The 144,179-nt window shown below is 42.3% G+C and overlaps 1 pseudogene; it reads right to left on the minus strand.

Moving 5' to 3' along the window:
- Positions 1 to 54,097: 54,097 nt before the first annotated feature.
- On the minus strand, positions 54,098 to 54,972 carry LOC145418267 (DNA-directed RNA polymerase III subunit RPC1 pseudogene; annotated as a pseudogene).
- Between the last annotated feature and the right edge of the window lie 89,207 nt (positions 54,973 to 144,179).

Below are 144,179 nucleotides of genomic sequence, written 5' to 3' on the forward strand. Positions count from 1 at the left end.
ATTTATGACACACTCCATGGGTTGCAAAGTGTTATCTATGATTTCAGATCATATACGTTCTAGAGTCTGGTGATGATTTTTCATTGCCAATTGTACCAGTTCCTGTGTCTGATATCTTCCTCTTTCATGACTTACTCTACAAAAGGACGGTACTCACAGATAGCAATGTGTCTGGTCACGAAGTTAGGCAACGAGTCATTCTAACAGACTTAATTCCTGCTGCCCTCCATTTCATCCATGACACCCCTCATGTGTCACACCCAGGTAAGGACAGATGCTTACGACAGGTGTGTCTTTCATCTTACTGGCCCACAATCCGTAAGGATGTAGAAGCTCCTTGTGATTCATGTCTATCATGTGCTAGTAATAGAGAAACTACTGGTCGGCCTGGACCCATAATGCAATACCCTGTACCGTCGAGGCCTTGGCAAACTGTCCCCTTGATCTTCTGAAATTATAACGTACGGAATGTGGCTTCATCTAATCTATAAGTGGCAGTTTATCAAATCTCCCAGTTTCTAGTATTGGTTCCAATGTGAGACAAATCTGCTAGTACTGTTGCCCATGCCTTTGTTAATTCATTCATTTGTCTTTTCACGACTCCAAAGTCATTCTAACAGTTAACGGGTCAGAGTCCAACTATTCAGTGCTGGAAGAAATTTGTCATCACTATGGAATAAGTAGATGTAATAACGTTGCATGTCATCCAGCTTCTAATGTCGTCGTGGAATGCCAGAATCGGAAGTTCTTGGAGTGCCTACATCACATGGTGGGAGATGAGAGTTCCATCTGGGTGAGTGGATTCCACTGATGGCTGTATCACTTAATGGGACAATAAATAAGTCACTTGGCGAAACTCCATTCTTTGTCATCTACGGCTTTGACAAAAGGCTGCTATATTCTTTGTTGCAATCTAAGCCTGATACAGTCTATAGTCACGATGATTATGTCAAAGTTCATCTCTTAAATTTTCAGAAAATTCGTAAGTACATTCAGGATGCTTTGGCCCTCTCTAACGCAGAAATGGTATGTAAGCAACACACAGCTGCCTCCAATGTTACCATCCAAGTAGGTGATTTAGTTCATGCCCTGGACCACGAACATGTATCAAAACTTGATGGTCAGTTTCTGGTTTCTTTCCGTGTCATCTCCCATAAGGGCAACAAATTTGAAATAAAGGATCTGTCTAATGCTGAGACCAAATGGGTGCAGACCGATGACCTTAAGCATGCACTGAGGGGCATAGTGATGGAAGAATCACTTGGAACTGCCTGATTTTCTTCTCAACCTGGAAATGCTCCTTCTTCTCCTATTCCTTCTCCCTGACACTCCTTTAGATTCCTCCTCTCATTCCAAGACATTGTCATCCTTCCCCACTGTTAATAACTATTGTTCAGAATTGCACTCTGCACGCAAGCGTCTTGCATAAGAACTGTCACATTAGACTCTTTTCATAATCATCTTCATAATCAGTGTCTTTAACTTGAAGTTATTTTATAGGTAAGATGTTGTGGGTCCACCTGCTGGCAGGCTGACCCTATTAGGGTCTGCGTTGGGTGAGAACAATGGTGCCATACCTCCCGGGGTCTTGGCTGGCGTGGGAGGCGACATAATGGTGGTGAAAGATTCAGTCTCCTTATGCTATGAGCATGAGCCACTGGCCTCCGTGGCCATTGCCCTACCCCACTTTGCAAACCAGCTGGAGCAGATACAGGCCATTCTGTTAGCCATCAAGTAGAAACACGACAGAGATACTTTCTGGTATCTTCTTTACTTACCCATCCACTGTAAACTCGAATATGTTACGATGAAACTCTCCCGCATAAATGACACTTTCTCTAATCAAACACCTGTAGGTCATTAACGAGTGAAGCGTGGGCTCTTTGATCTTGGGGGAGTAATTCTAAGTGATTTATTTGGTGTTGCAACAACACAAGACCTCTCTGGATTCAAATCTGTCCTTGCTGAATTAGTTGGTGCCCTTCAGTCTCAAATCTGAGTCTTCCAAGTTCAACACTCTACAGTATGCTACAGAAGATCACGGCTCAATTAAATGACGTCATATATACATTAAGCAACTTCACAGGCATTTTTCAAAAGCAGATCTCAAAAATTAATGTTGTCTCCGAGCTCCTATACGTCAAACTACACATGGACAACCTACAAGTCTCCCTGGACTCTCTTCTCTTCCAGGTTACAACCTTCGTTCGTATTCTAGTTGATGCTGTCCGTGGTCGTGTCACTGCAGACATAGTACCTGTCTCTGATATAAGTTCTGTTTTGGAATGGGCTCATTCTACCTTTGACTTATCTCCAGTGCTTTCCTTCTCGTCTGTAGAAATCTAATACCCAGTACTTGAGGCCAGTTTCCTCACTAAAGAAATTGTTGTTCACATCCCTCTTCGTTCTTCTATCACATTCGATCTCTTCCACATCATCCCTTTTCCGTTCTTGTTCAATAATTCCTTGTTTCAGGCCTCTGCTTCCTCGGAGTATTTCCTTCTATCCCATGATCATTTCTCTGTTGCATCACATCCTCCAGCAATCTCAGCAGGTGTGCTCTTCTTACACCGACTTCTCGACTTTGTGCTGCCAACTTCTGAGCATCTTTCCTAGTTGCACTGCTTCCTGCGAATCTGCCTTGGTTCGTAATTTTACCATACAATCTGTCTGTTCATTAGTTCCGGCCCCCAAACTCCTAGTGCACCACGCTCGTTTGAACCATATCCGATATATCTTGTTCAGTGTCTCAATCTCTGTTAGTATCATTTGTCCTGGAACTCCTGTTCGTTTGGTGTCTGCAGCGGGTTTATATAAGGCTCCTGATTATTGTACTATTAAATCAGAATCTGTGGTTTCTAATGCTACACATCATCATTATGCACTTCGCTCCCACGTACATGATATTTTTCAACTCATTAATGTAACATTTCATCTCCCTTCTGACACTTTCAACCACGTCCGACAACCCACACTTGTTGGACTTTCATAATCAGAGTGATTTTGTCATGAATCAGTTTTCTTTGGCCGTAAACCGTTCATGGGCACATCCGGTCTCTGTGTTTCCCCCAGTGACTATTTCTCTCATCGAATTTTTTGTTACTATTTGCCATTTTAAGCAAATGGACAGAAGACCGCATGAGGTCCGAACTGCAACAAGATTAGTGAGGCAGTCACAGGACCTTGAAACTGGCAATTCTTAGTGACACTTCGGTGATTGCTGAAGGTGTAAAGCTTAGTTAACTTGGTACGGAAGGAAAGATAATTGTGAGAAAAGAAAATCCCTACTCAGATTAGTAAATGAATATTAAGTAATATGATGATAAAAATTATAGTTAATAAAACACCTTTAAGCAAAAACAATGACAAAGGAAAACAGTAAATGGTGAGATAACAGTAAACGGTGAATAGTGAGGAAATAACATAAAAAAAAGTTGATATCAGAAAAAAATTACAAGAGTGTGGAGGTTATTTAGTGACTGAGACATCACTCTTACAGGCAGTCCTAGTGTAATCAATTATTATGCGATCATTATTCCATGTATCATTATCATTTTCAATTCTATTTCTGTATAATGGACTTCAGCAGTGAACTTTCTTTTATGCAAGGAAGAAGGAACCAAAGGCCAGAAGCCTGCGAACTGTTCCTTCCAAGAAAAATAAAAACAATACAAACGAGAGCCAAATTCAAGATACGATCATCTCGAGATGCCTGGGCACACTGCGTTTGGAGATCGTAAGAAGAAGGTAATACAGACAGTGGGAAACAGTTCCAGAGCTGACCTGTTGCATAAATGAAGGACTGGGAGTAACGGTTAACTCTTGCAGTAGAGAGTTGGACATAAAAGGGATGAGAGTTTGTTGCTAGGCGGGTGTTACGCACCGATCGTAGAGGTGGAAGGATACAAGCAGACAGTTCAGAGGGTCAGTGACCATTGAAGTAGCGATAGAAAAGAGATAAAGATGCAACAGTGCGACAAAGAGACAGAGGTTGAAGGGAGCCAGTAAGAGCAGGAGAGTTAATGAGACGAAAAGCCTTAGACTCCTCCCTGCTGGAAAGAGCTGTGTGTGGGGAGCCTCCCTACACATGAGAGATGCACTCTACACAAGGGCAAATAAAACCCGTGTATAAAGTCAACAACTGTGAAGGGGTAAAGAAGGTATGCAGTCGGTAGCATACCTATCACTTGGAAACAGATTTTACTAGAGATGTAATATGATCTTTCCAAGATAATTCACGAGTGAATGGAACCCGAAGCATGTTCAAGGATGATGCAGGATTGAGCTGGATATTATTAAACATTCGTGGGTACTCCTATGGAAGATTTTGTTGGGTTGATAGGCGTAAAAACTGAGTCTTTAATGCATTAACAATAGCAAGATTATTTTTACCCCAGTCAGAGATACGAGCCAAGTCAGACATTAGGTGTGCCATAGCCTCATCCCTTGTTTGTTGAAGTAACTGCTGAGATGGACGTTGCGTGAACCAAATGGAAAGGCAAAGGGTGGAATCATCAGTGTACAAGTGGATATGGTTAGATAAACAGCTTAGAACGTCATTGATGAATAAAAGGAAGAGTGTTGGTGATAGGACAGAGCCCTGAGGAACACCACTGCTGATAGATCTAGAAGAACGATGGCTGTCTACAACAGCAACTATAGAATGACCAGAAAGGAAGCTATAGATGAAGACACAGATAGAAGGACAAAAAACGTAAGACGACAGTTTGGAAATTAAACGTTTATGCCAGACCCGACTGAAAGTCTTTGAGATGTCAAGTGCAATGGCAAAGCTTTCGCCAAAGTCCCGAAATGAGGATGACGAGGAGTTTGAAAGGTAGGTGAGAAGATCGCCAGTGGAGCGTCCCTGACGGAACCCTTGCTGACGATCAGAAAGAAGATGTTTTAAAACTTTTCTGTTAAGAATAGACTCGAAAACTTTTGAGACACAGGATGTTAAAGCAATTGGACGACAGTTAGAGGGTTGGAAATGGTCACCATTCTTTGGGACTGGCTGAATGAGAGCAAACTTCCAGTAAGAAGGAAAGGTATAAGTTGACAGACAAAGGTGAAAGAGTTTACCTAGGCAGGGTGTAAGCACAGAAGCACAGTTCTTGAGGACAACAGGAAGGACTCGATCAGACCTATATGCCTTGTTAGTAATGAGGCCAGTGATGGCAGAAAATACATCAGCTGAGGAAATTTTAATGTCAGCCATGAGGAAGTGAGACAGGGAAAGTGATGGAGGAACAGCACCAGAATCGTCTAAAGTGAAACTGGAGGAGAAAGTCTGAGCAAAGAGATCTGTTTTATCAGTAGAAGAAATAGCTACAAAGCCATCAGGGTAGAAAAGAGGAGGGAAGGATGATGAAGTAAAGTTGTTAGAGTGGATTTTGGCAAGGTGCCAGGAGTGAGAAAAACTCGAGTTGGAGTGTTGAGAGCATTTCGTACGGATGAAATTATTTTTAGCAGGGCGAAGAACAGACTTAGCACGATTCCAGGCAGAAACATAAAAAACATGTGATTCAGGGGTGGGTTGGCTCTGATGCCTTTTATAGGCCCTCTCCTTGTTGTGGACAGCATTAGAACAAGCGTGATTAGACCAAGGCTTCCTTGTAGTAGTCAAAGGATATGAGAAGGGAATGCATACTTCCATGTTGGAGAGAATAACCTCCGTAATGCGCAAGGCACACTCAGATAGCTCCCTGCCATGGAAGAAATAATCATTCCAGGGAAAATCAAAGAAGTATTGCCTGAGGGTCTCCCCATCCACAGCTCCAAGGTGCCCCAGTCGACGTTTCTTTGGAGGGTCCACAGACCATACCAAAGAGATAGGACAGGTTAAGGTAATAAGGTTGTGATCGGAAGAGCCCAGCAGAGAGGAAAGATTAACAGTGTAAGCAGAAGGATTAGTTGTAAGGAAGAGGTCTAGTATGTTGGAGCTCTCTCCAAGGCGGTCAGGGATACGGGTAGGGTGCTGTGCAAGCTGCTCTAGGTCATTAAGGCTAGAAAGGATGTAGGCTTGTTCACCAGGTGGATCATTGAAAGGAGAGGAGGGCCAAAGGTGGTGGTGAACAGTGAAATCTCCCAAAATGGAGATTTCAGAGAAAGGAGAAATGGATAAAATGTGTTCCACTGTAGAAGTAAGATAATCGAAGAATTTTTCATTGTCAGTAGAATTAGGGTATAAGTAAACAGTGCAGATATATTTAGTCAGAGAATGACAGGAAAGCCGAAGCCAGAGAGTAGAGTAATCAGAAGAATCAAGTTCAGGAACACAAGAGCAAGATAATTCGTTGCGTACATATTCACAACAGCCACCTTTGGCTTTGAGATGAGTATAAACAAAGTAGTAGGAAACAGAAAAGGGTTTGCTGTCTGTTGCCTCAGACAGCTGAGTCTCAGTTAAGAAGAGAAGGTGCTAGTTTAAATGTTGGTGAAGAATACTAGAGTACATTATTCCTAGAATTACTATAATTATCATAATTATGCTTCTTGAATAATTAGTCAATTACACTCTAATTTTTATACCCAGTAACAATTATAAAAAAGAATACATATATATATACCTTGAACCAAGTTTATATATATATATATATATATATATATATATATATATTGCACTTGAACATGGCCATGTACCGTAAATGCTGTATTTTTTTGTTTTTATTGCATCCAGCTGCTCGCATAGGAGCATTTTGCCCTGTAATTATTATGTTCCCTGGAGTGATAAGCTAACACTATTCCCTTTTCCCATTACATCCTTACTATCTTACTCATTTATTTCACCACACTCAGTATAACTAAGCTCCTTGAATATAAATTACCCCATTGTGTCCGGAGACAATTTTTGTATAGCGAAGGGGAAAGACGTAACCATGACTTGCTAATTTCCTAAACTTTTTAAATTAGAATTTACATCTACAGTAGTATACAAGTGTGGATTCTAAGTGTGTTGAAGGGCTACGTGACTCCTATTAGCTCAAATCTAGCCACTGCTTTGAATTCTGCTGGATTTACATATTCTTCAAGAGGCAGTGATGCGCTCTGACTTTTGTGTGGAGTTACAGGGCTGGCGTTGTAGAGGCAATATCTGTGCAGTACTCGTGTAAATATATATCCCCAAACCTGCACCGGACTTTGGATTTACCCCTGATGGATGTGAAGGGATTAACAGGACAGAGTGAGTTAATGGCAGCCAATCAGTGAGCCAGTGGCATGAAGTGAGCAACAGCCCGTCAGACAGTGAGAGTCAGAGGCTGTAAAGGACAGTCACTGAAGAGTCAGTGAGTCAGTCAGTGGCGGACTGATAGTGACAGAGTCAGTGACACTGTCAGTGAGCGGAAGTTGGACAAAGAGAGGTATTCAGTGAGGGAGTGGCTAAGGGAGACAGTCAGTGAATGTAGTATATGGTGGGCGAGTAATAGTAAGCGAGAGAGAGAGAGAGAGAGAGAGAGAGAGAGAGAGAGAGAGAGAGAGATTTCAAGTGTCCCTCAGCTGTTCCTAGAAAGAATAAAACAGTAAAGTATTCAGCAGTCTTTCATTAATATCCTGTCTTGTCTACACGTCGTCCTCGACATATCAATGAACCCTATGGAGTAACATTAATTATTCAGTTCATACTTTTTTTTCTTTCATTTTGTCAATTTGTCTTTTTTTGTTTTGTCTCGTTTTCTGTTCAACTTTTTGACTGCCATTCTGTTTCTCTATATATTTATTTTCCTGTCTGTCTGTCTATCATTTTGTCTTTCTGAATGTTTTTGTACTCCTGTCCTTCTATCTCCCTTTCCTCCTTTTTTTTTTCTCTCTCTTTCTGTCTATCTTTGTCCACATTCTTTCCACCAGTCTTTCACTTTGCTTATCATTTTGTCCTCTCCCCTGTTCTCCTGTGTTTGTATGTGTTATAGTTTGTGTTTTATATGTCTCTTTATCTGTCTGTCTGTTTTCTGCCTGTCCATACTTCACTTTGTTCCTGTCAGTCTATGTTTCTGTCTGCCTGTGTTTCTTTCTGTCCAGGTTTCATTTTGTCTGTGTTTTTGTTTGTCTATGATGCTGTCTGCCTTTGTTTCAATCTGCCTGTGTTTCTGTCTGCCTGGGCTTCAATCTCTTTGTGTTGCTGTCTGCCTGCCTGTGTTTTTGTCTGCCTATTTTCTGCCTATTTTTTTCTTTGTTTATGTTGCTGTCTGCCTGCCTGTGTTTTTGTCTGCCTATTTTTTTTTCTTTGTCTGTTTCTGTCTGCCTGTGTCACTGTCTTCCTGTTTTTCTGTCTGGCTATATTTCTGTTTCCCTGTGTTTCAGTCTATCTGTGTTTCTGTCTGTATCTTTCTGCCTGTTTCCGTCTATCTGTTATTCTTTCTGTCTGTATTTCTGTTTGCCTACCCCACTGAGGGGGGGCCACCTTGACGTGGTGGCGGGGCTGGAAACTTGGCTGGCAGTGCCACCTACTAGGGAGGCATGCCTGCCTTTGTAGGGTTCGGTATTTGTCAGCCTCGTGGACCAAGCACTCCCTACATCATTGGTGCAGGAGGACTTCTGGTGATGTTAGTCCCTGCCCATTTGCCATCTAGGGCAGGACTGTTGCCTCCAAAGTGTTTGTCGTGCATGGCGTCCTGTAATGCTGCGAGACGGGAGTCTTGGGAGTTGATTGATGCACGATACACCCTGCAACTAGCAATACACCACTTTGATCCTTTATTCTGGCTAGATGGGCGGCCTGGTTGTGCCTGACCAGGTCAATTGGCTGGTCATGCGTTGGCTAGGGTCAAGTGGGCACTGGGGGACCTGGTGGTTCCTATCATCTTGGAGTCACCCTTGTCCAGGTTCCCCGGTGGTTACCTGCATATACTCTCCCACTACCTCTGGGGTCGCCAGTGGTGTTGTCCCTGGTATACGACCTCCCCTTGTTGGGCTCCATGGTGGGTGGAGGGGTGGGGGGATGGAGTTGTTTTTTCTCCTCATGGCTGAAGCTAATAACAGTATTGTTGACGACACGGCATCTCTCCCCGGACTCAATTCGGAGGCTTCCTCCCTCAGTGCCACACTGGAGCCTTTCCAGGCCTCTGGGGACTTTCCTCCTCTGCCCAAGCGTTCAACTGGGAATAAGAGGAGGTCATGTCAGGTTGAACTGGCTCTGGGGTCCAGCCCAGAAGCAACGTTGCCAGAGTCGTATGCCAAGTTTTTGGTAATGAAACCATTGGTTGGCAGGTCAGTCCAAAATATTGACATTTTTTAACTACACTGTGGCTTTGTCTCAGTTTGCAGCCAGGAACCGAAAATCTATTCCCAAGGGGATGGAAGCATTCTTACTGAGGTGGCTTCCCCAGAAGAGAGCTCGCATTTACTAGCCCTTACCTTTATTTCTGGATCTTCAGTATCACGTGTTCCTCATGCCAGTTTTAACCGCTGCAAGGGCGTAATTTTTTCCCGTGACCTCCTCAGATACTCAGAGGCACAGTTGCTGGTGGAACTGCAGTCTTTTGGCATAGTGAATGTCGAGCACCTACAGAAAAAATTCAAAGGTATTCTGACCCCAACACCGACATTTTTCCTGACATTTGATAGGTTAACACTACCTACATCTGTGAAGCTGGCCTGGCTGTCACTTCTTGTGAAGCCATATGTGCCCACCTCAAGGCAATCTTTCCACTGTCAGGGGAATGGACATGTTAGCAAATTTTGTCACCGTGCACAGACTGGCCTTCCTGGTGTCTGTGTCTCTTGTGGTGGATCAAGCCATATCAGCGACTGTACAGGACCCATAAAATGCTATCACTGTAGAGATTCTCATGCTGTCTCTTCTAAAAACTGTCCAAGATACTGCCTTGAAAAGGAGGTTTTATCCATTCGTACACATGAGAGGGTTTTGTTTCCTGAAGCAAAAACGAGAGCCCAGACACTCTTCTTTCAGCCGGGGGTTACTTACACTTCTGTCCTTAGTAGAGCACCAGTGCAACGAACTGTATCTCAAAAGCAACCTCGATCCATTCCAGTACCCACTCCTTCATCTCGTGATATGCAGAATGCTGTCCCCATGGTTAGTACTGTTGGTGAGAATGATGTCTGCCTGACCACTACTCCGACTGTTTCTGCCCCCACATTGGTGGCTGACGACTTGCACACTTCTGTGGTGGTAGCAGATGTCCACATTGACCGGACTCCTTTTCCCGCCGTAGCCAGTATGCCTGAGGCTCCATCTGTACCTGGCAAACGTCACTGTTGTTCATCAGAGTCCTCTAACATGAAGACTGGCCACCTAAGGTCTCTGTTGTTGCCCCATCTGTCGACACCTCTCCTGTTCTCCGTCCAGCAGGCTGAGGGATCTAGCCAAGTAACAGCTGAAGCTGATGGTTCAGCTCTGGTCCAGTCCCCACCTGGGGATGTTGTTGGACAGCTTGTTGGTGCTTCAGATGTGAAGCATAGGATGGCCTACTCAAATGATTCGAGTCCTGTGGACTCTACTTTCACTTCTGGGGCTTCTGGTGAGGGCACTGGCTGTCCTACGTCCCTAAAGGCAGACCCCAAGCAGCCTTCCAAAGAAACTGGTTTGCTCACTCCAAGAAGGAACGTAGTAAAACTTACTTCCTCATCCTCTCGTTTGCCATAGGATGTTATGGTGCGGGTTTCTGGTGCTGGACAAGATCCTCCAAAAGGCTTTCATGAGCATCAATCCAACCCACTCAGGAGGCAAGGTTGTCTCACCCTTTATCCTGAGTTCTTCTTCACTATGGGTACTATGGCATTCTCAGCCAGTATACTACATGGAATTGTTGAGGGCTGCATAATATTTGGGAGGAGCTGCGGACCCTCCTGACTTATTCCCCTTTGTGTGTGTGTCTCCAGGAAACTCTTGTAGGGTTTGCCATTCCCCATGCACTACCTGGGTACAATGCTTTTTACTCAGTGCCATCCCAGGGTCCTGTTAGGGGTAGTGCTGTTTTGGTGAGGGCTGACATCCCTCATCGGCCAGTCCAATTCCAGTCTGACCTCCAGTGTGTTGCTGTGTGGTTCTGTGCTCACCAATAATATAAAATTTGTTCCATTTATTTACCACCCAACACAGTAGTTGGAAGAGCAGACCTTGAGAACCTGTTTGGCCAGTTACCTATGCCCTTTCTTCTCATGGGGGCCTTTAATGGTCACCTTTGTGGGGTGACTGTCATAATAACTAACATGGGAGTTTGTTGGCATCCTTATTGGAGGATGAGGATCTTGCCCTGTTCAATACTGGGGTGTTTACACATTTTACCACCAATGGGTTCATTTACTGCAATTGACCTCTCTATCTGCTATCCTGACTGTCTCATGGACCTTACCTGGGAGGTTACGGAGGATCTCCATGAAACTGATCACTTTCCCATCCTCCTTACTGCAGCAGTATCTAGTCCCTGTTCTCGTCTGTTGAGGTGGAGAGTGGATAAGGCAGACTGATCTCTTTTCTCTTCTCTGATTTCTGTTAATGTCTCAATTGAAGACTTTCTGTATGTTGATGAGGCTGTTTCGTTCTTTACCTCCATTCTACATTCTGCTGCCCTTCATGCTGTTCCTAAAACCTCTGGCACGTATCTCTATCAACCTGCACCATGGTGGAATGAGGATTGCAGTGTTGCTGTACATGCTAAGAAGTTAGCTTTCTCCCGTTATCGTATATGCAGGACAGGGCATAATCTTGTCGAGTTCTGAAGGGCACAAGCTAAGGCTCGTTGGGTACTGAAACAAGCTAGGTGGTACTCTTGGATGGCTTATGTGTCATCTGTAAACTCAAAAATGCCAGTGTCTCAGGTGTGGAAGAGGGTGTGAAAGATTTTGGGAAAATTAACTCAAGGCAGGTCCCCCGTGCTGATGTCTCATGGTGAGCCTGTTGGTGATCCTGCAGCTGTGGCTGATATTTTTGCATCTACCTTTGTGGTGGTCAGTCAGAGAAATACTAGCTCACCAATTTTTGCCAGACAATCGGAGATAGAGTAGGCAAGGGTGCTGGACTTCCGTTCAGGGACTGTGGAGTCCTACAACCTCTTTCTCTTATTGTGAACTCAAATCTGCCCTTTCCCTTTGTCAGACACCTCACCAGGGCCAGATGATATTCCCTACACAAATCTTTGGCACCTGAATGATGATGCACTGTCTTTTCTCCTCAACCTTTTTAACCTGCTGCATGTCAGTGCTGTTTTAACCCTTGTTAGGTAATCTGGGGTCTGAGTGACCCCAGCCATTATTTTTGTTCATGCCATACATACATATTAAGGCTGTGGAGTTTGGTTTTCCCTCTACCTTCCTGACGAGTAGTGTAGATTAGTGTGGTGATTAGATATTTTCCTGATCTTGATTACTTTGGCCGCTAATAAAGGCTTGGGGTCCAGTAGACCCCAGGTTACCTGATGGGTAGTTTTGCTGGGGTCTGTCAGACCCCAGGTTACCTGATGTGTAATTTTGCTTGGGCCTGTCAGACCCCAGGTTACCTGATGTGTTACCTTGAAAAACAAACAAAACCACCTGCAGGTATGAGCATGGGCAACTATCTGACCACCCACTTGGTTGAGCCTTACAAAAACACTCAAAGAAACATCACAGGGGACAACTGGTTCTCATCTATCCCTCTTGTTGAAGACCTGCTAAAGAACTATGGCCTTACATATGTTGGGACTCTCAAACAAAACAAGCCAGACATACCAGCTTTGATGAAAGACAAGAAGGTAATTCCTAAGGGCACCACAGCTTTCTTGTATGACAAGGACCTACTCGTCCTTTCACATTTGTCCAATAAGATAAACGCTAAGTTTGTCTGGCTGATTAGCTCCATGCACAGCACTCCTAACACTGCACCTAACGGGGAGCCTGAGGTCATTCTGTACTACAATGAAACCAAGTCAGGGGTGGATGCATTTGACCAGATGACTGCACGCTACACCTGCAGCCACAAGACCAAGCGCTGGCCTCTCTGCATGTTTTATGCCATGGTGAACGCAGCTGTTGTGAATTCCTGGATTGTGTGCAACCAGACTAGGTCCAGGAAGGGAGAACCTCAAACTGAACGTTGGCAGTATATGGTGGACCTAGCTGAGAAGTTGATGTATCCCTGGGCTGAAAAAAGAATGGAATTCTGAACCATGAAGAGGAGCACAAAGCTGACTATCCGGACAGTGTTTGACATCAACATCCCTCACATGAGGCCTCCTGCAACAGATGGAACAAGGAGGCGGTGTGCCCTATGTGACAGGTCAAAGGATCGCAAGACAAACATGACGTGTCTACATTGCCAGCGTACAGTGTGTCCTGAGCATTCTTCCCCTATATGCCTGGACTGCAACTAAACCAGGTCATAAAAAGGCGCATCAAGCTATCATTCCATGTGAATTGAATGTCTTTTGTTTGTAAAGCAAAACTGTAAAAGGAAAAGAAAAATATATTTTATTTTTTTACATACACATGGGCTTTCCAATCATATCACATGCAAAACAATTGCATTATAATGTTTTTGTGTTAACTTTGAGCCAATAGTGTGGATACAATGTTGTTTGTACATGTGTTTCTACCTACATTAGGTAATGCATTAGAGGTGTCACGAAAACCGGCTTTTTTTGGTTCCCCTGTTTATACCTTTACAGATTTTGCCTTATTTACAAACACAGGGGCTTATGTCTCTCATACCACATACTTGGGTCATATATGTACATAATCCAGTGGTCCAATAGTGTGGAATCATTTGTAGCGGGGGAGTAGAAACGTTACTGTTATGGCGGTACATTTTTCAAGTGTTTTTTTTTTTTTCCTAATTATTTTTTTGAAGATGGATTTTGATAACTTTCATACGAAATTGTGGCCAAATGGTTGTAGTATCTGAATAAAAAAGCATCTGTCAATCAACTAAGTGTTTCGATTTTTACCAAATATTTTAAAATTGGGGTCAGTCAGACCCCTGGTTACATATGGTGTAATTTTTCAGAACATTACCTAACAGGGGTTAAAACAGTCTGACATAATTCCGCGGCCAGTGCCAGTGCCGTTTTAAAACGGTCTAAGATAAAAAACTTCACTGTGACCGCATTTTCCAAGATGCGTGCATAAAAATTGACAGGCATGTAAGGTAACTGTTCCTCTACCATCCTCCAGGCTGTCAAGGCCATACACTCACTCGCTTCCCCCCTCACGCTCGCTCTGCCTCACTCTGCCTGTGTACCTCACCCAGTGCTGTACATAGTGAAGGCATTTTATAAATAATTTCATGTAAGTGTAAGTTGAAAATATATTCTTGCAAGTGTAAGGACTATACAGTGAAGTCAAGTTGTAAATACCTTCTTGTAAGTGCCAGGACTGTATGTAATGAAGTCAGGTTGTACCTATCTTCAAGTAAGTGTAAGATAATGCATTGACAGTGAGAAAGACACACAAATTGTGATAGATGCTGAAGTAATAAGTAATCAGAAAAATGTACTGAACATGGTTATACCTTCCCAGCATAAATACCTGAGTATACCTTACATAGAAAACGGCTTTCTCTCACGTACATGGTGAGTGTGAGAGAGTGACTATACCTGTACATGAGTATGCAGGACTCAATACAACTCATTTCTGAGCCTTGGTGAGCATTTTAATGGCAAAATTTGTTGTTTCCACATCAAAATCTATAAATTTAGACAAATGAAAAAGGTTGGAAAATGGCCAGCACTGGGGTGACACAGAGGGCTAAAAATAGCCGGCATGTGGCGGGTTAATAGAATCTTGAAGGAATCTTGTCTTCTCTCTTCTTGGCGTGAGGCTATTGTCCTGCCATTCCAGAAGCCAGGGAAGGCAGGGTACAGTCCACTGGAGTATCGGCCAATTGCATCTTGCTTGTTTAAATTAATTGAGAAAATGGTCAATCCGTGCTTAATGTATTTCCTAGAAAGAAATGAATGTCTCTCTCTGTGTCAGTCTGGTTTTTGAAAATGCCACTCAACAACAGATGCACTAGTCCATCTTGAGGCTGCAGCATGTGATGCTTTTGCTAGACAGCAGCATCTCGTGTGCATTTTCTTTGACCTATAAAAGGCGTATGATACTACATGGCAGTTTGGTATCTTCCAAGAACTCCATTCTTTTGGTTCACATGGCAGGCTGCCCCTATTTATATTATATTTTCTGTGTGACCATTCATTCAGGGTTAGGGTTTGTGTCATCCTGTCTCCTTTGTACCTTCAGGAGAAAGGGGTGCCTCAAGGAAGTGTCCTCAATGTGATCTTTTTTGCTTTAGCATTGGACGGTATTGTGTCTTCAGTTTCAGAAGGGGTGTCAGCCTCACTGTATGATGATGATTTGGCTCTATGGTATGCTGCTTCCCGAATGTCAGTAGCTGAACGTCGCATGCTGCTTGCTCTGGACAGGGTCTCTCGGTGGGCCACAATGCACTGCTTCTGTTTCTCACCAACAAAGACGGTGGCCTTGCTTTACTGCCGCTTGAGAGGTGTTCACCCGGACCCAGACCTCCAGTTATATATGGCCACAGGGTGTGCTGTGTGGACAAGGCAAGGTTTCTTGGACTTGTTTTTGACAGGAGACTGACATGGGTACCGAATATCAGTTCACTATGGCTAACATACCCCTGTGCCCTGTCTCTCCTATGGACTCTATCTGATTTGTCTTGAGGCAGTGACAGAACCATCCTGCTCCACCTTTACCGTGCCTCAGTAAGGAGCAAACTGGACTATGGGTCTGTGGTATACTCTTCTGCTACTGAGGCAAGGCTGCAGCCACTAAATTCTGTCCATCATGCTGGGATTCATATGTCAACTGGGGCTTTCCGGTCTTCCACGATTGAAAGTCTATTGGTTGATGCAAATGAACTGCCACTGGATCTTCGCTGGCAGTCCTTAATGGTGCAGTGTTGGCACAGTCTTCACCATCTTCCAACCTCACTGAGTCGTAAGGCTATCTCTGAGGTCACTCTTCTCCCTTTTTACAACACCCACCCTTGCTATTGACACCCATTTGGGTACAGAGCTGCCATGGGAGAGTTGGGTGTTCAATCCTCCCCTGTTTGGCCTATGTGTGTCCCTCGGGTGGCTCCCTGGCTTCCCACAGAGGTACAACCATATGCATACTTCCTTGAAAGAAAGGCCTCCCTTTCCTCACAGGCAGCTTTGTCCCATTTTTTAAAACATGCCTCTGCTGACAGTGACTCAGTCCCTGTATATACTGATGGCTCTAAATCCCGTGTGGGAACAGGCTTTGGTGTCATTTTTCGTGATCATAGCCACGGTGGGAGTCTCCCTCATTCTGCATCTGTTTGTACTGCTGAACTTACTGCCATAATAGTTGCAGTTGAATTGATTTTTAGTTTTCCTCCAGCTTCTTTTACGATTTTTAGTGATTCAGCTAGTGCCCTACAAGCTTTGTCTCGTGGCTTCCCATTACATCCCCTAGTCCTGTTTGTCTTGGAGTGGCCCTACTTATTATGTAGGCGAGGCGAGGGTACTCTGTACAACTGTGTTGGGACCCTGCACATGTGGGGGTCATGGGCAATGAGCGTGCTGACTGTTTGGCTAGAGCTGCTACCTCTTGCCCTACCTCTCCTCATTACTGTGTCACGTCTGAGGATTTATGCGCAGCCACTGTGGAGGCTGTCCGTTACTGCTGGCAGAGGAGGGAGGATGCAGTAGGGGCGAACAAACTCTGCAGCATTCGTCGGAACCTGGGCGATGGGGGGTATGTGGGACTACCACAACAGTGGGAAACAGCTTCGGCCCGTCTCTGTATTGGCCACACTAGGCTGACTCACGTTTTTTTAATGGAAAAGGTGCCCCATCCCTATTGTGAAGACTGTCTGGTTCCTTTGACTATGCGGCATCTTTTTGTGGAATATCACAATCTTGGGGACCTTCGTCGACGGTACCTTTCCGGGTGCCGAGTAGGCAACGGGTCATACCTTCTCTCCTCAGTGCTTGGGAATGAGGCTTGTGCTATGGGTGGAGGCAACTTATCCTTTGTGTTGAGTTCTGGCCTTCCCCATAAGCTGTAGGGCTTTACCATATTTTAGTTTGTGTTTTATAATGTTCTCATTTAACCTCAATCTTTCCACCACGTTTTAGTTTTGGTTGTTTCTTTTATACTGCTGGCTTGTTTTATGCACCGTTTCTCTCTTTGCTTTTTATGGTTTTTATATATTTTGACTTTCTTTTAATGTTTGTGTTCGGCGGCACATGACCTCTGCTGTTGCACCCCCATGTCACATTTTCATTTATTCATTCATTCATTCTGTTTGCCTATGTTTCTGCCTGCCTGTGTTTCTGTCTGCCTTGGCTTTAGTCTATCTGCACTGTTTTCTGCCTGTGTTTCTGTCTACCTGAGCTTTCAGTCTGCACTGTTTTCTGCCTATGTTTCTGTCTTCCTGCTTTTTTATCTATGTTTCTTCTTGGTTGAGCTTCTGTCTATCTATGGTTCACTCTGCCTGCATCTGTCTGCTTGTGTATGTCTGTCTTTTTTTTCTGTTTTTGTATCTTTCTCTGTTCCTGTCTTTTCTACTTTCTTTCTTTATATCGTTGGTCTTTTCTTTCCTTTCTGCTTTAGTTTCCCTCTTTTTTTCCAAATCATAGCGTGACGACAACACTTCCGTTTGATTTTGTTGTCTGGTGACATCACCCACACACCCACACACACACGTCTAGAGGATGAGAGGTGAGGGGTTGTGGAGGAGTATTTAACTATGTCAACTATGTCTACACAAATAGCTGTATGACTGCAAGAGTCTCCCAGAAATTTTTTTCAAATACTAGCAGTACTGTAAGAAACTATAATTCACATACCCTGTTGCCCTGTTGCACAAGGATTTTAATAATAAAACGGAATAATATACATTCAATGACTTGATCTTTCCCGAAAGCTGTTTATTTACACTTTCAGTCAGGGGTCAGCATCCAGAGTAAAACGTCCGACTGTTTCGAATCATGCTAAGAAAGACATTGTGTAATATATGCACTGTATTAGTATTCATAATAATCTACAGTATATCACCAGACCCATGCCTTAACCATAATACTGCTATATTCTCTTAAGGGCTTCTAACAAGTTAAAATGTATATAGAACTAGTGATTATTAAAAAGTAGGTCGCTGCTAGTTTAAATGTTGCGGGTCGTCTAGACAGTAACTCGCAGTCCAGTATGGAAGGGACAGCCTACATTCGCTCCACCACTGCTGGCCCACTTTTTAATCGAGCCAATTGTTCCTTGCCCACAGTTTTCCCCCAACCTTGGTCCTGCACCCTATGACAGGTTGTGAAAAGTTCGTCCAATTCTGACCATGCTAGAGGAATCTTTCTCCTGGACACTCCAGCCTTTCCAAAAAGTGGTTGTGGGCTAGTCTCATGTTTTCATCGTGGTACAACCGACATTTATCAAATACATAATGCCCAAGCATCATCGTTTTGGTATTCAGTTGTTTGTCGTTTGTGACTGCAAGATTTGATATGTGCTGGACTTTGTAATGTATTCAGCGTCAGACGCGGATAACCCAAGTGACGATCCTCACAACTTCTCAGGTGCTATTGTGACTACTAATGGTCAAGTACCTTGGGGCTAACCAGATTCTGTTCATTAACAACTCCTACACGTCTCAAGCTTGACGAAGTTTCTCCTACAACATGGGACTGAAACCTGCTGCACTGTCAGGGCTAGCAGGAAGCATTACCGGCCTTCCCCATCATGACCAAGAACGGGGCTCTACTCACCGGGAAATTTGATAACATGTTGTTCATGCACTGGCAAGAGAAGTGGAGAGTCAACGTGCTTATGACAATTTTTTAGGGTGAGATGCAGGCTACTGGGAAGTAGGACCGCAGGACCATAGAGCCCATTATCAAGCATGATGCAGTCAGTGATAACATAAACATGTGTCTTATTGTTTAAGACTGATATGCAGACTGGTGCCATCGAGTCTTTTAGGTAGTGCTCCAGATGGTATAAGAAGGCGTCCCTATACGTTCTTGATATTACTGTGCTGAACACGTACATACTGTTTTCTCCATCTGATTTGAGGAAGAATTCATTTGCAAGCAGCTTATAGAGCATGGACATGTTCAGCGAACTGCACCAAGGAGACACAGTGCAGTTGTAATGCCTGACATGGTCACCCACGCAGACTGCATCTCATGTCACTGCATGGTGAATCTAAGGTACACACTGCAAGGTAAAAACTGTATAGGAAGTGCCTTGTCTGCCTGAACATACAGTGAGGACAGTAAGTTCGCAAGGACTACAAGTGCAATGCATGATAGGTGGTACTGTGCACTGTGTGCTTCTTTAATTTACACACTAAGATTAAGTATTAGGCTCTAGTGTATGGGTATGTGTAAATAGTGTACATGAGCACTGATTTACTACATAAGAATTTTGAATACAAGGAGAAGTATTGGTATAAGAAAAACCTTCTCAGGTGACAGTTCAAGTGAATCACAATGCAAGTGTAAATAAGTGTTATGGTAATATAGCGCAATAAACTGAATATATGTGCATTTTTATTCTGTTGTGAGAGTAAACTATTTTTTATTTTTTTTTGCAATTCCACTGGTGCAGTAAGAATTCAGCCATGTAAATAATTTTACTACATATGAATTTAGAATTTAAGGAAAACTACGGATATAAAGAAACACTCTCAGGATACAGTGAAAGTGGACTTGCAGTACAGAATAAGCGCAAATAAATTTTACAATAATATAGCGCAAAATACATGCACTCTGGTTTGGCTGTGATAGGAAATTAGTAATTACTTTGTGCAGTTCCTCTAGTGCACTAAGAGCTTTGCCAAGTAAGTACTTTAGAATATAAAATTACGGGGTAAGAAAAGAAAATGACTTAAGGAATAACTCAAGTGATCTAGCGTGACACAGAAAAAGTACTCATGAAGAATGTGAAAGGAATCTACTGCAGCAACTAGTGTGTAATAAACCTTGGCATTTCTTTGCAGTCTTCCGTCCGACACACCATAGAGCACAGTGTCAATATGGAAAGGCTAGAAAAATAGGGTTAACTAGAAAACGCCAATGCGATTGCCATTAAAAAGGATTTGGATCCAGATCCGTGGATATAGGATCCGGATCCAGATCTGCCCCCAAATGTAATCAATTCTTTCTTGGTCCATGGCCCACCTTTCCACAAAATCTTATTGAAATTCATTGAGAACTTTTGTTTGTGGGATACTTCGGATCCCGATCCAGATCCGTCCCAAGATTTCATCAATTCTTCCTTGGCCCGTGGTCCACTCTTCCCTAAAATTTCATCATAATCCTTTCATAACTTTTTGCGTAATATCGGATCGGGATCCGTGGATGTAGGATCCGGATCCACCCCCAAGTTAAATCAATTCTTTCTTTGTCCTTGGCCCACCTTTCCACCAAGTTTCTTTGAAATTCATCGAGAACTTTCGGAGATATTGTGAGGGATACTCCGGACACGGATCAGGATCCAGCCCAAAATTCTATCATTTTTTTTTCCTTGGCTCATGGACCACCCTTCCACAAAATTTCATCAAAATCCATACATAACTTTTTGAGTAATTCTGCTAACAGACAGACAGACAAACAAACCAACACACAAACCAACTCGGGGTATAACAAAAACTCCATGATGGAGGTAATAAATGAACTTGCCACACGTACAAGTTGTGATGATTCATTCATGCAGCAATGACAGGGGACAGTGGAGAGGAGTGTTTAGGTCAAGTGGGTCAAGAAAAGTGAGCGAGTGCAAGCAGTAAATCCCCGTCTGGGCCAGGCAGGCACTAGGACTGAGTATTGTAAATGATGACTCGCTTGAACGAGTGTAGCCTTCAACAGCCTCTCAAATTACCTCCATTCATCATCTACCTCCATGTTGGCTCCACCTTGAGTCCTGGGGACACTTGCTAATAAGAGATGAAAGATTGATGAGAATTCTTATATATAATTGAAAGTTCTGAGCACTGGAGTTACGGAGCTATGGATGACTAATAACAGCCTACTTTTGGATGAAAAATAAAAAATCTTATTTAAGAGAAGGGCTCAGCTCATTAGAAACCCAAGCTTTAGGGGTAAAAAATTAATTAAGTTCTTCGTTCTTCCTTGACTGGTTCACATATCAAAACCGTTTGAGTTGTCTTTGCCTTGTGACCTTGGTCTTTGAGCTTTCCTGGTGATCTTGACCATTGGTTAATTGCTTCCCAAATCGAATATGTTATATTTACCACATATTCAACCTGTCCGCAAAGTTTTGTCTCAATAAAAAAAAAAAAAAGTTGACCTTGCCCTATGACCTTGATTATTAACCTACTGTTCTAAATAAATATATAAATAGGCTTACTTCTCAGCTGACCCTCCACACTTCCATATAGACTGCTTAAAATTGGATCGAAACTACTTAGTTATAAAACAAATAAACAAACATGAGTGTGACATTGATCTTTGACTGATTATTCTTAGAATTAAATCACTTCATGCTTACCTTACCCTTCACCGTTCCCCCATGTTTTGGTCTGTATTAGATAAAAACTTTTATATCTGATTTTGTTAGGGAAACTTTTACCTAGCCGAGTGACCATGAACTTTGGCCCATTGTTCTGAAAAACATAAGGTTTCCTTCAGTCCCTCCACCAAGTTTTGCTAAAAATGGATGAATAAACTTGAGTTATTTTGTTCACACACACACACACACACACACACACACACACACACACACAGCTCAAAACATAAATCCCACTCTCGCTCTGCGAGCATGGGTCTAGAGAATTGAACTTCCATCGTCTCTATGTTTTGTATAGCTAACTGCTTTCTTATTGTGCGATTAATGTAGGACATACCATTCTTATCTGACGGAAAGTATTGTGTTAAAAGGTTATGTGAACAGTAAAAACCCAAAAAAAAAATAATAATAATAAAAATGTTCATCTGTCCATCGTCCACTTGTTTATTTCTCCATTAGTAGTGTGTAACTTGCAATACTTTGGTAATAGAAACTCCGTGTACAAACAGCTAGATAAGGAGTTTATTACAAGCTCACAGTAAAATAGTCTGCCCGTGTCGGCTGTCTGCTAAGAACTGATGCAATAACGCCGTCTTCAGGCGTGGGAAAGGGTGCTGACCTAGCAAGATTAGTGGGGGCATGTATGCATTGGGGGAGGGACATATATACATCGGGGGTAGACATATTGTGGAGGGGGTATACTACTCCCCCGGGTAGCTGAGATGGTGTCTCCTGACACCGGGAGTTAAATGGCGTTTGATTATAGTAGTAAGGCAGGATCGGGAGGTGTGTACAAGGGATAAGTATGATACAGGGGCAGTAGGGGAGACATGGCCATGTTGAGGGGAGGGAATTAGAAGGATATATACATATAAGATATACAAGGATTAATAGGTACAAATCCAGGAAGGGTCGAAGGTATATATAAATATAATGGGAAGTACACAATAATAGTTTGATACATGATAAACAAGGAGTAGATATGAGAGTTCTATTGTTGTTCTTCCTGCATTTTTTTTTTCTTTGTATTTTCTGTAGGATACACTGTCACTCAGTAATGCATGAAAGAAATACCATCATTTTTTAGTAGGCAGAGTACTGTTCACAGTTTGGTTAAATGTTAGATAGCAATGGTAGTTACGGAATGCGAGGGCACTAAGTACGGGGAGTTTCGACGTCGTGTTTAGGGCGTACTATGCCGGTAGCGACTCTGATTTCCTGGAGTTGACGTTCCATTTTTCTGACACAACAATGCACTGCACAGATGATAAGTAGAAAACCTATGAAAGCAATAACCACAGGGGGAAACACAACTGTTGGATGAACCCATGAACGGCTGAAGGCCAGAGAAAATTGATCCATAATGAAATCACTGTCATTGAGGAAGATGAGCATGCGCAAGTGAGGGGAGTTGATGGTAATGTTGGCAGAAGGTAGGGTTGAAGGCATGTCGATTGATTGAAAGATGTCATAGGAGTGTTTACGAACAGCTTGGTGATAGCGAGTGGCGTAAGTGATGACGGACTCTGATTTGACGGTACAATAGTCAGGGGCTTTGTAGAGACCACTAGCGGGGACGGAGCGAACGGAAGAACCAGGACACATGATTGTGACAGAGATGGGAACAGCAAAGAAGAAATACTGGACATGGTTGAGGTGAGCATGGTGGACCGGGAGGTCAGGAGCTGGGACAAAAGAACAGGCCGAGTAGATGGAATGGTTACGAACTAGAGCAGATTAATTTGGGACGATTGGCATCGTCGAGATAGATAGACTGTGGAGGGTTGGCCATGGCTGGAAGTGTAGAAGTGGCGGCAGGAGAGGTGTGGGAGAGAGAGAAGGTAGTGGCAGTTAAGGGCAAGCAAGATGGGGTATGAAGGGAGGCAGGAGAGGGAACGACAGGGGAAGGAGTAGAGGAAGAAGAAGGGAGTGTAGAGGCAGGAGTAGAGGAGGAGGTATCTGGATTTACGAGGGTAGGACGGGTAGTAAGTGATTCTGCGGGAAGTGAAACGGGAGTCTCAGGTACAGGGCGGTGGTACTCTCTGCCACTTCGTAAATGAGTGATTGTGTTAGAGTCGGCAGACGGGGTATGAGCAGGTGATGTTTCCGGGTCGAGAGGGCTGGTGGTAAGCGGTTGACGTGGAAAGTATGACATTTAATGCGGCAATGGAAGATGAAAGGATGAAGATGGATACGTAGGTGGAAATGTATAAATAACAATGAGAGAATGGAATACACTAGGTGTGAAAATATGAATGAAGGTGCAGGGATGAATGGTTTAAATAAAATGCGAAGGATGAGATGGAGTATAAATAACGTAGGTGAAGATGAAAACGGGGTAATGGAAATGAGATGGAATATTTACAATAGCCAATCTGTAGAGAAAATCAAGGATAATCTCTACAGAAAGGAAAGATACACTATAGTTACACAGTAGAAACAGGAGTGTCGAGATGTATGACATGCAGGGTGGCTGGGTGTAGCTGGGCTGGGGCGGGGCGGGGCGGGGCGGGGCGGGGCGGTGGTGGAGAGACGGCTGGGTGGAGAGGAGAAGAGACGCCGCGATGAATCACCGGCAGGGAGTGGCGGTCCTAGGAGGCTCCGTAATGCAGACCAGATGCGGGCGATGGCGGAGGCCGGTGGTGGGTGGGGAGGGCAGATGTCGGCGCAAGGCAGGTGTAGAGCTGGTGAGTTGCAAATGCAGGGAATGGTGGTGGGCAGGCAGCGGGCAGACAGTGATAAGTGGCACTGTGGGGGCAGGAGCTATGATGAGTTCAGAACAGGTGCTGGGAACAGGTGCAACAGGTGCGTAGGTCGGCGACGGCGACACATGCGGTCAGGAACAAGGCGTATGGGTGCGGTTGTTTAAGAGGTGAGCACTGGTGAGAAAAATGGTACACTCGAAAAGCACAGCCAAGGTATAGAGGCACGGAGGAGGGGCGAGGCTGGCAGATGCGAGTCGTCGTGTATCTTGTATCACAAAAAATCCAAGGAGGCGGTCAGAATGTGATGGTTCGAAACACCGCTGCTACCAAATGTAACTTGCAATACTTTGGTAATAGAAACTCCGTGTACAAACAGGTAGATAAGGAGTTTATTACAAGCTCACAGTAAAATAGTCTGCCCATGTCGGCTGTCTGATATGAACTGATGCAATAACGCCGTCTTCAAGCGTGGGAAAGGGTGCTGACCTAGCAAGATTAGTGGGGGCATGTATGCATTGGGGGGGGGACATATATACATCGGGGGTAGACATATTGTGGAGGGGGTACAAGTGTAAGTGCCCAGTGGTAGGCTATTTTTTTCCGATATTGAAAGGGATTGACAATTCCCTCCCCCGAGTAGCATTATGTGATCAGTAAACCCCAATTATTCTTTGTATGATTATTATATGGGACACCTTAACCCAGAACATGAACATGCGTCTTTTTGGTGCTGAGTTACCACCCAGCATAGTAAAAGGCTTCGAGGTTTATACAAGATACCTATGATTTGTCACTTATTGTTTAGTCACCAAAATGCAGAACTAATGTATACAATGTGAGTGGATTGTGGGTGAACCTTCTCCCTCCCCCCCTCGACCAACAAATCCCATGTCGCCCAACTTCGTAACACATTTTGAGTACTCTATTCATATTACACTGTCCTAGCATTCGATACCCCAATTTCAAATCCCTGCTTCGTTCTATGCATATACTGTAGTCATATAGGTTTCTTGCAAAGTAAAGAAGGGTATAATCGACAGATATGCGTTTAAGTTTCGTCAAAACCATCTATACTGGCGTGAGATGTGTTGTGGTTCAGGTATGTTTCTTTGAACTCTGAACTGGCTGTTTGTATGTATACAAGTACCTGGCCTTTCTCTTACCTTGTCTTCGACTTCCCTCTCGTCAAGAAGGTAGAGTTTTTGCTCGTGACTGTACCCATAGGAAGATGAAGGCATCAGACATGGATTTTCTATCATTGATACAAATTTTAAAAAGAGCTAAGAGTTTTAGCCATCTCACTTTCATCATTTGTATATTCCTTTCTTCCTAAAACTAGCGGGTTTAATGCTTATTGAGGGTGTTATCTTCTTATTTTCGATGTAAATAACATTACTGAATTTGATATACTGATTCTAGCAATAGCCAAGTCAAAATTTTTCCTTGTTAGTCTCATTCACTTTTTGGACTTACGTGGAAAGGTTGTGATATAGATTCTAATTCTCCCTCATCTTTGTGACCTTGTTATTTTGATGGGCTATTTTCATATCGAAGAAATCTGAGTCTCAGGGATTTTTAGTGGATGAACTAATTCGTACTGAAAGGAAGATTATGGTACTGAAGGTGGCAAAAATGATGAGGAAGTAAAAGAAAGGATATCCTAGGTGAGCAGTGTGTGAAGAACGATGAGGGAAAGATAGTGGCGGACAATGATATATTAAAGACGCTTGGAGAGATCGTTATAACCGGCGAAAAAATTATGAGTTTGCCTGGAACAGGGATGGTTTATCAGCGGATCCAGTGTTTGGCGCTTGGCCTTTGACCGATGCTGCTACCGTGAGCTAGGCAATAGACATGATGCAGCTGGGGAAGGCAGCAGGTGTGTATGGATTGACTGCTGAAATGCTGGAGACCTCAGGATATTTATAAGGAGGTTGAGTTACTGATCTGATAAATATGAATATGTGTGTTGTCCTAGAATACTGGCTGAAGAATGTGATTGTAAATGTATACAAAAGGAAGGGTGATGCCCTGGAAGAAAGATTTTATAGTGGCATCAACCTTTTGGACCAGACAATGAAGGTCTTGATGAGGGACCTAGAAAGTATGTTTCAGGAAAGAGTGAATATTGATGAGATGCAGTTTGGGTTTATGCCAGGCAAAAGAGCCACTGATGCCATATTCATTGCCACAGAGCATCAGAGAAAATATAGAGAAAAGAATAGAGATTTGTACTTTGTTTCTGTCGATCTGAAGAATACCTTTGACCGAGTCCTTAGAGAGGCGGTGAAGTGGGTAACGAGAAGGCTAGGGATCGATGAAAATGAATGGTTAGAGTGGTTATGGCTATGTATTTGGGTGCTCGCACCCAGGTGAGTAAATGGAGATTTGAGTGATTAGTCTTCCGTGAACGTTGGTGTGCATCAAGGGTCAGCCTTAAACACCTTATTGATAGTCATTGTGCTTGAAACTTTCTTACGTGACTTTAGAAATGGACTCCGATGGGAGATTTATATGCTGATGATTTTGTGCTGACTGTAGCTAGTGAAAAGGAGGAAGTGAAGAAACGGATTAGGGTGCAAGGGTTTGAATATAAATGTGGGTAAAACAAAAGTGATGACATCTAGCGCTGGTGATGGTACAGTCAAAGCAGAGGGAGAGTGGCCTTATGCAGTTGCCATAAGGAATTGGGAAGTAACTCATTGTGCAGTATTTGTGGCGTAAGAGATGTGGTGGTATTAAAGGTACACTGCTAGATTGAACTGATTTCGTGAGTGCAGTGTGTCAAGGAGAGCGTGTAGAGACTGTCAGCCGTGAAACAAGTGATTTTACCGGTGAGTCTCTTGAGTATGTAAAAAAAAAAATATTTAGGGGACATGTTATATGCTGGAGGTGGGACTGGAGCTAGCTCTGCTGCTAGGGTAAGGAGTGATTGGAGGAATTCAGGGAGCTGTTGCCTCTCCTGTCATTGAGAGGGCTCTCCCTCTGTGCTAAGGGATCACTGTATGCGGCATGTGTTATAAGTGTAATGGTGTATGGTAGTGAGACCTGTGCAGCAAAACATGATAATATTCATAATTTCAAACATACAGAAATAACAATGATGGGATGGATGTGTATTAATGCATCCTTGAATGCGAGGCCGAGGGGGGATGGGGTTAGGTTTGTAAATGAAGAGTTGAGAGGAAGTATGGGACTGGAGTGTATTGGTGTTGTGATGAGAAGGGGCAGATTGAGATGGTTTGGGTATGTGGAGAGTTTGGTGGATGACAGTTGGGTGCAGAAAGTGATAAGTGTGTATGTCGGGGGTACGGCTGCTAGAGTCTGTCTGTCTATTGCCAGACACCTCTATCCCGTAATGGGTGGCCACAAACAAATTATCTCCATGCCGTCCTGTCACCCGCCATTTCACTGCCCTCCACCCGGCTCACACTCCCCTCACTCATACAGCCTACCTCTCCACTCCATCCCTCCATCTCATCCTCGGCCTCCCCCTCCCTCTTCCTTCCTCCATCTCACTCACACTCTCCTCGTTAATCTCTCGCTCTCCATCCTCTCCATATGGCCAAACCACTTTCATATATTTCTCCTAACAGTATCATATCCACATCCACATGACAACACTCCTTCATTTCCTCATTTCTCGGTCTGTCTCATCATGTAACTCCACACGCTCCTCTCAGATAACTCATTTCCACTGCTATCATGCTTGACTTGTTTCCTTCCAACAAGGTTCAAGCTTAACTTCCATACATTAGAGTTGGTATCACAGTACTATTATGCAACGACCATTTTACTTCCATGCTTACTGTCACATTTCTTATAATTGTTTTCGAAGAACCAGCAACTTGTCTTCCTTGTTGTGCGCTTTCAAGCACTTCATCCTCCAAAATTCCATCCTTACTCATCACACTATGCAGGTATTTAAATGCACTCATAGTTTCCATTTCCTCTCATCCGGCCTCATAGTACATTCATAGACTTCATTTTTCTCGAAGACCCTTACTTTACTCTTCCCTACATTCACCTTTAGATTCCGTTCTTACACACTCTCGGAAACTCATTCACCAAGCTTTGCAGTTCCCCTTCATCATAACTTAACAATACATTATCATCTGCAAACAACAGTGCAGGAAGTTCCCAAACGCTACCTTGTCTCATTAGGCCACTCTAACATCCAAATTGTATCTCTTTTACAACTCCATCCATATATAGATTGAACAACCATGGAATCATGACACATTCCTCTTTGAATCCAACATTCAGTCAGAAAAATTCACTCATTTCACTATCCACACCCAATGGTACCGGAGCCAACCCACCACTGAATCACATCTTTTATATGTTTCTGCCCGGAATCGTGCTAAGTCTCCTAAAAATAATTTCATCCATACTAAATGCTCACAACTCTCCAACTCGAATTCTTCCCGCTCCTTCTGGCACCTTGCGAAAAACCTTTCTAACAACTTTACCTCATCATCCTTCCTTCCTCTTTTCTACTCTGATGGCTCTGTAACTATTTCTTCTACTGATAAAGCAGATCTCTTCGTTCAGACTTTCTCCTCCAATTCCACCTTAGATGATTCCGGTGCTGTTCCTCCATCACTTCCCCCCCTCTGACTTCCTCATGACTGACAAAATTTCTTCAGCTGATGTATTTTCTGCCACTGCTGGCCTCAGTACTAATGAGGCATATGGGCCTGATGGAGTCCCTCCTGTTGTTCTCAAGAACTGTGCTTCTGTGCTTACATCCTGCCTAGGCAAACTCTTTCACCTTTGTCTATCAACTTGTACCTTTCCTTCTTGCTGGAAGTTTGCTCTCATTCAGCCAGTCCCAAAGAAGGGTGACCATTCCCACCTCTCTAACTATCGTCCACTTGCTTTAACATCCTGTATCTCAAAAGTTTTCGAGTCAATTCTTAATAGAAAAATTTTAAAGCATCTTTCCTGTCACAACCTTCTTTCTTATCGTCAGAATGGGTTCCGTCAGGGACGCTCCACTGGCGATCTTCCCACCTACCTTTCAGACTCCTGGTCATCCTCCTTTCGGTACTTTGGCGAAAGCTTTGCCATTCCACATGACGTCTCTCAGGCTTTCGATCGAGTCTGGCATAAATCTTTAATTTCCAAATTGCCCTCTTACGGTTTCTATCCTTCTATCTGTGCCTTCATCTCTAGCTTCCTTTCTGGTCGTTCTATAGCCGCTGTTGTAGACGGCCATCGTTCTTCTCCTAGATCTATTAACAGTGGTGTTCCTCAGGACTCTGTCCTATCACCAACTCTCCTCCTTTTATTCATCAATTACCTTCTAAGTTGTACATCTAACTCTATCCACTCTTTTGCTGATGACTCCACCCTTCACCTTTCCATTCTGTTCCCACAACGCCCATCTCAGCAGTTACTTCAACAAACATGGGATGAGGCTATGGCACACGTAATGTCTGACTTGGCTCATATCTCTGACTGGGGTAAAAATAATCTGGTTGTTTTTAATGCATCAAAGCCTCAGTTCTTACACCTATCAACCCGACAAAATCTTCCACAGGTATACCCACTGTTTAATAATATTCAGCTTAATCTTGCATTATCCCTGAATATGCTTGGGGTTTCATTTACTCGGGACTTATCTTGGAAAGACCATATTACATCTGCTTCCAAGAGATTAGGTGTGCTAAGCCGACTCCGTTCCTTCTTTATCCCTGCACAATTGTTGACTCTATACAGGTGTTTTATCCTCCCCTGTTTAGAGTACAACTCTCATGTGTGGGGAGACTCCCCACATACAGCTCTTCTCAATAGGATGGAGTCAAAGGCTTTTCGTCTCATTAACTCTCCTCCTCTTACTGACTCCCTTCAACCTCTGTCTCTTCGTCGGACTGTTGCATCTTGATCTGTTTTCTATTGCTACTTCAATGGTCACTGCTCCTCTGAACTGTCTGCATGGATTCCTCCACCTCTACGACGGGCGCGTAGCACCCGTCTAGCAGCAAACTCTCATCCCTTTTCTGTCCAGTTCTCTAATGCAAGAGTTAAACGTTACTCCCAGTCCTTGATTTATGCAATAGGTCAACTCTGGAACTGTCTCCCTCTGTCTGCATTTCCTACTTCCTATGATCTCCGGTCTTTCAAACGCAGTGTGTCCAGGCATCTCGAGATGATTGGATCTTGAATTTGGCTCTCTTTTGTATTTTGTTTTTCTCTTGGAAGGAACAACAATTGCGGAGTCGCTGCCTTTGGTTCCTTCTTCCTCGCATTAAAAAAAAAAATACATTCTCATCAGAGCATTCAGCAACTTTCCACTTACTCCGTATATTCTTAATATTTTCACAATCCTTGTCTATCTACTCTGTCATGTGCTTTTTCCAGATCCATGAAGGATGCATACAACTTCTTTCCTTTCTCTAAAAACTTTTCCACAAAAGAGCTAAGGATTAATATTTAATCTACGCAACGTCTTCCCTTCCTCAATCCTCCCTGTTCTTCTCCAACTAATTTCGTTGTTATTTCCCGAACACAGCCAGTAAGTATCCTACCATATACCTTGCCTACTGTAATACAGTACGAAGACAAATGCCCCTATGATTACCACACACTTCTTTTTCCCCTTTTCCTTTGTATAGGGAAATTGTTAAAGCTGACTTCTATTCCTCCGGGACCCTTCCTCCCAAGCCAATCTGCACATCTTCCATATCCATTCTACTACTATTTCTTCCCCATGTTTCATCATTTCACCATACACTCAATCAATTCCTGGGGCTTTCCCCACTTTGAGTTTCTTCATTGATCCCACTACTTTCATCCTATTGACCGCTTCCTCCTTTCTCACTACCCTCCTTCTCCCAGCCATTTATACTCACATTGCTTTCATTCACTGTGTTTTACAGTTCTTTAAAGTGTTCTATCCGTGTGCTCACTTTTTCTTCTTTCTCAACAATCAATCTACCATATTTATCTTTCACTCCCCTGCTATCTTCTTTATCACTCTGTCTAACTCTCTTTACCTCGTTCAAGAACATTTTCTTACATTCCCTCCAGTTTACACTCAAATTCCTTCCAAATTCCTCATCCACTCTCTTCTTACTCTCTCTCACTAATCTTTTCACTTCTCTCTTCCTCTCTACGTATAGACTAACTCTTTCCTCCATCATACAATGTCCTCTATGCCTCTGCTTTCCATCCACTCGTTATATACTTTTTTCTTTTGTGCCACAGCTTGCCTCATCACCTAATTCCACCATCCTGTTCCTTGCACCCCCTTTCATCTTCTCTTCATGCCACACACCACCTCACATCGTGCACAGATTTCTTTTGCAAGAGACAAACTGAATAAACATGGAAGGAGGTCACAGAGTGTGATTTCAGGGATAAGAGGCTGAAATGGGAGGCTGACAGAAATCAAGCTGCACGGAGAGTTGCCATTAGGTGACCAAGGCCGACGCCTGCAAACATGTTGGAGTATTTATAAATGATACGAATGATACGAAAGACAGTGCTTGATTTCACTATTCCGCCATCTTGGTTTTAAATTTTTGGCAGGAAACCTATTATGCACTGGTACACATAACTTGACTACTGTATTTTGACTTTCTGGACACATTTTCCATGAGCCATGGACGTTTCTGAATGAATGGTTCTAGTCATTTCTACCTTTAATTGTCTTCAAGTTTGAAAAGTTAGCTTTTTTTTTTCTCTGGAATTTTCTCATACCTGATATTTACACTTTTGTCACTGAAATTAAGGTTAATGTGACTGTACGATGGTAAGTGGCACTGAATGAATCGCCTAAGGTACCACTTTAAGTTATGTTTTCTAATGTAACCAACACAAGATCCAGGATAATCCTCCATGAACTGGCTGCTGTATGAAGTAATGTGGACTTTCCATAATTTACTGTGCAAATCAAGCCATGTGTGTCAGGACGGAGTCTCACTCCTTACTGTAATGAGTAAGTTAAAATATATAAAAAGTACTGTATTCTGGAGGCAACATACACTACTGCATTCCGGTTATGCAATTTATTGTCAGTTTCCCTCAATGAAACTGACATTAAATTGTATAAACGCACTCAATGAAGCTAGCAGAGGATTGATTAATCCAAGCATCATCTTACTGGGTGATATATTTTTCAATGAACATTGCGTCAGTATCATCAGTGGGTGGTTTCCAAATTAGTACCGGATGAAGAACTGATGAAATATATAGCAATACAATACTTCCCCTTCCCCCATTCCTGTCGCAACTAAATATACTACAGCTGAGTAAACTGTATTCTGCAGTAAAGTATATTTGTTCAGTATTTAGCCATGATCCGGTAAGGCGAGTTATTTCAGTCATTAACAAAAGCCTGAGTTTCTATTTCAGTGAACAATTTTTGCAAGTTACATTTCTGAGAAAAACTTTAACATCTCTACTTCTCTGAAATGGGAAGGTAGGACTTCCACCCTTGATTGCAATTTATGTCACCTCGTCTACTTCTCCTGAGTGCTGTCCGATTTTTTTTTTTTTTCCAGAGAGAGCACAATATCACTCATTAACTGTGTGGACGTCTCTGAGATCGTCGGCAAATTGTCAGCACACCCAAACTGAGGTACGAGTCGTGAGAATGTTGATTGATTTCCATCTGCATTTTAAAGGTACTATTCAGGTTCTATAACGATGGGCCGAATAAGACCATTCTTACGTACCGTACTTTAAACGCACAATAGAAGTTTTATTGTATTAAATGAAAATATACTCCTACAAGGCCTCCATTTCCACTATCATTTGAAGCTGCTTGACTGGACGGAAGATGTTTGGTTTACCGTGGAATTACCTCCTTACGCTGCTTGGGCAAACTCCTCGGTGAGGAGTTTGATAGACACTGACTGCCCATTGATGCACGTCTAGAAGTGGAAAAAGGAGGAGTTTGGGTGTCAGGGGCGGTACTGAAAACGTCTTTAAATGAAGCACTCACTCAATAATTCATAATGGAGAAGAAGATGCAAGAGAACATTGGGATGATGCAACACAGACACGCGATACAAAACAGGAACTCATACACACCACATATAATCTTTACCAATAAAACACTTAATATACCCACCTCGATGCAGTAGTCCTTCCACACAGAGGATTATCGCAAATATTTAATCACACAGTTCACTGCATCACTAGTTTCTCGTCACGAAGCCTGTCTGAAAAGGAAGCGTCTAAGGGATTTACATATTTACAACAATGATTTTTTTTTTTTACTTTATCTCCTGACGGTAGTATTCAGCTCTGTGACACTCCTCGAACTGGAGGGGTTATATACAGCATTCATTAATCTGGTTACTATTAAGATGCTATCCTTAGTTATAAACAGCCCTCTGACTGAAAGGGTCACTTCCTGACATCAGTCACAGTGAAGCATTACTTACAGTTACTAATAGACGCATCGACAACCCTACGTTCTTTGAATCTGGATGTGATGGGAGTGTCTCCCAGTGTTTCAGTAGGGGCGTGTCTCCCAGTGTTTCAGTAGGGGCGTGTCTCCCAGTGTTTCAGTAGGGGCATGTCTCCCAGTGTTTCAGTAGGGGCATGTCTCCCAGTGTTTCAGTAGGGACGTGTCTCCCAGTGTTTCAGTAGGGACGTGTCTCCCAGTGTTTCAGTAGGGGCGTGTCTCCCAGTGTTTCAGTAGGGGCGTTTCTCCCATTGATTCAGTAGGGGCGTGTCTCCTAGTGCGTTAGTGTAACTGACAATTCTGACTAATCAGTAAGTCAGGCTTATGTTTAATAATGTTACTTTAGTGTTCATATGCTCCTAATGATGCATTATCAAGTGCTTGCTGTTGACTAAGGCAGACCCGAATAAATAAATTAACAAATACAACAGGAAATACACAGTCGGCCTCATCACCGAGAAGCACAAAATTAAACATTATTCAGAAGACTTTCAAAAATTAAGAAAGACTCCCACCTTCCCATGTCACCACTATCACCCACAGTCCATACAATGTCCATGGAGCCATCAAAGGAGTAAAAAATAGTATGAACTATTGAACAGAAGTTTGGTTTCCTGTAATCAAGGAAACCAATTAGTACGTCTGATGGTAACCATATATCTACCAAATGGACGCCTGGTGGTCTAGCGGTTCAAATTGCTTTCAACCATGTATGGTAAATAAAGGTTTAAACGGGGGGGGGGGGGGGTTAGACGTTAGTATTAACGCCATTCAAGGATGGGCGACTGGTCAATTTCCCCTTAAGTTTCTGTACTGCGAAACGTAGCCTTGTTCCTGACAGGCAATATAGGATGACGCAGGAGAGCTGTTCTGGGTACGATCTTGCCGATCCACTTCATTTACGAGTCGTTAAGTAATGGAATTGGCTCCCTCTGGCCATGTGGGCTACTTGAGAGAAAGAGAGAGAGAGAGAGAGAGAGAGAGAGAGAGAGAGAGTGGCACAAATTACCCATTATGGCCGCCAGTCCAAGGAAAAAATGAACAAACTTCTGATTGCTGTCGTAAGTTCCTGCCCCCTCCTCTCTCTCTCTCTCTCTCTCTCTCTCTCTCTCTCTCTCTCTCTCTCAGGCTTTCAAGCTTCCTCACTCTCCTCGCAATTATTTTCTACTTTCAGGTCTTTAGTAAGTATTTATATAGTGTATCGGCAGGCTTGCACATACCTCACATTAGTGGGCAAGTCTCCTACACTCGTTCAAGCTGTGTTTTACCGCTTCTGAATGGCAGCTGATCCGTTGGGCCGAGGAACACCATTTTCTGTTGCTGGATAAGTGACTTGCCCCACCCTGTGCATTACCCGTGGGTACCAGGTGTGGATGGCTTATTGAGTACTATGTGAAAATGCATCTGGAAATTGTTTTCTAAATCGCTGTGTTTGTGAGTAGGAGAGTATATATGAATGTATGTGCGTATATATCTATGGCTGGATGTACTGCACAGCTTAGGACAGAAATTTGCGGTACACTCGAGGTGAATGATGGACAGGCCGTTTCAGTCTTGCTGGGCCGCGGGTCACTCTCTGGGACCGCAGCCATTATACAACCTAGCACCTGAGTAGTTTGATATAAATGAAAAAATTTTTTAATCGATTGGATATCATGTCGAGTCTTACCTAAGTAAGGGGTGCATCTTATCATTCCCTTTACATATATATATATATATATATATATATATATATATATATATATATATATATATATATATATATATATATATATATATATAACTATGTTAACGTATAAGCAAGTTAATTATATCATAAGTTTCGCACATATGTTTAACCAATGTACTCACGACACCGCAAGAATGGGTGATGATCTTGGTGTAGGGAGACGTGGAAAACAACCTCATGAACAGTGCACACATACACTCCAACAGGGAAGGTGTATGTGAGAGAGAGAGAGAGAGAGAGAGAGAGAGAGAGAGAGGATCTGGGGTTGGGGTAGGGGTTGAAGTGGTAAGGTATGGGGGTGAAAGGGATCTGGCATTGTGGTGGGGGCTTGGGGAATCCGGAAGAAACGAATGTTGCTTGCTTAATATACTGTAATTGTTTACTAATTGTGCTCACGTGGTAAAACGGAATGAAAAAACTCGTTACAGTTAGATGAGGGGTCTCCTGATGAATGATGACGTTGTGTTAATATCCTGTTCACAGTCTGACACAGATGACTCAGTGATAGTAGCAAATTAGTCGCATCCAAATATTCGTAATGTCATGTTCATGTTGGCCACATTCCATCCCCAACCGTATACAGAGTACAGTACATACATACATATATATATATATATATATATTTATATATATATATATATATATATATATATATATATATATAGAGAGAGAGAGAGAGAGAGAGAGAGAGAGAGAGACTTCATTTCACTGTAAATGAAAGGAGCGACAGTGAGTATTTTCGTATATTACGTCTTCAGAATGAGACAGAAACGTAAAGGGTAGAGGTCTTTTATGCACACCCGCAGCAGGGAGTGGCACACAGAACAAAGAATGACCTGAATTAAATTGATCGATACATAGAACAATAGGTACCTGACATTTTACCCCATGGATGCACCTGACAGAAGGGGTAAATACTGTGACTTAACTCGTGCACAACTGCAGCAGTGAGTGGCAAACAGAACAAAGGATGGCCTGAATTAAAAATGAGCGATGCACAGAACAACTGGTACTTGATTTTTTTCCTTAGGGATGCACCTAACAAAAGGGGGTAAATACTGTGGCTTAACTTAAGACCTGATGTAGAGGATTAACGCTAGGTGTGTCCCACACGGGTGTGACTGAACTACCAGGAGATGACAAGGAACAATCAATTGTTAGTCTGGGGAGTACTGCTCTAAAATTTATTCAATTAACTGGTCAGTTGCATCCCTAAGGTAAAAAGTCAGGTACCTATTGTTCTGTGTATCGATCAGTTTTAATTCAGGTCATCTTTTGTTCCGTGTACCACTCCCTGCTGCGGGTGGGCATAAAAGACCTCTTCCCTTAATGTTTCTGTAACACTCTGTCTGATGATGTAAAATACGAAAGTACTCACTGTCGTTCTTTTAATTTTTCCTGTGGTTATTTTGCATATATACATATATATATATATATATATATACTGTATATATATATATATATATATATATATATATATATATATATATATATATATATATATATATATATACATTAATCCCTGTACTATTCGGACGCCCACTTTCCAGACACCCCACTTACCGGACATTTTGGCCCGGGATTCAGTATTTCCAAAATTGCCCAAAAAGCACACACACAAAAAAATCGACTTCCCCCCCCCCCGTAATTTGAACTTGGCACGCATGGCACGGACCAGCTGTGTTTTGGTGCATAGTTCCACCACCGTCCGCTAGAGCGCCCCTGCATCCTTCCCACTTACCGCCTGTCTCTTGTTGTGAGTGCACACTCATCATCATGGCCGCCCACGTGCTTGCTTTTGTGGTGGTACTCTACTTGCTGCAGGCTCTGCTGCTGCTCTCCTGCCGCTTGTTAATGTGTGTGTGTGATGATGGCCCCGCCACCTCACCTGAGAAGAGGAAGAGAGTGGTTTTGACTCTGGAGAAGAAGAGGGAGATATTGGACGAGGTGGATCTCACTCATCCTCCGTGAATTCAACCTGGCCCGATCTACTTTGTTTGATATCAAGAGATCCCGTGACAAACTCATGCAGTACACGGCTGACTTCTCGTCGAAGAACAAACGCAACGTAGAGAGGAAGATGATGTTTACTCCCCAGTATGCTGAAGTTGACCACGCCCAGTTGATTTGATACTGACAGCAACAGGCTGCTGGTGTGCTGGGGCGTGGCACAGAGCTGAAGGCTGCTGCTGAGAAGTTTGCAAGGCTTCACGATGCCCCAGACTTGAAGGCATCCGTGGGTTGGCTCTTCGCGTTCAAGTTACGACATGGCCTTACCAACCGTAAGTCTCATGGCAAAGCTTTGGACGCCAACGAGGATGGAGCAGAGGAGTTTCGGCACAAGGTGAAGGGCTTGAACAACAGGGAGGGCCTCACTCTCGGTCAAGTCTACAACGCTGACAAAACTGGTTTATTCTATTGCCCTTTGCCAACGAATACTCTAGCCAAGGAGACAGAGAGGCATGTACCTGGCCACAAGCTCAGCAAGCAACGGATATCTGCTTTGTGTCGTGCCAAAGCTAACGGCATGCACCGGCTTAAGCCTGCTATTGTTGGCCGTGCAAAGCAGCCTCGGTGTTTTCGTGGGATGATGAATGTCTTTCCTGTCATTTGGTATCATTCTTTGAAGGCATGGTTCACTGCCCAGATCTACAAAGACTGGTTCCACCGCCTTCTCGTCAAAGAGGTCATCAATTACCAGACGAAGACATTGGGAATCCCGCACAACCAGGTAAAGGCCCTCCTTCTCCTCGATAACGCACCTGCCCACCCGTGTGACAAGGACTTGGTGGCTGAGAATGGGTGCATTAGGTGCATGTTTGTCACCTAATACGACTGCTCTCATCGAAACCAATGGACCAAGGAGTGATCGTGGCAACGAAGAGACTGTATCGAAGAAAGTTCCTGGACGAAATGATGGTTGTTCTCGAGGATGAGGATGAGCGCAGGGAGGGACGGGACACGCGAGGCCAGCAGACTTTGGAAAACCTTCACCGCTACAATATCAAGTCTGCAATCTACGACTGGGCCAGTGCATGGAAGGAAGTCCCTGTCAAGACTAGATGTTGGTCTCGTCTGCTTCTCGGAATGGATGTGGAGCACGATTTCCTAGGTTTTGACGTGGATGACTTGCATGCATGTCTATGTGCACACGGCGACGATGGTGATGTGGACGAACTGCGGGAATGGTTGGATGATGACGAGGGTGATCCTGGGTATCAGACCATGTCTGATATCGAGATCGCATCTTCAGTTGCAGGTGTCAGTACCCAGCTTGTAGATTCCAACGAGGATGGCGACTATGATATGGACTCCTCTCAGCGTGACACTACACCCACCATCCGCAAGCTGAGTGCACTCAGGGAACACATAGAGTTTGTTCTTGACTACCTGGAACACCCAGACTGCGACAGGGAGATGGGCCCCTTGGGACTTGTGGAGGAAGTGCGCAGTTTCAGGCAGAGCATCATTATTCTCCAAAATCGTCGTTCCTTGCGTCAATCAAAAATTGAGAGCTTTTTCAGACCCGTGACCCTCGCTGTGCCCAGCCCTGGCTCCACACCATTGCCTCCCCAAGTCAGACCCTCATCCTCCGAGCCACAGCCCAGCACATCAGCCACGGTGGAGTCACCACTGGACGTGAGTTTGCACCTCTCTTCAGAGTCGTCTGCAGTGGGTAGTCCATCACCACGTCCCAGCGACACACCCCTAGGCCACCTGCATCAGCTACTCTCACTCTGACAGTGAATAAACAGCAAGAACTCACCACTAGACCACACGGGAATTTACAGTGTTGTGCAGTGCAAAAAAAAAAAATGTGCGTAGTGTTAACAAATTAGAATTCTGAGTGCAAAGACTTAAGTGCAGAGTGCAACACTGATTTTATTAATGTTCAATGGAGCGCAAATTAGACTAGAGAGTGTAGTGTTAGGAAAATGGATTGATGAGTGCAAAGACTTAAGTGCAGAGTGCAACATTTATTTCATTTAAGGTGCAATGGAGTGCAAGTAAGACTAGAGTACGCAGTGTTAGGAGAATGGAATTTTGAGTGCAAATGACTAAGTTCAGTGCAAGACTTCATGTACAGTGTACTACAGGTGCTTCAGATACTCCTTTTTAATGTCAGAGACTGAGAGGAGGTGGGTTATTCATCGAGATGGCCAGGGACTTGTTGTAAGTACCCAGAATGTTTCATATTGTACTGTAATTTGCATACTTGCCTCTAAAACCTCAGTTCGCTCTTTTATGTCCCTTCTTGGTGTGAATAGGGTCTTAGGTGCTATGCATGTGCAGTAGGGAGATGTTTTTCTGAGTTAGGCTAGGTTAGGGTCCATAATTACCAGTCCAGGAGCCAGGGAATTGTAAGTATCCAGAATGTTTAATATTGTACAAACTCACCTGTAAAACCTCATTCCTTGTTTTTTTTTCATTTATTTCAGTCTTTTATATCCTTTATTGGTGTTAATTGGGTCTTAAATAGGTGCTATGCATGTCCAGTAGGGAGTTGTATAGGTATTTTTCTGAGTCAGGGTAGGTTAGGGTCCATAAGTACAGGTCCAGGAGGCTGGGGCCCATTATCCGGATGGAACCACTTTCTGGACATGCTTTTGGCTCTATTGCATCGGATAGTAGAGGGATTACTTATATATATATATATATAAAGTGTGTACCTGTGTCGTGGTTGTCTGTGTCTGGCTCCTGTGTGTGTGTGTGTTTGTACCTAATTGTATCTTACAGGAATGAGTCAAGCTCGAACTGTCCCGTGTATTAAACCACTTTTATCATTAAGCGTGTTTTTGTCGTCCAAGCTGAAGCTTGGGATTCGAAGCGCATCTTGGGGCGCTTGGTTACTGTCCGCAAAAACAGTCCAGGATACGTAGAACCGAAATATTACGTGCCAATCGCCAAGTACACAGAGGGGTTTGCCGAAGAAGATCTTCTGACAAATATGCAACTTACATGTAGCCGTTATTTGTGCTGAACTGGCCCTATATGTCGTTAATATTAGCCACCTGCACCCTAATTTTATGTACATAATGCTAATTTCATTATATTTATCATTTACGTGTCCTTGCTGGCCAATCTCACTCTCCCCAAGCTACATCAAGACTGCTCCCGACCACGCTTGGGTGAGATAAGAAGACGGTCTTGGTTTCGATGACAGATGCTTGGGCCGGCTTCGCATCACTTTGGCTGACAAAAACGGGGCAGCTTGGTTTCACCGAAGATGGCTTCGAATCTGATCCCTCAGCCTGGACGACAAAAACGTGGCTATACATATCCTTAAAATTATGAATTGTTTTGGCACACACTATTTCATTCGGTAGTGCATTCCACTGATCAGTTGCTCTGTTTAGGAAACTGACTTTTCTTACGTCTTTATCACCTCTCTTTTTATGTAGTGTTTTGCAATGGTCTCTTGTTGATGCGTCCCTATTCGTTATATACTGATTTATGTCTATTTTCTCTTTCCCTGAGATGCGTTTATATAGCATAATCGTGTCTCCTCTTTTCTTTCTCTCCTGTCGTGTTGGCAGATTCAGTTTTTCTAGTCTTTCTAGCTTAGATTCCTTAAGCTTGGTACCCATCTTGTAGCTGCTCTTTGTACTTTTTCAGTCTTATCTACGTGTTTTTTTTTTTTTTTTTTTTTTTAATGAGGATTCCAGATTACTGATGCATACTCAAGGGTTAGTCTGATGAATGACATTATCTTTCTCAGCATGTCTTCACTTATGAATGAAAATGCTGTTCTCATAATAGTAAGCAGTGTATACATGTTCCGTACCTTCTCACTGATGTGGTCAGCTGGAGATAGTCTGTTACTGATAATCACTCCAAGGTCCTTCTCTCTTTCTGACATATGTAGGGTTGAACTTTCTAACTTATAATCCCAATCTGGTATTTTTCCACTCTTACCAAGCTTAATTACATGACACTTGTCCACATTGAATTCCATTTGTCATTTTTTTTTGTCCATTCATAATGTTTAATTCTTCTTATAGCTCTCTGGAAAAGTCTGCGTTAGTAATTCTCCTTTGTATTTTTGCATCATCAGCAAAAATATTTAGATAGCTTCCATTTCCCAAGTTCCTGCCTATGTCATTTTAAATATATACTAAGAACATAACTGGTGTCAGCACTGAGCCCTGTGGAACTTCGCTAGTCACTCCAGTTCATGATGAGTAATTACCCCTAAGTACTGTTCTCATTTTCCATATTTCTGAGAAAATCTTGCATTAAACAAAACAGATTGCCTTTGATTCCTCCTTGATGGTACAGTTTCTATACAAGTCTTTGGTGCGGTACTCTGTCAAATGCATTCTTGAAGTCTAAATAGATACTGTCAAGTCAATCCAAACTTCTCTTTTCTGTAATGTTTCTGTAACTCTCTCTCAGTAGCATAATAGATCAGTAACACATGATTTTCCCTTTCCGAAACTGAACTTTCTTTCTGTTATCTTATTGTGTTCTACTAGATGGTTTACCCAGACTTTTCGTATCAGCTTTTGTAGTATCTTACAACACTGGTCAGTGATACTGCTTGGTAGTTGAGTGGATTCTGTCTATTCCTTTTCCTAAATAAGGGAACAATGTTTGGTTTCTTCTACAATTCGGGTAGTTTATTTATTTATTTATTTTTTTTTTAATGTGTCCGAATCTAGGCATAGGCTTCACAGCCTGCTATCAAGGCCCAGCAGTCCCCCTACATACCATACACCTCTACATGTCACCACTTCGGCGCTAACACCCACCGTCCATATTGAATACATGCTAGGGCTGTCTCATACAGGACTGGTGTATTGGTATTAGCGGGGGTATTTTTACGACATGTCGGCGGGTCTTCTGGTAGATCAGTAAAGCCTGATTTAATGAAATTCAAATCCTTAAACTGTTCCCTGCCCCAGCCGGGATTTGAACCTGGGTCCGTTAGGACCGCACGCCACCTCTCTACCGATTGAGCCACCGCCTCCCCTACGTTGACCTAAGGATTTCTTGAATATTAAATGTATTGATCTACTTAACTCTTTTGCATATTCATGTAGCACCCAACATGGAATTTCATCAGGACATTTGCATTTCCTTTGTCTGATTTACTGAACTCTACATGTACTTCTTTTTCTGATATTTATATATCTGATAATATATGTGAGCATGCACGGTCCATATTATGTCTCAAAATTATTTTCTTTTGTAAAAACTGATTGGAAATTTTTATTTAGTACTTTACAAATATCTTTTTCCTGTGTATAGATGATCCCCTTGTCCATAATGGACTATAATATCTTTAACTTTGGTTGTGCTTTGGATGTAGCTGTAATATAGCTTTGACTGATCACTACTTTTGTGTCTGTCTTCCTCAAACTGTCTTTGAGCTTCTCTCCTTGTCCTTGTATAATAATTTCATGCCTGTTTATAGTTGTTAAATGCCCTCTCACTATTGTGTCTTCTGTACGAGTATCTATTCCACAGCAAGTCTCTTTTTTCTTTTGATTTTGTACAGTCTGTATTAAATAATTTGTTTTCATTTCTGTTTCTTTGTGGTGAGTGATATAATTTTGGACTCCTATTTCATAAAATTCACAGAATTTTCTATATATTATATTTAAATCTTGTCCTCTAAACTCCTTTTCCCAATGTATTTCTAAGAAATACATCTTTAGGTCATGGTGGTTACCCTTTTCGTAGTTTAGGCTCTTTTTGTAACTCTCATTACAGTTAACTATGTCCAATGCTGAAGTTGCAATTTAATACCGCATGGTCACTCTTGCTGAATTGAAGGTGATACATTATACTGTTATTATCATTTTCTTGCCTAGTAAATATAAGATCTAGTACTGGAGGATCATCAAGTCCTCTTTTTCTGGTGTTTTCTTTTACATGTTGTGTTAGGAAAAACTCCTGCACAAGATCCAGGAGCTTTTGGTCCCAATAACTTTCATGGCTTCTTACATCTAGTGTATTCCAGTTTTTATTGGTACTGAACTATCCGGTTAATATACGAATAATTCATTCAAATTTCTCTTCCATTCTATGTAGTAATGCTCTTAAACTCTGAATTGTACTCTCTGCCATGTCTTCATATTCGGTTCTTTCCCAAGTGTTTGTTTTGGGTGGCATGTATAAATTTGCCACAACTGCTATCTCTTCAGATGTGTTTATCTCTACAGCAATGCGTTCTACTTGTGAGGGTATATCTATTTCTATTTCTTTGACTTGTATATTTTTCTTTTTTAATACAGGATTATAAATCCACTTCCTTTTTAAAAATTCCTATCTCATCTCCATATATTGTATTCCTCTGTGTTTAGGGTATCGTTTAATATCCTTGGGGTTAATTTTGTTTCAGTTTGGCAAGTAATATGTGGTTCCTTTTCTTTGGTATACTCTTTCATCTCTAATAATTTAGATACTATTCCATCTATATTTGCATACATCAGCTTCATCATCTTGTTTACATACTTGCGATAGCTTGAGTCTAGTTCCTTCCTTCTTTTTATTCCCTGCTGGTTATGTGCCACTTTCGGACCGGCAATCCAATTACTTTGTAAAAAAAAAAAGATAAAAATTACTTTTCTCTTCCTCTGAGCTTTCCTCGTTCTTCGTTTTTTGCTTCCCTCCTCTCTTCTTTAGAGGCCTCAATTCCTCTTGAGTTTTGAATCTTTTTATCCATACTTTTTTTTTTTAAATTCCTCTTTTCTCATGAATTTTTTGGCATTTTTAAATATTTTCTCTACAGTGTTTGCACTCTGAAAGGTTACTTTCAGCGGCCCTGACCTACTTCTCTCATATTTCCCTAGCCTTTTATGTTCTTCTATATCTTTATCACAGATATCCTCTGATACATTATATTTCCCATCTCCTTGTCTCTTCAGATTCTATTTTTTATTTCTTCTTCACCTATGCCACTGATTACTGTAGATTTGTTAATCTCTACAGCTTCCCTGACTAGTTTTTGTTTTATTATTATTATTACTTTCACTGTCCAGACACTGCCATGTTAAAAAGGGGTGCCAAAATCCCTGATCATGCACTTCTCTTCACAACATTCATCCAGTCAGCTCGAACTCTTGTCAGTTCCCTAGCCTCACCGACTTGCAAACCTCTCTTCCTCACACATTCATCCACCATATCTCTCCACCTTCTCCTTGGCCTACCTCGCCTCCTCCCTCCTTCCAAGCTCAGATATACCATTTTCACCACTATTTTTATCCATTCTCTTCACATGACCATACTATATCAGTACACTCTCTTCGATTCTGGTGTCCACCGACTTCCTCAGTCCGCATCTTTCACGAATCACATTATCTAGTATTCTATCGACTCCCTGTACTCCACATACATTCCTCAGCAGTCCCATCTCCACTGCTCTTACTCTTGACTTTTCGTTTTCATGTCACACCATAGTCTTACATCCATATGTTAAAGCTGGCACTAACACTCCTTCATGTAAGCCTCGTGCAGTGGCAACACTCAAGCCTCTGTTTCATATCAAGGTCTACATTGCACCAGCTACTTTTCTTCCTTGTGTCACTCTACTTTCAACTTCTTTTGCACATTTTCCTCTCTGTTGTATCACTGTACCCATGTATTTGAACTCTCTCACCAATTCCAGTCTCTCTCCATTCACTGTTACATCGCACTGGGACTTACCTTCTCTCACATTTACTCTCAAGGCACGACGCTTACAGACATCAGGATAACTCTGCAGTAGCCTACCAAGTTCTTGTCCAGTACTTGCAAGCAGTACTGCATCATCAGCATACAACAAATTTGAGATATTCCATCCATCACCATACATTACCAACGCCATCCCTCTCTCCATTACTCGAGTTTTTACTTCTCTCATCACCCCATCCATATAATATATATATTATATATTGAAAAACCATGGGGACATCGCACAACCTTGTCACACGTCCACACTGATCGTGAACCATTCACTTAGCTGCCTATTAACCCTTACACATGCTTCACTGCCATCATAGAAACCCCTGACGGCATCTAGCAGCTTACCATCTACATCGTACATGAGCAAAACGTTCCACAATCCTTCTCTGTCCACTTAGTCATGTAGTTCCCGGAAGTGATAGTGAGTTGCATCTGGTTCATTTTGTGACCAAAAGTTCGGTTCAGTGAAAGAGTGTGGCTAGGGTATGGCTGTTTCCATGTGAACGTGATCAGAATGTAGATTAAGTTACCTAGTGCTTAAGTCATTTTATTTCTACTGTAATTTATTAGTACTAGGTCTCTTTATAATATTTAAATCTCGAGTGGGTAGGAATGTGTGCCTATGGTCACGTAATCCAGCATAATGTATGCATGTGCAAAGTGGTGTGAGGCACGATGATTTTCAGTGTTTTTTCGATGTAAGGGTATAGTGAGAGGTTGTTGGAGAGTAATTATTTTAACTAGGGAATGTCATTTTTTTCGGGTCATCAATTATAAGGGGAAAGGCATCACATTGAGTCCGTCACGAGTCTACAGTAATGAAAATTTTAAATTGCGTAAGACATCATCCTCCCCCCCCCCCTTTTCCACCACCCAATACTGACATACCATAAGCGTGTCACTCGCTCACTGGCTGTTAAATGCGGCAGGTGGTAGATGCTGTCATCCTTCCACCCCTGCCCCCGCCTCCAAGGACTACTGTAAGTGATTTCATAATATTGATGTTTGATATATTGAAGCGCGAATAAGTGATACCCCTTGAGTGATAATGGTGACGAAACTAGAGAAATAGACTCAGGTTAGTATCAAGTGTTGTCATCCCCCAGGGAGTGTTGTGTCTCATCACGCAAGGTGACGCCATTGGCCTCATTTGATGAGCGAGTCCTGAGTTCCCGCTCACCTCCTTTGTATTCTGTGAGCTGGATAGTGAGGTATTTCCCATGTATTTGTGTACTGTACTTTATGTTATTATTTAGTGTGCAACTGGAATAGGAGAATGCTAGCTACAGAGTTCTGTCTGAGCCTCAGATGAATGTGTAATTTTTGTGGGCCAAATATCAGGTGCCCTGGAACTGTGAATTGTTTATTAATATGTATTGGGATGACCTTGCATTTCAGTACTTGTTAGGGCTGTGTTAGTTGTGAGTTAAGGTTCACGTAGTTGCTTTGTGAGGCACAATGATATCAAGGCAGTGATGTTCTACATGGTTAGAGTAGGCTTTTCCATGCTTATTTGTTATAGTACTTTTCTTCTATGTTATCCCGACAATATATATTACTTTGAGCAGGCGTATGTGTCTGTAGTGTCATGCGTTATTCAGTTTCTAACTGAAATGCCGAGTGTTGTATCTCATGTTCCTTTATTATTAGACTTTCTCGATCACCTGAAGGGATTACTTGCGTTAGGGAGAATGGTTATTCATTGTACGTATTAATTTCTAGCGGGTCCCAGTGAGGGAGTCAAGGTTCCAGTACGGGAGTCAAATTCCAAATGTGGAGGTCAAGGTCCCAGTGTGGAAGTCAAGGAAAAGATTATCCAAAGACCAGACCAGTGAACTATGAGCTCAGAGGGATGATAATGGACAGCCACATTGGACTGAACCTGGGACAATGGAGCTAAGTTTTATGGAATTTGATATTAGGGCCAAATGTTTGTGGAATAACGTGCCAACTGATTAAGGATTATTCTGTAAGGCTAGTAGCTGGGATGCTTTCAATCCCATTTTTGGTCTTCTTAATACATATTTCCTCTCACTCGAACTTTATTGTTTGTATAACCCTTGGGAACTGGTGGTACAGAGTTTACCTAGTTGACTGTTGATGTGTTAGCCAGAAGCATTTTTGGAAATCGCAAAGGTCGGGCTTGGGTTGGCCGAGTTGGAGACTGACCCCGTTATTTTGGCATGCTACCACTCTTAACTTGCCACTCGAAAAGTAATAAATGCAACCGAAGAGGCCACTAGTGAGAAACAGTCTCCGTCAGTCTGAGTTCCCGACCGTTCCAGCATGCAGTGGTCATCACCTGTGACTTGGTTTTTGCCCCCTTTTGACCACGCTAAAGTCTGGATCGCAGAGCCTATTCATACAAGTGGTGTTGCAGCGTTGGGATGACCTACTAATGTGAGGGTAATTGAACTGGTAAGCAATAATTGAGAGGTCATCTAGAGGATTGTCATTAAATCTGATTAAGGTAATAGCTTATCCCCTAGCTCTCAAAGGTACTGTATAACTTGGCATTATATGTAGAATTATAGGGTATGTTTATAGTGTGTATTGTTTTGGTGTTGCAGTTGGGCATTTTAATAGTTGCTCTTCACCTGCTGGGGTTGTGTATAATTCAAGATGGAGTCCCAGGTTGAAAAATTAATTGACCTTGAGACTGAAATGCCTGAGGGAGTAGGTGTAAAGCAGGAACCATCCACAACTGATGAGTGTTTGAGCATAGTAGAGCTTTGGAGGAGATGTTAAGTCCACTTGGACTCATCCCGACCTAGAGTGGAGGCCCACCACAGTATACCCCCATAAAGTCTGGAAATCCATTTAAGCAGTCAACTCCACAGTGGTCAAATTTGCCTGTAGGAGGTATGCAGAGCTATCAGGGAAATTCAATAGTACTAGTGTGCAAGGATGCTGACATTCTAAAGATGAGTGAAATGTATGGTCTATATACTAGAACCCTTGTGGATCACAAGATTTTGACCAGTGAGCAAGAGGAGGAGATATTGTCTAGTGTAAGATCCAGGAGACCGCCTGAGAGGTTGCAGTATACATAGATGATCGGTGTAAGGTGTATATATTGTATATACTTATTTTGTTTTCTCTGAGCATGTCTTGCCCTTGCCTTAACTGGATGGAAACATGGAGTTGGGTATGCCTTTCCAGGTCTCTCCAGACTGTACCTGCATATTTATTTTCTTCTCTCTCTACCAGCACCTGTGTGTTGTAATTTTGGGTTGATTAATAGGGATGAGCAGTTGTTTAGGGTATGTCCAGCTTTTGAAGAGGTGAGGCGTGGAAGCTGCATGTTGTCATATCGAGTACTGTACACCAAGGTGTATAGACTGTCGTTCTTGCCTTGCCTCGATTCTTTTTTTCTTTTTTATGTTAGATTGTTTGGCTTAGTTAGGGAAAATGAGATCTCATAGTTAGGACTTTTTTTTTTTTTCCAGATTTAGGGAATTGTACATGTGAGGGGCAGTTCTACCCGAAGGTCTGTGCCTGGAGGTTTCCTACTTGCTTTGAGAACCTCGAGTGCCGAGTGTATGTAATACCCAAACTGCAGTATAGGATTGCTCAGAGAGAGAGAGAGGGGAAATTTCCAGTTTCTCTATAGAGCTTGGAGAAGTTGAACTATGGGGCTCTCGCATGTTAGGAGAGGTAGGTAGGCTTCACTCGGTCTCTCAGGACAGAACACAGTGGAGTGGCTTGTGTTACTCTCAGCTAAGCACATAGTTTCTCCTCGTAGCAGGGCATTCTTCTTGTGAGTGATATACCTTAGCATACGTCGTCTGTTACATATCATGAGTAGCATGAGACAATTTACTCATGGTAGAGGATTTTTTTTTTTTTTTTTTGCGGACAGGATAGCTGCCAACTGTCCTCGAGCATGGAGCTTATGTAATATCCCACAGTCACAGTATAGGACAGGTTGGCTGGTGTCTTTGAAGGCATGTAGATTGGTTTCCCCTCATGAGCAAGGAGCGTGTAGAACACCCCACAGTAGCAGTATTGAGGGAGACTGGTCAAGTAGGTGAATTAACGTATAATGTTTGTTAAGTATGGGTACTGGGTATATCCGAGGGGTTCAGGTCGAGCCGCCAGAACTTTTGGTCTTCCCTAACCGTGGGCGGATGTAGTGCCCGGAAGTAGTGAGTTGTATCTGGTTCATTTTATGACCAAAAGTTCGGTTTAGTCAGAGAGTGTGCCCAGGGTGTGGCTGTTTCCATGTGAACATGATCAGAATGTAGACAAAGTTACCTAGTGATTAAGTCATTTTTTTTTTCTTCTGTAATTTATTAGTAATAAGTCTCTTTATACTATTAACCCGCTCCATTCCGTCGACGTATGGGTACGTTGCAACGATTTGCATTTGCCAGTCCCGGCGACGTACCAGTACGTCGTGCAATTACAAGGTCCCTAATTTGCACAATTTTCAATTTTTGCACTATTCCTCTACAAGATGCCAAGCAGGGACAATGCCTTACATTGCATAACCTCCCCCCTCCCCCCCTCATGCCATTGTCTTGGCAAAGGACCTGTTACCAGTGACCTGGCTAGTAAAGATATTGAGGGCCAGAGTGATTCCCCAATCGATGACAATGTGGAGGACAATGTTTACATAGCATTAGAAGAAACAGCCAGAAATAATGATCAGGTAATGTGGCAAAAAAAGGTCAGGTATGGTGATTAGTTAGTGAGTGAAACAATGCTTATAATGCCTTTATTACTGCTTGAAAACCAATATACTCTCATACTACATATACATTCGTACCAAGTAAATAAATAAACACCGTTTATGAGTGGATAAAATAGTTACCCTCCCATAGAACTCGTTTTCTTTGGTGCCAGCATGTTAGAAAACCCATTCAGGTAAGGAGGAACTCCTACCTGGATTGGGCACTTTAAACCTCAGGTGAGCAATTTCTCTATGAATTTTTGATGTTTCTCACCAAAAGCGAAGGTTTTAGCCAAAAATTTTTTTTTCAAAAATACCTCGGGACTGGGGGATGTCGGAGGTGCGGAAAACCTCGGGACGTGACAGGTTAAAATCTCGAGTGGGTAGGAATGTGTGCCTATGGTCACGTAATCCAGCATAATGTATGCATGTGCAAAGGGGTGTGAGGCACGATGATTTTCTGTTTTTTTCGATGTAAGGGTATAGTGAGAGGTTGTTGGAGAGTAATTATTGTAACTAGGGAATGTCATTTTTTTCAGGTAATCTATTGTAAGGGGAAAGGCTTCACACTGAGTTTATCACGAGTCTATGTAGTGAAAATTTTAAATTGTATAAGCTGTCATCCTCCCCCCCCCCCTTTTCCACCACCCAATATTGGCGTACCATGAGCATGTCACTCGCTCACTGGCTGTTAAATGCGGCAGGTGGTCGGTGTTGTCATCCTTCCCTCCCCGTCCAAGGATTTCTCTAAGTAATTTGATAATATTGAAGTTTGATATGTTGAGTCGCGAATAAGTGATACCCTTTGAGTGATAATGGTGATGATAATAGAGAAATAGACTCAGGTTAGTATTAAGTATTGTCGTCCCCCAGGGAGTGTTGTGTCTGCTCACGCGAGGTGACGTCATTGGCACCATTTGACGAGCGAGTCCTGAGTTCCCGCTCATCTCCCTTGTAATCTGTGAGCTGGATAGTGAGGTATTCCCATATATTTGTGTACTGTACTTTATATTATTATTTAGTGTGTAACTGGAATATGAGAATGCTAGCTACAGAGTTCTGTCTGAGCCTCAGATAAATGTGCACTTTTTGTGGGCCAAATATCAGGTGCCCTGGAACTGTGAATTGCTTATTAATATGTGCTGGGATGACTTTGCAATTCAGTACTTATTAGGGCTGTGTTAATTGTGACTTAATGTTCATGTAGTTACTTTGTGAGGCACAATGATATCAATGCAGTGATGTTTTACATGGTTAGAGTAGGGTTATTCATGCTTATTTGTTATAGTATTTTTCTTTTATATATTACCCCTACAATATGTATTATTTTGAGCAGACGTATGTGTCTGTAGTGCCATGTGTTATTCTGCTTCTAACTGAAATGCCGAGTGTTGTATCTCATGTTTCTTTATTATGAGACTTTCTCGATCACCTGAAGCGATTACTTGCATTAGGGAGAATGGTTATTCATTGTACATATTAATTTCTAGTGGGTCCCACTGAGGGAGTCAAGGTCCCAGTCTGGGCGTCCAAGTCCAAGTGTGGAGGTCAAGGTCCCAGTGTGGAGGTTAAGGTCCCAGTGTGGAAGTCAGGGTCAAGTATATGCAAAGATCGGACCCGTGAACTATGAGCTCAGAGGGATGATTATGGAGAGCCACATTGGACTGAACCTGGGACAAGGGAGTTAACTTTTATGGAATTTGATATTAGGGCCAAATGTTTGTGGAATAACGTGCCAACTGATTAAGGATTATTCTGTAAGGCTAGTAGCTGGGAAGCTTTCTACACCATATTTGGTCTTGTTAATACACATTTCCACTCACTCGAACTTTATTGTTTGTATAACCCTTGGGAACTGGTGGTATAGAGTTTACCTAGTAGCTTGTTGATTTGTAATCCAGGAGCATTTTGGAAAATCACAAAGGTCGGATGTGGATGTGATAGGAAGCGTTATGAGGAACACACTGAGGTGGTTTGGCCATGTGGAGAGGATGGAGGGTGAAAGGCTGACGAAGAGAGTGTATGTGAGTGAGGTGGAGGGGGGAAGAGGGAGGGGGAAGCCGAGGATGAGATGGAGGGATGGGGTGGGGAGGTATATGAGAGGGGGGGGGTGAGTTGGGAGCAGGGCAGTGACATGGAGGGGGACAGGGTGACTTGGAGGCTTTTTGTTTGTGGCCACCCCAAACGGGATTGAGGTGTCAGGCAGTAGATAGATAGATAGACAAAGGTTGGGCTTGGATTGGCTGAGTTGGAGACTGACCCCGTTATTTTGGCGTGCTACCACTCGTAACTTGGCCACTCGAAAAGTAACAAATGCAACCGAAGAGGCCACTAGTGGGAGAGAGTCTCCGTCAATCTGAGTTCCCGACCGTTCCAGCCTCACTGTAAATATTTGATCCACACATCCTCTCCCACTCCTAAAGCCACCCTGCTCATCATTCACTAAGACTTCTGATATCTCTCTTACTTTCTCTATAATAATTTTTCCATATGCCTTCCTTACCACAGTCAGTAAACTTATGTCACGATAATTTTTGCACTCACTTCACTCACCTTTATTTTTTTACAGGGGTACAATCACTGCCTTTTTCCACTCTGCTGGCAAAGCTTCAGTCATCCATGACTTCTTACTTATCTCTCACTACCATATCATTCCACTCTCTCCACTTCACTTGTCATCTCTGCAAAAACCCAACAACCCCAGCTGCTTTCCCATTTTCAGCTGCTTCACAGCTTTCTTCACCTGCCTGAAGGTTATGTTTCCTGGCACTGCATTCCTTCTCTTCCCAAAACAGTCACGTTTACAGTGGCTCTGCACTTTGTATTCCCATTCATCAGGCTTTCAAAATATTCTTTCCATCTGGTCCTTACTTCATCCTCTTGGGTTAATAATCTACGACCTACATCGTTCACACCATCACATATCTTTCCACTTTCAATTCTACATTTCCGCACCTCTTTCCAGAATAACTTCGTATTTTCAGAGTAGTTCGCATTCATTTTTCTTCCTAGATCATCATTTACCTCCTTCTTTTTCCTCTTCACTAGTCTCTTTACGAGTTTCTTGCTCTCAGTATATTCATTTATTATTACAGTTGAGCCCTGTCCTGTAACCACTCCAGCCACTTCTTTCTCTTTTCCTCCACTGCTTTCTTAACCTCTTCGTCCCACCATGTACTTTTCTTTTCTGTTGTTACTCTTGCCACACCACACACCGCTTTAGCATTTCTAACTAAGCAATCCATATATGCACGCCACAGGCTGTCCAGATCCATTTCATTGCAATTCACTTATTCTTCCTCCTGCCCTACTTTGGTCCTGTATTCATCTGCCATTTCTTTGTTCCTCAGCATCTCGACTTTCATTCTTTCGCCCTGACTGCTCCTCTCTCTCCTGGTCCACCTTACTCCTCTCAGCTTGATCTTGCATACCACAATCATAATATGATCTGACAGACGTCCACATCTTCCTCTCACGGCCCTCGTATCACCAACCATTCCCAGCATCGATCTCTATGGCACATAATCAATCAGGCTTTTCTCATCACGATCCCCGTTTCCTCTATACCATGTATATTTATGGGCATCTTTGTGTTTGAAATACTAGTTACAAATGCACAACCTACTTTCCTGACACATAGCCTTCAGTCACTTCCCATTATCATTTTCTCCTGGTACTCCTTTACAACCCATTATGTTACCCTCAGGACCAGTGGCTAATCTTCCATTCATATCGCCCAGTACGATCACTTTATAGCTCTTGGTTATCTCACTGCTTCATCTAGCTTATCCCCAAACCTGTCTTTCTCTCTCTCTCATTCCTGTCCTCACACAGTGCATACGCTACAAATACCGCCACTTTTACCTACTTAAACTTGAACTTGACATACATACATCTCGAGCTGACACATTTGTAATCTCTCCTCCCACTCTGCCACACCTCATTCATCAACAAAGCAACTCCTTCCTTGCATCTCCCTCGCCCATTCATGCCCGATCTTACACATTTCACACCCTCCAACTCCTCCACTTCACACCCTTTCATCTTTGTTTTACACAGTGCCATTACGGCATATCTCACACTCTGGAACACATTCACTACTTCAACCCTCTTGCTCTCCTCATTCACACCTCTCGCATTCCACATGGCCATGTGAATCTGCCCATTTGGTTGAGGCCCAGGGTGGGTAGTGGGCTCTCCGAGGCTCTCCGAAACAATTGCCGTGATAAAGTGATTTTGGATAAGGGAATCTTGGGGACACTTAACTCTGCTAAAAAACCCGATTATATGGTTACCACCCAGCGTAATATATGGTTTCCTGGGTAAAGGAAACTCAGTGTAGAGACCATAAGACATCATTACCTTGAGTGAATGGATGATGGGTGCCCCCATCCACCACCAATAATAAAACTTAAAAGTACATTATGGGACTGAAGTGGTTAATCATGGTTAATCAAAATTTCTATCACAGTCAGTACTTTCAGGACCATCCCCCTAAAGAGATGCATCTGTGGGTGGTCAGAGACAAGTGTGCATGGCCTAGGGTTGTTCTCATGGTGATGACTGTGGAGAAGCCTGAATATGCCCGTGACAATGTTCCTAGGCTTGCCCATGATGATGCAGTCACTCACACCCTTGACGGGGTTGCTCTGCCCATGGTATGCTGCATCAAAGAGATGGTCCGCAATCTTTTCAGACGAGGCCAGCATCAGCACAGACTCCTTCATCTTGGATAGGCCTTGTCGATTGATGCCCAGCACCTGACCCCTACATGTCATGAGGTCCGCCAGCAGCATCATATGTCATTGCTCAACACTCAGCCCGTGGTTCTCCATGGTAACAGAAATCTTACAAATGATAGTCGCTCTTGCAGCTTCAATACCGAAATATGTGAAGATTTCATATATGTTGTTGGAGGTGCAGCGAGTGTCGTCAACACCGTACGTGGTGATCACTTCTCGCAGATTGTTACCTTTACCAGAAGCTCATATGATGGCTTGCCACCTGGACCACCATCATTCAGGTTAATCACTGCCTGATTGACGGAAGGTAGTCCCTTGATGATAACCTTGGTAAGGTGCTGCTTGAGGTGTTGTAGCTGGTAATACATGACTGATACTTTGGTATGCAATGGACGCACTGTAATGATGGTGTCACTCTCAACATATACATCTGTTTCCTTTATCTTGAGCTTAGATGTGCAGATGGAGTACTTGACTGAATATGCATCAACCTCCAGTATAGGTAGCCTGATGCGATCCATTGCGAGCTTCAGCAGAAGGAAGCAGTCACCAGGAAGAAATGCCTCCTTCATAATATATATATATATATATATATATATATATATATATATATTGTTACGGAGCAGAGAAAGATAATGTACACTTTAAGTGAGAATACGAAGAGTCACTACTGTCCCGTAAAGTTCCAGGTTCAAAACAAAAGAGTTAGGTAAAATTACAAGTTAAAGTTTAATGCTTAAACTAACAACAAAACATTCAGGACTCATAAGGATAATGTAATGGCAAATAAACAGGTTAAATATATGGTTAACTGCAATAGCCTCTATTAACACGAAATTAGCAAGAGTAAATTTATCTAAGTCAGCCCTGATAAAATGAGATACCAGATAATACTCAGTGAATGCCAGATAAATTATTACAGATACAAACTATTATCAAAAATGATTGACATAAAACCCAACATTAAACAAAAACCTCACTAGGCCTAAGAATCAACCTTACGCTACACAGTACAAGCAAAAATGCAACAACACTTATACTCAAATTACACACAGCTGCTAGATGTTTGGAGATTTCTTGAGCACTCACAATAATAATATCTGTACAGGGGAGGACAGAGATGTGAACAAATTGAGGAGCAGATCTAAGTGGCAATGATGTAGAGACTGAGCTCATTATTTAGGGGCCAGGAGAGCTTGATACAACTTGTAAGAAGGACGCGCGCGCAAATGAAGCCATGGGGACAAAAAGCTGAAAATCCCGCTCTGAATAACAGAGAGAACGACTTACTCTACTATAACGGTAGAAGGGGGGGACTGAGGCAGAGCACGCTCGTGATCAAACATGCAGCAACTGTGCGCTAAAATTACACAAAGGATGATGAAATCATAGGCTATGTAACACCTCCCCACAAAGAAAAAAGAAGTTTACAAAGGAAATTTCTTATTACTCTAAAACAATCTGTCTAAAGTCTAGATAAGCAATCTGCAATAACATTTTCTTTCCCCTTGACATGTTGTATGTCTAATGAATACTCCTGAAGAAGTAGACTCCATCTTGTCAGTCTCTGATTTTTATCTTTAAACTTACTAAGGAATTTCAGTGGGTTGTGATCGGTATAAATGACTATGGGGTCAAAACCAGAACACAAATAAAATGAAAACTGCTGTAAACCCAAAATCAAGGCCAAAAGCTCTTTCTCAATAGTGGAGTAGTTCTTTTGAGGTGGAGTGAACTTCTTACTGTAATAAGATACAGGATGTTCAATACCCTGATCATCCTCTTGCAGCAAAACAGCCCCAGCTCCTGTATCACTTGCATCAACAGCCATCTCAAAATGCTTAGCAAAATTTGGAGTAGCGAGCACTGGCTGACTTAATAGGATAGCTTTAAGTTTGTTGAAAGAGGATTCACAGTTATCGGTCCAGACAAATTTAACTCCCTTTTTCAGTAGGTCTGTAAGTGGTGATACAAGAATAGAAAAGTTAAGATCAAATCTTCTGTAATAACCTACCATTCCCAAAAATCTTTGTAGCTCTTTCCTACTTTTAGGACTGGGAAGATCACTTATAACCTGAACCTTAGCTCCTGGTGGTGCAACATGTCCATCACCAATTACATACCCAAGGTACTGAACTTTAGCTTGACCAAACTCACACTTTGATAAATTAGCTACAAAATTAGCATGAACTAAACGGTCAAGAAATTTACTGACATGGCATAGGTGATCTTTCCAGTTGTCACTGAAGATTAATACATCATCAATATAAACAACACACCCTGCCAAACCCTCTGTTACAACATACATGAGCTTCTGAAATGTGGCTGGTGCATTCTTCATACCATACGGCATTACAGAACATGCAAAAGCCTTTCCTAGTGTTACAAAACATGAGATCTCCCTAGCACGTTCAGTCATAGGTACTTGCCAGTATCCCTTTAACAAATCAAACTTACTTATGTACCTAGCCTTTCCGATCTTGTCTATGCAATCTTCCACACGAGGGAGAGGGTAAGTGTCTGTTTTAGTTATCTGATTAACACGTCTGTAGTCGATGCAAAGCCTCTGTGACCCACCTGGCTTAGGGAATAGAGTGACAGGAGAACTCCACTCGCTCTGACAGGGCTCAATCATCTTGTGGTCCAACAGGTAGCCAAGCTCCTTCTGGATGAGAGGAACTTTCACTGGGTTCACACGGTAAGGAGGCAGTTTAATTGGCGTTGCGTCTCCAACCTCGACATCATGCATCAACACAGTAGTTCTTCCTGGAGTGGCATGGAACACTTGCGGGTACTCCTGCAGTAATGCCGAAAACTCCTGCCTTTCCTCGGGAGGTAGATGAGAAAGCTTAGTCTGGAGATCATTCATGATATCCGGATTCTACCCTAAACTATCACTCAGGCTCATACTGCATGGGAGAGCTTCACTTGCAGACTCGGGTGGAACAGCTACAGTGCAGACTGGATTATTTTCGTCCCGCCTGTGATATAACTTTAGCATGTTGATGTGACATAGTTGCTTGTTCTTTCTACGATCTGGTGTGGCGATGACATAGTTGACATCACTGAGTTTCTTCTCCACGAAATAAGGACCACTAAACTTGGCTTGAAGAGGTTGCCCATGAACTGGTAGCAGAATCAAAACCTGATCTCCTGGCTGAAAGTGGCATAACCTGGACTTCTTATCACACCAAGTCTTCATCTTCTCCTGAGCAGCTCCTAAATTCTCTCTCGCCAACTGTAAAGCAGTGGACAGCCGTTCTTTGAAATTCATCACATACTCCAGCAGGTTAACGTCATCTTCCTCCGACAGCCAGCATTCCTTGAGTAACTTAAGGGGTCCTCTTACTTCATGGCCAAACAGTAGTTCAAAAGGTGAGAAGCCCAGTGATTCATTTGGAGTTTCTCTTGCAGCAAACACAACGAATGGAAGACCTTTATCCCAGTCTTTCTGATGTTCCAAACAGTATTTCTTGAGCATCGATTTGAGTGTTTGATGATATCTCTCCAACGCTCCTTGGGTCTGGGGATGGTAAGCTGAAGACGTGATCTGCGTGATGCCCAACTCTTTCAGAGACTGCTTGAAAACGTTTGACATGAAATTACTTCCCCGGTCTGACTGTACCTCCTTGGGCAGACCAAACTTTGTGAAGAACCCTAGCATTTCCTTAACCACGTTCTTTGCTGAGATGTTTCTAAGTGGAATGGCTTCAGGATAACGAGTAGCCATATCAATCATGGTCAACACATAAGAAAATCCTGAAGAAGTCTTAGGAAGAGGGCCCACAATATCCACCAACACACGGGTGAAAGGCGCCTCAAAAGGAGGAATGGGAACTAGAGGTGCAACCTTTTCTGTCTGATTACACTTCCCCACAACTTGACAGGTGTGACAAGACTTACAATACCAGGAAACATCCCTGAAGATACCTGACCAGTAGAAGTGTTTCAAAATGCGTGCCACAGTCTTCCTCACTCCAAGGTGTCCTGCCAAACTGGAATCATGAGCCACTCGAATGATATCCTGCCTACAAACACGAGGGATGACAACTTGATGTACAACCTCCCATTCACAGTCGGCTGATGCTGTTGGGGGTCTCCACTTCCTCATAAGTACTCCTGACTTTATATAATAACAAGTAGAAGCACCGGCTGACTCTTCTTCACTGCAAGCAGAGTTAGCTAGACCTTTCAACTCAGGGTCAGCAACCTGCAACTCAACCAACTCTTGACGAGACAAATTATCAACACTACGGGGTACTGCCTCATCTGGTGAGTGGTCCAAATTAGCAAGAAAAGTGTCAGCTAGGATAACATCATCATCATCATCATTATCCTTTAAATCACCAGTAACTTTAGACTTAGCCCTAGTGACAGCACATGCAGGGAACACATCAGGGACATCACAATCCTGGGACACAGCCACTGGCTCACTAGACAACGGAGGAGCTGGACACACTTGACTTCCACCAATATCATTTCCAAGTAAGAAAGTTACACCTGACATTGGGAGTGTCTCAACCAACCCAACCATAACAGGACCATTAACAAAACCAGACTCTAAATTCACTCTGCACAGAGGACAGAGAAGTAATTATTCCCTACACCTTGTAAGATTACAGTTTCATCAGAGGAATTAACATTAGAGCCTAGAACACTGGTCAGCATAAGGGATTGGCAAGCACCTGTATCACGATATATTTGAACTGATTTCCTGTCATTACTGTCCAGAGGACTGACAAAACCATCAGACAGGAAATTAGCACATGAACTCTTGAGAGTGTCACCCACGTTACTGCTCAAAAGAGGAGCTCCATCATGAGAATTTAAGTTACCCCTCAAAGCAGGTTCAGTTAACTCAGTTAAAGAATTCTGGGAACTCTCAAGGGTGGACACGAGACCAATTGACTGAATATTTAAAGACTCCTTTTTGTTCACATCACGCTGTCTCCTGAAACATTTCTCCGTAGTATGACCAAGCTTACTACAATAAGTACATTTACTTTTCTGAAATCTAGAGGTGAAGCTGGTATTTACTTCCTGAGAAACATCATCTTTATTACCTGTACTCTGAGTAGAGGCAACGTACTTACTCTCAGCTTTCCCTTTTTCTCTAGAATATCTCTTGTGAGTGAGAACATACTCATCAGCTAAAACTGCAGCATCAGACAAATTATCTATTCTTTTCTCATCAAGATATAGGCTTACATCTTTACTAATACACCTTTTGAAGTCCTCCAGCAAAATCATCTGCTTAAATTTGTCAAAATCAGAATCCACATTCTTAGAATTTAACCACTGCTCTAACAAATCTTCTTTGATTTTTGCATACTCAACATGGGATTGCTTATCTTGCTTGTAAGTTGTCCTAAATTTTACTCTATAAGCTTCAGGAACAAGCTCATAGGCCTTAAGAATCAAGCTCTTAACTACATCATAATTATTGCATTGATCCTGAGGCAAAGATGCATAAGTTACTTGAGCTTTACCGGTGAGAACAGTTTGAAGGAGTAGTGGCCAATACTCCTTAGGCCAATTAAAACCTGTAGCTACCCTCTCAAACAACTGAAAATACTTTGTTAAATCAGATTCATTAAAAGGAGGGACAAGTTTAACATTTTTAGCCACATCAAAATCATCAGAGCTAGATGATCCAGTTCCACCTTGTTTCATGCGATACTCATGGTCTGCCTGAATTCTGGCAAGTTCAACTTGTGCGTGTATCTGTGCCTCCTGAATACGTGCCTCCGCCTCCTAAGCACGAGACTCCTGCAGGGCTAGCTGTAACTTAGCTAATTCAATCTGCGTTTGCTCATTTGGAGGAGTTACATTAAACAAGCTTTCATTAATCATGTCAACAATTTGATCTTTAGAATGATGAGAGCGAACAGCAATTCCCAATTATTGAGCAACAAGCTTAAGTTCATTCTTTGTTCTGTTTTCTACATCACACACTGTTTGCACATTTGACAAAAAATCTTTGGCTTCATCAAGTGTAGTAATAGTAGACATAATTAATAAGTAACAGTCACAAAATATCAAGCAATATCCTTATGATAATATCCTGAATATCCTGATATGAGGTCGCCAAATTTATGTTACGGAACAGAGAAAGATAATGTACACTTTAAGTGAGAATACAAAGAGTCACTACTGTCCCGTAAAGTTCCAGGTTCAAAACAAAAGAGTTAGGTAAAATTACAAGTTAAAGTTTAATGCTTAAACTAACAACAAAACATTCAGGACTCATAAGGATAAAGTAATGGCAAATAAACAGGTTAAATATATGGTTAACTGCAATAGCCTCTATTAACACGAAATTAGCAAGAGTAAATTTATCTAAGTCAGCCCTGATAAAATGAGATACCAGATAATACTCAGTGAATGCCAGATAAATTATTACAGATACAAACTATTATCAAAAATGACTTACATTAAACCCAACATTAATCAAAAACCTCACTAGGCCTAAGAATCAACCTTACGCTACACAGTACAAGAAAAAATGCAACAACACTTATACTCAAATTACACACAGCTGCTAGATGTTTGGAGATTTCTTGAGCACTCACAATAATAATATCTGTACAGGGGAGGACAGAGATGTGAACAAAATGAGGAGCAGATCTAAGTGGCAATGATGTAGAGACTGAGCTCATTATATAGGGGCCAGGAGAGCTTGATACAACTTGTAAGAAGGACGCGCGCGCAAATGAAGCCATGGGGACAAAAAGCTGAAAATCCCGCTCTGAATAACAGAGAGAACGACTTACTCTACTATAACGGTAGAAGGGGGGGACTGAGGCAGAGCACGCTCGTGATCAAACATGCAGCAACTGTGCGTTAAAATTACACAAAGGATGATGAAATCATAGGCTATGTAACAATATATATATATATATATATATATATATATATATATATATATATATATATTAGGGTGTTTAAAAGGAAAAAATACTTAAGTTCTCCTTGCCCTAGTTCCACTTTATGGGCAAACACTTCTGGCTAAGTTTAACTGAAGTTGGGGTTTATTTGGGGCCGCTCAAAAGTGAAACTTTTTAAAATATCTCGAAAAATTCTTACCATTTTTCTAATGTGATGTCTCTGTGCACTCTAACAGAAAGGTTTTGTGTTTTATAGTAAAAGATCTTCTGAAACTAACTTGTAGCAATGTATTTTCCCCTGTTAATTGCATTCTCTTTTCTTATTATATTTTCACAGAGAGAGAAAGCTTGGTAACCAGAAGTGCATTATCGGTGTGGCTGATTGGAAAGCTACAGCAGAATGTAACTGGGAGCCGATTACCCTCTATGGAATAAGTACTAAAAGTGTTTATGTTCCATCATGTGGAAGAGAAAAAGATTAATTTCAAAGCTGCAAAAGAAACCATCTTTTATGGTGAGGGAAATCTGGAAAATAGCGAACCTTCCTCAATCTGATGAAGCTTGGCAAATCAAGAAGCTCAATAAACTGTATGAGGATTAGGTAAACTTGAAGAAGAATAAGGGCAAGGACAGTGAGAAGGAGATGATGTGGGATCTCTTCAAAGCGGATCTGGAAAGGATATTCGACTTGGTACACTCGAAGGCAATGAGCATGAACATTCCAGTTGAAAATAAACGATTTCTTATTAGTCAGCGCAAGGACACAGCCTCATCCTCAGTTGCTGGTATCGACGTTGTAATGGCCAAGGTCATGGAGAGAAAGAGGAAACGCCATTCAGACGCCTAGCAGCTAAAACAGAAAGACTTAAAGGAAAGAGGGAGGTTGGAGGAGACAGTCATTTTGGATTAATCCAGTTCTGTGTTAGAGACTTCCACAGATGATGATGGCTTTGTCGGTCCGACTCCAGCCAGTTCTCCATGCCGTCGTCATGCAGCAACAAGCAAGAAGCGGAAAGCTGTCTGGGACAAGAACTTGATGGCTGCCTAGGACCGGGACAATCTTTCAGTGCGCCAGACAACAAGCTCATATGCTGCTGCTGCCCAAGCCTTGGTCATAATCTCGGGGAGTTTGTGATTTCGCCTGCTACATTCTATAGAGCTCGATGCAAGAACAGAGAAGAGATAGCAGCTGGAATCTCTACATCAATTAGGACAAAGGATATCCCCCTGATACATAACTGGGAGAAAAGCTACTTCCAAATGTTTGTCAAGGCAAGAGTTTGCAAAACTGGCTTGCTGTACTTGGCTATTTTCCAGATTTCCCTCACCTTAAAGATATTTTCTTTTGCAACTTTGGAAATTGTCTTTTTCTTCTTCATATGATGGAACAGGAACACTTTTAGTACTTGTTCCACACAGGATAACTGGCTTGCAGTTACATATGGCTGTGGCTTTCCAATCAACCAGACCGATGATGCACTTCCGGTTACCGCTCTCTCTCTTCCTTAATGAAGGAAAATACATTGCGACAAGTTAGTTTCTGAAGATCTTATACCAGAAAACACAAAACCTTTCTGCTAGTGCACAGAGACATCACATAAGAAAAATACTGAATTTTTCAAGATATTAAAGTTTCAATTTTGAGAGACGTCTAAATATACCCCAATTTCAGTGAAACTTAACCAAAAGTATTTTCCCATAAAGTGGAACTATGGGAGGGAAAACTTGTTCAAGTTTTAGAAAATTATTATTTTAAACTCCCTCATATATCTATCTATCTATCTATATATCTATCTATCTATCTATCTATATGTCTATTAATATATCTATCTATCTATATACATATGCAGTATTTATTCACACACACACACACACACACACACACACACACACACACACACACACACACACACACACACACACACACACACACACACACACACACACACACACACACACACACACACACACACACACACACACACACACACACACACACACACACACACACACCGTTTTTTTTTGTGTGTAATGATTTATAGGTGCACCATCATAAATAGCTTGCAGAACGGACAAATTTTTACACTGCTATTGAAGCAAAACATCCATCCACTATTAGGTAAATAATTTTGCCCATCTAAAGGTAATCAACGTAGACTCGTCTAATAATCATGCACGTAAAGTGATAAACGTAATCTTAAGGGCTACAAACGGAAAGGATCTTGCTGGCAAATAAGATTTTGTACCACTTCTCCCTTAGCTATATATATTGTAGAATGCACCTCTATTCTGCTGTTAGGCATTCATATCATTTGCATTAATGACATACAAAGGGATATTATCGCCTTGAATCCGGGTGATGTTCAGTTTAGTTTATTCTTGCTGCTTCTAAATGATTTTCATTGATCTTTGGAACTCTCATACCAAATGAGCTTATTAACACAGTATTTAGCCCCCGTAGTTTAAAAACCTCGCTTGCGTTTAATAAAATTTTAGGATATAGCCAGAAATAAAATTAAAACTGTACAAAGTTATAAGGATGAAATTAATGATTGAGAAGAAGACTGTTACAGTGTCGTCTATGCGAAAGAGAATGCGACTGCAAGAGGAGAATTCCTATTGACTCAGAAAATTTCGTAACATCTAGTCCTCCGTGATGATTTTGACAATAACAACTAAATGTCATGACTAATGGAAGGAAGGCCAATAATGTTCTTCTCGTGAAGGCACATAGTTTGTTGAAAATATTTTCAGAATTTGAGGCTTATGTTCTTGCAGAAGATTATGATGTAATAGACGTAACAGAAGCCTGGCTTAGTACGAAACAAAAAGATTTTTCAGTGGAGCACAACATGCCAAGTTACAACACTTTCAGCAGTAAAAGAAATAATAAAGCGGGAGCGGTGTACCATTATACATTAAAGTAGGATTTCATTCAGTTGTAATTCCTAGGTCCCTTACCACTAACACCGATAGTATATATAACCAGCTTAAAAATAAATCCCATTACAAAATAGTACTTAGGTTAATTTATCGTCTGCCAGCAAAGTCCAGCAACACTGACAGCGAAATCTACAGTCTAACGGCTGATACTGGTAGCACTCAAAATACTGGAATCGTTGATTATTTTAATTTACCTGTTGCCAAATGGTGAGATGGCTTATCTCCACACACAGGATTGGACCCGTCCACCATCTTGCAAGAAAGTTCATTACATCAGCTCATAGATTGTCCAACACATGAAGGTAGCATATTAGATCTGTTTTTGGCCACATCTGAAAACTTGGTAAGTTATGGTAGGAGAAGAGTTTATTACTAGTGGCCATTGTACGGTCACATTAAGCCTTAAATTCAGTGACGACATTGTTAGGGCTAGTTACGAGAAAGTGCTCGACTTTAAGAGAGCGTATTTTGAAAAAAAAATAAAGCAAATTATTAGTTTTATTGACTGGAATCCCATTATTATAATAGTTGATATTCATGAAGCATGGAAATTACTTACAAAGATTCTCAGTAATGCGGTCAAGTTATCTGTTTCAGTGTGGAACAGACGGCTTGATAAAACTGTTAAATCCATGTGGTGGAAAATGTACATTATGCCTTTCAGCTAAAAAAAAAAAAAAAATCACAAAAATTATATTGCCACAGAGAATCAGACCGAGAAAAATAAATGTGATGGTCTTTGTCGTAAAGAAAAAAAAAAAAAAGATAATAGAAAAAAAAAAAACTCTCAAGCTCATGTTGCCCATAACAATAATTCCAACCCCAAGGAATTTTTCAGCTATATCAGAAACAAGAAGGTAACAATACAAACAATTGGCCCACTAGTCACAGATGATGAAGAAAATACCGAAGATGAAATGGAGATGGCTAAAACTGTCAGCCCTCTCTGTATCTGTATTTGCAACTGAAAATAGACTCCTTTCCTTCAGTTCTTACTTTTGCCTTAGAGAAGATTAACATAATCAGCAACATTACCGTTAGTGAGAATTATTAACGACTTGCGATTTGTAAACTTAAGGTGAATAAAACACCGAGGCAAGATAAAATATCTCTGCCCATTCTGAAGGAAGCAGTGAATGAAATACCTAATCCATTATTTCAACTGTTCATTAAATCTCCAAGTTATAGTAAGGTGTCTGGTGAGTGGAAATTAGAAAATAAAACTCCAATATTTAAAAAAAGGCAACAAATCACAACCAGAAAATTATCAACCAATAAGCTTAACTTCAGTGATGTGCAGGTTGTTGAGATCTACTACCAAAGACAAATTTGCAAGGAGCTTAGAAATGAATAATCTCATCAAAGATTCACAGCACGGTTTTCAGAATAATCGTTCTTGCCTTGACCCCTTGGATTTCATCTATGATATATTTAGAATAAACAGTGAGACCAAATTCGCTGACTTCGTCTATCTCGTAAAAAAAAAAAAAAAAAAAAAGAAAGATAAAGATTTCGATAAAAGACTACTTTAAAAAATGACGGCACATGGGTTCAGAGGCAGTGTGCTTGTCTGGTTCGATAATTGGCTTAAAGGACTTCAACAGAAAACCATAATGTATGGTACAGAATCAGACTGGAAAGATGTTACAAGTGGAGATCCAAAGGGCTGAGTAATGGGTCATATTCTGTTTTTGATACATATAAGTGAAATTATAGATGATGGTTTATTTTATAAAATATCCAGACTACTTAATGATACTAAAACTGGAAACACAGCAGACACATCTTTACAGAGTCTGGCAATTCAGAGTGACCTCAATCATCAGTATAATTGGACCCAAGCATGGCCGATGAATTTTAATGTTAGTATAAGTGCTAAACTTTGGAAACAAATGAAAAAGCCAGTTATACTATGAACGATATTCAACTAGATAATGTCAGCCATGAAAATTACTTACAAGTTATAGTTACAAATGATCGCAAACCAAGGAAACAGTATGTGGAGGCTGTTAAGAAAGCCAACAAACTAATCGAATTCAGTAGTAGAGCTTTCGAATACTATCTATCTATCGCCCGACGCCCTAATCCCGCAAAGGATGGCCGCAGACAAAACGCCTCCAAGTTGCTCTCTCACCCACCATTTGACTACCCTATCCCCAACTCATTCCCCCCTCCCTCATATACCTCTCAACTCCATCCCTCCACCTCATCCTCGGTCTACCCCTCCCTCTCCCTCCCTCCACCTCACCTACATACACCCTCTTAGTCAGTCTTTCATTCTCCATCCTCTCCACATGTCCAAACCACCTCAGTGTATTTCTCCTAATCTTCTCAACCACATTCACATCCACCCCACAACGTTCCTTCACTTCTTCATTCGTCAACCTGTCCCTCCATGTCACTCCACATGCTCCTCTCAAGTAACTCATTTCCACTGCTCTCACTCTTGACTTGTTCCCCTCTTGCAGGGTCCACGCCTAGCTTCCATACGTCAGGGTAGGGATCACAATATTTTCATGCAGTGACTTCTTAACTTCCATTTTCACCTCCCTGTTTCTCAGCACTGCTTTCAGTGAACCAACAACTCTCCTTCCCTGCTGTACCCTTTCACGCACTTCATCTCCCAAAGTTCCATCCTTACTCATCACCCAAGTACTTCAATGCACTCACATTCTCCATATTCTCACCATCCAACCTCACTGTACATTCTGTGACTTCATTCCTCTCAAACACCATAACCTTACTCTTGTTTACATTAACTTTCAGATTCATCTTCCTCCACACTGTCCCAGATTCATTCACCAAACCTTGCAACTCCCATTTATCTTCACTCAATACGTATCATCAGCAAACAGCAACACCGGAATCTTCCAAATCTCACCCTCATTCATGAGAGCCATCCCCACATCCACTGCCCTACCTTGCACCTCCTTTACAACCCCATCCGTGTATATATTAAACAGCCATGGAGACATCACACAACCCTGTTTCATTCCCACATTGAGATCAAAGACCTCACTCAGCTCACCATCCACTCGCACCGTAGCCCTAGCTCCTTCGTACATACTCTTCACAGCATTCAACAATTTCCCCTCCACTCCATATATTCTTAATACTTTCCACATACCTTGCCTATCTATTCCGTCATAAGCTTTCTCCAAGTCCATGAAGGCAGTATACACTTTCTTTCCCTTCTCTACATACTTCTTCACTAAACATCTTAGAACAAATATCTGATCTACACACCCTTTTCTCTTCCTAAATCCCCCTTGTTCTTCTCCAGCTAGCTCCTCTGTCTTATGCCTAACCCTATCAATGAGTATTCTACCATATATTTTTCCAGTCACACTAAGAAGGCAAATACCCCTATGGTTACCACATATTTCTCTCTCCCTTTTTCCTTTGTATAAAGGAACAATTATACCTGATTTCCATTCCCCTGGAACCCTTCCCTCTTCCCAAGCCAATTAGCTTATAAGTTCATTATAATGTATATATAATGTGTATTAAAATGTTAGGACTATTAACTGTCGATGGTACGCCATTTTCGCGTGACCGAGCAATGTATTACAATTACAAATCATAATAGATAGATAGATAAATAGATAGAGCCTAGGAAAAGGAAATGAGCTTGCAAGTTACACTGAGGAAAAGCTGACAACAGATTACGAAGTAGCCAGTAAGGAGATGATGCAGATAGTTGTCAGCAGCCCAACCGTGAACAAAGACCTAGTGACCATACACACACATACACACATACTCACACACAGGCTGCTAGAACTTTCCACTCACAAGGAACACACGTGACACACCCCTGCTACACCAGAATTTAGGAAAGAGAGCTCAGAAGGAGACAAGCCTTAGAACAGGCAGGTCAGAAAAAGAAAGGGCTTAGCAACTTGAGAGAGAGAGAGAGAGGGAGCCAGAGCGAGACAGAGAGATAGCTAGCGGGACTCTATTCTTCGCTCTGTGTGAGAAACCTGTTAATATTTCCAAGACAAATAAAAATAGTCCCATACTATTCTTTACCTCTCCTGTCACTACATGACAAATGGGAAGATATAAAAACCGCTCGTCCACAAGTCTAATATATATATATATATATATATATATATATATATATATATATATATATATATAACTCAACCACAAAGGAACCACAAAGTCTTTTATGACATTTATTCATTTTATGACAATCATTACCTATTTCAATGCCATTAGAAAACCTAATGCAGTCCTTGACAACCAACTGAGCGGTGGTAAAACAGTGCGTGGTTTTGTCCCCGAAAGTATATACCGGTAGTAAGGTTGCCCTGAGGATTGTTGGGTTCCCTAGTGGCATCACTGCTATATTCCAGCCTGAGACCTGTCAAGATAAGGGCTTGAGTTACGAGTCTGGAATGTGCTCGATGTCAGAGTATGGCTTATGCTATTTTTACCTAGCCAGCACTACTAATGCCCCACTTAAGCTGCGTACTGGGACACAGATTGGTGATTTTTTTTGGTATACACAGTAGCCGTATGTGTCTTCCAAGATTTCCCAATATCTATCACAGATGTATGTTCAGTTGTTCATTTTACTGACAATATTACCCCAAATCATCTTGAATCTCATGTGAAATGAAGCAATTATCCTAAGTACAAAAATCAGTTTCTTGATCTTTTGTGAGATTGTTGTGAAGTTGTAGCCTTGCCCAGTGAGAACATGGGCAAAACTAGTGTTGTCAAATACTCTATTACATTGCGACCTGATGTTCAACCTCTATATGTTCCTGCTTATCACTTACCTCAACAGGCTAATTGTCTTATTCAGGAAATGTTGGAATGCGATGTTATTGAACACTCTTTCAGTCCGTAGAACAGTCTGTTATTCCTTGTTCCAAGGAAAGGTGATGAGTTATGTCCTGTCCTTGACTACCACTGAGTAAATGCCTTGACTGTTCCGGATAGGGTCCCTATTCCGGTGTACAGTGATCTTTCACAGTCATTAAGAGAAAATAATTGTAAATTTTCCTTGTTGGATTAGTTGAGTGGCTATTGGCAAGTAGAAATGGAGGAATCGTCTCACCCAGTCACCTCCTTCAGCATCCCATCCGACCATTACCAGTTTTGTCGACTTCCATTTGGGTTGAGACATGCCCCGTCACCATTCTTGTGGTTAATTCAGACAGTCTTTGCAAGCATGAGAGGTCACTCAATCTTGCTTATCATGATGACGTAATTATCGCTAGTCACTCTGTCACAGAACACTTAGAGAAATTAGTAGAGGTATTCACAAGGCTCAAACAAGCTGGACACAAAATCAAGCTATCAAAGTGTCATTTCTTACATGAGAAGCTGAAGTTCCTAGGACGTTTCGTTGATGCTCAGAATATACATACATCGGATGAAAAGGTAAATGCAGTAACCAACTTTCCTACTCCTACCAACACAGATGCAGTGTGCAGTTTCCTTGGTCTTATTGGCTATTATCATCATTTCATCAAGGGGTATACCCAAAATGTTGTACATATGACTAGACTGTTTAAGAAAGACGAGTCTTTTGTATGGCCAGATGAACAAGCTACTGCATTTTCCACCCTGAAAACTGCTCTTGCACAAGCTCCTGTCTTGGCATTCCCTGATTATTCAAATATTTTCTTACAATGCACAAATGGTTCTACACTGGGCATCAGTGTTGTTCTCATGCAAGTTGACTCAGAAGGCAAGAATCGTTTCGTTGCCTATGCCCATCGAATATTAAACACCACAGAAAAGAATTGCAGCATTACTCATTGGGAAGCACTCGCCGTGGTCTGGTCCCTAAAACATCTCTGCGATACCATCTACGTTTACCCTTTTCATATCCACCGAAACCATCTTACTCTTTGTGACCTGTTTTGAGTATGTAATCTTACTGGTCACCTTGCACGTTTGGCACTTGTTGTTGATGACCATAATGCAATGTCTGAATATATTCTTGGAATGTCAGTATCGTGGCAGATACTCTCTCTCGTTATGTTGTCACAGTCTTGACTGGTTGTGATGCACACTTAGCATTCATTTATGGCACACTCCATGGGTTCCAACGTGTTATCTATGGTTTCAGATCATATGCGTTCTAGAGTCTGGTGATGATTTTTCATTGCCAATTGTACCAGTTCCTGTGTCTGATATCTTCCTCTTTCATGACTTACTCTACAAAAGGACGGTACTCACAGATAGCAATGTGTCTGGTCACGAGGTTAGGCAACTAGTCATTCTAACAGACTTAATTCCTGCTGCCCTCCATTTCATCCATGACACCCCTCATGTGTCACACCCAGGTAAGGACAGATGCTTACGACAGGTGTGTCTTTCATCTTACTGGCCCACAATCCGTAAGGATGTAGAAGCTCTTTGTGATTCATGTCTATCATGTGCTAGTAATAGAGAAACTACTGGTCGGCCTGGACCCATATTGCAATACCCTGTAGTGTCGAGGCCTTGGCAAACTGTCCCCTTGATCTTCTGAAATTATAACGTACTCAATGTGGCTTCATCTAATCTATAAGTGGCAGTTTATCAAATCTCCCAGTTTCTAGTATTGGTTCCAATGTGAGACAAACCTGCTAGTACTGTTGCCCATGCCTTTGTTAATTCATTCATTTGTCTTTTCACGACTCCAAAGTCATTCGAACAGTTAACGGGTCGAGTCCAACTATTCAGTGCTGGAAGAAATTTGTCATCACTATGGAATATGTAGATGTAATAACGTTGCATGTCATCCAGCTTCTAATGGCGTCGTGGAATGCCAGAATCGGAAGTTCTTGGAGTGCCTACATCACATGGTGGGAGATGAGAGTTCCACCTGGGTGAGTGGATTCCACTGATGGCTGTATCAGTTAATGGGTCAATAAATAAGTCACTTGGCGAAACTCCATTCTTTGTCATCTACGGCTTTGACAAAAGGCTGCCATATTCTTTGTTGCAATCTAAGCCTAATACAGTCTATAGTCACGATGATTATGTCAAAATTCATCTCTTAAATTTTCAGAAAATTCATAAGTACATTCAGGATGCTTTGGCCCTCTCTAACGCAGAAATGGTATGTAAGCAACACACAGCTGCCTCCAATGTTACCATCCAAGTAGGTGATTTAGGTCATGCCCTGGACCACGAACATGTATCAAAATTTGATGGTCAGTTTCTGGTTTCTTTCCGTGTCATCTCCCATAAGGGCAACAAATTTGAAATAAAGGATCTGTCTAATGCTGAGACCAAATGGGTGCAGACCGATGACCTTAAGCATGCACTGAGGGGCATAGTGATGGAAGAATCACTTGGAAATGCCTCATTTTCTTCTCAACCTGGAAATGCTCCTTCTTCTCCCATTCCTTCTCCCTGACACTCCTTCAGATTCCTCCTCTCATTACAAGACATTGCCACCCTTCCCCACTGTTAATAACTATTGTTCAGAATTGCACGCTGCACACAAGCGTCTTGCATAAGAACTGTCACATTAGACTCTTTTCATAATCATCTTCATAATCAGTGTCTTTAACTTGAAGTTATTTTATAGGTAAGATGTTGTGGGTCCACCCGCTGGCAGTGCTGACCTTATTAGGGTCTGCGTTGGGTGAGAACAATGGTGCCATACCTCCTGGGGTCTTGGCTGGTGTGGGAGGCGACGTAATGGTGGTGAAAGATTCAGTCTCCTTGCGCTATGAGCATGAGCCACTGGCCACCGCGGCCATTGCCCTACCCCACTTCGCAAACCAGCTGGAGCAGATACAGGCCATTCTGTCAGCCATCAAGTAGAAACACGACAGAGATACGTTCTGGTATCTTCTTTACTTACCCATCCACTGGAAACTCAAATATGTTACGATGAAACTCTCCCACATAAATGACACTTTCTCTAATCAAACACCTGTAGGTCATTAACGAGTGAAGCGTGGGCTCTTTGATCTTGGTGGAGTAATTCTAAGTGATTTATTTGGTGTAGCAACAACACAAGACCTCTCTGGATTCAAATCTGTCCTTGCTGAATTAGTTGGTGCCCTTCAGTCTCAAATCTGAGTCTTCCAAGTTCAACACCACAGTATGCTACAGAAGATCACGGCTCAATGAAATGATGTCACATATACATTAAGCAACTTCACAGGCATTTTTCAAAAGCAGATCTCAAAAATTAATGTTGTCTCCGAGCTCCTATACGTCAAACTACACATGGGCAACCTACAAGTCTCCCTGGACTCTCTTCTCTTCCAGGTTACAACTTTCGTTCGTATTCTAGTTGATGCTGTCCGTGGTCGTGTCACTGCAGACATAGTACCTGTCTCTGATATACGTTCTGTTTTGGAATGGGCTCGTTCTACCTTTGACTTATCTCCAGTGCTTTCCTTCTCGTCTGTAGAAGTCTAATACCCAGTACTTGAGGCCAGTTTCCTCACTAAAGAAATTGTTGTTCACATCCCTCTTCGTTCTTCTATCACATTCGATCTCTTCCACATCATCCCTTTTCCGTTCTTGTTCAATAATTCCTTGTTTCAGGCCTCTGTTTCCTCGGAGTATTTCCTTCTATCCCATGATCATTTCTCTGTTGCATCACATCCTCCAGCAATCTCAGCAGGTGTGCTCTTCTTACACCGACTTCTCGATTTTGTGCTGCCAACTTCTGAGCATCTTTCCTAGTTGCACTGCTTCCTGCGAATCTGCCTTGGTTCGTAATTTTACCATACAATCTGTCTGTTCATTAGTTCCGGCCCCCAAACTCCTAGTGCACCACGCTTGTTTGAACCATATCCGATATATCTTCTTCAGTGTCCCAATCTCTGTTAGTATCATTTGTCCTGGAACTCCTGCTCGTTTGGTGTCTGCAGCGGGTTTGTATAAGGCTCCTGATTATTGTACTGTTAAATCAGAATCTGTGGTTTCTTATGCTACATATCATCATTATGCACTTCGCTCCCACGTATATGATATTTTTCAACTCATTAATGTGACATTTCATCTCCCTTCTGACACTCTTTCAACCACGTCCGACAACCCACACTTGTTGGACTTTCATAATCAGAGTAATTTTGTCATGAATCAGTTTTCTTTGGCCTTAAACTGTTCATGGGCACATCCGGTCTCTGTGTTTCCCCCAGTGACTATTTCTCTCATCGAATTTTTTGTTACTATTTGGGTAGTTCACTGCCATTTTAAGCAAATGGACAGAAGACCGCATGAGGTCCGAATTGCAGCAAGATTAGTGAGGCAGTCACAGGACCTTGAAACTGGCAATTCTTAGTGACACTTCGGTGATTGCTGAAGGTGTAAAGCTTAGTTAACTTGGTACAGAAGGAAAGATAATTGTGAGAAAAGAAAATGCCTACTCAGATTAGTAAATGAATATTAAGTAATATGATGATAAAAATTATAGTTAATAAAACACCTTTAAGCAAAAACAGTGACAAAGGAAAACAGTAAATGGTGAGATAGCAGTAAACGGTGAATAGTGAGGAAATAACATAAAAAAAAGTTGATATCAGAAAAAAATAAGAGTGTGGAAGTTATTTAGTGACTGAGACATCACTCTTACAGGCAGTCCTAGTGTAATCAATTATTATGCGACCATTATTCCATGTATCATTATCATTTTCAATTCTATTTCTGTATAATGGACTTCAGCTGTGAACTTTCTTTTATGCAAGGAAGAAGGAACCAAAGGCCAGAAGCCTGCGAACTGTTCCTTCCAAGAAAAATAAAAACAATACAAACGAGAGCCAAATTCAAGATACGATCATCTCGAGATGCCTGGGCACACTGCGTTTGGAGATCGTAGGAAGTAGGATATACAGACAGTGGGAAACAGTTCCAGAGCTGACCTGTTGCATAAATGAAGGACTGGGAGTAACGGTTAACTCTTGCAGTAGAGAATTGGACATAAGAGGGATGAGAGTTTGTTACTAGGCGGGTGTTACGCACCTATCGTAGAGGTGGAAGGATGCAAACAGACAGTTCAGAGGGTCAGTGACCATTGAAATAGCGATAGAAAAGAGATAAAGATGCAACAGTGCGACAAAGAGACAGAGGTTGAAGGGAGCCAGTAAGAGCAGGAGAGTTAATGAGACGAAAAGCCTTAGACTCCACCCTACTGGAAAGAGCTGTGTGTGGGGAGCCTCCCTACACATGAGAGTTGCACTCTACACAAGGGCGAATAAAACCCGTGTATAAAGTCAACAACTGTGAAGGGGTAAAGAAGGTATGCAGTCGGTAGCATACCTATCACTTGGAATCAGATTTTACTAGAGATGTAATATGATCTTTCCAAGATAAGTCACGAGTGAATGAAACCCTAAGCATGTTCAAGGATGATGTAGGATTGAGCTGGATATTATTAAACATTCGTGGGTACTCCTGTGGAAGATTTTGTTGGGTTGATAGGTGTAAAAACTGAGTCTTTAATGCATTAACAACAGCAAGATTATTTTTACCCCAGTCAGAGGTACGAGCCAAATCAGACATTAGGTGTGCCATAGCCTCATTCCTTGTTTGTTGAAGTAACTGCTGAGATGGACGTTGCGTGAACCAAATGGAAAGGCAAAGGGTGGAATCATCAGTGTACAAGTGGATATGGTTAGATAAACAGCTTAGAACGTCATTGATGAATAAAAGGAAGAGAGTTGGTGATAGGACAGAGCCCTGAGGAACACCACTGTTGATAGATCTAGAAGAACGATGGCTGTCTACAACAGCAGCTATAGAATGACCAGAAAGGAAGCTATAGATGAAGGCACAGATAGAAGGATAAAAATCGTAAGACGGCAGTTTGGAAATTAAACGTTTATGCCAGACCCGACTGAAAGTCTTTGAGATGTCAAGTGCAATGGCAAAGCTTTCGCCAAAGTCCCGAAATGAGGATGACGAGGAGTTTGAAAGGTAGGTGAGAAGATCGCCAGTGGAGCGTCCCTGACGGAACCCTTGCTGACGATCAAAAAGAAGATGTTTTAAAACTTTTCTGTTAAGAAGAGACTCGAAAACTTTTGAGACACAGGCTGTTAAAGCAATTTGACGACAGTTAGAGGGTTGGAAATGGTCACCATTCTTTGGGACTGGCTGAATGAGAGCAAACTTCCAGTAAGAAGGAAAGGTATAAGATGAGAGACAAAGTTGAAAGAGTTTACCTAGGCAGGGTGTAAGCACAGAAGCACAGTTCTTGAGGACAACAGGAAGGACTCGATCAGACCTATAGGCCTTGTTAGTAATGAGGCCAGTGATGGCAGAAAATACATCAGCTGAGGAAATTTTAATGCCAGCCATGAGGAAGTGAGACAGGGAAAGTGATGGAGGAACAGCACCAGAATCGTCTAAAGTGAAACTGGAGGAGAAAGTCTGAGCAAAGAGATCTGTTTTATCAGTAGAAGAAATAGCTACAAAGCCATCAGGGTAGAAAAGAGGAGGGAAGGATGATGAAGTAAAGTTGTGAGAGTGGATTTTGGCAAGGTGCCAGGAGTGAGAAAAACTCGAGTTGGAGGGTTGAGAGCATTTCGTACGGATGAAATTATTTTTAGCAGGGCGAAGAACAGACTTAGCACGATTCCAGGCAGAAACATAAAAAACATGTGATTCAGGGGTGGGTTGGCTCTGATGCCTTTTATAGACCCTCTCCTTGTTGTGGACAGCATTAGAACAAGCGTGATTAAACCAAGGCTTTCTTGTAGTAGTCAAAGGATATGAGAAGAGAATGCATACTTCCATGTTGGAGAGAATAACCTCCGTAATGCGCAAGGCACAATCAGATAGCTCCCTGCCATGGAAGCAATAATCATTCCAGGGAAAATCAAAGAAGTATTGCCTGAGGGTCTCCCCATCCACAGCTCCAAGGTGCCCCAGTTGAATTTTCTTTGGAGGGTCCACAGGCCATACCAGAGAGATAGGACAGGTTAAGGTAAAAAGGTTGTGATCGGAAGAGCCCAGCAGAGAGGAAAGATTAACTGTGTAAGCAGAAGGATTACTTGTAAGGAAGAGGTCAAGTATGTTGGAGCTCTCTCCAATGCAGTCTGGGATACGGGTAGGGTGCTGTACAAGCTGCTCTAGGTCATTTAGGCTAGAAAGGATGTAGGCTTGTTCACCAGGTGGATCATTGAAAGGAGAGGAGAGCCAAAGGTGGTGATGAACATTGAAATCTCCCAAAATGGAGATTTCAGAGAAAGGAGAAATGGATAAAATGTGTTCCACTGTAGAAGTAAGATAGTCGAAGAATTTTTCATTGTCAGTAGAATTAGGGTATAAGTAAACAGTGCAGAGATATTTAGTCAGAGAATGACAGGAAAGCCGAACCCAGAGAGTAGAGTAATCAGAAGAATCAAGTTCAGGAATACGAGAGCAAGATAATTCGTTTGCGTACATATTCACAACAGCCACCTTTGGCTTTGAAATGAGTATAAACAAATTAGTAGGAAACAGAAAAGGGTTTGCTGTCTGTTGCCTCAGACAGCTGAGTCTCAGTTAAGAAGAGAAGGTGCTAGTTTAAATGTTGGTGAAGAATACTAGAGTACATTATTCCTATAATTACTATAATTATCATAATTATGCTTCTTGAATAATTAGTCAATTACACTCTAATTTTATACCCAGTAACAATTATAAAAAAGAATACATATATATACCTGGAACGAAGTTTATATATATATATATATATACCTGGAACGAAGTTTATATATATATATATATATATATATATATATATATATATATATATATATATATATATATTGATCGAGAACATGGCCATGTACCGTAAATGCTGTATTTTTTTGTTTTTATTGCACCAAGTGGCTCGCATAGGAGCATTTTGCCCTGTAATTATTATGTTCCCTGGAGTGATAAGCTAACAATAATCCCTTTTCCCATTACATCCTTACTATCTTACTCATTTATTTCACCACGCTCAGTATAACTAAGCTCCTTGAATATAAATTGCCCCATTGTGTCCGGAGACAATTTTTGTATAGCGAAGGGGAAAGATGTAACCATGACTTGCTAATTTCCTAAACTTTTTGAACTAGAATTTACATCTACCATAGTATACAAGTGTGGATTCTAAGTGTGTTGAAGGGCTACGTGACTCCCATTAGCTCAAATCTAGCCACTGCTTTGAATTCTGCTGGATTTACATATTCTTCAAGAGGCAGTGATGCACTCTGACTTTTGTGTGGAGTTACAGGGCTGGCGTTGTAGGGGCAATATCTGTGCAGTACTCGTGTAAATATATATCCCCAAACCTGCACCGGACTTTGGATTTACCCCTGATGGATGTGAAGGGATTAACAGGACAGAGTGAGTTAATGGCAGCCAATCAGTGAGCCAGTGGCATGAAGTGAGCAACAGCCCGTCAGACAGTGAGAGTCAGAGTCTGTAAAGGACAGTCAATGAACAGTCAGTGAGTCAGTCAGTGGCGGACTGATAGTGACAGAGTCAGTGACACTGTCAGTGAGCGGAAGTTGGACAAAGAGAGGTATACAGTGAGGGAGTGGCTAAGGGAGACAGTCAGTGAATGTACTAAATGGTGGGCGAGTAATAGTAAGCGAGAGAGAGAGAGAGAGAGAGAGAGAGAGAGAGAGAGAGAGAGAGAGAGAGAGAGAGAGAGATTTCAAATGTCCTTCAGGTGTTCCTAGAAAGAATAAAACAGTAAAGCATTCAGCACTCTTTCATTAATATCCTGTCTTGTCTACACGTCATTCTCGACATATCAGTGAACCCTATGGAGTAACATTAATTATTCAGTTCATACTTTTTTTTCTTTCATTTTGTCAATTTGTCTTTTTTTGGTTTTGTCTCGTTTTCTGTTCAACTTTTTGACTGCCATTCCGTTTCTCTATAGATTTATTTTCCTGTATGTCTGTCTATCATTTTGTCTTTCTGAATGTTTTTGTACTCCAGTCCTTCTATCTCCCTTTCCTCCTTTTTTTTTCTCTCTTTCTGTCTATCTTTGTCCACATTCTTTCCACCAGTCTTTCACTTTGCTTATCATTTTGTCCGCTCCCCTGTTCTCCTGTGTTTGTATGTGTTGTAGTTTGTGTTTTATATGTCTATTTATCTGTCTGTCTGTTTTCTGCCTGTCCATACTTCACTTTGTTCCTGTCGGTCTATGTTTCTGTCTGCCTGTGTTTCTTTCTGTCCAGGTTTCATTTTGTCTGTGTTTTTGTTTGTCTATGATGCTGTCTGCCTTTGTTTCAATCTGCCTGTGTTTCTATCTGCCTGGGCTTCAGTCTGTTTATGTTGCTGTCTGCCTGCCTGTGTTTTTGTCTGCCTAATTTTTGTCTTTGTCTGTTTCTGTCTGCCTGTGTCTCTGTCTTCCTGTTTTTCTGTCTGGCTATATTTCTGTTTCCCTGTGTTTCAGTCTGTCTGTGTTTCTGTCTGTGTGTCTTTCTGCCTGTTTCCGTCTGTCTGTTATTCTTTCTGTCTGTATTTCTGTTTGCCTACCCCGCTGACGGGGGCCACCTTGACGTGGTGGCAGGGCTTGAAACGTGGCTGGCAGTGCCACCTAGTAGGGAGGCATGCCTGCCTTTGTAGGGTTCGGTATTTGTCAGCCTCATGGACCAAGCACTCCCTACATCACTGGTGCAGGAGGCCTTCTGGTGATGTTAGTCCCTGCCCATTTGCCATCTAGGGTAGGACTGTTGCCTCCAAAGTGTTTGCCGTGCATGGCGTCCTGTAATGCTGCGAGACGGGAGTCCTGGGAGTTGATTGATGCTGCACGATGCACCCTGCAACTAGCAATACACCACTTTGATCCTTTATTCTGGCTAGATAGGCGGCCTGGTTGTGCCTGACCAGGCCAATTGGCTGGTCATGCGTTGGCTAGGGTCAAATGGGCACTGGGGGGCCTGGTGGTTCCTATCATCTTGGAGTCACCCTTGTCCAGGTTCCCAGGTCGTTACCTGCATATACTCTCCCACTACCTCTGGGGTTGCCAGTGGTTCCCTGGTATACGACCTCCCCTTGTTGGGCTCCATGGTGGGTGGAGGGGTGGGGGGATGGAGTTGTTTTTTCTCCTCATGGCTGAAGCTAATAACAGTATTGTTGACGACACGGCATCTCTCCCCAGACTCAGCTCGGAGGCTTCCTCCCTCAGTGCCACACTGGAGCCTTTCCAGGCCTCTGGGGACTTTCCTCCTCTGCCCCAGCATTCAACTGGGAATAAGAGGAGGTCATGTCAGGTTGGATTGGCTCTGGGGCCCAGCCCAGAAACAACGGTGCCAGAGTTGTATGCCAAGTTTTTGGTAATGAAACCCTTGGTTGGCAGGTCAGTCCAAAATATTGACATTTTTGAACTACACAATGGCTTTGTCTCAGTTTGCAGCCAGGAACCGAAAATCTATTCCCAAGGGGATGGAAGCATTCTTACTGAGGTGGCTTCCCCAGAAGAGAGCTTGCATTTACTAGCCCTTATCTTTATTTCTGGATCTTCAGTATCACGTGTTCCTCATGCCAGTTTTAACCGCAGTAAGGGCGTAATTTTTTCCCATGACCTCCTCAGATACTCAGAGGCACAGTTGCTGGTGGAACTGCAGTCTTTTGGCATAGTGAATGTCGAGCGCCTACAGAAGAAATTCAAAGGTATTCTGACCCCAACACCGACATTTTTCCTGACATTTGATAGGTTAACACTACCTACATCTATGAAGCTGGCCTGGCTGTCACTTCTTGTGAAGCCATATGTGCCCACCTCAAGGCAATCTTTCCACTGTCAGGGGAATGGACATGTTAGCAAATTTTGTCACCGTGCACAGACTGGCCTTCCTGGTGGCTGTGTCTCTTGTGGTGGATCAAGCCATACCAGCGACTGTACAGGACCCATAAAATGCTATCACTGTAGAGATCCTCATGCTGTCTCTTCTAAAAACTGTCCAAGATACTGCCTTGAAAAGGAGGTTTTATCCATTCGTGCACGTGAGAGGGTTTTGTTTCCTGAAGCAAAAACGAGAGCCCAGACACTCTTCTTTCAGCCGGGGGTTACTTACACTTCTGTCCTTAGTAGAACACCAGTGCAACGAAGTGTATCTCAGAAGCAACCTCGATCCATTCCAGTACCCACTCCTTCATCTCGTGATATGCAGAATGCTGTCCCCATGGTTAGTGCTGTTGGTGAGAATGATGTCTGCCTGACCACTACGACTGTTTCTGCCCCCACATTGGTGGCTGACGACTTGCACACTTCTGTGGTGGTAGCAGATGTTCACATTGACCGGACTCCTTTTCCCGCCATAACCAGTATGCCTGAGGCTCCATCTATATCTGGCAACGTCACTGTTGTTCATCAGAGTCTTCTAACATGAAGACTGGCCACCTAAGGTCTCTGTTGTTGCCCCATCTGTCGACACCTCTCCTGTTCTCCGTCCAGCAGGCTGAGGGATCTAGCCAAGTGACAGCTGAAGCTGATGGTTCAGCTCTGGTCCAGTCCCCACCTGGGGATGTTGTTGGACAGCTTGTTGGTGCTTCAGATATGAAGCATAGGATGGCCTCTTCAAATGATCGAGTCCTGTGGACTCTACTTTCACTTCTGGGGCTTCTGGTGAGGGCACTGGCCGTCCTACGTCCCTAAAGGCAGACCCCAAGCAGCCTTCCAAAGAAACCAGTTTGCTCACTCCAAGAAGGAGCGTAGTAAAACTTACTTCCTCATCCTCTCGTTTGCCATAGGATGTTAGAAAGATGGTGCGGGTTTCTGGTGCTGGACAAGATCCTCCAAAAGGCTTTCATAAGCATCAATCCAACCCACTCAGGAGGCAAGGTTGTCTCACCCTTTATCCTGATTCCTTCTTCACTATGGGTACTATGGCATTCTCAGCCAATATACTACATGGAATTGTTGAGGGCTGCATAATAATTGGGAGAAGCTGCGGACCCTCCTGACTTATTCCCCTTTGTGTGTGTGTGTCTCCAGGAAACTCTTGTAGGGTTTGCCATTCCCCATGCACTACCTGGGTACAATGCTTTTTACTCAGTGCCATCCCAGGGTCCTGTTAGGGGTAGTGCTGTTTTGGTGAGGGCTGACATCCCTCATCGGCCAGTCCAATTCCAGTCTGACCTCCAGTGTGTTGCTGTGTGGTTCTGTGCTCACCACTAATATAAAATTTGTTCCATTTATTTACCACCCAACACAGTGGTTGGAAGAGCAGACCTTGAGAACCTGCTTGGCCAGTTACCTATGCCCTTTCTTCTCATGGGGGCCTTTAATGGTCACCTTTGTGGGGTGACTGTCATATTAACCAACGTGGGAGTTTGTTGGCATCCTTATTGGAGGATAAGGATCTTGCCCCGTTCAATACTGGGGTGTTTACACATTTTACCACCAAATGGGTTCATTTACTGTAATTGACCTCTCTATATGCTATCCTGACTTTCTCCTGGACCTTACCTGGGAGGTTACAGAGGATCTCCATGAAAGTGATCACTTTCCCATCCTCCTTACTGCAGCAGTATCTAGTCCCTGTTCTCGTCTGTTGAGGTGGAGAGTGGATAAGGCAGACTGATCTCTTTTCTCTTCTCTGATTTCTGTTAATGTCTCAATTGAAGACTTTCTGCATATTGATGAGGCTGTTTCGTTCTTTACCTCCATTCTGCATTCTGCTGCCCTTCATACTGTTCCTAAAACCTCTGGCATGTATCTCTATCAATCTGCACCATGGTGGAATGAGGATTGCAGTGTTGCTGTACATGCTAAGAAGTTAGCTTTCTCCCGTTATCGTATATGCAGGACAGGGCATAATCTTGTCGAGTTCTGAAGGGCACAGGCTAAGGCTCGTTGGGTACTGAAACAAGCTAGGTGGTACTCTTGGATGGCTTATGTGTCATCTGTAAACTCAAAAACGCCAGTGTCTCAGGTGTGGAAGAGGGTGTGAAAGATTTTAGGAAAATTAACTCAAGGCAGGTCCCCCGTGCTGATGTCTCATGGTGAGCCTGTTGGTGACAGTGCAGCTGTGGCTGATATTTTTGCATCTGCCTTTGTGGAGGTCAGTCAGAGAGATACTAGCTCATCAATTTTTGCCAGACAATCGGAGATAGAGGAGGCAAGGATGCTGGACTTCCGTTCAGGGACTGTGGAGTCCTACAACCTCTCTTTCTCTTATTGTGAACTCCAATCTGTCCTTTCCCTTTGTCAGACATCTCACCAGGGCCAGATGATATTCCCTACGCAATGCTTTGGCATCCGAATGATGATGCACTGTCTTTTCTCCTCAACCTTTTTAACCTGCTGCGTGCCAGTCCTGTTTTAACCCTTGTCAGGTAATCTGGGGTCTGAGTGACCCCAGCCATTGTTTTTGTTCATGCCATACATATATATTAAGGCCGTGGAATTTGGTTTTCCCTCTACCTTCCTGACGAGTAGTGTAGACGAGTGTGGTGATTAGAAATTTTCCTGATCTTGATTAGTTTGGCCTCTAATAAAGGCTTGGGGTCCAGTAGACCCCAGGTTACCTGATGTGTAGTTTTGCTGGGGTCTGTCAGACCCCAGGTTACCTGATGTGTTACCTTGGAAAACAAACAAAACCACCTGCAGGTATGAGCATGGGCCACTATCTGACCACCCACTTGGTTGAGCCTTACAAAAACACTCAAAGAAACATCACAGGGGACAACTGGTTCTCATCTATCCCTCTTGTTGAAGACCTGCTAAAGAACTATGGCCTTACATATGTTGGGACTCTCAAACAAAACAAGCCAGACATACTAGCTTTGATGAAAGACAAGAAGGTAATTCCTAAGGGCACCACAGCTTTCTTGTATGACAAGGACCTACTCGTCCTTTCACATTTGTCCAATAAGATAAACGCTAAGTTTGTCTGGCTTATCAGCTCCATGCACAGCACTCCTAACATTGCACCTAACGGGAAGCCTGAGGTCATTCTGTACTACAATGAAACCAAGTCAGGGGTGGATGCATTTGACCAGATGACTGCACGCTACACCTGCAGCCACAAGACCAAGCGCTGGCCTCTCTGCATGTTTTATGCCATGGTGAACGCAGCTGTTGTGAATTCCTGGATTGTGTGCAACCAGACTAGGTCCAGGAAGGGAGAACCTTGAATTGAACGTCGACAGTATATGATGGACCTAGCTGAGAAGTTGATGTATCCCTGGGCTGAAGAAAGAATGGAATTCCGAACCATGAAGAGGAGCACAAAGCTGACGATCCGGACAGTGTTTGACATCAACATCCCTCACATGAGGCCTCCTGCAACAGATGGAACAAGGAGGCGGTGTGCCCTGTGTGACAGGTCAAAGGATCGCAAGACCAACATGACGTGTCTACATTGCCCGTGTGCCCTGAGCATTCTTCCCCTATATGCCTGGACTGCAACTAAACCAGGTCATAAAAAGGCGCATCAAGGCATCAATCCATGTGAATTGAATGTCTTTTGTTTGTAAAGCAAAACTGTAAAAGGAAAAGAAAAATATATTTTATTTTTTTACATACACATGGGCTTTCCAATCATATCACATGCAAAGCAATTGCATTATAATGTTTTTGTGTTAACTTTGAGCCAATAGTGTGGATACAATGTTGTTTGTACATGTGTTTCTACCTACATTAGGTAATGTATTAGAGGTGTCACGAAAACCAGCTTTTTTTGGTTCCCCTATTTATACCTTTACAGATTTTGCCTTATTTACAAACTCAGGGGCTTATGTCTCTCATACCACATACTTGGGTCATATATGTCCATGATCCAGTGGTCCAATAGTGGGGAATCATTTGTAGCGGGGGAGTAGAAACGTTACTGTTATGGTGGTAAATTTTTCAAGTGTTTTTTTTTTTTTTTCCTAATTTTTTTTTGGAAGATGGATTTTGATAACTTTCATACGAAATTGTGGCCAAATGGTTGTAGTATCTGAATAAAAAATCATGTGTCAATCAACTAAGTGTTTCGATTTTTACCAAATATTTTAAAATTGGGATCAGTCAGACCCCTGGTTACATATAGTGTAATTTTCAGAACATTACCTAACAGGGGTTAAAACAGTCTGACATAATTCCGTGGCCAGTGCCAGTGCCGTTTTAAAACGGTCTAAAATAAAAAACTTCACTGTGACCGCATTTTCCAAGATTCGCGGGTAAAAATTGGCAGGCATGTAAGGTAACTGTTCCTCTACCATCCCCCAGGCTGTCAAGGCCATACACTCACTCGCTTCCCCCCTCACGCTCGCTCTGCCTCACTCTGCCTCACTCTGCCTATGTACCTCACCCAGTGCTGTACATAGTGAAGGCATTTTATAAATATTTTCATGTAAGTGTAAGTTGAAAATATATTCATGCAAGTGTAAGGACTATATAGTGAAGTCAAGTTGTAAATACCCTCTTGTAAGTGCCAGGACTGTATGTAATGAAGTCAGGTTGTACCTATCTTCAAGTAAGTGTAAGATAATGCATTCACAGTGAGAAAGACACGCAAATTGTGATAGATGCTGAAGTAATAAGTAATCAGAAAAGTGTACTGAACATTGCTATACCTTCCCAGCATAAATACCTGAGTATACCTTACACAGAAAACGGCTTCCTCTAACATACGTGGTGAGCATGAGAGAGCTGCTATATCTTTACACAAGTATGCAGGACTCAATACAACTCATTTCTGAACCTTGGTGGGCATTTTAATGGCAAAATTTGTTGTTTCCACATCAAAATCTATCATTTTAGACAAATGAAAAAGGTTGGAAAATGGCCGGCACTGGGGTGACACAGAGGGCTAAAAATAGCTGGCATGTGGCGGGTTAATAGAATCTTGAAGGAATCTTCTCTTCCCTCTTCTTGGCGTGAGGCTATTGTCCTGCCATTCCAGAAGCCAGGGAAGGCAGGGTACAGTCCACTGGAGTATCGGCCAATTGCATCTTGCTTGTTTAAATTATTTGAGAAAATGGTCAATTCGTGCTTAATGTATTTCCTAGAAAGAAATGAATGTCTCTCTCTCTGTCAGTCTGGTTTTTGAAAATGCCACTCAACAACAGATGCACTAGTCCATCTTGAGGCTGCAGCATGTGATGCTTTTGCTAGACAGCAGCATCTCGTGTGCATTTTCTTTGACCTAGAAAAGGCATATGATACTACATGGCAGTTTGGTATCTTCCAAGAACTCCATTCTTTTGGTTCAGAAGGCAGGCTGCCCCTATTTATATTATATTTTCTGTGTGACCATTCATTCAGGGTTAGGGTTTGTGTCATCTTGTCTCCTTAGTACCTTCAGGAGAAAGGGGTGCCTCAAGGAAGTGTCCTCAATGTGACCTTTTTTGCTCTAGCATTGGATGGTATTGTGTCTTCAGTTTCAGAAGGGGTGTCAGCCTCACTGTATGTTGATGATTTGGCTCTATGGTATGCTGCTTCCCGAATGTCAGTAGCTGCACGTCGCATGCTGCTTGCTCTGGACAGGGTCTCTCGGTGGGCCACAATGCACTGCTTCTGTTTCTCACCAACAAAGACGGTGGCCTTGCTTTACTGCCGCTTGAGAGGTGTTCACCCGGACCCAGACTTCCAGTTATATGGCCACAGGGTGTGCTGTGTGGACGAGGCAAGGTTTCTTGGACTAGTTTTTGACAGGAGACTGACATGGGTACTGAATATCAGTTCACTATGGCTAACATACCCCTGTGCCCTGTCTCTCCTATGGACTCTATCTGATTTGTCTTGAGGCAGTGACAGAACCATCCTGCTCCACTTTTACCGTGCCTCAGTAAGGAGCAAACTGGACTATGAGTCTGTGGTATACTCGTCTGCTACTGAGGCAAGGCTGCAGCCACTAAATTCTGTCCATCATGCTGGGATTCATATGTCAACTGGGGCTTTCCGGTCTTCCGCGACTGAAAGTCTTTTGGTTGATGCAAATGAACTGCCACTGGATCTCCACTGGCAGTCCTTAATGGTGCAGTGTTGGCACAATCTTCACCATCTTCCAGCCTCACTGAGTTGTAAGGCTGTCTCTGATGTCACTCTTCTCCCTTTTTACAACACCCACCCTTGCTGTTGACACCCATTTGGGTACAGAGCTGCCATGGGAGACTTGGGTGTTCAATCCTCCCCTGTTTGGCCTATGTGTGTCCCTCGGGTGGCTCCCTGGCTTCCCACAGAGGTACAACCATATGCATACTTCCTTGAAAGAAAGGCCTCCCTTTCCTCACAGGCAGCTTTGTCCTATTTTTTAAAACATGCCTCTGCTGACAGTGACTCAGTCCCTGTATATATTGATGGCTCTAAATCCCTTGTGGGGACAAGCTTTGGTGTCATTTTTCGTGATCTTAGCCATGGTGGGAGTCTCCCTCATTCTGCATCTGTTTGTACTGCTGAACTTACTGCCATAATAGTCGCAGTTGAATTGATTTTTAGTTTTCCTCCAGCTTCTTTTACGATTTTTAGTGACTCAGCCAGTGCCCTACAAGCTTTGTCTCGTGGCTTCCCATTACATCCCCTAGTCCTGTCTGTCTTAGAGTGGCCCTACTTATTATGTAGGCGAGGGTACTCTGTACAACTGTGTTGGGACCCTGCACATGTGGGGGTCATGGGCAATGAGCGTGCTGACTGTTTGGCTAGAGCTGCTACCTCTTGCCCTACCTCTCCTCATTACCGTGTCACGTCCGAGGATTTATGCACAGCCACTGTGGAGGCTGTCCGTTACTGCTGGCAGAGGAGGGGGAATGCAGTAGGGGCAAACAAACTGCAACATTTGTCGGAACCTGGGCGATGGGGGGTATGTGGGACTATCGCAACAGTGGGAAACAGTTTCGGCCCGTCTCTGTATTGGCCACACTAGGCTGACTCACGTTTTTTTAATGGAGAAGGTGCCCCTTCCCTATTGTGATGACTGTCTGGTTCCTTTGACTGTGCGGCATCTTTTTGTGCAATATCCCAATCTTGGGGACCTTCGTCGATGGTACCTTTCTGGGTGCCAAGTAGGCAACGGGTCGTACCTTCTCTCCTCAGTGCCTGGGAAAGAGGCTTGTGCTATGGGTGGAGGCACCTTATCCTTTGTGTTGAGTTCTGGCCTTCTCCACAAGCTGTAGGGCTTTACCATATTTTAGTTTGTGTTTTATAATGTTCTCATTTAACCTCAATCTTTCCACCACGTTTTAGTTTTGGTTGTTTCTTTTATACTGCTGGCTTGTTTTATGCACCGTTTCTCTCTTTGCTTTTTATGGTTTTTATGTATTTTAACTTTCTTTTAATGTTTGTGTTCGGCGGCACATGACCTCTGCTGTTGCACTGCCATGTCACATTTTCATTTATTCATTGATTCATTCTGTTTGCCTATGTTTCTGCCTGCTTGTGTTTCTGTCTGCCTGGGTTTTAGTCTATCTGCACTGCTTTCTGCCTGTGTTTCTGTCTACCTGAGCCCTCAGTCTGCACTATTTTCTGCCTGTGTTTCTGTCTTCCTGCTTTTTTATCTGTGTTTCTTCCTGGCTGTGCTTCTGTCTATCTATGGTTCACTCTGCCTGCATCTGTCTGCTTGTGTATGTCTGTCCTTTTTTCTGTTTTTGTATCTTTCTCTGTTCCTGTCTTTTCTACTTTCTTTCCTCGTTTCTTTATATCGTTGGTCCTTTCCTTCCTTTCCGCTTTAGTTTCCCTCCTTTTTTCCAAATCATAGCGTGACGACAACACTTCCGTTTGATTTTGTTGTCTGGTGACATCACCCACACACCACACACACACGTCTAGAAGATGAGAGGTGAGGGGTTGTGGAGGAGTATTTAACTATGTCAACTATGTCTACACAAATAGCTGTATGACTGCAAGAGTCTCCCAGAAATTTTTTTCAAATACTAGTAGTACTGTAAGAAACTATAATTCACATACCCTGTTGCCCTGTTGCACAAGGATTTTAATAATAAAACGGAATAACATACATTCAATGACTTGATCTTTCCCGAAAGCTGTTTATTTACACTTTCAGTCAGGGGTCAGCATCCAGAGTAAAACGTCCGACTGTTTTGAATCATGCTAAGAAAGACATTGTGTAATATATGCACTGTATTAGTATTTCTACAGTATATCACCAGACCCATGCCTTAACCGTAATACTGCTATATTCTCTTAAGGGACTCTAACAAGTTAAAATGTATATAGAACTAGTGATTATTAAAAAGTAGGTCGCTGCTAGTTTAAGTGTTGTGGGTTGCCTAGACAGTAACTCGCAGTCCAGTAAGGAAGGGACGGCTTGCATTCGCTCCACCACTGCTGGCCCACTTTTTAATCGAGCCAATTGTTCCTTGCCCACAGTTTTCCCCCAACCTTGGTCCTGCACCCTATGACAGGTTGTGAAAAGTTCGTCCAATTCTGACCATGCTAGAGGAATCTTTCTCCTGGACACTCCAGCCTTTCCAGAAAGTGGTTGTGGGCGAGTCTCATGTTTTCATCGTGGTACATTTATCAAATACATAATGTCCAAGCATCATCGTTTTGGTATTCAGTTGTTTGTCGTTTGTGACTGCAAGATTTGATATGTGCTGGACTTTGTAATGTATTCAGCGTCAGACGCGGATAACCCAATGACGATCCTCACAACTTCTCAGGTGCTATTGTGACTGCTAATGGTCAAGTACCTTGGGGCTAACCAGATTCTGTTCATTAACAACTCCTACACGTCTCAAACTTGACGAAGTTTCTCTTTCAACATGGGACTGGAACCTGCTGCACTGTCAGGCCTAGCAGGAAGCACTACCAGCCTTCCCCATCATGACCAAGAACGGGGCTCTACTCACCGGGAAATTTGGTAACATGTTGTTCATGCACTGGCAAGAGAAGTGGAGAGTCAACGTGCTTATGACAATTTTTAAGGGTGAGATGCAGGGTACTGGGAAGTAGGACCGCAGGACCATAGAGCCCATTATCAAGCATGATGCAGTCAGTGATAACATAAACAAGTGTCTTATTGTTTAAGACTGATATGCAGACTGGTGCCATCGAGTCTTTTAGGTAGTGCTCCAGATGGTATAAGAAGGCCTCCCTACACGTTCTTGATATCACTGTGCTGAAACGTACATACTGTTTTCTCCATCTAATTTGAGGAAGAACTCATTTGCAAGCAGCTTATAGAGCATGGACAGGTTCAGCCAACTGCACCAAGGAGACACAGTGCAGTTGTAATGCCTGACATGGTCACCCACGCAGATTGCATCTCATGTCACTGCATGGTGAATCCAAGGTACATACTGCAAGGTAAAAACTGTATAGGAAGTGCCTTGTCTGCCTGAACAGACAGTGAGGGCAGTAAGTTCGCAAGGACTACAAGTGCAATGCATGATAGGTGGTACTGTGCACTGTGTGCTTCTTTAATTTACACACTAAGATTAAGTATTAGGCACTAGTGTATGGGTATGTGTAAATAGTGTACATGGGCACTGATTTACTACATAAGAATTTTGCATACAAGGAGAAGTATGGGTATAAGAAAAACCTTCTCAGGTGACAGTTCAAGTGAATCACAATCTATCTATCTATCTATTGCCAGACGCCTCAATCCCGTTTGGGGTGGCCACAAACAAATCGCGTCCAAGTCGCCCTGTCCCCCGCCATTCACTGCCCTGCTCCCAACTCACACCCCCCTCTCTCATATACCTCTCCACCCCATCCCTCCATCTCATCCTCGGCCTCCCCCTCCCTCTTCCCCCCTCCACCTCATTCACATACACTCTCTTCGTCAGTCTCTCACCCTCCATCCTCTCCACATGGCCAAACCACCTCAGTGTGTTCCTCATAATGCTTCCTATCACATCCACATCAACACCACAACGCTCCTTTATATCCTCATTCATCAGCCCGTCTCTCCACGTGACTCCACAGGCTCCTCTTAAATAACTCATTTCCACTGCTCTCACTCTTGACTTGTGTCCTTCCAACAATGTCCAAGCTTCACTTCCGTACGTTAGAGTTGGTATTACAATACTGTCATGTAACTTTTTCACTTCCATGCTCACTTCCCTGTTTCTTATCACTGCTTTCAAAGAACCAGCAACCTTTCTTCCCTGCTGTACCCTTTCAAGCACTTCACCCTCCAAACCTCCGTCCTTACTCATCACACTACCCAAGTACTTAAACGTACTCACATTTTCCAATTCCTCACCATCCAACCTCACTGCACATTCACTAACTTCACCTCTCTCAAAGACCATCACTTTACTCATCCCTACATTCACCTTTAGATTCCGTTTCTTACACACTCTCTCAAACTCATCCACCAAGCCTTCCAGCTCCCCTTCGTCTTCACTCAACAACACAGTATCATCTGCAAACAACAGTACAAGGAGTTTCCAAACACTATCCTCTCTCACCAGGGTCACGCCAACATCCACTACCCTACCTTGTACCTCTTTTATTACCCCATCCATGTACAGATTGAACAAGCATGGAGACACGACACATCCCTGTTTCAAACCAACTTTCAAAGAGAAAAATTCACTTAGTTCACCATCCACACGCACTGCAACCTTCGCACCATCGTACATACTCTTCACAGCATTCAGCAACTTCCCATCTACTCCATATATTCTTAACACTTTCCACAATCCTTGTCTATCCACCCTGTCATATGCTTTCTCCAAATCCATAGTGCAATAAACTGAATATATGTGCATTTTTATTCTGTTGTGAGAGTAAACCATTTTTCATTTTTTTTTTTTTTTGCAATTCCACTGGTGCAGTAAGAATTCAGCCATGTAAATAATTTTACTACATATCAATTTAGAATTCAGCAACTTCCCATCTACTCCATATATTCTTAACACTTTCCACAATCCTTGTCTATCCACCCTGTCATATGCTTTCTCCAAATCCATAGTGCAATAAACTGAATATATGTGCATTTTTATTCTGTTGTGAGAGTAAAATTTTTTTTTTTTTTTTTGCAATTCCACTGTTGCAGTAAGAATTCAGCCATGTAAATAATTTTACTACATATGAATTTAGAATTTAAGGAAAACTACGGATATAAAGAAACACTCTCAGGATACAGTGAAAGTGGACTTGCAGTAGAGAATAAGCGTAAATAAGCTTTACAATAATATAGTGCAAAATACATGCATGGTTTCGCTGTGATAGGAAATTAGTGATTACTTTGTGCAGTTCCTCTAGTACACTAAGAGTTTAGCCAAGTAAGTACTTTAGAATATAAAATTACGGTGTAAGAAAAGAAAATGACTTAAGGAATAACTCAAGTGATCTTGCATGACACAGAAAAAGTACTCATGAAGAATGTGAAAGGAATCTACTGCGGCAAATAGTGTGTAATAAACCTTGGCATTTCTTTGCTGTCTTCCGTCTGACACACCATAGAGCACAGCGTCAATATGGAAAGGCTAGAAAAATAGGGTTAACTAGAAAACGCCAATGCGATTGCCATTAAAAAGGATTTGGATCCAGATCCGTGGATATAGGATCTGGATCCGGATCTGCCCCCAAATGTAACCAATTCTTTCTTGGTCCAAGGCCCACCTTTCCTCAAAATTTTATTGAAATTCATCGAGAACTTTTGTTTGTGGGATACTTCGGATCCCGATCCAGATCCGCCCCAAGATTTCATCAATTCTTCCTTGGCCCGTGGTCCACTCTTCCCTAAAATTTCATCATAATCCTTTCATAACTTTTTGCGTAATCCCGGATCGGGATCCGTGGATGTAGGATCCGGATCCACCCCCAAATTAAATCAATTCTTTCTTTGTCCTTGGCCCACCTTTCCACCAAGTTTCTTTGAAATTCATCGAGAACTTTCGGAGATATTGTGAGGGATACTCCGGACACGGATCAGGATCCAGCCCAAAATTCTATCATTTTTTTTTTCCTTGGCTCATGGACCACCCATCCACAAAATTTCATCAAAATCCATATATAACTTTTTGAGTAATTCTGCTAACAGACAGACAAACAAACCAACACACAAACCAACACGGGGTACAACATAAACTCCATGATGGAGGTAATAAATGAACTTGCCACACGTACAAGTTGTGATGATTCATTCATGCAGCAATGACAGGGGACAGTGGAGCGGAGTGTTTAGGTCAAGTGGGTCAAGAAAAGTGAGCGAGTGCAAGCAGTAAATCCCCGTCTGGGCCAGGCAGGCACTAGGACTGAGTATTGTAAATGATGACTCGCTTGAACGAGTGTAGCCTTCAACAGCCTCTCAAATTACCTCCATTCATCATCTACCTCCATGTTGGCTCCACCTTGAGTCCTGGGGACACTTGCTAATAAGAGATGAAAGATTGATGAGAATTCTTATATATAATTGAAAGTTCTGAGCACTGGAGTTACGGAGCTATGGATGACTAATAACAGCCTACTTTTGGATGAAAAATAAAAAATCTTATTTAAGAGATGGGCTTAGCTCATTTGAAACCCAAGCTTTAGGGGTAAAAAATTAATTAAGCTCTTCGTTCTTCCTTGACTGGTTCACATATCAAAACCGTTTGAGTTGTCTTTGCCTTGTGACCTTGGTCTTTGAGCTTTCCTTGTGATCTTGACCATTGGTTAATTGCTTCCCAAATCGAATATGTTATATTTACCACATATTCAACCTGTCCGCAAAGTTTTGTCTTAATAAAAAAAAAAAAAGTTGACCTTGCCCTATGACCTTGATTATTAACCTACTGTTCTAAATAAATATATAAATAGGCTTACTTCTCAGCTGACCTTCCACACTTCCATATAGACTGCTTAAAATTGGATCGAAACTACTTAGTTACAAAACAAATAAACAAACATGGGTGTGACATTGATCTTTGACTGATTATTCTTAGAATTAAATCACTTCATGCTTACCTTACCCTTCACCGTTCCCCCATGTTTTGGTCTAGGCTATATTAGATAAAAACTTTTATATCTGATTTTGTTAGGGAAATTTTTACCTACCCGAGTGACCACGAACTTTGGCCCATTGTTCTGAAAAAAATAAGGTTTCCTTCAGTCCCTCCACCGAGTTTTGCTAAAAATGGATTCATAAACTTGAGTTATTTTGTTCATACACACACATACACACACACACACACACACACACACAGCTCAAAACATAAATCCCACTCTCGCTCTATGAGCATGGGTCTAGAGAATTGAACTTCCATCGCTTCTATGTTTTGTATAGCTAACTGCTTTCTTAATTGTGCGATTAATGTAGGACATACCATTCTTATCTGACGGAAAGTATTGTGTTAAAGTTATGTGAACAGTAAAAAACAAAAAAAGATAAAAATGTTCATCTGTCCATCGTCCACTTGTTTATTTCTCCATTAGTAGTGTGTAACTTGCAATACTTTGGTAATAGAAACTCCGTGTACAAACAGCTAGATAAGGAGTTTATTACAAGCTCACAGTAAAATAGTCTGCCCGTGTCAGCTGTCTGCTAAGAACTGATGCAATAACGCCGTCTTCAGGCGTGGGAAAGGGTGCTGACCTAGCAAGATTAGTGGGGGCATGTATGCATTGGGGGAGGGACATATATACATCGGGGGTAGACATATTGTGGAGGGGGTATACTACTCCCCCGGGTAGCTGAGATGGTGTCTCCTGACACCGGGAGTTAAATGGCGTTTGATTATAGTAGTAAGGCAGGATCAGGAGGTGTGTACAAGGGATAAGTATGATACAGGGGCAGTAGGGGAGACATGGCCATGTTGAGGGGAGGGAATTAGAAGGATATATACATATAAGATATACAAGGATTAATAGGTACAAATCCAGGAAGGGTCGAAGGTATATATAAATATAATGGGAAGTACACAATAATAGTTTGATACATGATAAACAAGGAGTAGATATGAGAGTTCTATTGTTGTTCTTCCTGCATTTTTTTTTCTTTGTATTTTCTGTAGGATACACTGTCACTCAGTAATGCATGAAAGAAATACCATCATTTTTTAGTAGGCAGAGTACTGTTCACAGTTTGGTTAAATGTTAGATAGCAATGGTAGTTACGGAATGCGAGGGCACTAAGTACGGGGAGTTTCGACGTCGTGTGTAGGGCGTACTATGCCGGTAGCAACTCTGATTTCCTGGAGTTGACGTTCCATTTTTCTGACACAACAATGCACTGCACAGATGATAAGTAGAAAACCTATGAAAGCAATAACCACAGGGGGAAACACAACTGTTGGATGAACCCATGAACGGCTGAAGGCCAGAGAAAATTGATCCATAATGAAATCACTGTCATTGAGGAAGGTGAGCATGCGCAAGTGAGGGGAGTTGATGGTAATGTTGGCAGAAGGTAGGGTTGAAGGCATGTCGATTGATTGAAAGATGTCATAGGAGTGTTTACGAACAGCTTGGTGATAGCGAGTGGCGTAAGTGATGACGGACTCTGATTTGACGGTACAATAGTCAGGGGCTTTGTAGAGACCACTAGCGGGGACGGAGCGAACGGAAGAACCAGGACACATGATTGTGACAGAGATGGGAACAGCAAAGAAGAAATACTGGACATGGTTGAGGTGAGCATGGTGGACCGGGAGGTCAGGAGCTGGGACAAAAGAACAGGCCGAGTAGATGGAATGGTTACGAACTAGAGCAGATTAATTTGGGACGATTGGCATCGTCGAGATAGATAGACTGTGGAGGGTTGGCCATGGCTGGAAGTGTAGAAGTGGCGGCAGGAGAGGTGTGGGAGAGAGAGAAGGTAGTGGCAGTTAAGGGCAAGCAAGATGGGGTATGAAGGGAGGCAGGAGAGGGAACGACAGGGGAAGGAGTAGAGGAAGAAGAAGGGAGTGTAGAGGCAGGAGTAGAGGAGGAGGTATCTGGATTTACGAGGGTAGGACGGGTAGTAAGTGATTCTGCGGGAAGTGAAACGGGAGTCTCAGGTACAGGGCGGTGGTACTCTCTGCCACTTCGTAAATGAGTGATTGTGTTAGAGTCGGCAGACGGGGTATGAGCAGGTGATGTTTCCGGGTCGAGAGGGCTGGTGGTAAGCGGTTGACGTGGAAAGTATGACATTTAATGCGGCAATGGAAGATGAAAGGATGAAGATGGATACGTAGGTGGAAATGTATAAATAACAATGAGAGAATGGAATACACTAGGTGTGAAAATATGAATGAAGGTGCGGGGATGAATGGTTTAAATAAAATGCGAAGGATGAGATGGAGTATAAATAACGTAGGTGAAGATGAAAACGGGGTAATGGAAATGAGATGGAATATTTACAATAACCAATCTGTAGAGAAAATCAAGGATAATCTCTACAGAAAGGAAAGATACACTATAGTTACACAGTAGAAACAGGAGTGTCAAGATGTATGACATGCAGGGTGGCTGGGTGTAGCTGGGCTGGGGCGGGGCGGGGCGGGGCGGGGCGGTGGTGGAGAGACGGCTGGGTGGAGAGGAGAAGAGAAGCCGCGATGAATCACCGGCAGGGAGTGGCGGTCCTAGGAGGCTCCGTAATGCAGACCAGATGCGGGCGATGGCGGAGGCCGGTGGTGGGTGGGGAGGGCAGATGTCGGCGCAAGGCAGGTGTAGAGCTGGTGAGTTGCAAATGCAGGGAATGGTGGTGGGCAGGCAGCGGGCAGACAGTGATAAGCGGCACTGTGGGGGCAGGAGCTATGATGAGTTCAGAACAGGTGCTGGGAACAGGTGCAACAGGTGCGTAGGTCGGCGACGGCGACACATGCGGTCAGGAACAAGGCGTATGGGTGCGGTTGTTTAAGAGGTGAGCACTGGTGAGAAAAATGGTACACTCGAAAAGCACAGCCAAGGTATAGAGGCACGGAGGAGGGGCGAGGCTGGCAGATGCGAGTCGTCGTGTATCTTGCTGTATCACAAAAAATCCAAGGAGGCGGTCAGAATGTGATGGTTCGAAACACCGCTGCTACCAAATGTAACTTGCAATACTTTGGTAATAGAAACTCCGTGTACAAACAGGTAGATAAGGAGTTTATTACAAGCTCACAGTAAAATAGTCTGCCCATGTCGGCTGTCTGATATGAACTGATGCAATAACGCCGTCTTCAGGCGTGGGAAAGGGTGCTGACCTAGCAAGATTAGTGGGGGCATGTATGCATTGGGGGGGGGGACATATATACATCGGGGGTAGACATATTGTGGAGGGGGTACAAGTGTAAGTGCCCAGTGGTAGGCTATTTTTTTCCGATATTGAAAGGGATTGACAATTCCCTCCCCCGAGTAGCATTATGTGATCAATAAACCCCAATTATTCTTTGTATGATTATTATATGGGACACCTTAACCCAGAACATGAAGATGCGTCTTTTTGGTGCTGAGTTACCACCCAGCATAGTAAAAGGCTTCGAGGTTTATACAAGATACCTATGATTTGTCACTTATTGTTTAGTCACCAAAATGCAAAACTACTGTATACAATGTGAGTGGATTGTGGGTGAACCTTCTCCTCCCCCCCCCCCCTCGACCAACAAATCCCATGTCGCTCAACTTCGTAACACATTTTGTGTACTCTATTCATATTACACTATCCTAGCATTCGATACCCCAATTTCAAATCCCTGTTTCGTTCTATGCATATACTGTAGTCATATAGCTTTCTTGCAAAGTAAAGAAGGGTATAATCGACAGATATGCGTTTAAGTTTCGTCAAAACCATTCTATACTGGCGTGAGATGTGTTGTGATCCAGGTATGTTTCTTTGACCTCTGAACTGGCTGTTTGTATGTATACAAGTACCTGGCCTTTCTCTTACCTTGTCTTCGACTTCCCTCTCGTCAAGAAGGTAGAGTTTTTGCTCGTGACTGTACCCATAGTTAAGATGAAGGCATCAGACATGGAAATTCTATCGTTGATACAAATTTTAAAAAGAGCTAAGAGTTTTAGCTATCTCACTTTCATCATTTGTATATTCCTTTCTTCCTAAAACTAGCGGGTTTAATGCTTATTGAGGGTGTTATCTTCTTATTTTCGATGTAAATAACATTACTGAATATGATATACTGATTCTAGCAATAGCCAAGTCAAAATTTTTCCTTGTTAGTCTCATTCACTTTTTGGACTTACATGGACAGGTTGTGATATAGATTCTAATTCTCCCTCATCTTTGTGACCTTGTTATTTTGATGGGCTATTTTCATGTCGAAGAAATCTGAGTCTCAGGGATTTTTAGTGTATGAACTAATTCGTACTGAAAGGAAGATTATGGTACTGAAGGTGGCAAAAATGATGAGGAAGTAAAAGAAGGGATATCCTAGGTGAGCAGTGTGTGAAGAACGATGAGGGAAAGATAGTGGCGGACAATGATATATTAAAGACGCTTGGAGAGATCGTTATAACCGGCGAAAAAATTATGAGTTTGCCTGGAACAGGGATGGTTTATCAGCGGATCCAGTGTTTGGCGCTTGGCCTTTGACCGATGCTGCTACCGTGAGCTAGGCAATAGACATGATGCAGCTGGGGAAGGCAGCAGGTGTGTATGGATTGACTGCTGAAATGCTGGAGACCTCAGGATATTTATAAGGAGGTTGAGTTACTGATCTGATAAATATGAATATGTGTGTTGTCCTAGAATACTGGCTGAAGAATGTGATTGTAAATGTATACAAAAGGAAGGGTGATGCCCTGGAAGAAAGATTTTATAGTGGCATCAACCTTTTGGACCAGACAATGAAGGTCTTGATGAGGGACCTAGAAAGTATGTTTCAGGAAAGAGTGAATATTGATGAGATGCAGTTTGGGTTTATGCCAGGCAAAAGAGCCACTGATGCCATATTCATTGCCACAGAGCATCAGAGAAAATATAGAGAAAAGAATAGAGATTTGTACTTTGTTTCTGTCGATCTGAAGAATACCTTTGACCGAGTCCTTAGAGAGGCGGTGAAGTGGGTAACGAGAAGGCTAGGGATCGATGAAAATGAATGGTTAGAGTGGTTATGGCTATGTATTTGGGTGCTCGCACCCAGGTGAGTAAATGGAGATTTGAGTGATTAGTCTTCCGTGAACGTTGGTGTGCATCAAGGGTCAGCCTTAAACACCTTATTGATAGTCATTGTGCTTGAAACTTTCTTACGTGACTTTAGAAATGGACTCCGATGGGAGATTTATATGCTGATGATTTTGTGCTGACTGTAGCTAGTGAAAAGGAGGAAGTGAAGAAACGGATTAGGGTGCAAGGGTTTGAATATAAATGTGGGTAAAACAAAAGTGATGACATCTAGCGCTGGTGATGGTACAGTCAAAGCAGAGGGAGAGTGGCCTTATGCAGTTGCCATAAGGAATTGGGAAGTAACTCATTGTGCAGTATTTGTGGCGTAAGAGATGTGGTGGTATTAAAGGTACACTGCTAGATTGAACTGATTTCGTGAGTGCAGTGTGTCAAGGAGAGCGTGTAGAGACTGTCAGCGGTGAAACAAGTGATTTTACCGGTGAGTCTCTTGAGTATGTAAAAAAAAAAATATTTAGGGGACATGTTATATGCTGGAGGTGGGACTGGAGCTAGCTCTGCTGCTAGGGTAAGGAGTGATTGGAGGAATTCAGGGAGCTGTTGCCTCTCCTGTCATTGAGAGGGCTCTCCCTCTGTGCTAAGGGATCACTGTATGCGGCATGTGTTATAAGTGTAATGGTGTATGGTAGTGAGACCTGTGCAGCAAAACATGATAATATTCATAATTTCAAACATACAGAAATAACAATGATGGGATGGATATGTATTGCATCCTTGAATGCGAGGCCGAGGGGGGATCGGGTTAGGTTTGTAAATGAAGAGTTGAGAGGAAGTATGGGACTGGAGTGTATTGGTGATGTGATGAGAAGGGGCAGATTGAGATGGTTTGGGTATGTGGAGAGTTTGGTGGATGACAGTTGGGTGCAGAAAGTGATAAGTGTGCATGTCGGGGGTACGGCTGCTAGAGACTGTCTGTCTATTGCCAGACACCTCTATCCCGTAATGGGTGGCCACAAACAAATCATCTTCATGCCGCCCTGTCACCCGCCATTTCACTGCCCTCCACCCGGCTCACACTCCCCTCACTCATACAGCCTACCTCTCCACTCCATCCCTCCATCTCATCCTCGGCCTCCCCCTCCCTCTTCCTTCCTCCATCTCACTCACACTCTCCTCATTAATCTCTTTCTCTCCATCCTCTCCATATGGCCAAACCACTTTCAGTATATTTCTCCTAACAGTATCACATCCACATCCACATGACAACACTCCTTCATTTCCTCATTTCTCAGGCTGTCTCTTCATGTAACTCCACACGCTCCTCTCAGATAACTCATTTCCACTGCTATCATGCTTGACTTGTTTCCTTCCAACAAGGTTCAAGCTTAACTTCCATACGTTAGAGTTGGTATCACAAAACTATTATGCAACGACCATTTTACTTCCATGCTTACTGTCACATTTCTTATAATTGTTTTCAAAGAACCAGCAACTTGTCTTCCTTGTTGTACCCTTTCAAGCACTTCATCCTCCAAAATTCCATCCTTACTCATCACACTACTCAGGTATTTAAATGCACTCATAGTTTCCATTTCCTCTCATCCGGCCTCATAGTACATTCAGAGTCTTCATTTCTCTCGAAGACCCTTACTTTACTCTTCCCTACATTCACCTTTAGATTCCGTTCTTATACACTCTCGGAAACTCATTCACCAAACCTTGCAGTTCCCCTTCATCATAACTTAACAATACATTATCATCTGCAAACAACAGTGCAGGAAGTTCCTAAACGCTACCCTCTCTCATTAGGCCACTCTAACATCCAAATTGTATCTCTTTTACAACTCCATCCATATATAGATTGAACAACCATGGAATCATGACACATTCCTCTTTGAATCCAACATTCAGTCAGAAAAATTCACCCATTTCACTATCCACACCCATTGGTACCGGAGCCAACCCACCACTGAATCACATCTTTTATACGTTTCTGCCCGGAATCGTGCTAAGTCTCCTAAAAATAATTTCATCCATACTAAATGCTCACAACTCTCCAACTCGAATTCTTCCCGCTCCTTCTGGCACCTTGCGAAAAACCTTTCTAACAACTTTACCTCATCATCCTTCCTTCCTCTTTTCTACTCTGATGGCTCTGTAACTATTTCTTCTACTGATAAAGCAGATCTCTTCGTTCAGACTTTCTCCTCCAATTCCACCTTAGATGATTCTGGTGCTGTTCCTCCATCACTTCCCCCCCTCTGACTTCCTCATGACTGACAAAATTTCTTCAGCTGATGTATTTTCTGCCACTGCTGGCCTCAGTACTAATGAGGCATATGGGCCTGATGGAGTCCCTCCTGTTGTTCTCAAGAACTGTGCTTCTGTGCTTACATCCTGCCTAGGCAAACTCTTTCACCTTTGTCTATCAACTTGTACCTTTCCTTCTTGCTGGAAGTTTGCTCTCATTCAGCCAGTCCCAAAGAAGGGTGACCATTCCCACCTCTCTAACTATCGTCCACTTGCTTTAACATCCTGTATCTCAAAAGTTTTCGAGTCAATTCTTAATAGAAAAATTTTAAAGCATCTTTCCTGTCACAACCTTCTTTCTTATCGTCAGAATGGGTTCCGTCAGGGACGCTCCACTGGCGATCTTCCCACCTACCTTTCAGACTCCTGGTCATCCTCCTTTCGGTACTTTGGCGAAAGCTTTGCCATTCCACATGACGTCTCTCAGGCTTTCGATCGAGTCTGGCATAAATCTTTAATTTCCAAATTGCCCTCTTACGGTTTCTATCCTTCTATCTGTGCCTTCATCTCTAGCTTCCTTTCTGGTCGTTCTATAGCCGCTGTTGTAGACGGCCATCGTTCTTCTCCTAGATCTATTAACAGTGGTGTTCCTCAGGACTCTGTCCTATCACCAACTCTCCTCCTTTTATTCATCAATTACCTTCTAAGTTGTACATCTAACTCTATCCACTCTTTTGCTGATGACTCCACCCTTCACCTTTCCATTCGGTTCCCACAACGCCCATCTCAGCAGTTACTTCAACAAACATGGGATGAGGCTATGGCACACGTAATGTCTGACTTGGCTCATATCTCTGACTGGGGTAAAAATAATCTGGTTGTTTTTAATGCATCAAAGACTCAGTTCTTACACCTATCAACCCGACAAAATCTTCCACAGGTATACCCACTGTTTAATAATATTCAGCTTAATCTTGCATTATCCCTGAATATGCTTGGGGTTTCATTTACTCGGGACTTATCTTGGAAAGACCATATTACATCTGCTTCCAAGAGATTAGGTGTGCTAAGCCGACTCCGTTCCTTCTTTATCCCTGCACAATTGTTGACTCTATACAGGTGTTTTATCCTCCCCTGTTTAGAGTACAACTCTCATGTGTGGGGAGACTCCCCACATACAGCGCTTCTCAATAGGATGGAGTCAAAGGCTTTTCGTCTCATTAACTCTCCTCCTCTTACTGACTCCCTTCAACCTCTGTCTCTTCGTCGGACTGTTGCATCTTGATCTGTTTTCTATTGCTACTTCAATGGTCACTGCTCCTCTGAACTGTCTGCATGGATTCCTCCACCTCTACGACGGGCGCGTAGCACCCGTCTAGCAGCAAACTCTCATCCCTTTTCTGTCCAATTCTCTAATGCAAGAGTTAAACGTTACTCCCAGTCCTTGATTTATGCAATAGGTCAACTCTGGAACTGTCTCCCTCTGTCTGCATTTCCTACTTCCTATGATCTCCGGTCTTTCAAACGCAGTGTGTCCAGGCATCTCGAGATGATTGGATCTTGAATTTGGCTCTCTTTTGTATTTTGTTTTTCTCTTGGAAGGAACAACAATTGTGGAGTCGCGGCCTTTGGTTCCTTCTTCCTCGCATTAAAAAAAAAAATACATTCTCATCAGAGCATTCAGCAACTTTCCACTTACTCCGTATATTCTTAATATTTTCACAATCCTTGTCTATCTACTCTGTCATGTGCTTTTTCCAGATCCATGAAGGATGCATACAACTTCTTTCCTTTCTCTAAAAACTTTTCCACAAAAGAGCTAAGGATTAATATTTAATCTACGCAACGTCTTCCCTTCCTCAATCCTCCCTGTTCTTCTCCAACTAATTTCGTTGTTATTTCCCGAACACAGTCAGTAAGTATCCTACCATATACCTTGCCTACTGTAATACAGTACGAAGACAAATGCTCCTATGATTACCACACACTTCTTTTTCCCCTTTTCCTTTGTATAGGGAAATTGTTAAAGCTGACTTCTATTCCTCCGGGACTCTACCTTCCTCCCAAGCCAATCTGCACATCTTCCATATCCATTCTACTACTATCTCTTCCCCATGTTTCATCATTTCACCATACACTCAATCAATTCCTCGGGCTTGCCCCACTTTGAGTTTCTTCATTGATCCCACTACTTTCATCCTATTGGCCGCTTCCTCCCTTCTCACTACCCTCCTTCTCCCAGCCACTTATACTCGCATTGCTTTCATTCACTGTGTTTTACAGTTCTTTAAAGTGTTCTATCCGTTTGCTCACTTTTTCTTCTTTCTCCACAATCAATCTACCATATTTATCTTTCACTCCCCTGCTATCTTCTTTATCACTCTGTCTAACTCTCTTTACCTCGTTCAAGAACATTTTCTTACATCCCCTCCAGTTTACACTCAAATTCCTTCCAAATTCCTCATCCACTCTCTTCTTACTCTCTCTCACTAATCTTTTCACTTCTCTCTTCCTCTCTACGTATAGACTAACTCTTTCCTCCATCATACAATGTCCTCTATGCCTCTGCTTTCCATCCATTCATTATATACTTTTTTCTTTTGTGCCACAGCTTGCCTCACCACCTAATTCCACCATCCTGTTCCTTGCACCCCCTTTCATCTTCTCTTCATGCCACACACCACCTCACATCGTGCACAGATTTCTTTTGCAAGAGACAAACTGAATAAACATGGAAGGAGGTCACAGAGTGTGATTTCAGGGATAAGAGGCTGAAATGGGAGGCTGACAGAAATCAAGCTGCACGGAGAGTTGCCATTACGAGTAGGTGACCAAGGCCGACGCCTGCAAACATGTTGGAGTATTTATAAACGATACGAATGATACGAAAGACAGTGCTTGATTTCACTATTCCGCCATCTTGGTTTTAAATTTTTGGGAAGAAACCTATTATGCACTGGTACACATAACTTGACTATTGTATTTTGACTTTCTGGACACATTTTCCATGAGCCATGGACGTTTCTGAATGAATGGTTCTAGTCATTTCTACCTTTAATTGTCTTCAAGTTTGAAAAGTTAGCTTTTTTTTTTTCTCTGGAATTTTCTCATACCTGATATTTACACTTTTGTCACTGAAATTAAGGTTAATGTGACTGTACGATGGTAAGTGGCACTGAATGAATCGCCTAAGGTACCACTTTAAGTTATGTTTTCTAATGTAACCAACACAAGATCCAGGATAATCCTCCATGAACTGGCTGCTGTATGAAGTAATGTGGACTTTCCATAATTTACTGTGCAAATCAAGCCATGTGTGTCAGGACGGAGTCTCACTCCTTACTGTAATGAGTAAGTTAAAATATATAAAAAGTACTGTATTCTGGAGGCAACATACACTACTGCATTCCGGTTATGCAATTTATTGTCAGTTTCCCTCAATGAAACTGACATAAAATTGTATAAACGCACTCAATGAAGCTAGCAGAGGATTGATTAATCCAAGCATCATCTTACTGGGTGATATATTTTTCAATGAACATTGCGTCAGTATCATCAGTGGGTGGTTTCCAAATTAGTACCGGATGAAGATCTGATGAAATATATAGCAATACAATACTTCCCCTTCCCCCATTCCTGTTGCAACTAAATATACTACAGCTGAGTAAACTGGTTTCTGCAGTAAAGTATATTTGTTCAGTATTTAGCCATGATTCGGTAAGGCGAGTTATTTCAAAGTCATTAACAAAAGCCTGAGTTTCTGTTTCAGTGAACAATTTTTGCAAATTACATTTCTGAGAAAAACTTTAACATCTCTACTTCCCTGAAACGGGAAGGTAGGACTTCCACCCTTGATTGCAATTTATGTCACCTCGTCTACTTCCCCCGAGTGCTGTCCGTTTTTTTTTTTTTTTTTTCCAGAGAGAGCACAATATCACTCATTAACTGTGTGGACGTCTCTGAGATCGTCGGCAAATTGTCAGCACACCCAAATTGAGGTACGAGTCGTGAGAATGTTGATTGATTTCCATCTGCATTTTAAAGGTACTATTAAGGTTCTATAACGATGGGCCGAATAATACCATTCTTACGTACCGTACTTTAAACGCACAATAGAAGTTTTATTGTATTAAATGAAAATATACTCCTACAAGGCCTCCATTTCCACTATCATTTGAAGCTGCTTGACTGGACGGAAGATGTTTGGTTTACCGTGGAATTACCTCCTTACGCTGCTTGGGCAAACTCCTCGGTGAGGAGTTTGATAGACACTGACTGCCCATTGATGCACGTCTAGAAGTGGAAAAAGGAGGAGTTTGGGTGTCAGGGGCGGTACTGAAAACGTCTTTCAATGAAGCACTCACTCAATAATTCATAATGGAGAAGAAGATGCAAGAGAACATTGGGATGATGCAACACAGACACGCGATAGTAAACAGGAACTCATACACACTACGTAAAATCTTTACCAATAAAACACTTAATACATCCACCTAGATGCAGTAGTCCTTGCACACAGGATTATGGCAAATATTTAATCACACAGTTCACTGCATCACTAGTTTCTCGTCACGAAGCCTGTCTGGAAAGGAAGCGTCTAAGGGATTTACATATTCACAGGGTTTTTTTTTTTCTTTATCTCCTGACGGTAGTATTCAGCTCTGTGACACTCCTCGAACTGGAGGGGTTATATACAGCATTCATTAATCTGGTTACTATTAAGATGCTGTCCTTAGTTATAAACAGCCCTCTGACTGAAAGGGTCACTTCCTGACATCAGTCACAGTGAAGCATTACTTACAGTTACTAATAGACGCATCGACAACCCTACGTTCTTTGAATCTGGATGTGATGGGAGTGTCTCCCAGTGTTTCAGTAGGGGCGTGTCTCCCAGTGTTTCAGTAGGGGCGTGTCTCCCAGTGTTTCAGTAGGGGCATGTCTCCCAGTGTTTCAGTAGGGGCATGTCTCCCAGTGTTTCAGTAGGGACGTGTCTCCCAGTGTTTCAGTAGGGACGTGTCTCCCAGTGTTTCAGTAGGGGCGTGTCTCCCAGTGTTTCAGTAGGGGCGTTTCTCCCATTGTTTCAGTAGGGGCGTGTCTCCTAGTGCGTTAGTGTAACTGACAATTCTGACTAATCAGTAGTCAGGCTTATGTTTAATAATGTTACTTTAGCGTTCATATGCTCCTAATGATGCATTATCAAGTGCTTGCTGTTGACTAAGGCAGACCCGAATAAATAAATTAACAAATACGACAGGAAATACACAGTCGGCCTCATCACCGAGAAGCACAAAATTAAACATTATTCAGAAGACTTTCAAAAATTAAAAAAGACTCCCACCTTCCCATGTCACCACTATCATCCACAGTCCATGCAATGTCCATGGAGCCATCAAAGGAGTTAAAAATAGTATGAACTATTGAACAGAGGTTTGGTTTCCTGTAATCAAGGAAACCAATTAGTACGTCTGATAGTAACCATATATCTACCAAATGGACGCCTGGTGGTCTAGCGGTTCAAATTGCTTTCAACCATGTATGGTAAATAAAGGTTTAAACGGGGGGGGGGGGTAGACGTTAGTATTAACGCCATTCAAGGATGGGCGACTGGTCAATTTCCCCTTAAGTTTCTGTACTGTCAAACGTAGCCTTGTTCCTGACAGGCAATATAGGATGACGCAGGAGAGCTGTTCTGGGTACGATCTTGCCGATCCACTTCATTTACGAGTCGTTAAGTAATGGAATTGGCTCCCTCTATGTGGGCTACTTGAGAGAAAGAGAGAGAGAGAGAGAGAGAGAGAGAGAGAGAGAGAGAGTGGCGCAAATTACCCATTATGGCCGCCAGTCCAAGGAAAAAATGAACAAACTTCTGATTGCTCTCGTAAGTTCCTGCCCCCCCCCCCTCTCTCTCTCTCTCTCTTTCTCAGGCTTTCAAGCTTCCTCACTCTCCTCGCAATTATTTTCTACTTTCAGGTCTTTAGTAAGTATTTATATAGTGTATCGGCAGGCTTGCACACACCTCACATTAGTGGGCAAGTCTCCTACACTCGTCCAAGCTGTGTTTTAACGCTTCTGAATGGCAGCTGATCCGTTGGGCCAAGGAACACCATTTTCTGTTGCTGGATAAGTGACTTGCCTCACCCTGTGCATTACCCGTGGGCACCAGGTGTGGATGGCTTATTGAGTACTATGTGAAAATGCATCTGGAAATTGTTTTCTAAATCGCTGTGTTTGTGAGTAGGAGAGTATATATGAATGTATGTGCGTAAATATCTATGGATGGATGGATGTACTGCACAGCTTAAGACAGAAATTTGCGGTACACTCGAGGTGAATGGTGGACAGGCCGTTTCAGTCTCGCTGGACCGCGGGTCACTCTCTGGGACCGCAGACATTATACAACCTAGCACCTGAGTAGTTTGATATAAATGAAAATTTTTTTTAATCGATTGGATATCATATCGAGTCTTACCTAAGTAAGGGGTGCGTCTTATCATTCCCTTTATATATATATATATATATATATATATATATATATATATATATATATATATATATATATATATATATATATGTTAACGTATAAGCAAGTTAATTATATCATAAGTTTCGCACATATGTTTAACCAATGTACTCACGACACCGCAAGAATTGGTGATGATCATGGTGTAGGGAGGCGTGGAAAACAACCTCATGAACAGTGCACACATACGCTCCAACAGGGAAGGTGTATGTGAGAGAGAAAGAGAGAGAGAGAGAGAGAGAGAGAGAGAGAGAGAGAGAGGATCTGGGGTTGGGGTAGGGGTTGAAGTGGTAAGGTATGGGGGCAAGAGGGATCTGGCATTGTGGTGGGGGCTTGGGGAATCCGGAAGAAACGAATGTTGATTGCTTAATATACTGTAATTGTTTACTAATAGTGCTCACGTGGTAAAACGGAATGAAAAAACTCGTTACAGTTAGATGAGGGGTCTCCTGATGAATGATGACGTTGTGTTAATATCCTGTTCACAGTCTGACACAGATGACTCAGTGATAGTAGCAAATTAGTCGCATCCAAATATTTGTAATGTCATATTCATGTTGGCCACATTCCATCCCCAACCGTATACAGAGTACAGTACATACATACATACATAAATACATACATACATATATATATATATATATATATATATATATATATATATATATATATATAGATATATAGATATAGAGAGAGAGAGAGAGAGAGAGAGAGAGAGAGAGAGAGAGAGAGAGAGAAACTTCATTTCACTGTAAATGAAAGAGCGACAGTGAGTATTTTCGTATATTACGTCTTCAGAATGAGACAGAAACGTAAAGGGTAGAGGTCTTTTATGCACACCCGCAGCAGGGAGTGGCACAGAACAAAGAATGACCTGAATTAAATTGATCGATACATAGAACAATAGGTACCTGACATTTTACCCCATGGATGCACCTGACAGAAGGGGTAAATGCTGTGACTTAACTCGTGCACAACTGCAGCAGTGAGTGGCAAACAGAACAAAGGATGGCCTGAATTAAAAATGAGCGATGCACAGAACAACTGGTACTTCACTTTTTTCCTTAGGGATGCACCTAACAAAAAGGGGTAAATACTGTGGCTTAACTTAAGACCTGCTGTAGAGGATTAACGCTAGGTGTGTCCCACACGGGTGTGACTGAACTACCAGGAGAGGACAAGGAACAATCAATTGTTAGTCTGGGGAGTACTGCTTTAAAATTTATTCAGTTAACTGGTCAGTTGCATCCTTAAGGTAAAAAGTCAGGTACCTATTGTTCTGTGTATCGATCAGTTTTAATTCAGGTCATCTTTTGTTCCATGTACCACTCCCTGCTGCGGGTGGGCATAAAAGACCTCTTCCCTAAATGTTTCTGTAACACTCTGATGAAGTAAAATACGAAAGTACTCACTGTCGTTCTTTTAATTTTTCCTGTGGTTATTTTACATATATATATATATATATATATATATATATATATATATATATATATATATATATATATAAATCCCTGTACTATCCGGATGCCCACTTTCCAGACACCCCACTTACCGGACATTTTGGCCTGGGATTCAGTATTCCCAAAATTGCCCAAAAAGCACAAAAAAATAAATCGACTTCGCCCCGGTAATTTGAACTTGGCACGCATGGCACGGACCAGCTGTGTTTTGGTGCATAGTTCCACCACCGTCCGCTAGAGTGCCCCTGCATCCTTCCCACTTACCGCCTGTCTCTTGTTGTGAGTGCACACTCATCATCATGGCCGCCCACGTGCTTGCTTTTGTGGTGGTATTCTACTTGCTGCAGGCTCTGCTGCTGCTCTCCTGCCTCTTATTAATGTGTGTGTGATGATGGCCCCGCCACCTGAGAAGAGGAAGAGAGTGGTTTTGACTCTGGAGAAGAAGAGGGAGATATTGGACGAGGTGGACCTCATGCATCCTCCGTGAATTCAACCTGGCCCGATCTACTTTGTTTGATATCAAGAGATCCCATGACAAACTCATGCAGTACACGGCTGACTTCTCGTCGAAGAACAAACGCAACGTAGAAAGGAAGATGATGTTTACTCCCCGGTATGCTGAAGTTGACCACGCCCAGTTGATTTGGTACTGACAGCAACAGGCTGCTGGTGTGCTGGGGCGTGGCACAGAGCTGAAGGCTGCTGCTGAGAAGTTTGCAAGGCTTCATGATGCCCCAGACTTGAAGGCATCCGTGGGTTGGCTCTTCGCGTTCAAGTTATGTCATGGCCTTACCAACCGTAAGTCTCATGGCAAAGCTTTGGACGCCAACGAGGATGGAGCAGAGGAGTTTCGGCACAAGGTGAAGGGCTTGAACGACAGGGAGGGCCTCACTCTCGGTCAAGTCTACAACGCTGACAAAACTGGTTTATTCTATTGCCCTTTGCCAACGAATACTCTAGCCAAGGAGACAGAGAGGCGTGTACCTGGCCACAAGCTCAGCAAGCAACGGATATCTGCTTTGTGTTGTGCCAAAGCTAACGGCATGCACCGCCTTAAGCCTGTTATTGTTGGCCGTGCAAAGCAGCCTCGGTGTTTTCGTGGGATGATGGATGTCTTTCCTGTCATTTGGTATCATTCTTTGAAGGCATGGTTCACTGCCCAGATCTTCAAAGACTGGTTCCACCGCCATCTCGTCAAAGAGGTCATCAATTACCAGACGAAGACATTGGGAATCCCGCACAACCAGGTAAAGGCCCTCCTTCTCCTCGATAACACACCTGCCCACCCGTGTGACAAGGACTTGGTGGCTGAGAATGGGTGCATTAGGTGCATGTTTATGTCCCCTAATACGACTGCTCTCATCCAACCAATGGACCAAGGAGTGATCGTGGCAATGAAGAGACTGTATCGAAGAAAGTTCCTTTACAAAATGATGGTTGTTCTTGAGGATGAGGATGAGCGCAGAGAGGGACGGGACACACGAGGCCAGCAGACTTTGGAAAACCTTCACCGCTACAATATCAAGTCTGCAATCTACAACTGGGCCAGTGCATGGAAGAAAGTCCCTGTCAAGACTAGAAGATGTTGGTCTCGTCTGCTTCTCGGAACGGATGTGGAGCACGAATTCCTAGGTTTTGACGTGGATGACTTCCATGCATGTCTATGTGCACACGGCGACGATGTTGATGTGGACGAACTGCGTGAATGGTTGGATGACGACGAGGGTGATCCTGGGTATCAGACCATGTCTGATATCGAGATCGCATCTTCAGTTGCAGATGTCAGTACCCAGCTTGAAGATTCCAACGAGGATGGCGACTATGATACGGACTCCTCTCAGTGTGACACTATACCCACCATCCGCAAGCTGAGTGCACTCAGGGAACACATAGAGTTCGTTCTTGACTACCTGGAACACCCAGACTGGGACAGGGAGATGGGCCCCTTGGGACTTGTGGAGGAACTGCGCAGTTTCAGGCAGAGCATCATTATTCTCCAAAATCGTCGTTCCTTGGGTCAATCAACCATTGACAGCTTTTTCAGACCTGTGACCCTCGTTGTGCCCAGCCCTGGCTCCACACCATTGCCTCCCCAAGTCAGACCCTCATCCTCCGAGCCACAGCCCAGCACATCAGCCATGGTGGAGTCACCACTGGACGTGAGTTTGCACCTCTCTTCAGAGTCGTCTGCAGTGGGTAGTCCATCACCACGTCCCAGCGACACACCCCTAGGCCACCTGCATCAGCTACTCTCAGACTCTGACAGTCAATAAACAGCAAGAACTCACCACTAGACCACACGGGAATTTACAGTGTTGTGCAGTGAAAAAAAAAAAAATGTGCGTAGTGTTAAGAAATTAGAATTCTGAGTGCAAAGACTTAAATGCAGAGTGCAACACTGATTCTATCAATGTTCAATGGAGCGCAAATTAGACTAGAGAGTGTAGTGTTAAGAAAATGGATTGATGAGTGCAAAGACTTAAGTGCAGAGTGCAACATTAATTTCATTAAGGTGCAATGGAGTGCAAGTAAGACTAGAGTGCGCAGTGTTAGGAGAATGGAATTCTGAGTGCAAATGACTAAGTTCAGTGCAAGACTTCATGTACAGTGTACTACAGGTGCTTCAGATACTCCTTTTTACTGTCAGAGACTGAGAGGAGGCGGGTTATTCATCGAGATGGCCAGGGACTTGTTGTAAGTACCCAGAATGTTTCATATTGTACTGTAATTTGCATACTTGCCTCTAAAACCTCAGTTCGCTCTTTTATGTCCCTTCTTGGTGTGAATAGGGTCTTAGGTGCTATGCATGTGCAGTAGGGAGATGTTTTTCTGAGTTAGGCTAGGTTAGGGTCCATAATTACCAGTCCAGGAGCCAGGGACTTGTAAGTATCCAGAATGTTTAATATTGTATAAACTCACCTCTAAAACCTCATTCCTTGTTTTTTTTTTCATTTATTTCAGTCTTTTATATCCTTTATTGGTGTGAATTGGGTCTTAAATAGGTGCTATGCATGTCCAGTAGGGAGTTGTATAGGTATTTTTCTGAGTCAGGGTAGGTTAGGGTCCATAAGTACAGGTCCAGGAGGCTGGGGCCCATTATCCGAATGGAACCACTTTCTGGACATGCTTTTGGCTCTATTGCATCGGATAGTAGAGGGATTACTTATATATATATATAAATAAAGTGTGTACCTTTGTCGTGGTTGTCTGTGTCTGGCTCCTGTGTGTGTGTGTGTTTGTACCTAATTGTATCTTATAGGAATGAGTCAAGCTCGTACTGTCCCGTGTATTAAACCACTTTTATCATAAGGCGTGTTTTGTCTTCTTAGTATAATAGGAAAAGTGTATGGTAGGATACTTATAGACAGAGTTAGAGAAAGAACAGAGAAATTAGTTGGAGAAGAACAGGGAGGCTTTAGGAAGGGAAGAGGTTGTGTAGATCAGATATTCATTCTTAGATCTTTAGTGGAAAAGTTTCTAGAGAAGGGCAAGAAGTCATATGCGGCTTTCATGGATTTGGAGAAAGCATATGACAGGGTGGATAGACAAGGATTGTGGAAAATGTTAAGAATATATGGAGTAGATGGGAAGTTGTTGAATGCTGTGAAGAGTATGTAATATTTCTCTTTGAAAGTTGGTTTGAAACAGGGATGTGTCATGTCTCCATGGTTGTTCAATCTGTACATGGATGGGGTAATAAAAGAGGTACAAGGTAGGGTAGTGGATGTTGGAGTGGCCCTGGTGAGAGAGGATAGTGTTTGGAAACTCCCTGTTGTTTGCAGATGATACTGTGTTGTTGAGTGAAGACGAAGGGGAGCTGCAAGGCTTGGTGGATGAGTTTGAGAGAGTGTGTAAGAAACGGAATCTAAAGGTGAATGTAGGGAAGAGTAAAGTAATGGTCTTTGAGAGAGGTGAAGTTAGTGAATGTACAGCGAGGTTGGATGGTGAGGAATTGGAAAATGTGAGTACGTTTAAGTACTTGGGTAGCGTGATGAGTAAGGATGGAGGTTTGGAGGGTGAAGTGCTTGAAAGGGTACAGCAGGGAAGAAAGGTTGCTGGTTCTTTGAAAGCAGTGATAAGAAACAGGGAAGTGAGCATGGAAGTGAAAAAGTTACTACATGACAGTATTGTGATACCAACTCTAACGTACGGAAGTGAAGCTTGGACATTGTTGGAAGGAGACAAGTCAAGAGTGAGAGCAGCGGAAATGAGTTATTTGAGAGGAGCCTGTGGAGTCACATGGAGAGACAGGCTGACCAATGAGGATATAAAGGAGCGTTGTGGTGTGGATGTGGATGTGATAGCAAGCGTTATGAGGAACACACTGAGGTGGTTTGGCCATGTGGAGAGGATGGAGGGTGAAAGACTGACGAAGAGAATGTATGTGAGTGAGGTGGAGGGGGGAAGAGGGAGGGGGAGGCCGATGATGAGATGGAGAGATGGGGTGGAGAGGTATATGAGAGAGGGGGGTGTGAGTTGGGAGCAGGGCAGTGAAATGGCGGGGGACAGGGCGACTTGGAGGCGATTTGTTTGTGGCCACCCCAAACGGGATTGAGGCGTCTGGCAATAGATAGATAGATAGATAGCGTTTTTGTCGTCCAAGCTGAAGCTTGGGATTCGAAGCGCGTCTTGGGGCGCTTGGTTACTGTCCGCAAAAACAGTCCAGGATACGTAGAACCGAAATATTACGTGCCAATCGCCAAGTAAACAGAGGGGTTTGCCGAAGAAGATCTTTTGACAAATATGCAACTTACATGTAGCCGTTATTTGTGCTGAACTGGCTCTATGTCGTTAATATTAGCCACCTCCACCCTAATTTTATGTACATAATGCTAATTTCATTATATTTATCATTTACGTGTCCTTGCTGGCCAATCTCACTCTCCCCAAGCTACACCAAGACTGCTCCCGACCACGCTTGGGTGAGATACGAAGACGGTCTTGGTTTCGATGACAGATGCTTGGGCCGGCTTCGTATCACTTTAGCTGACAAAAACGGGGCAGCTTGGTTTCACCGAAGATGGCTTCGAATCCGATCCCTCAGCCTGGACGACAAAAACATGGCTATACATATCCTTAAAATTATGAATTGTGTTGGCACACACTATTTCATTCGGTTGTGCATTCCACTGATCAGTTGCTCTGTTTAGGAAACTGACTTTTCTTACGTCTTTATCACCTCTCTTTTTATGTAGTGTTTTGCAATGGCCTCTTGTTGATGCTTCCCTATTCGTTATATACTGATTTATGTCTATTTTCTCTTTCCCTGAGATGCGTTTATATAGCATAATCATGTCTCCTCTTTTCTTTCTCTCTTTTCGTGTTGGCAGATTCAGTTTTTCTAGTCTTTCTAGCTTAGATTCCTTAAGCTTGGTACCCATCTTGTAGCTGCTCTTTGTACTTTTTCAGTCTTATCTACGTGTTTTTTTTTTTTTTTTAATGAGGATTCCAGATTACTGATGCATACTCAAGGGTTGGTCTGATGAATGACATTATCTTTCTCAGCATGTCTTCACTTATGAATGAAAATGCTGTTCTCATATTAGTAAGCAGTGTATACTGTACATGTTCCGTACCTTCTCACTGATGTGGTCAGCTGGAGATAGTCTGTTACTGATAATCACTCCAAGGTCCTTCTCTCTTTCTGACATGTGTAGGGTTGAACTTTCTAACTTATAATCCCAATCTGGTCTTTTTCCACTCTTACCAAGCTTAATTACATGACACTTGTCCACATTGAATTCCATTTGTCATTTTTTTTGTCCATTCATAATGTTTAATTCTTCTTATAGCTCTCTGGAAAAGTCTGCGTTAGTAATTCTCCTTTGTATTTTTGCATCATCAGCAAACATATTTAGATAGCTTCCATTTCCCGAGTTCCTGCCTATGTCATTTTAAATATATACTAAGAACATAATTGGTGTCAGCACTGAGCCCTGTTCGCTAGTCACTCCTGTTCATGATGAGTAATTACCCCTAAGTACTGTTCTCATTTCCATATTTCTGAGAAAATCTTGCATCCAACAAAACAGATTGCCTTTGATTCCTCCTTGATGGTACAGTTTCTATACAAGTCTTTGGTGCGGTACTCTGTCAAATGCTTTCTTGAAGTCTAAATAGATACTGTCCATCCAAACTTCTCTTTTCTATAATGTTTCTGTAACTCTCTCACGGTAGCATAATAGATCAGTAACACATGATTTTCCCTTTCCGAAACTGAACTTTCTTTCTGTTATCTTATTGTGTTCTACTAGATGGTTTACCCAGACTTTTCGTATCAGCTTTTGTAGTATCTTACAACACTGGTCAGTGATACTGCTTGGTAGTTGAGTGGATTCTGTCTATTCCTTTTCCTGAATAAGGGAACAAGGTTTGGTTTCTTCTACACTTCGGGTAGTTTTTTTTTTTTTTATGTGTCCGACTCTAGGCATAGGCTTCACAGCCTGCTATCAAGGCCCAGCAGTCCCCCTACATACCATACACCTCTATATGTCACCACTTCGGCGCTAACACCCACCGTCCATATTGAATACATGTTAGGGCTGTCTCATACAGGACTGGTGTATTGGTATTAGCGGGGGTATTTTTACGACATGTCGGCGGGTCTTCTGGTAGATCAGTAAAGCCTGATTTAATGAAATTCAAATCCTTAAACTGTTCCCTGCCCCAGCCGGGATTTGAACCTGGGTCCGTTAGGACCGCACGCCACCTCTCTACCGATTGAGCCACCGCTTCCCCTACGTTGACCTAAGGATTCCTTGAATATTAAATGTATTGATCTACTTAACTCTTTTGCATATTCATGTAGCACCCAACATGGAATTTCATCAGGACATTTGCATTTCCTTTGTCTGATTTACTGAACTCTAAATGTACTTCTTTTTCTGATATTTATATATCTGATAATATATGTGGGCATGCACGGTCCATATTATCTCTCAAAATTATTTTCTTTTGTAAAAACTGATTAGAAATTTTTATTTAGTACTTTACAAATATCTTTTTCCTGTGTATAGATGATCCCCTTGTCCGTAATGGACTATAATATCTTTAACTTTGGTTGTGCTTTGGACGTAGCTGTAACATAGCTTTGACTGATCACTACTTTTGTGTTTGTCTTCCTCAAACTGTCTTTGAGCTTCTCTCCTTGTCCTTGTATAATAATTTCATGCCTGTTTATAGTTGTTATATGCCCTCTCACTATTGTGTCTTCTGTATCTATTCCACAGCAAGTCTCTTTTTTCTTTTGATTTTTTACAGTCTGTACTAAATAATTTTTTTCATTTCTGTTTCTTTGTGCTGAGTGATATAATTTTGGACCCCTATTTCATAAAATTCACAGAATTTTCTATATATTATATTTAAATCTTGTCCTCTAAACTCCTTTTCCCAATGTATTTCTAAGAAATACATCTTTAGGTCATGGTGGTTACCCTTTTCGTAGTTTAGGCTCTTTTTGTAACTCTCATTACAGTTAACTATGTCCAATGCTGAAGTTGCAATTTAATACTGCATGGTCACTCTTGCTGAATTGAAGGTGATACATTATACTGTTATTATCATTTTCTTGCCTAGTAAATATAAGATCTAGTAATGGAGGATCATCAAGTCCTCTTTTTCTGGTAATTTCTTTTACATGTTGTGTTAGGAAAAACTCCTTCACAAGATCCAGGAGCTTTTGGTCCCAATAACTTTCATGGGTTCTTACATCTAGTGCATTCCAGTTTGTATTGGTACTGAACTATCCGGTTAATATACGAGTAATTCATTCAAGTTTCTCTTCCATTCTATGTAATGATGCTCTTAAACTCTGAATTGTACTCTCTGCCATGTCTTCATATTCGATTCTTTCCCAAGTGTTTGTTTTGTGTGGCATGTATAAATTTGCCACAAGTGCTATCTCTTCAGATGTGTTTATCTCTACAGCAATGAGTTCTACTTGTGAGGATATATCTATTTCTATTTCTTTGTCTTGTAATATTTTCTTTTTTAATACAGTATTATAAATCCACTTCCGTTTTAAAAATTCCTATCTCATCTCCATATATTGTATTCCTCTGTGCTTAGGGTATCGTTTAATATCCTTGGGGTTAATTTTGTTTCAGTTTGGCAAGTAATATGTGGTTCCTTTTCTTTGGTATACTCTTTCATTTCTAATAATTTAGATACCATTCCATCTATATTTGCATACATCAGCTTCATCATCTTGTTTACATACTTGCGATAGCTTGAGTCTACTTCCTTTCTTCTTTTTATTCCCTGCTGGTTATGTGCCACTTTCGTACCGGCAATCCAATTACTTTGTAAAAAAAAAAGATAAAAATTACTCTTTTCTTCCTCTGAGCTTTCCTCATTCTTCGTTTTTTGCTTCCTTCCTCTCTTCTTTAGAGGCCTCAATTCCTCTTGAGTTTTGAATTTTTTTATCCATACTTTTTTTTTTAAATTCCTCTTTTCTCATGAATTTGTTGGCATTTTTAAATATTTTCTCTACAGTGTTTGCACTCTGAAAGGTTACTTTCAGCGGCCCTGACTTACTTCTCTCATATTTCCCTAGTCTTTTATGTTCTTCTATATTTTTATCACAGATATCCTCTGATACATTATATTTACCATCTCCTTGTCTCTTCAGATTCTATTTTTTATTTCTTCTTCACCTATGCCACTGATTACTGTAGATTTGTTAATCTCTACAGCTTCCCTGACTAGTTTTTTTTTATTATTATTATTATTATTACTTTCACTATCCAGACACTGCCATGTTAAAAAGGGGTGCCAAAATCCCTGATCATGCACTTCTCACAACATTCATCCAGTCAGCTCGAACTCTTGTCAGTTCCCTAGCCTCACCGACTTCCAAACCTCTCTTCCTCACACATTCATCCACCATATCTCTCCACCTTCTCCTTGGCCTACCTCGCCTCCTCCCTCCTTCCAAGCTCAGATATACCATTTTCACCACTCTATTTTTATCCATTCTCTTCACATGACCATACTATCTCAGTACACTCTCTTCGATTCTGGTGTCCACCGACTTCCTCAGTCCACATCTTTCACGAATCACATTATTAAGTATTCTATCCACTCTCTGTACTCCACATACATTCCTCAGCAGTCCCATCTCCACTGCTCTTACTCTTGACTTTTCGTTTTCATGTCACACCATAGTCTTACATCCATATGTTAAAGCTGGCACTAACACTCCTTCATGTAATCCTCGTGCAGCAGCAACACTCAAGCCTCTGTTTCAAATCAAGGTCTACATTGCACCAGCTGCTTTTATTCCTTGTGTCACTCTACTTTCCACTTCTTTTGCACATTTTCCTCTCTTTTGTATCACTGTACCCATGTATTTGAACTCTCTCACCAATTCCAGTCTCTCTCCATTCACTGTTACATCGCACTGGAACTTACCTTCTCTCACATTTACTCTCAAGGCATGACGCTTAAGGGGCTATCACACGGGAGACTTGTGGACGTCCAAACTGGCCGTGGACGTCCATACTTGCCCCCGGGGGAGGGTCATGGACGTCCACGAGTGGAAGGCCGCCTGACCCATTCGTGGACGTCCACGGTGACCGTGGACGTCCACGACTTGGTGATCTCCTTCTTCTCTACGGAGTTTACACGTAGTGTGTGTCCTATGCTATCTTGAACTCGTAGTCAGTTGAGGTGATATATTATGATTAATTCAAAACCGTCAGTAAACTTTGTACTTTTAATATTTCTGTTTGTCATAGAAACTTTTCATATGTACCGAAATGTGGTAAATATGATGGAATGTGGATTGATTGTTTCCAAGGGAGGCCCGCGCACGTTCGAAAGGCATACTCGGGAAGAAAGCACTACTGTGCAGGTTTCTATACTGGCTGCTTTCTTCACTCCGTGGGAGCCATTCTCTCATCCACAATGCCCTCCTTCTCCCCTTCCTTTGTCTTCTTACAGAGGCTTCTTCCTCATCCTGCAGGGTTAGGACTGCAGCACCCATTGCAAAAGTCACAGTCTGGTTCATGTCCATTGTTGTTGCTGATAAACACGTCGTCTGCTAGGGAGTTGGAAGTTACCTCCCAGTCGCGTGGGGTGAACTCGATAAAGAAGAAGAAGGTGGCCGTCGACGTCCACCGTGTGATGGGGTATGGACGTCCAAGCTCAGTTTGGACGTCCGTTTTGTGCTGCACAAATTGTTCACGGGTCCCCGTGTAATACCCGCTTTACAGACATCAGGATAACTCTGCAGTAGCCTACCAAGTTCTTGTCCAGTACTTGCAAGCAGTACTGCATCATCAACATACAACAAATTTGAGATATTCCATCCATCACCATACATTACCAACCCCATCCCTCTCTCCATTACTCGAGTTTTTACTTCTCTCATCACCCCATCCATATAATATATATATTATATATTGAAAAACCATGAGGACATCGCACAACCTTGTCACACGTCCACACTGATCGTGAACCATTCACTTAGCTGCCTATTAACCCTTACACATGCTTCACTGCCATCATAGAAACCCCTGACGGCATCTAGCAGCTTACCATCTACATCGTACATGCGCAAAACGTTCCACAATCAATCTCTGTCCACTTAGTCATGTAGTTCCCGGAAGTGATAGTGAGTTGTATCTGGTTCATTTTATGACCAAAAGTTCGGTTCAGTGAAAGAGTGTGGCTAGGGTATGGCTGTTTCCATGTGAACGTGATCAGAATGTAGATTAAGTTACCTAGTACTTAAGTCATTTTATTTCTACTGTAATTTATTAGTACTAGGTCTCTTTATAATATTTAAATCTCGAGTGGGTAGGAATGTGTGCCTATGGTCACGTAATCCAGCATAATGTATGCATGTGCAAAGTGGTGTGAGGCACGATGATTTTCAGTGTTTTTTCGATGTAAGGGTATAGTGAGAGGTTGTTGGAGAGTAATTATTTTAACTAGGGAATGTCATTTTTTTCGGGTCATCAATTATAAGGGGAAAGGCATCACACTGAGTCTGTCACGAGTCTACAGTAATGAAAATTTTAAATTGCGTAAGCCATCATCCTCCCCCCCCTTTTCCACCACGCAATACTGGCATACCATAAGCGTGTCACTCGCTCACTGGCTGTTAAATGCGGCAGGTGGTCGATGCTGTCATCCTTCCACTCCCCCCTCCCCCCCGCCTCCAAGGACTACTGTAAGTGATTTCATAATATTGATGTTTGATATATTGAAGCGCGAATAAGTGATACCCCTTGAGTGATAATGGTGACGAAACTAGAGAAATAGACTCAGGTTAGTGTTAAGTATTGTCGTCCCCCAGGGAGTGTTGTGTCTCATCACGCAAGGTGACGCCATTGGCCTCATTTGTTGAGCGAGTCCTGAGTTCCCGCTCACCTCCCTTGTATTCTGTGAGCTGGATAGTGAGGTATTTCCCATGTATTTGTGTACTGTACTTTATGTTATTATTTAGTGTGCAACTGGAATACGAGAATGCTAGCTACAGAGTTCTGTCTGAGCCTCAGATAAATGTGTAATTTTTGTGGGCCAAATATCAGGTGCCCTGGAACTGTGAATTGTTTATTAATATGTATTGGGATGACCTTGCGTTTCAGTACTTGTTAGGGCTGTGTTAATTGTGAGGCACAATATCAATGCAGTGATGTTCTACATGGTTAGAGTAGGTTTTTTCATGCTTATTTCTTATAGTACTTTTCTTCTATGTTATCCCTACAATATGTATTATTTTGAGCAGGCGTATTTGTCTGTAGTGTCATGCGTTATTCTGTTTCTAACTGAAATGCCGAGTGTTGTATCTCATGTTTCTTTCTTATTAGACTTTTTCGATCACCTGAAGGGATTACTTGCGTTAGGGAGAATGGTTATTCATTGTACGTATTAATTTCTAGTGGGTCCCAGTGAGGGAGTCAAGGTTCCAGTACGGGAGTCCAAGTCCAAGTGTGGAGGTCAAGGTCCCAGTGTGGAGGTTAAGGTCCCAGTGTGGAAGTCAGGGTCAAGTATATGCAAAGATCGGACCCGTGAACTATGAGCTCAGAGGGATGATAATGGAGAGCCACATTGGACTGAACCTGGGACAAGGGAGCTAAGTATTGTGGAATTTGATATTAGGGCCAAATGTTTGTGGAATAACGTGCCAACTGATTCAGGATTATTCTGTAAGGCTAGTAGCTGGGAAGCTTTCAATCCCATCTTTGGTCTTAATACATATTTCCTCTCACTCGAACTTTATTGTTTGTATAACCCTTGGGAACTGGTGGTACAGAGTTTACCTAGTTGACTGTTTATGTGTTAGCCAGAAGCATTTTGGGAAATTGCGAAGGTCGGGCTTGAGTTGGCCGAGTTGGAGACTGACCCCGTTATTCTGGCATGCTACCACTCTTAACTTGGCCACTCGAAAAGTAATAAACGCAACCGAAGAGGCCGCTAGTGAGAAACAGTCTCCGTCAGTCTGAGTTCCCGACCGTTCCAGCATGCAGTGGTCATCACCTGTGACTTGGTTTTTGTCCCCTTTTGACCACGCTAAAGTCTGGATCGTAGAGCGTACTCATACAAGTGGTGTTGCAGTGTTGGGATGACCTACTCATGTGAGGGTAATTGAACTGGTAAGCAATAATTGAGAGGTCATCTAGAAGATTGTCATTTCTGATTAAGGTAATAGTTTATCCCCTAGCTCTCAAAGGTACTGTATAACTTGGCCTCTTATGTAGAATTATAGGGTATGTGTATTTATAGTGTGTATTGTTTTGGTGTTGCAGGTGGGCGTTTTAATAGTTGCTCTTCACCTGCTGGGGTTGTGTATAATTCAAGATGGAGTCCCAGGTTGACAAATTAATTGACCTTGAGACTGAAATGCCTGAGGGAGTAGGTGTAAAGCAGGAACCATCCACAACTGATGAGTGTTTGAGCATAGTAGAGCTTTGGAGGAGATGTTAAGTCCACTTGGACTCACCCCGACCTAGAGTGGAGGCCCACCACAGTATACCCCCATAAAGTCTGGAAATCCATTTAAGCAGTCAACTCCACAGTGGTCAAATTTGCCTGTAGGAGGTATGAAGAGCCATCAGGGAAATTCAATGCTACTAGTGTGCAAGGATGTTGACATTCTATAGATGAGTGAAATGTATGGTCTATATACTAGAACCCTGGTGGATCACAAGATTCTGACCAGTGAGCAAGAGGAGGAGATATTGTCTAGTGTAAGATCCCGGAGACCGCCTGAGAGGTCGCGGTACACATAGATGATGGGTGTAAGGTGTATATATTGTATCTACTTATTTTGTTTTCTCTGAGCATGTCATGCCCTTGCCTTAACTGGCTGGAAATATGGAGTTGGGTATGCCTTTCCAGGTCTCTCCAGACTGTACCTGCGTATTTATTTTTTTCTCTCTCTACTAGCACCTATGTGTTGTAATTTTGGGTTGATTAATAGGGATGAGCAGTTGTTTAGGGTATGTCCAGCTTTTGGAGAGATGAGGCGTGGAAGCTGCATGTTGCCAAATCGAGTACACCAAGGTATATAGACTGTCGTTCTTGCCTTACCTCGATTCCTTTTTCTTTTTTATGTTAGATTGTTTGGCTTAGTTAGGGAAAATGAGATCTCATAGTTAGGACTTTTTTTTTTTCCAGATTTAGGGAATTGTACATGTGAGGAGCAGTTCTACCCGAAGGTCTGTGCCTGGAGGTTTCCTACTTGCGTTGAGAACCTCGAGTGCCGAGTGTATGTAATACCCAAACTGCAGTATAGGATTGCTCAGAAAGAGAGAGAGGGGAAATTTCCAGTTTCTCTATAGAGCTTGGAGAAGTTGAACTATGGGGCTCTCGCATGTTAGGAGAGTTAAGTAGGCTTCACTCGGTCTCTCAGGACAGAACACAGTGGAGTGGCTTGTGTTACTCTCAGCTAAGCACATAGTTTCTCCTTGTAGCAGGGCATTCTTCTTGTGAGTAATATACCTCTCGATTGGCATACGTTGTCTGTTACATATCACGAGTAGCATGAGACAATTTACTCATGGTAGAGGATTTTTTTTTTTTTTTTTTTTTGCGGACAGGATAGCTGCCAACTGTCCTCGAGCATGGAGCTTATGTAATATCCCACAGTCACAGTATAGGACAGGTTGGCTGGTGTCTTTGAAGGCATGTAAATTGGTTTCCCCTCATGAGCAAGGAGCGTGTGGAACACCCCACAGTAGCAGTATTGAGGGAGACTGGTCAAGTAGGTGAATTTACGTACAATGTTTGTTAGGTATGGGTACTGGGTATTTCCGAAGGGTTCAGGTCGAGCCGCCCGAACTTTTGGTCTTCGCTAACCGTGGGCGGATGTAGCGCCCGGAAGTAGTGAGTTGTATCTGGTTCATTTTATGACCAAAAGTTCGGTTTAGTCAGAGAGTGTGCCCAGGGTATAGCTGTTTCCATGTGAACGTGATCAGAATGTAGACAAAGTTACCTAGTGATTAAGTCTTTTTTTTTTTTCTTCTGTAATTTATTAGTAATAAGTCTCTTTATACTATTAAAATCTCAAGCGGGTAGGAATATGTGTCTATGGTCACGTAATCCAGTATAATGTATGCATGTGCAAAGTGGTGTGAGGCACGATGATTTTCTGTGGTTTTTCGATGTAAGGGTATAGAGAGAGGTTGTTGGAGAGTAATTATTGTAACTAGGGAATGTCATTTTTTTCAGGTAATCTATTGTAAGGGGAAAGGCTTCACATTGAGTTTAACACGAGTCTATAGTAGTGAAAATTTTAAATTGCATAAGCTGTCATCCTCCCCCTCCCCACTTTTCCACCACCCAATATTGGCGCACCATGAGCATGTCACTTGCTCACTGGCTGTTAAATGCGGCAGGTGGTCGGTGTTGTCATCCTTCCCTCCCCCTCCAAGGATTTCTCTAAGTAATTTGATAATATTGAAGTTTGATATGTTGAATCGCGAATAAGTGATACCCCTTGAGTGATAATGGTGATGATAATAGAGAAATAGACTCGGGTTAGTATCAAGTATTGTCGTCACCCATGGAGTGTTGTGTCTGCTCACGCGAGGTGACGTCATTGGCACCATTTGATGAGCGAGTCCTGAGTTCCCGTTCACCTCCCTTGTATAATGTGAGCTGGATAGTGAGGTATTTCCCATATATTTGTGTACTGTACTTTATATTATTATTTAGTGTGTAACTGGAATATGAGAATGCTAGCTAAAGAGTTCTGTCTGAGCCTCAGATAATTGTGTAATTTTTGTGGGCCAAATATCAGGTGCCCTGGAACTGTGAATTGCTTATTAATATGTGCTGGGATGACTTTGCACTTCAGTACTTATTAGGGCTGTGTTAGTTGTGACTTAATGTTCATGTAGTTACTTTGTGAGGTACAATGATATCAATGCAGTGATGTTTTACATGGTTAGAGTAGGGTTATTCATGCTTATTTGTTATAGTATTTTTCTTTTATGTTATCCCTACAATATGTATTATTTTGAGCAGACGTATATGTCTGTAGTGCCATGTGTTATTCTGCTTCTAACTGAAATGCCGAGTGTTGTATCTCATGTTTCTTTATTATGAGATTTTCTCGATCACCTGAAGCGATTACTTGCATTAGGGAGAATGGTTATTCATTGTACATATTAATTTCTAGTGGGTCCCAGTGAGGGAGTCAAGGTCCCAGTCTGGGAGTCCAAGTCCAAGTGTGGAGGTCAAGGTCCCAGTGTGGAAGTCAGGGTCAAGTATATGCAAAGATCGGACCCGTGAACTATGAGCTCAGAGGGATGATTATGGAGAGCCACATTGGACTGAATCTGGGACAAGGGAGCTAAGTATTGTGGACTTTGATATTAGGGCCAAATGTTTGTGGAATAACGTGCCAACTGATTAAGGATTATTCTGTAAGGCTAGTAGCTGGGAAGCTTTCTACACCATATTTGGTCTTCTTAATACACATTTCCTCTCACTCGAACTTTATTGTTTGTATAACCCTTGGGAACTGGTGGTATAGAGTTTACCTAGTAGCTTGTTGATGTGTAACCCAGGAGCATTTTGGAAAATCACAAAGGTCGGATGTGGATGTGATAGGAAGCGTTGTGAGGAACACACTGAGGTGGTTTGGCCATGTGGAGAGGATGGAGTGTGAAAGACTGACGAAGAGAGTGTATGTGAGTGAGGTGGAGGGGGGAAGAGGGAGGGGGAGGCCGAGGATGAGATGGAGGGATGGGGTGGAGAGGTATATGAGAGAGGGGGGGGTGAGTTGGGAGCAGGGCAGTGAAATGGCGAGGGACAGTGTGACTTGGAGGCTTTTTGTTTGTGGCCACCCCAAACGGGATTGAGGTGTCAGGCAGCAGATAGATAGATAGACAAAGGTCGGGCTTGGATTGGCTGAGTTGGAGACTGACCCCGTTATTTTGGCGTGCTACCACTCTTAACTTGGCCACTCGAAAAGTAACAAATGCAACCGAAGAGGCCACTAGTGGGAGAGAGTCTCCGTCAATCTGAGTTCCCGACCGTTCCAGCCTCACTGTAAATATTTGATCCACACATCCTCTCCCACTCCTAAAGCCACCCTGCTCATCATTCACTAAGACTTCTGATATCTCTCTTACTTTCTCTATAATAATTCTTCCATGTACCTTCCTTACCACAGTCAGTAAACTTATGTCATGATAATTTTTGCACTCACTTCACTCACCTTTATTTTTTTACAGGGGTACAATCACTGTTTTTTTCCACTCTGCTGGCAAAGCTTCAGTCATCCATGACTTCTTACTTATCTCTCACTACCATACCATTCCACTCTCTCCATTTCACTTATCATTTCTGCAAAAACCCAACAACCCCAGCTGCTTTCCCATTTTCAGCTGCTTCACAGCTTTCTTCACCTGCCTGAAGGTTACGTTTCCTAGCACTGCATTCCTTCTCTTCCCAAAACAATCACTTTTACAGTGGCTCTGCACTTTGTATTCCCATTCATCAGGCTTTCAAAATATTCTTTCCATCTGGTCCTTACTTCATCCTCTTGGGTTAATAATCTACGACCTACATCGTTCACACCATCACATATCTTTCCACTTTCAATTCTACATTTCCGCACCTCTTTCCAGAATAACTTCGTAAATTCAGAGTAGTTCGCATTCATTTTTCTTCCTAGATCATCAATTACCTCCTTCTATTTCCTCTTCACTAGTCTCTTTACGAGTTTCTTGCTCTCAGTATATTCAATTATTATTACAGTTGAGCCCCTGTCCTGTAACCACTCTAGCCACTTCTTTCTCTTTTCCTCCACTGCTTTCTTAACCTCTTCATCCCACCATGTTGTACTTTTCTTTTCTGTTGTTACTCTTGCCACACCACACACCGCTTTAGCATTTCTAACTAAGCAATCCATATATGCACTCCACAGGCTGTCCAGATCCATTTCATTCCAATTCACTTATTCTTCCTCCTCCCCTACTTTGGTCCTGTATTCATCTGCCATTTCTTTGTTCCTCAGCATCTCGACTTTCAGTCTTCCGCCCTGACTGCTCCTCTCTCTCCTGGTCCACCTTACTCCTCAGCTTGATCTTGCATACCACAATCATAATATGATCTGACAGACGTCCACATCTTCCTCTCACGGCCCTCGTATCACCAACCATTCCCAGCATCGATCTCTATGGCACATAATCAATCAGGCTTTTCTCATCACGATCCCCGTTTCCTCTATACCATGTATATTTATGGGCATCTTTGTGTTTGAAATACTAGTTACAAATGCACAACCTACTTTCCTGACACATAGCCTTCAGTCACTTCCCATTATCATTTTCTCCTGGTACTCCTTTACAACCCATTATGTTACCCTCAGGACCAGTGCCTATTCTTCCATTCATATCGCCCAGTACGATCACTTTATAGCTCCTGGGTATCTCACTGCTTCATCTAGCTCATCCCCAAACCTGTCTTTCTCTCTCTCTCACTCCTGTCCTCACACGGTGCATACGCTACAAATACCGCCACTTTCACCTACTTAAACTTGAACTTGACATACATATATCTCGAGCTGACACGTTTGTAATCTCTCCTCCCACTCTGCCACACCTCATTCATCAACAAAGCAACTCCTTCCTTGCATCTCGCTCGTCCATTCATGCCCGATCTTACACATTTCACACCCTCCAACTCCTCCACTTCACACCCTTTCATCTTTGTTTTACACAGTGCCATTACGGCATATCTCACACTCTTGAGCACATTCACCACTTCAACCCTCTTGCTCTCCTCATTCACACGTCTCGCATTCCACATGGCCATGTGAATCTGCCCATTTGGTTGAGGCCCAGGGTGGGTAGTGGGCCCTCCGAGGCTCTCCGAAACAATTGCCGTGATAAAGTGATTTTGGATAGGGGAATCTTGGGGACACTTAACTCTGCTAAAAACCTCGATTATATGGTTATCACCCAGCGTAGTATATGGTTTCCTGGGTAAAGGAAACTCAGTGTAGAGACTATAAGACATCACTACCTTGAGTGAATGGATGATGAGTGCCCCAATCCACCACCAAGAATAAAACTTAAAAGTACATTATGGGACTGAAGTGGTTAATCATGGTTAATCAAAATTTCTATCACAGTCAGTACTTTCAGGACCATCCCCCTAAAGAGATGGGTACATGCATCTGTGGGTGATCATAGACAAGTGTGCATGGCCTAGGGTTGTTCTCATGGTGATGGCTGTGGAGAAGCTTGAATATGTCCGTGACAATGTTCCTAGGCTTGCCCATGATGATGCAGGCACTCACACCCTTGACGGGGTTGCTCTGCCCATGGTATGCTGCATCAAAGAGATGGTCCGTAATCTTCTCAGACGAGGCCAGCATCAGCATAGACTCCTTTATCTTGGATAGGCCTTTGTCGATTGATGCCCAGCACCTGACCCCTGCATGTCATGAGGTCCGCCAGCAGCATCATATGTCACTGGTCAACACTCAGCCCGTGGTTCTCCAAGGTAACAGAAATCTCACAAATGATAGTCGCTCTTGCAGCTTCAATACCCAAATATGTGAAGATTTCATATATGTTGTTGGAGGTGCAGCGTGTGTCAACACCGTACGTGGTGATCACTTCTCGCAGATTGTTACCTCTACCAGAAGCTCATATGATGGCTTGCCACCTGGACCACCATCATTCAGGTTAATCACTGCCTGATTGACGGAGGGTAGTCCCTTGATGATAACCTTGGTAAGGTGCTGCTTGAGGTGTTGTAGCTGGTACTACATGGCTGATACTTTGGTATGCAAAGGACGCGCTGTAATGATGGTGTCACTCTCAACACATACATGTTCCTTTATCTTAAGCTTAGATGTGCAGATGGAGTACTTGACTGAGTATGCATCAACCTCCAGTATAGGTAGCCTGATGCGATCCATTGCGAGCTTGAGCAGAAGGAAGCAGTCACCAAGAAGTAATGCCTCCTTCATAATAAATATATATATATATATATATATATATATATATATATATATATATATATATATATATATATATATATATATATATATATATATATATATTTTAGGGTGTACAAAGGAAAAGGGGAAAAAGAAGTGTGTGGTAATCATTGGGGCATTTGTCTTCTTAGTATAATAGGAAAAGTGTATGGTAGGATACTTACTGACAGAGTTAGAGAAAGAACAGAGAAATTAGTTGGAGAAGAACAGGGAGGCTTGAGGAAGGGAAGAGGTCGTGTAGATCAGATATTCATTCTCAGATCTTTAGTGGAAAAGTTTCTAGAGAAGGGAACGAAGTTGTATGCGGCTTTCATGGATATGGAGAAAGCATATGACAGGGTGGATAGACAAGGATTACGGAAAGTGTTAAGAATATATGGAGTAGATGGAAAGTTGTTGAATGCTGTGAAGAGTATGTACGATGGTGCGAAGGCTGCAGTGCGTGTGGATGGTGAACTAAGTGAATTATTCTCTTTGAAGGTTGGGTTGAAAGAGGGTTGTGTCATGTCTCCATGGTTGTTCAATCTGTACATGGATGGGGTAATAAAAGAGGTACAAGGTAGGGTAGTGGATGTTGGGGTGGCCCTGGTGGGAGAGGATAGTGTTTGGAAACTCCCTGTACTGTTGTTTGCAGGTGATACTGTGTTGTTGAGTGAAGACGAAGGGGAGCTGCAAGGCTTGGTGGATGAGTTTGAGAGAGTGTGTAAGAAACGGAATCTAAAGGTGAACGTAGGGAAGAGTAAAGTGATGGTCTTTGAGAGAGGTGAAGTCAGTGAATTTACAGTGAGGTTGGATGGTGAAGAATTGGAAAATGTGAGTACATTTAAGTACTTGGGTAGTGTGATGAGTAAGGATGGAGGTTTGGAGGGTGAAGTGCTTGAAAGGGTACAGCAGGGAAGAAAGGTTGCTGGTTCCTTGAAAGCAGTGATAAGAAACAGGGAAGTGAGCATGGAAGTGAAAAAGTTACTACATGACAGTATTGTGATACCAACTCTAACGTACGGAAGTGAAGCTTGGACGTTGTTGGAAGGACACAAGTCAAGAGTGAGAGCAGTGGAAATGAGTTATTTAAGAGGAGCCTGTGGAGTCACATGGAGAGACAGGCTGACGAATGAGGATATAAAGGAGCGTTGTGGTGTTGATGTGGATGTGATAGGAAGCGTTATGAGGAACACACTGAGGTGGTTTGGCCATGTGGAGAGGATGGAGGGTGAAAGACTGACGAAGAGAGTGTATGTGAGTGAGGTGGAGGGGGGAAGAGGGAGGGGGAGGCCGAGGATGAGATGGAGGGATGGGGTGGAGAGGTATATGAGAGAGGGGGGGGTGAGTTGGGAGGATGGGAGTGAAATGGCGGGGGACAGGGCTACTTGGAGGCGATTTGTTTGTGGCCACCTCAAACGGGATTGAGGCGTCTGGCAATAGATAGATAGATAGATAGGGTGTTTAAAAGGAAAAAATACTTAAGTTCTCCTTGCCCTAGTTCCACTTTATGGGCAAACACTCTGGCTAAGTTTAACTGAAGTTGGGGTTTATTTAGGGGCCGCTCAAAAGTGAAACTTTTTAAAACATCTCTAAAAATTCTTACCAGTTTTCTAATGTGATGTCTCTGTGCACTCTAACAGAAAGGTTTTGTGTTTTATAGTAAAAGATCTTCTGAAACTAACTTGTAGCAATGTATTTTCCCCTGTTAATTGCATTCTCTTTTCTTATTATATTTTCACAGAGAGAGAAAGCTTGGTAACCAGAAGTGCATTGTCGGTGTGGCTGATTGGAAAGCTACAGCAGGATGTAACTGGGAGCCGATTGGCCTCTATGGAATAAGTACTAAAAGTGTTTATGTTCCATCTTGTGGAAGAGAAAAAGATTAATTTCAAAGCTGCAAGGGAAACCATCTTTTATGGTGAGGGAAGTCTGCAAAATAGCGAATCTTCCATAATTTGATGAAGCTTGGCAAATCAAGAAGCTCAATAAACTGTATGAGGATCAGGTTAACTTGAAGAAGAATAAGGGCAAGGACAGTGAGAAGGAGATGATGTGGGATCTCCTCAAAGCGGATCTGGAAAGGATATTCGACTTGGCACACTCGAAGGCACTGAGCATGAACATTCCAGTTGAAAATAAACGATTTCTTATTAGTCAGCGCAAGGACACAGCCTCATCCTCAGTTGCTGATATCGACGTTGTAATGACCAAGGTCATGGAGAGAAAGAGGAAACGCGATTCAGACGCCTAGCAGCTAAAACAGAAAGACTTAAAGGAAAGAGGGAGGTTGGAGGAGACAGTCATTTTGGATGAATCCAGCTCTGTGTTAGAGACTTCCATAGATGATGATGACTTTGTCGGTCCGACTCCAGCCAGTTCTCCATGCCGTCGTCATGCAGCAACAAGCAAGAAGCGGAAAGCTGTCTGGGACAAGAACTTGATGGCTGCCTAGGACCGGGACAATCTTTCAGTGCGCCAGACAACAAGCTCATATGCTGCTGCTGCCCAAGCCTTGATCATAACCTCGGAGAGTTTGTGATTTCGCCTGCTACATTCAATAGAGCTCGATGCAAGAACAGAGAAGAGATAGCAGCTGGAATCTCTACATCAATTAGGACAAAGGATATCCCCCTGACACATAACTGGGAGAAAAGCTACTTCCAAATGTTTGTCAAGGCAAGAGTTTGCAAAACTGGCTTGCTGTACTTGGCTATTTTCCAGATTTCCCTCACCCTAAAGATATTTTCTTTTGCAACTTTGGAAATTGTCTTTTTCTTCTTCATATGATGGAACAGGAACACTTTTAGTACTTGTTCCACACAGGGTAACTGGCTTGCAGTTACATATGGCTGTGGCTTTCCAATCAACCAGACCGATGATGCACTTCCGGTTACCGCTCTCTCTCTTCCTTAATGGAGGAAAATACATTGCGACAAGTTAGTTTCTGAAGATCTTATACCAGAAAGCACAAAACCTTTCTGCTAGTGCACAGAGACATCACATAAGAAAAATACTGAATTTTTCAAGATATTAAAGTTTCAATTTTGAGAGACGTCTAAATATACCCCAATTTCAGTGAAACTTAACCAAAAGTATTTTCCCATAAAGTGGAACTATGGGAGGGAAAACTTGTTCAAGTTTTAGAAAATTATTATTTTAAACTCCCTCATATATCTATCTATCTATCTATATCTATATCTATCTATCTATCTATCTATCTATATGTCTATTAATATATCTATCTATCTATATACATATGCAGTATTTATTCACACACACACACACACACACACACACACACACACACACACACACACACACACACGCACACACACACACACACACACACACACACACACACACACACACACACACACACACACACACACACACACACACACACACACACACACACACACACACACACACACACACACACCGTTTTTTTTTGTGTGTAATGATTTATAGGTGCACCATCATAAATAGCTTGCAGAACTGACAAATTTTTACACTGCTATTGATGCAAAACATCCATCCACTATTAGGTAAATAATTTTGCCCATCTAAGGGCTTAATCAACGTAGACTCGTCTAATAATCATGCACGTAAAGTGATAAACGTAATCTTAAGGGTTAAAAACGGAAAGGATCTTGCTGGCAAATAAGATTTTGTACCACTTCTCCCTTAGCTATATATATTGTAGAATGCACCTCTATTCTGCTGTTAGCCATTCATATCATTTGCATTAATGACATACAAAGGGATATTAACGCCTTGAATCCGGGTGATGTTCAATTTAGTTTATTCTTGCTGCTTCTAAATGATTTTCATTGATCTTTGGAACTCTCATACCAAATGAGCTTATTAACACAGTATTTAGCCCCTGTGGTTTAAAAATCTCGCTTGCTTTTAATAAAATTTTTAGGATATAGCCAGAAATAAAATTAAAAATGTACACTGCTAGGTTAAAAGGACAAAGTTATAGGGATGAAATTAATGATTGAGAAGAAGACTGTTACAGTGTCGTCTATGCGAAAGAGAATGCGACTGCAAGAGGAGAATTCCTATTGACTCAGAAAATTTCGTAACATCTAGTCCTCCGTGATGATTTTGACAATAACAAGTAAATGTCATGACTAATGGAAGGAAGGCCAATAATGTTCTTCTCGTGAAGGCACATAGTTTGTTGAAAATATTTTCAGAATTTGAGGCTTATGTTCTTGCTGAAGATTATGATGTAATAGACGTAACAGAAGCCTGGCTTAGTACGAAACAAAAAAAATTTTCAGTGGAGCACAACATGCCAAGTTACAACACTTTCAGCTGTAAAAGAAATATTAAAGCGGGAGCAGTGTTCCATTATACATTAAAGGAGGATTTCATCCAGTTGTAATTCCTAGGTCCCTTACCATTAACACTGATAGTTTATATCACCAGCTTAAAAATAAATCCCATAACAAAATAGTACTTACGTTAATTTATCGTCTGCCAGCAAAGTCCAGCAACACTGACAGCGAAATCTACAATCTAACGGCTGATACTGGTAGCACTCAAAATACTGTAATCGTTGATTATTTTAATTTACCTATTGCCAAATGGTGAGATGGCTTATCTCCACACACAGGATTGGACCCGTCCACCATCTTGCAAGAAAGTTCATTACATCAGCTCATAGATTGTCCAACACAAGAAGGTAGCATATTAGATCTGTTTTTGGCCACATCTGAAAACTTGGTAAGTTATGGTAGGAGAAAAGTTTATTACTAGTGGCCATTGTACGGTCACATTAAGCCTTAAATTCAGTGACGACATTGTTAGGGCTAGTTACGAGAAAGTGCCCGACTTTAAGAGAGCGTATTTTGAAAAAAAATAAAGCAAATTATTAGTTTTATTGACTGGAATCCCATTATTATAATAGTTGATATTCATGAAGCATGGAAATTACTTACAAAGATTCTCAGTAATGCGGTCAAGTTATCTGTTTCAGTGTGGAACAGACGGCTTGATAAAACTGTTAAATCCATGTGGTGGAAAATGTACATTATGCCTTTCAGCTATAAAAAAAAAAAAAAAAAAAAAAAAAAATCACAAAAATTATATTGCCACAGAGAATCAGACCGAGAAAAATAAATGTGATGGTCTTTGTCGTAAAGAAAAAAAAAAGATAATAGAAAAAAAAAAAATACTCTCAAGCTCATGTTGCCCATAACAATAATTCCAACCCCAAGGAATTTTTCAGCTATATCAGAAACAAGAAGGTAACAATACAAACAATTGGCCCACTAGTCACAGATGATGAAGAAAATACCGAAGATGAAATGGAGATGGCTAAAACTGTCAGCCCTCTCTGTATCTGTATTTGCAACTGAAAATAGACTCCTTTCCTTCAGTTCTTACTTTTGCCTTAGAGAAGATTAACATAATCAGCAACATTACCGTTAGTGAGAATTATTAACGACTTGCGATTTGTAAACTTAAGGTGAATAAAACACCGAGGCAAGATAAAATATCTCTGCCCATTCTGAAGGAAGCAGTGAATGAAATACCTAATCCATTATTTCAACTGTTCATTAAATCTCCAAGTTATAGTAAGGTGTCTGGTGAGTGGAAATTAGAAAATAAAACTCCAATATTTAAAAAAAGGCAACAAATCACAACCAGAAAATTATCAACCAATAAGCTTAACTTCAGTGATGTGCAGGTTGTTGAGATCTACTACCAAAGACAAATTTGCAAGGAGCTTAGAAATGAATAATCTCATCAAAGATTCACAGCACGGTTTTCAGAATAATCGTTCTTGCCTTGACCCCTTGGATTTCATCTATGATATATTTAGAATAAACAGTGAGACCAAATTCGCTGACTTCGTCTATCTCGTAAAAAAAAAAAAAAAAAAAAAAGAAAGATAAAGATTTCGATAAAAGACTACTTTAAAAAATGACGGCACATGGGCTCAGAGGCAGTGTGCTTGTCTGGTTCGATAATTGGCTTAAAGGACTTCAACAGAAAACCATAATGTATGGTACAGAATCAGACTGGAAAGATGTTACAAGTGGAGATCCAAAGGGCTGAGTAATGGGTCATATTCTGTTTTTGATACATATAAGTGAAATTATAGATGATGGTTTATTTTATAAAATATCCAGACTACTTAATGATACTAAAACTGGAAACACAGCAGACACATCTTTACAGAGTCTGGCAATTCAGAGTGACCTCAATCATCAGTATAATTGGACCCAAGCATGGCCGATGAATTTTAATGTTAGTACAAGTGCTAAACTTTGGAAACAAATGAAAAAGCCAGTTATACTATGAACGATATTCAACTAGATAATGTCAGCCATGAAAATTACTTACAAGTTATAGTTACAAATGATCGCAAACCAAGGAAACAGTATGTGGAGGCTGTTAAGAAAGCCAACAAACTAATCGAATTCAGTAGTAGAGCTTTCGAATACTATCTATCTATCGCCCGACGCCCTAATCCCGCAAAGGATGGCCGCAGACAAAACGCCTCCAAGTTGCTCTCTCACCCACCATTTGACTACGCTCCCCCCAACTCAGTCCCCCCTCCCTCATATACCTCTCAACTCCATCCCTCCACCTCATCCTCGGTCTACCCCTCCCTCTCCCTCCCTCCACCTCACCTACATACACCCTCTTAGTCAGTCTTTCATTCTCCATCCTCTCCACATGTCCAAACCACCTCAGTGTATTTCTCCTAATCTTCTCAACCACATCCACATCTACCCCACAACGTTCCTTCACTTCTTCATTCGTCAACCTGTCCCTCCATGTCACTCCACATGCTCCTCTCAAGTAACTCATTTCCACTGCTCTCACTCTTGACTTGTTCCCCTCTTGCAGGGTCCACGCCTAGCTTCCATACGTCAGGGTAGGGATCACAATATTTTCATGCAGTGACTTCTTAACTTCCATTTTCACCTCCCTGTTTCTCAGCACTGCTTTCAGTGAACCAACAACTCTCCTTCCCTGCTGTACCCTTTCACGCACTTCATCTCCCAAAGTTCCATCCTTACTCATCACCCAAGTACTTCAATGCACTCACATTCTCCATATTCTCACCATCCAACCTCACTGTACATTCTGTGACTTCATTCCTCTCAAACACCATAACCTTACTCTTGTTTACATTAACTTTCAGATTCATCTTCCTCCACACTGTCCCAGATTCATTCACCAAACCTTGCAACTCCCATTTATCTTCACTCAATACGTATCATCAGCAAACAGCAACACCGGAATCTTCCAAATCTCACCCTCATTCATGAGAGCCATCCCCACATCCACTGCCCTACCTTGCACCTCCTTTACAACCCCATCCGTGTATATATTAAACAGCCATGGAGACATCACACAACCCTGTTTCATTCCCACATTGAGATCAAAGACCTCACTCAGCTCACCATCCACTCGCACCGTAGCCCTAGCTCCTTCGTACATACTCTTCACAGCATTCAACAATTTCCCCTCCACTCCATATATTCTTAATACTTTCCACATACCTTGCCTATCTATTCCGTCATAAGCTTTCTCCAAGTCCATGAAGGCAGTATACACTTTCTTTCCCTTCTCTACATACTTCTTCACTAAACATCTTAGAACAAATATCTGATCTACACAGCCTTTTCTCTTCCTAAATCCCCCTTGTTCTTCTCCAGCTAGCTCCTCTGTCTTATGCCTAACCCTATCAATGAGTATTCTACCATATATTTTTCCAGTCACACTAAGAAGGCAAATGCCCCTATGGTTACCACATATTTCTCTCTCCCTTTTTCCTTTGTATAAAGGAACAATTATACCTGATTTCCATTCCCCTGGAACCCTTCCCTCTTCCCAAGCCAATCTACACAACTTCCATATGCTCTTCACAACAATCTCATCCTCATACCTCAGCATTTCACCACACACTTCATCAATTACTGGGGCCTTTCCCATCTTTATCTTCTTCATTGCTTCCACTACTTCCGCCCTACTGATCTCTTCCTCCCTCCTCTCATCTCTTTTTCTCCCAGCCATTTCCCAACCACTTATACTCACACTGCTCTCACTCTCTACATTCAACAGATCCTCAAAGTGCTCCTTCCATCTCCTCAATTTCTCTCTCTTCTCCACCAACAATCTATTATTCCTATCTTTCACTCCCCTACTATTTCCCCTTTCACACTGCCTTACTTTCTTTACCTCCTTCCAAAACAATTTCTTACTCTCCCTCCATTTCACACTCAGATTCCTCCCAAATTCTTCATCCACTTTCTTCTTACTCTCCTTCACCAGTCTCTTAACCTCCCTTCTCCTGCTCACATATACTTCTCTCTTCTCTCTCTCATCTTCTCCCCTGCCTCTACTCGCTAGCCATTCACTATATGCCTTCTTCTTTTGTTCCACAGCTCGTCTCACCTCATCATTCCTCCATGCTGTCCCTTGCACACCCCTGCATCTCCTCCTCACTCCACAAACCACCTCACATGCTACGCCTATCTCTTCCCTGAATATCTTACATACGTCTTCCACCTCTTCCATCTGCTCTAATTCATACCTTCCCAATCTTTTTTTTGCACTATGCTCTTATACTCTGCCATTTTCTCACTATCTTGCAACTTCTCCACTCTTCTCACAGGAGCTGTTTCCTCCTGTCTTCCCCTTCGTCTCTTCAACCATTTTCTTTGGAACTTTACCTTGGCCATCACTAAGAGATGGTCCGAGACTCCATTCCCCCACCCTCTCCATACTCTTGCATCCAACACTTGTCTTCTCATTCGCTCATCCACACATACGTATTCTATCATTGCCTTTCATTCAACAGGTTCACCATCCATCCTTCTCATTACTCTCCATGTAAACCTGTGGATCATCTTATGCCAAAAGTAGGTGTTAGCTATTGCCAACCTCTTACCAGCACAGATGTCCACCAAAGCACTACCATTCCCATCTACTTCAGCTGGCACACCTCACTGACCAACCACTCCATCCACTCGTATATTCCCATCTTTGCCATTCATGTCTCCAATCAAAAGCACTCTCTCGCTCCTCTCAGATTTGTCCATACATGCTTCTACACTCGCCCAAAACTCATCTTTCACTCTTGCCCCTCGGTCCTCTGTTGGCGCATACACACATACAAACGCCCACGCTTGTATACCTACTTTCATCCTCACCCATACAATCCTTGCACCCACTGTTCTATACTCTCTTATATTCTCCTTCCACTTCTTAAATATCATCAATCATAATCCCTCCCCTGCCCTCTCATTCACATTAACTCCCGCACATATACCTAAACCATATTCCCACTCCCTCACCCTTTCACCTTGCCATTTAGTTTCAGTCAATCCACATAATCCACTATTGCATCCTCAAGCACCTGGACAATCTCTCTCTCTTTCACTTCATCATTCACTCCTCTCACATTCCTTGTCCCCACCCTCAGAATGTCCTTTGTCCGTTCCTTAGTCGTCAACGTATGGTCCGTCCTGGTCCGAGGCGCTTTATTTGCTTGTTTAGTTAGTTTTTTTTACGGGGTGAAGCACTAACCCACCACCAACCCTTTTAGTTGCTTCGTACGACAAGCAGGGAAATAACATCCTCATTGTGTATAATTCTGTAGTATGCCCACACTTTGAGTGTTGTGTCCAGTTCTGCTAGTCTTATTACAAAAAAGATAAAGAGAAACTTAAGAAATTCTAAAGATGAGTGACAAATGTGATACCAATCTTAAGAAATAAAACATACAGGGAGCATTCAAAAGTCCTGAATCTCTTTACCTCGACGTAACGCAGGTTACAAGATTTAATTCAGATATTCAAAATATTCCAATGACACGATATGCCTATCGATTAATAGTTCACAGAAGATCGCTCAAGTTAAACTAGAGGTATTGGGCTAAAAAATTATCGGGAAACGTTCACAGTCACATGAAGCAAAGCATTTCCTAACTGGAGTGGTAAATGGAGCAAACTGCCCTCCATTGTAGCAATACTATGATACAGTTTTGACCCTTAAAAATTGCATGGATAATTATCTGTCTTCTAACCCATGCTAAATATGTTCACCCCAGAATAATACTCTTCTGTTGTTTAACTTTTTTTTTATTTTCAGCGCCAGGAGGATACAAGTGCAGAACAACATTGATTAATACTGTCAACTTAATGTTGCTTACCTTTTCATGTAGATATTGTAGAATAAGATTTTCTTTCTCTCTCTCCTAAAATATTTCCATGACAGCTTTTCCATGCTTCATGGTGGTCCTTCTCACTATTTCCTTCCAGATTCAGCTGAAGGGTTTGGTGGGTGGGGGAGCCTTCCTGTTTTCAATCCTTGTCTTTGACTGAAAGAATAATTTTCCTAGTTTTAACCTCACCTATACCAAACACTCGCAAATGGACTAACAGGTCTGTTGCTGTTTGTGTTCCTTTGTACTTCTTTGTACTAAAACCCCAGGGCTCGGGATGTTACCCAGTGGCAAGGGATACCCTATGATATCAGACACAATAAAACAGATGCTCCCACGGACTAATCAATGTTGCTGCCGTGTTCCACTGCTGGATGTTCTCTTGTTTGTTATTCATGCGCAGTACACACAGGAACAAAAGTTTGCCGATACTTATCTCCTGGCTCTGTCAGTGGAGGTGATGCATAAACTATTTTTACCCAACACCTGACAAAATCAGAGGAGAGTGTTGTTATCACTTGGATCAATATGTGTCTGTCTGTAGAGCTGGGGTCAGGGTGGCTGGCAGAGTCTAGAGTTTTAGTTTCTGGGCCATAACTCAGAAAGTATTCGCTATAGAATCATGAAGTTTCACATAGGTATGTGTCTTATAGTGAACTGGAGCCTTTTGATAGGTAGAATGCCGTTTCTTAAGGATTTTTTAAAATAATGAAAAAGTAAAAAATAAATAATTTTTCCAAAGATTTCAATGCAACCTGCACAAGGAATCTGAAGAGCCCAGCGTATGTGTTCTCAAGGCGTTTTTCATATGCCCACCTTTAAAAGAAAAGATTGGAGGGTGAGGGCCATTATGCGCTTGGTTAGGTGAGCAAGGAAATGGAGAGGGTATGTGCTTGGTCAGATGGAGAGTTGCGACAGAGTAGCGTTGCCTATGTTTTGTGATACCAATAGGAAGCAGAAAAAATAGTATGAGAAGAAAAGATTCTTAGTCGTTTGTGGTGAAATGAGAGATAAGGAAGGCAGGACACAATGCATGCAAAGAATTGTTAGCAAACTTTTGCACATGGATATACATCGATAGTAATAACAAAATGCTAAATTCCCCTGTCCAAACATGAATACGACAGACAATCTGGACAAAGTGACTATTTGCTAGATTCTGACACTGGAAAAACAAAATGCGATATCAACGACTGTCCACCGGGAACTGTGCCTGTTTGCTGATAAGGCACAAAAGTTTTACAACCCACTGACGGCTGCAGCTGGGGACATGACGTGGGCAAATGATGGTTGATGATAGTCTATGTCGTTGTGCAAGGCCTTAGAGTGGTGCCGGGTTGGAAATTAGACACGGCGTTAGTCAGATATTTCTTGCTTAGGCTAATTATCTGTGTTGTTATCATATCCTGAAGATGTTGTAAACTAAAGGCGCATGGTATCAATGCTACACGCTCGATCAAATCGCCAAGAGGTGAACTGAAGTTTTTTGACTAATGTAAAACCAGCTACATTTATCCATACTGTTACGGAACAGAGAGAGATAATGAACACTTCAAGTGAGAATACTAAAATCACTACTGTCCCGCAAAGTTCCAGGTTATAAAAAAAAGACTTAGGTAAAATTACAAGTTAATGTTTAATGCTCAAACTAACAACTAAACATTCAGGACCCGTAAGGATAATGTAATGGCAAAACAGGTTACATATATGGTTAACTGCAATAGCCTCTATTAACACGAATTTAGCAAGAGCAAATTTATCTAAGTCAGCCCTGATAAAATGGAAAACCGGATAATGCTGAGCTAAAGCAAGATATAATATTATTACAGATACAAAATATTACTAATACTGGCTGACAGCATGGAACCAATATGAATCATAAAAACTTTACCAGGCTTACGAATTAACGCCCAAGGCTGTACAGTACAAGAAAAATGGTAATAACACTTATACTCAAATTATACAGCAGCTAGATGGCTGGAGACTTCCTGAGCACTCACAAAAATAAAAATATACTGTACAGGGGAGGACAGAGATGTGAACAGAATGAGGAGTAGATCTAAGTGGCAACTAATGCAGAGACTGAGCTTGATTCAACTTGTAAGAAGGATGTGCAAATGAAGGCATAGGGGATGAAGAGTTGACAATCCTGCTCTGAACAACAGAAAGAACGACTTACTCTACTATAAGGGGGAGAATGGGGAGTGAGGTAGAACACGCAAGCCTGGTCACTCTGGAAGAAGCCACGTGGCAAATCGTGAACAAACATGCAGCATACTGTACATTAGGATCATACAAAGGATGATGCAATCATGAACAAAACTATCATAACTTAGAATTATACAAGGGGTGATGAAATCATAGGCTATGTAACACCTCCTCCCCACAAAGAAAAAGAAATTTACAAAGGAAATTTCTTATTACTCTAAAACAATCTGTCTCAAGTCTAGATAAGCAATCTGCAATAACATTTTCTTTCCCCTTGACGTGTTGTATGTCTAATGAATACTCCTGAAGAAGTAGACTCCATCTTTTCAATCTCTGATATTTATCTTTAAACTTACTAAGGATTTTCAGTGGGTTATGATTGGTATAAATGACTATGGAGTCAAAAGCAGAACACAAATAAAATGAAAAATGCTGTAAACCCAAAATCAAGGCCAAAAGCGTTATCTCAATAGTTGAGTAGTTCTTTTGAGGTGGAGTGAACTTCTTACTGTAATAAGATACAGGGTGTTCAATACCCTGATCATCCTCTTGCAGCAAAACAGCCCCAGCTCCTATATCACTTGCGTCAACAGCCATCTTAAAAGGCTTAGCAAAATTTGGAGTAGCGAGCACTGGCTGACTTAATAGGATAGCTTTAAGTGTGCTGAAAGAGGATTCACAGTTATCGGTCCAGACAAATTTAACTCCCTTTTTCAGTAGGTCTGTAAGTGGTGATACAAGAATTGAAAAGTTAAGAACAAATCTGTAATAACCTACCATTCCCAAAAATCTTTGTAGCTCTTTCCTACTTTTAGGTCTGGGAAGATCAATTATAACCTGAACCTTAGCTCCTGGTGGTGCAACGTGTCCATCACCAATTACGTACCCAAGGTACTGAACTTTAGCTTGACCAAACTCACACTTTCATAAATTAGCTACAAAATTAGCCTGAACCAAACGCTCAAGAAATTTGCTGACATGGCATAGGTGATCTTTCCAGTTGTCACTGAAGATTAATACATCATCAGTATAAACAACACACCCTGCCAAACCCTCTGTTACAACATTCATGAGCTTCTGAAAAGTGGCTGGTGCATTCTTCATACGATATGGCATTACTGAACATGCAAAAGTCTTTCTTAGTGTTACAAAACATGAGATCTCCCTAGCACGTTCAGTCATAGGTACTTGCCAGTATCCCTTTAACAAATCAAACTTACTTATGTACCTAGCCTTTCCGATCTTGTCTATGCAATCTTCCACGCGAGGGAGAGGGTGGGTGTCTGTTTTGGTTATCTGATTAACACTTCTGTAGTCGATGCAAAGCCGCTGTGACCCACCTGGCTTAGAGACTAGAGTGACAGGAGAACTCCACTCGCTCTGACAGGGCTCAATCATCTTGTGGTCCAACAGGTAGCCAAGCTCCTTCTGGATGAGAGGAACTTTCACTGGGTTCTCACGGTAAGGAGGCAGTTTAATTGGCTTTGCATCTCCAACATCGACATCATGCATCAACACAGTGGTTCTTCCTGGAGTGTCACGGAACACTTGCGGGTACTCCTACAATAATGCCGAAAACTCCTGCCTTTCCTCGGGAGCTAGATGAGAAAGCTTAGTCTGGAGATCATTCATGATATCAGGATTCTTCCCCAAACTATCACTCAGGCTCATACTGCATAGGACAGCTTCACTTGCAGACTCGGATGGAACAGCTACAGTGCAGACTGGGTTATTTTCGTCCCGCCTGTGATATAACTTTAGCATGTTGATGTGACAAAGTTGCTTGTTCTTTCTACGATCTGGTGTGGCGATGACATAGTTGACATCACTGAGTTTCTTCTCCACGAAATAAGGACCATTAAACATGGCTTGAAGAGGTTGCCCATGCACTGGTAGCAGAATCAAAACCTGATCTGGCTGAAAGTGGCGTAACCTGGACTTCTTATCATACCAAGTCTTCATCTTCTCCTGAGCAGCTCCTAAATTCTCTCTCGCCAGGTATAAAGCAGTGGACAGCCGTTCTTTGAACTTCATCACATACTCCAGCAGGTTAACGTCATCTTCCTCCGACAGCCAGCATTCCTTGAGTAGCTTAAGGGGTCCTCTTACTTCATGGCCAAACAGTAGTTCAGAGGGTGAGAAGCCCAGTGATTCATTTGGAGTTTTCTCTTCCGGCAAATACAACGAATGGAAGACCTTTATCCCAATCTTTCTGATGTTCCAAACAGTATTTCCTGAGCATCGATTTGAGTGTTTGATGATATCTCTCCAACGCTCCTTGGGTCTGGGGATGGTAAGCTGAAGACGTGATCTGGGTGATGCCCAACTCTTTCAGAGACTGCTTGAAAACAATTGACATGAAATTACTTCCCCGGTCTGACTGTACCTCCGTGGGCAGACCAAACTTGGTGAAGAACCCTAGCATTTCCTTAACCACGTTCTTTGCTGAGATATTTCTAAGTGGAATGGCTTCAGGATAACGAGTAGCCATATCAATCAGGGTCAACACATAAGAAAATCCTGAAGAAGTCTTAGGAAGAGAGCCCACAATATCCACCAACACACGGGTGAGTGGCGCCTCAAAAGGAGGAATGGGAACTAGAGGTGCAACCTTTTCGGTCTGATTACACTTCCCCACAACTTGACAGGTGTGACAAGACTTACAATACCAGGAAACATCTCTTAAGATGCCTGGCCAGTAGAAGTGTTTCAAAATGCGTGCCACAGTCTTCCTCACTCCAAGGTGTCCTGCCAAACTGGAATCATGAGTCACTCTAATGATATCCTGCCTACAAACACGAGGGATGACAACTTGATATACAACCTCCCATTCACAGTCGGCTGATGCTGTTGGGGGTCTCCACTTCCTCATAAGTACTCCTGACTTTATATGATAACAAGTAGCATCACCAGCTGACTCTTCCTCACTGCAAGCAGAGTTAGCTACACCTTTCAACTCAGGGTCAGCAACCTGCAACTTAACCAACTCTTGACGAGACAAATTATTAAATCTACGGGGTACTGCCTCATCTAGTGAGTGGTCCAAATTAGCAAGAAAAGTGTCAGCTAGGATAACATCATCATCATCATTATCCTCTAAGTCACCAGTAACTTTAGACTTAGCCCTAGTGACAGCATATGCAGAGAACACATCAGGGACATCACAATCCTGGGTTGCAGTCACTGGTTCACTAGACAACTGGAGACACTTGACTTCCACCAATATCATTTCCAAGTAAGAAAGTTACACCTGACATTGGAAGTGTCTCAACCATACCAACCATAACGGAACCATTAACAAAACCAGACTCTAAATTCACTCTACACAGAGGGACAGAGAAGTAATTATTCCCTACACCTTGTAAGATTACAGTTTCATCAGAGGAATTAACATTAGAGCCTAGAACACTGGTCACCATAAGGGATTGACAAGTACCTGTATCATGATATATTTTAACTGATTTCCTGTCATTATTGTCCAGAGGACTGACAAAGCCATCAGACAGGAAATTAGCACATGAACTCTTGAAAGTGTCACCCACGTTACTGCTCAAAAGAGGAGCTTCATCATGAGAATTTAATTTACCCCTCAAAGCAGGTTCAGTTAACTCAGTTAAAGAATTCTGGGAACTCTCAAGGGTGGACACGAGACCAATTGACTGAATATTTAAAGACTCCTTTTTGTTCACATCACGCTGTCTCCTGAAACATTTCTCCGTAGTATGACCAAGCTTACTACAATAAGTACATTTACTTTTCTGAAATCTAGAGGTGGAGCTGGTATTTACTTCCTGAGAAACATCATCTTTATTCTCTTTCCTGTTACCTGTACTCTGAGTAGAGGCAACGTACTTACTCTCAGCTTTCCGTTTTTTTTTAGAATATCTCTTGTGAATGAGACCATATTCATCAGCTAAAACTGCAGCATTAGATAAATTTTCAATTCTTTTCTCATCAAGATATGGGCTTACATCTTTATTAATACACCTTTTGAAGTCCTCCAGCAAAATCATCTGCTTAAATTTATCAAAATCAGAATTTA

This window comes from Coenobita brevimanus, chromosome 113 (assembly GCF_032717465.1).
Source record: "Coenobita brevimanus isolate Jiangsu-jjx chromosome 113, ASM3271746v2, whole genome shotgun sequence".
In the NCBI taxonomy this organism is placed as follows: domain Eukaryota; kingdom Metazoa; phylum Arthropoda; class Malacostraca; order Decapoda; family Coenobitidae; genus Coenobita; species Coenobita brevimanus.